At 42.1% G+C, this 144,179-nt stretch overlaps 3 protein-coding genes and 2 long non-coding RNA genes across 6 annotated transcripts; 4 read left to right on the top strand and 1 right to left on the bottom strand.

Annotated features, from left to right (window-relative positions):
* The first annotated feature begins 3,688 nt into the window (after positions 1-3,688).
* ESRP1 (epithelial splicing regulatory protein 1) lies at positions 3,689-25,356 on the top strand. Of its 2 annotated transcripts, none has more exons than XM_005150867.3 (13): positions 3,689-4,114; positions 4,318-4,446; positions 5,309-5,422; positions 7,704-7,818; positions 14,753-14,851; positions 14,952-15,006; positions 16,894-17,004; positions 17,093-17,225; positions 17,307-17,349; positions 18,375-18,676; positions 20,158-20,373; positions 22,262-22,460; positions 24,264-25,356. In XM_005150867.3, exons 1-13 carry the CDS (start codon positions 3,983-3,985, stop codon positions 24,434-24,436), a joined length of 1,821 nt encoding a protein of 606 aa, XP_005150924.1. In that variant the 5' UTR covers positions 3,689-3,982; the 3' UTR covers positions 24,437-25,356. The 2 variants fall into 2 exon arrangements, with proteins under 2 accessions (XP_005150924.1, XP_030906358.1); XM_031050498.2 differs by having other exon boundaries at positions 3,690-4,114; positions 22,262-22,448.
* Positions 9,296-12,101, top strand: LOC115946790 (uncharacterized). Its single transcript, XR_004080817.2, has 3 exons — positions 9,296-10,241; positions 10,352-10,520; positions 12,047-12,101. It is a non-coding gene; the product is annotated as an uncharacterized lncRNA (long non-coding RNA).
* Positions 25,357-54,186: 28,830 nt separating the features above from the next.
* LOC117436309 (GSK-3-binding protein-like) lies at positions 54,187-55,711 on the bottom strand. The gene has a single exon (XM_034064246.1). It carries the CDS (start codon positions 55,652-55,654, stop codon positions 55,052-55,054), a length of 603 nt encoding a protein of 200 aa, XP_033920137.1. The 5' UTR covers positions 55,655-55,711; the 3' UTR covers positions 54,187-55,051.
* An 18,307-nt stretch (positions 55,712-74,018) lies between these two features.
* LOC115946813 (uncharacterized) lies at positions 74,019-83,331 on the top strand. Its single transcript, XR_004080839.1, has 4 exons — positions 74,019-74,073; positions 75,152-75,305; positions 82,514-82,672; positions 82,942-83,331. It is a non-coding gene; the product is annotated as an uncharacterized lncRNA (long non-coding RNA).
* A 25,067-nt stretch (positions 83,332-108,398) lies between these two features.
* DPY19L4 (dpy-19 like 4) lies at positions 108,399-142,364 on the top strand. Its single transcript, XM_005150868.3, has 19 exons — positions 108,399-108,531; positions 112,894-113,001; positions 113,942-114,066; positions 114,631-114,721; positions 116,452-116,573; positions 117,406-117,551; positions 119,338-119,461; positions 120,036-120,170; positions 121,433-121,564; positions 121,655-121,753; positions 122,967-123,040; positions 124,844-125,002; positions 126,629-126,748; positions 127,838-127,958; positions 129,462-129,518; positions 132,689-132,771; positions 134,580-134,712; positions 135,127-135,285; positions 137,374-142,364. Exons 1-19 carry the CDS (start codon positions 108,399-108,401, stop codon positions 137,536-137,538), a joined length of 2,286 nt encoding a protein of 761 aa, XP_005150925.3. The 3' UTR covers positions 137,539-142,364.
* Positions 142,365-144,179: the final 1,815 nt, after the last annotated feature.

The following is a 144,179-nucleotide window of genomic DNA, read 5'->3' as shown; positions in this document are numbered from 1 at the left end:
CAACCAGATCAGCTAGTGCCAGTCATTTCAGTAACTGGCGGGCGATTTCCAGCCCTGCGTTTTATCTGCAGTGACTCCCTTGCTGCCAGTAGCAGGTACAGCTCTGGATATGAGAAAAATCAGCTTTGCAAGATTAAATTTAGGTGGCTCTCAACACAACATCATTGATTTCAGCACATGGCTGGCCCCCCAAGTCAGTGGTATTTCTTTGCTGCAAGTTAAACCAGAAGTCTTTGAATGTCACACCCAGTCGACTGATTTCAGGGAACGATACTGGTATTGGCAGAGGGTTATTTATTGACTGATGGAAACGGAGAGGACAGAATTTGGTCAGCAAAAGCAATTGAAGAGATTAAAAATAGTTGGTGGTAACCATTAACAAATTCCATCAAAATGATACAGCTCCGCTGATTCTCTTATTCCAGTTGTAAAAAGTTGATCATAGAATCATAGAATAGTTTGGGTTTAAAGGGACCTTCAAAGATCATCTAGCCCAACACCCCTGCAATGATCAGGGACATCTTCAGCTAGATCAGGTTGGCCAGAACCACATCCTGCCTGTTCTTGAATGTCTCCAGCTATGGCACATCCACAATCTATCTGAGCAACCTGTGCCAGTATTTTATCGCCATCGTTGGAAAGAACTTCTTCCTCACATCCAGCCTGAATCTCCCCTCTTCTAGTTTAAAACCATCACCCCTCATCCTATCACAACAAACCCTGTTAAAAAGTCTCTCCCCATCTTTCTAACATGCCCCTTCAGTTAAGAACTGAAAGTCCGCAGTAAGGTGTCCCTGGAGTCTTCTCTTCTGCAGGCTGAACAATCTTAAGTCTCCTAGTCTTTCTTCTTAGGGGAAGTGCTCCAATGCCTTGATCATTTTTGTGTCCCTTCTCTGAACCCTCTCCAGCAGGTCCATATTCTGAAAGAAAACATGAGCACAGATGGCAAGAGTGGGATACAGGTGGGAGACCTGGCACAGACCAAAGGTTAAAGAAAGGATAATGGAGTTGTAGGTGGTACTGGGGTGAACTGGAGGCCCTCCTATGGAAGAATAAAGCATTCTGGGAGATGTGGAACTCACGGGAAAAAAATGGAGACAGCAAGACTTGCAAAGTCACAGGTTTCTGAACATAAACTGGGAAGAAGCTTCTGGAATGTGGGGGAAATACATAAGAGGGCCCACAGATCTCTTGTCATGGTCAGGGGTTGGTGTTAAGACACAAAGGAATGTGTGAATAGTTTGCCTGAAACAAAGTGGCACAAAAGGACACATGGTGGGAAACCAGAACTAGTACAAAAAGAGCAGAAAAACAGTTAAATGGAGATTAACAAAGGGCATGGAAGTTAGACAGACAGATAACAGCTGGGAAACAGGAGTATTGAGGAGAGAAATACAGCAACAAGGTGCTGGGAGGAGCCTTAAGAGGTCATCATGCCCCAAAGTGCCCTGGTATATTCCTGTAGGCAACAACACTAAGGTGCTTAACCAGGCCTGGGATAACGAACGAACAGCCAGAGAGAAGCACCCAGCATGGAAGTACAAGAATGCCAGAGGCATGGGCACCACAACCCAGGAACCTGACCAACTGGTGGATGTTGTCAGACCAGATACTGCAGGTACAAAAGAAAGAGGGTGGAATGGGAACTGTGACTGGAAAACAGGCATTTTAGGAAATGTGTTACCCAAGAAAGAGAAAAATAAAAGGTAACAGCACCACAGTAGCAATTAGTGGCACACAGCTTCCACAATAAATAACTAAATAAGTAAAAACATAAACCCATGGATTTAATCAAGAACCCAAAAAGCGTAATGGGAATTAAAAATACTTTTAGGGTACAACTTAACCTGTGAAAGGAATATTATGTGTCATGGCAGCCTGCTGTAGCAAAAAGCTGGGGAGTCTCATGCTCCCAGCCAGAAAGAGTCAGAACAGCATGAGACAATAAAGCATAAGAGGGGAAAAAAGAAATGCACAAGCCAGAGCACAACAAATCACAACTAAAGGAACAGGGACCCATCCAAAAATCACTCTCACAAAGATGAAGGCTGTATCTCCAAAGCCAAGCAGGCTTTGGGAAGGAAGCCGTCTGGAACAGATGATGACATTTCACTGGAAGATGACCAGCCAACAAAGCAGGCCCTGTCTGCCTGGCAGGCTCCATGGTGGAGTCATTGCAGAACAGTACTCCTGGACTTCTTTGTTAAAGTAGAAAATTTTTTTTCAGATGTTGCACTAAACTAAGACCTGAAAGGGAAACTGTGCAAAGAATTCCTCTATACCCTTAAATCCGAGGCTGGACATAGGTCACAAAGCAAAAATTCCCTGTGCAAGAACCAGCCCCACTTCTCAGGTATTGAGAAGTGCAAACCCACTTAGGACACACGGCCCAGTGCTCTGCTTCGCCTGTGTTTTACTCAACACATCAGAAAGTCAGAAGACAAACACACAAAGAAAACCAGGCATTCTAACCCTCCGATAAATGGGGCACCTTTGGTGCTGTCTTTACCCCTCAAATTGCAGTGCCTGATATCAGTGAATGCCAATTTTGAAATCTTATACCAGAAAGGGTGAAAATTACTCCAGCCACCCTGTGTCATGTGAAGACTGTCTGTTGAAGCACATACACAAAGGAGTTCGGTGGCAGTCGCTGGAGAAAGCCCCATGCTGCACTAAGGCAGGATCAGGGTGCCAAATATTAGGGGATCCATACACACCTCCTCTCCTCCCTTCCTGCTGATCCAACAACGCATATGCACTAAGGAAAGCTGTGAGCCTGCACCAGCACAAAGAATGGCGATGAAGGACAGCCCAGTGTGCACCACCATCTGAAGGAAAATTTAGAGAAGTAGCATCAGCATTAAGTTGGAAGGAGAGAAATGGGGTCCTAAAAAAACTAAGTATCCTACAGGATTTCCTTAGGGAAAGCATGACTTGTTTACACTGCATTCACTGAGCTTTCCGGTTACTTGTCATTAAAAAAAAAAAAAAAAAAAAAAAAAAAAAGATCAGGTTTTGAACAATACGCATTTAAAACAGAAATTTCACAGTTAAAAAAATTATCACCAGGAGAAGGCTGTTGTCACAAGGACCAGAATCACCACGGCTCATCGAGTAAGGGCTGTGACACACGACTACATCCGCCGGGGCGGCACAGAAGCTTCCCCGCCGCTGCCCTAAGCGCGACAGAGGAAAATACCCCACCGCCCACAGCCAGCCCCCCAGCACCGGTTCCTCCCGGCGGCCCTCGACGGCCGCGCTCGCCCGGCGCCGAGGGCGGAGACCCGCCGGAGAGGCTGCGGGCGGCATAGCTGCCTCCCCTCCCCTTCCGTCCAGGCTGACGGAGTCGAGGGCGAACCTGCTCTGCCCTCCCGCGACATGTCCCGACAAGAGCGGGCTGCCACGCCTGTGCTCGCTCCCCTCCGCCGCTCCATCGGTGAGGAGCGGCACCTCGGGCAGCGCACCCGACGGCGGGAGGCGCAGCCCGGCATGCTCCGGACAGCTGTCGGTAGTTCCCAGGGTGCTGCGGACGGCGTGTCCACAGTCCCAGCACCGCGCCGGGCGCCCCGCCCGCAATCACTGCGCCCCACTCCGCCGACCGCCCCGCCGCGCTTGCCACGTCCCTTCTCAGCGGGGCCAATGGGCGGGCGGGGCCAGGTGTGTGCTACCTGCACCACGTGGGGCGGGGGCTGGGCAGGTAGGGCCGCGGCCCCGCGCTGAAAATCTCGCAGCCATTGCACGCTTCCCATCAGTGCAGCCGGCGTGGGAGCGGCCGCCGCCCGCCCCGGGACAGCGAGGGGGGACAGCGGCAGTGTGCGCCTCCCGCGCCGGCACCTGAGCAGCGAGGCCTGCGTCTCGCTTGGAGGGGCCTCGGGCAAGGAAAGTTTCTGGCCTCTTCCTCCTCTCTTTCCCCCTTTTCTTTTTCTTTCCCCCCCTTTTCCCGTTTCCCCTTTTTTATTCTTCCCACTGGCTCGGTGACACCATGACGGCATCCCCCGACTACTTGGTGATCCTCTTCGTGACCACGTCAGGAAACAACGGGTCAAGGCTGGGCTCGGATGAGCGAGAGCTGCTCCAGCTCCTGTGGAAGGTGGTCGACCTGAGGAGTAAGGAGGTATTTTCCCACGAGGGTGGGCACACCGACCTGCTGCTCCCCTTGGCCCTGCCGTGCTGGGTACAGGCAGGACAGCCCCAGCACTGGGCTGGCAGTGGGTCCCCCAGGCTCGAGCAGGCCCTGGTGTAGGGCAGGGGCTGGTACTGCAGGTGGGGGCCTCCAGGCTGGGGAGCTGACTCACCCACTCTCTGCTTTTTCTGGAGCTGGGGCACCTGCATGATGTGCTGGTCCGGCCTGACCACCTGGAGCTGACAGCTGAGTGCCAGGAGATCACCCAGGTGGATGTGGAGAGCCTGGCACTGGCTCCACCGCTGGAGCAGGCTTTGAGACAGGTGACACCCCATAACTGGCTGCTGGGTGCTGGTCTTCCTTGGGGGCTTCCTGGTGTGGTAGAGGCAGTGTTACCTGTTTATCCCTTCCGCTATCACAGTTACTGGGGCAGCGTTGTCTGGGATAGGGCATCACAGACTTGCGTGTGACAGGCAACCTGGTCTATGGTGAGCTTTATGGGGATTTCCCCCTCATGTTTTGCTCATTGCCATTGTGAGAGACTGAACATCAAGAGAGGAAGCTCAGGGTCAGGTGTCTCTCTTCCCTGGTCTCTTGCCATGCTGGACCCTGAGTCTCAGCTGAGGGTGAGCCCAATTGGTGTTGACAGAGGTGAAGTTTAGGTGTGCCTGAAAAGGCTGGGTGATGGCAGGCCCTGCTTAGGCTCGTGGCTCATCAGTCCTGGAAAGGAAACAGTACTGAAGTCTCCATATAAAAAGGTGAGCATTATTCTCATTGAGGAAAGGATGGAAAACCCATCTCCTTTTCAACATGCTTGAGTGCCTTGTCTGAAAGGGTTTTCTGCCATGGTGTTCCCATAGCTCTCTGCAGCTGGCTTTATGTCTCCTTGCAGTGCTCTTGCAAATCCTTCTGGAATAGGATTAGAGGTTTTCCTGTAATGTAGACTTGCCTCATTAGAAGTGGGGAATAGAGTCAATTTCCTTGTGAAAATAATGTAGTAAATAGTTTAGATAGTGTTTAGATCGTAATAAACAAAGCTACAGAAGTGAATGGCTAGGCTTGTACAAAAAGGAATTCTAGCTCCATGTTCCTGCTGCCCAGGAATAATATGTCAACAGCAGATGACACTGCCTGGCACAGCCACTTTTGTCTTTTACATGTATCTTTTGTTGTTCCTGCTTTCAGTTTAATCAGTCTGTGAGCAATGAATTGAACATTGGTGTAGGTACTTCGTTTTGTTTCTGTACTGATGGGCAGCTGCACATTAGGCAAGTTCTGCATCCTGAAGCTTCCAAGAAGGTAAGTAGTTGTAGTTTCAGTTTGACTTTTAGTGTGCTTTATATGATTTCTTGCAAAATTGATCAATTTCCCTTTAGTAGGAGAGTGCCTCCACACAACCATTGTACAAACGTTGCCTGTGTGTTAATATGCTTACCAGACTAAAGAGCTTGTCCATGGGAAAGGCACAGACAATGCCTTCTGCTCCTTTGAGAAAGGAGCAATGCATTATCAGAGTACTTTTAGCTACAATGGGTTAATAAATGGGATGTGGAAGCATTGCCAAATAGTTAACCACTTTAATCATAAATTGTCTTTTGAAATGTTACATTCACCTTTAGCTTCAGCAACTTTCAATCTTGATGTAGTCAGTTGAAGCTCTGAGGGTGGTGCTCATATTTGTAAGGAGCTGAACAGTAGTTTGAGGCAGGCTGTGAGTGATGACTAGTCCCATATTCTAGGGTTTTCTATGCCTTCAGAGTTGCCAAATTGCTAACAGTATTATGAGGTTCTGCCTACTTTTCATTAGTGATAGGGTTGCAGCAATATGCTGAGTCTCTAGTCCTGAAATAACTGCTTCAATCATTTTGTGGTTTGCTATAGACATGCATTGCTTTGTTACCGAGCTGTTCTGCTCCTCTCATTGCAGCTGACTTCTGTGCCCATCAGTTTGTTGCTTCACCTTTGAAAGGGCACTGCTGCAAGTCTGTGCTGTTACAGAACTGATACTAGATGAGCTTGGCTTTAATACTTATTTGTGCGCTAAATACTTATATCTTTGGGTTAGAAGAGAAACAGTGAACATGATTCATGATGAATAGAGGGTCCATATGTATGTAACTTGTCTTGGGGTATAATGTGATAAAATGTGGAAACAGGCTTTTAATAGGCTTTCTTCTCATTTGCAATGGTTATGTGGGTTATACAGTTAACCTTTTATGTGCATAACTTAACTGCAGGCTAAGAAGGGACAACTCCTATGATTATTTTTGTTTGTTGTCAGGGGTAAGCATCCTTTTTCTGTATCATCACAGGGTCACTGATAAGAATCAAATCTTCATCAAAATGTTCTGTTGATATTTTTTTAAGAATTATTTATTTGAAAGCTGCTCTGTGCTGCATATAGGTTAAGTAAACCAGGTGCTTATGGGACCTGTAATAGTTCTTTGGTGAATCCTGAAGATGGGGTAGCAAGGTCACTAAAATCCACAAGGCAGAAATAAATCATTAGACTTGTTGGATTATATGTATCTTTTAAGATTGCCACTCTGAAGCAATCTAGCAGTTCATGGTATTTGGAGAATGAATTGGCATCAACTGCTCCAACTGAATGTCAGTGAAGTACAGAACTTGGTTGCTTGTTGGGGAAGAAGAATAGCCATGCTAAAACCACGGCAGGAAATCTTGGCAAGCGCACCTCCATTTTCATAAGTTTGTCTTTAAAGAGTATCGTTTGCCTAATGCATCTGTCCATATGCTAACATGTTCTTAAAGCAGAACTTGTTTCAGACTTATTTCTTTGGGCTCCCTAAATGTGCTTTCACATATCTTGTCATTCTGTTAGAATGCCAAGATGCTAAGTAGTTGTTAAATCACAGAAAGCCCCTGCTTTTGGTCTAGAAAGATATTGCAGGCAACAAACAGCCAAGTGGAATACAAAATGTTGTGCCTGTAGAGAAGCTCTGGCTTCATATGCTGCAATTAAAGCAGTTACCATGCCTAGACTGACAATCTCTGTGCCATATCTGCCTTCATCTGTACACAGTTGGCTTTTATCCTAGTTTTGGTTGGGGTTTTTTGTGTGTTGTTTTTGAGGTTTTGGTTTTAGTTTTTGTTTAAGGAATAAGTATTTGAAGTGTGACTATTCTTTGAAAACTCGGACCTGTCTATAAACCAAAACATCTTCTGCTGGTCTTGCAAAATTTACTTGGCTCTATAAACTGAACTGCATGCCCTCTGGCTTTTTACAGTTAAAATTGGAATCAAGAATTGATGATAAATGTTGCAATAGCAGGCATTTGCTCTCCTATGTATATATTGGATTCGAAGCACTAGTAATAATAGCAAGCGTTACTCTGGCAGTGAAAAAGCACATTTCTCTTTTTAAACCACATAGAGAAAGCTGCTTAAGCAAAAAAAAAGTTCATAAACATAGTTAGGTGGCTAAGAAGAGCTATAAGAGTCTCTGTAGCAAAGACTGTGTTTCATACCCATATAAGCAACTTGTTATAAAGTTTTAGTATCTAAAGACAAAGTAGATGAAATTTACCCAGGTTGACAGCATAACTTTGTCCTTTTACAGAATATCTTGTTGCCTGAATGCTTCTACTCCTTTTTTGACTTGCGTAAGGAGTTCAAGAAGTGTTGTCCTGGCTCACCTGATGTTAGCAAACTGGATGTTGCAGCCATGATAGAATGTATCCTTTTGACTGTGATGGTGTCTACTGCTCTTACAGCTTTGCCTGAATTTTAGGACAGAGATAGGTGAGTAATGCTTGCAACACATGTTCAAGAGTGTAACTTTAATGAGTGATTCTGAGCTGTACTGAGCTTTCTCACAAAGATAAAAACATATGAGGATGCATGCTCCCATGGGGGGAAATCTTGTATTTCTTCTTGATTTCTGTATGTTTTCTTTACTATGTTCATAGTTTTGTCTCTAAACTTCAGTTTAGTGCATCTGGCACATTGTTCATGTGGCCAATATGAATCCTAATATTTAAGTTGTGAGGTCAATTGTCACATCAGTTAGGTTGTTTTTTTTGTTTTTGGTTTTTTTTTTTTAGTAAGAATGACTATCTTAATTTTTAGGAAGGGGACCAGTTATTCTTGTTGTGAACCCCTTTGATTCAAGAGTGAACCTAAAGCAGGGAATGTGATTGGCACATTACGTATGGCACATTATGCAGATGTGGATTTTCTTGGTGCGTAACCATAAGGTTGAATACTGGAGGCTGTCTGCTCCACTTTGCCATCTGGAAATTAAGATTAATCTCCCCTAGTGAAGGGGTAGAAATCACTTCTTCCCCTACTCTGAAGCAGAGCAGTACACTTAGTGTAGGAGTGTGAATTCTTAAAAAAATAAATGCTTGTGTTGCGTAGTCTAGAAGCTGGATAATGCAGGCTTCTAAAAGTTTGGTCAGAAACTTACTACATTGTTCAGGGAGGCTTTGACATGGAGCTGAAGTCTGTTAAAGACAATGAGCTCCTTCAGCTGTTTTGGAGAGATGCCTTTGTTTTCTGTGTGTGTTTATGTCTTGGTACTGTGGAACTAGTAATACAACTGTAGCCACCTGGAGCACTGCTGATCAGCTAAGGCACAGTGATGGGCTGCCTATTCCCTGCCTGCTGAGAGGTGGCAGACTGCCCTATGTTACCTGACTGTCATGAAGCCCCTGAAGAGTTTGGCAGCTACCAACAGTATTTCCTCCATGTTGCTTGAGGCTTGATCAGTCAGTGCAAGCATGCTCAGCTTGAGTGTGAATTCTGTGTCTGATATGCTTCTTAAGGTATATAGACCTAAATTGCTCTATTCTGGTTTTATCTTAGTCTTTGTGGTTTGATTTGTTGTGTAACTGCTGATTTGTAACTGATGCTCTAATCTGTAAACTTGCCACGTTTCTGCAACATGGCTGAAATTAACTGTACCTGTATCACTTGAGAGTGTTGGGGGTGGAGGACACAGAGACCAAAAAGGTAAAATAACTTTTTATTTCCTTTTATTGACAAATATGGTAATTTTATTTCTCCTCACCTTGCTGAAATCTGCCGACTTCATCTCCTTGCTGTCAGAAGTGGTAGAAGTTAATTGCACTTGGAGAGTCTGGACATGCATGTAGTGCTTGGGATTAAAAAAATAATTGCTGAAGCAGGTGCTAAGTGCAAAGACTAGTTCAAACAGTTTTGTGCAGAGGCTTGGTTTATTTCATAAGCTGCTTTCCTCCTGAGACAGTTATGTAGCAAAGAGAATGTCTAAATGAAAAGTAGCTTGGATTTGAAGCGGATATGCTGGGGTGAGGACACAAAACCAAATGGAGTAGCTTGGAATAAATTTGCAGATTCATGTGTAGAATCTAACTAAGCTATTCTATTCCTGTAGAAAGTGCATATTTTCCACCCCATAGCTTAAGGGACTGCATGAGGGAAGTTTTCCATTACTTGTATCACACAAATTATACTGGGCCAGATTTGTTGTTTTTCTTAGTGGGTATAGAAGGTTTTTGTCTATGGGTAGTGTACTGACTAGAGATACAGAAGACCTGCATTTAGAGACTTGTAGAAGTGAAATGGTCCTGGGGCACATCCATTCATGTACTTACAACAGCTCCATTTACCTGAAAGTAAGATGGTTGTAATCAGTGAACAGACGCTTGTGTGATGTGAAAGTTAGGGGAAAGCTGGGTGTTATTGTACAGTCATTTAAATTATTAGTAGTCAAAAAGCTTTTCTTTTGATGGGTATCATTTGGTTAAACAGATTACAAACAAATGGAGAATGTGCTCCCAACAGTAGAGTAGATAACTGCTGATTGTGCAGTCATTCAGGATGTATAATCCAGTGTATAACACATTGCATAGTTGTTCCTTGGTTATGTATTTCTTGTGGACATGGCAAGCACAGTCTTGAAAAATAGCATAGAGATATTAAACCAACTAATCAGCTGGGTTATTCTTCCTTTAGAAGATTCTTTTTGAAACTTACTATTTCAGTGACCTACTTAAAATTCTGTACAGCAAAGAAACTATTCCAAATCCAAGAGCTCAGGTGAAAGCGTTACATCACCCCTCCCCAAGAAACTACATTTCTTGAGCAAACACCCACTGAATTATTTTAATTAAAGGTAAGGAAATGTTTAAAATGCCATGGAATATGAGGGACTGAGGAAGAACTGATGCTAGTTGTAACTTATCTCTGAGTGCTACTGCTACCTAACTTATGGTCTCAAAACAGGTTTTAGGGTAGGAGTCAGTCTTCTGGGAGACTTAGTGTTGTGTAAGCAACACTGTGTAAGCAGAACAATTATGAGAAATTTAAAGTAACAAAAAACTGGAGAGAAGTGACCATGTTCCTGCAGAGAGGAGCTCAGAGCCATTGAAATCTTCTTCCCCCCCCAACATGTGTAAGTATACATACAGAAGGAGCAGGGTTGTTCTTGCACCCTCTGTACCTCCCATACTTGCTGCACTTCTTGATTTGCAAAGCTTGCTGAGCCAGTTTTCACCCTGTGAGTGCCTTCAGGGTGGAGTGAACAAAGCTTGCATGACTTTGTATTAGATCTGCAGAAGACTCATCCTTTGCCTCAAGATTGGGTGTGCAGAAGCTATTTAATGCCAAATAGCTCATGCTTCCTCCAGTGCATGGTTTGCTCCAGTCACTTCTGAACTGTATTTCTGAGGATAACTCTTTACTAGGAACGTCTGCTGGATGTTGTCAGTAGAAATACAGGCATACTTCAGACCAGCCCACTTAATGTGCTGGATTCACTCTGGATACTGCAACACTGAAAATCTGTTTTATTGGCTTTTTTTTTTTGACTTTTTTTGGTTTGGCTTGGTTTGTGTGGTTTCTTGTGAGTTTTTTTGTTTTTGTTTTTAACTTGGCTGTCCTGAAAACAATGATGTGGAGCAGTTATAACCAATAGTATATAAATAGCAATAAAAATCCTGCTACTGAGTATTACATGAGAATCTTGCTTATTGCTATTAGTATTTCCTGTACCCAGGAACTGAGTAATATCAGATTACATTTATGCAAACTTCATTTTAAAAGATGTAATCTTCTAGCTGAAGAGACTTAAAAACGGAACAAAGGGGGAAGAGGATCAGTGTAGAGCACAATTGCAAGACTAGTTCATGTTGTGTCATCTCAAAGCTAAATTAGTTGTTCAGTATTTCTTTTGGCATAGTTAATGGAGTTTCCCAACTGAAAAATGAAAGAGGCAGTGGGAGGGAAGAAGTTATGGGAGGCACTGGCAGTGGGTGAAGCTGTGGTGAGGAATCTAAGGAAATAACATAGAAATTTCTTACATATTATATAGACCACCTTGATGTAGAATGTTTCTCCCTGTCCCCTTTACTAATTTGCTGAATGCTGTAGGAGGTGGTGGTGCTGCTATGCAGTAAGGAGTTGTTCCTTGTTTCCCATCCTACCTTGTTGCTTGGGAGTGTCTTTTGCCTATTGCTTCATTTAGATCATATGTGTGCGTGCTATTGCATATGGTAGCTTTAGACAGCCAAGTCTGTTTTCTAACACTTTTTCATATGGGAACTTAGATTTAGCCACTTTCCAGTTGTTCAGGGGAGGCAACTTTTAAATATCACTGTGTGCCTGTACACACACACACGGTCTCTTAGCCCTTCACAGAGCAAGAGGTGGGTTTTATAAAGACTATTCTAACAGTTTTTCCCCAAGTGTCCATAATTTCTAGTGTCTCTGACCATGGGTGTCTATTAGACTTCAGGTTTTTTGCTTGGTTAATGTTACTGTTAGCATGCTCCTCACATATGCAGAAAGCTATCAGTTTCTTCACCAGTCTTGCCTAGAAGCCTTGCTTCTAGCTAATCAGGCAAAGGTGTGAGCAATTTTAATTCCCACTGATGTTCATGATGTTGTTCCTCCCCTTTGATTGTGTTTATATTAATATAGAGTTCCTTGGCACAACTGACTCTGTCTGAACACCTGGTACTGACTTCTGTTGGCACTAGGTGAGTTTTAGGAACTAGATCTCCTGTTGATTGATATTTTAAGTTAAAATATTTTCTGATGAAAATGGATATGGGGTGAGGAAGTTGGTTTTCTTTGTGTGATAGCCTTGCTTCAAATTCCTAGTGCCTTCACAGTGCTGCATTTTCTCTCTGGCAGCTGATCACTTGTAGGGATCTGGCTCTGCAGAAAGGAAACACTAAAATGCCTCGAGTTTTGACAGCACAGTCCTACATGCACTTGGCTGTTATGTGTACATGCATGCATGTCCTCATCTGTAATAGCTATTGAAACTCCTGCCCAATTTCTCTTGGCTTTGACAAAGATGACAATTCAAAAATCTTCGTAAAAATTGGTCAGGCAAGATTGGGGTTTCAATACCTGTGCCTTCAGCAGCTTCTGATTCCGTAGATGTGCAGCAGAGACTGAGCAAGCACAAAGCTGTTAGGTTCTGCAGGGGAAAGGGTATCAGGAAAAGAAGCACTCCTCAGCTCCAATACACTGTGCCCAGAAACATCTGTGTGGTACTGATTAGGCACCTTCTCTGTGAGGGAGTCTGATTAGTTTTCCTTGCAATCCCTATTCCCCAGGGAACAGGGGAGGCATGAGCTTGAGTGTACTGTTTAGGAAGAGATACTGCAATGAATTTGTTTTGAATGGTTTTGGTTTATTGTTTGTTGTTTTTTTTGTTGCTACAAATACTGATAGTCTCAAACTGTGCTTTGGGGTTATTGCATATGGTTCAGGATTTTTAGCTTGGTTTTCTTTAAGAAAACCATTTAATATTCTCACTACTTTACTCCAAAGAAAGTATGTGGAGAGAGGGTAATGGCTATGGCTAGGAAACTGTCTGGAGTCATGCAGTTGGAGGGGAGGGGTCACAGTTTGTTTTCTGCCTTTTTTTTGTTGCTTTTTTTAAGTTTTCTTTTTAACTATGATGATTCATTTAAACTGCCAATGTTCTTGTAAGACTAAGCACCATCCTCTTACCTTCCAGACTCCAATGCCCACTTAAAACCAACAAATCTTCAAAGTGTATTGTCTTGGCACAGCAGCTTTCCTTTTCTTGCTCTGGAAGAGGAATTAATGAATTCATTTGAAATTATTTTTCATCTCTTGACCAGATAACAGTTAAACTTCAAAAACAACTTAATGTTTTGTAGGAGTGACTTGCAGTTAACCCACAAATAATAGGGAAGATTTTATTTCAAAATGAGACTTGTGCTGCCCTCCCCGTTGAAGAGATGATACAGCAAAGCTGGTATGTGGTGTCTGTTTCTGACACCTTCCGTTCCCTGCCCTTCGTGTAGGCATCTGCCAATTCAAAATGAGCTCAGCTCTAATTGGAAAAAAAGCAGCTTTTCTTTAAGAGAAACCTTATTATCTTGGACTGAGAGCCAGCTTTTGAGCACCACAATGCAGACTTGAGCATTTACACTGTGTCCAGTGTAGTGTTTTTTGAAGATGTGGGCAAATAATTGGTGCATTTGACTATTTTGAATATCTTGCATTAATGTATTGCCATGCCCGGATAGGTCTTGTTCAAGAAACTTTCACTTTTGCTCTGAAGTCATGATGTGAAATAATGAAAGGAGTCAAAAAACCCAAGTAATTTTCCAAGACTGTTTTATATTTCATTACTTGTTCTGTTCTTGGGTTGTTTTTTTTTTTTGGGGGGGGGGGTGGGATTTTTGCTGGTTTCTATTTTGTTGTCTTGGATTCTTTAAACCTACATTCATCAAAGGAGATGTGAGTGAATAAAACCCTCTTAAAAACTTCACTTATAAATGATGGAGCAGAGCTGTGAGTAGTCTTACAGTCCTGTAGTCTGGTGTTGGAAAGGAGCAAGTGTGACAGGAGGCAGGAGACAGAAACTGTTTACACTTGTGTGAAAGAAAGTGGTATGTGCAACTTGCATCAGACTCCCCTTTATGAACACGGGGTTTTATCAAGTCGTTCTACAGCCTCTTTCCAGGACAGAACATTTCCTGCTCTCTATTGGCAGGGAGCTTATCCTTGCTATCATCTTCCAAAATTCTTCAGATCAAAGAACATATGTGTTGTGGGACTCTTGTTTTGTCTCTTGGATATCTACAATGGCATACACTTATAACATTCTCAAAATGCTTCTGTCTAACAGCACTAAACTTGGGTTGTATCTTCTAATGGGCAAGGTTTAGACCAAGTACTGTTTGTGAATTTGGTCAAAGAAGTAAGATATTTATTCTGTTCTGGGACTTGCTTGTTCAGAAAGTATGTAGCATATTCTGTTTGTGGAGCTCCTAGTTAATGGTTTGCTTCTCCTTCAAATTAGAGGTTAAAGATCTTAATTAAAGAGGAGAGTACTCAAATATCTTCTGGATGCAAAACTATCTGTCAAACATACATAATTCATAAGTATATTAAATATATATGTCCTTATTATGGGGTCTCATGTCCCCAGACACTTTCTGGATTGACCTCGCACTCCCACAGGTGGCAGTAGCTAGAGGCCAAGACAGAACAGCTAATGCATCCCAGCAGGAAAATGGATTAAAGATTTCCCCTGAGAAGTGACTTATCATCAAGGGTAACATGAAAGCTTGTTGCTCTAACAGGAAGCCAATTAGAAACATCTCTGGTGATGATTGACTTAACTCCAGCATAAAGATTTAAATCTTGACAAGAACAGTCCAGCATTTCCCTATGGAGCCTCTCAAGTTGAAGATATGGGGAATATTATTTTAACACTAATATCTGAACCATACAGTAAGTGATTGTTGTGAACAAGTTGTTTTTTTTCTTGCTTGTTTGGTTTTACTGCCTGTCCTGTATGCTGAGGAAAAATAACTTGTGCCATATTTCATAGATCACCGATTTTCAGATCCAGAAAGAGTAAATTACAAGTTTGAAAGTGGGCCATGGTAAGTGCTTTCTTCCTCTTCTTGCTGTGTGCACATACCCTACCCGTCTGTTCCTTCCCCCCCACTTCCCCATTGTCCATCACCATCCCTCCCATTTTAAGATACAGCTTGGATAGGCTGCACTTCACTGTATTCCTAACTTGCAAATAACTGTTACCATTGTTTTATTTATCTTGCCACTGTTGTGGAAATCAAAGTGCTTCAAGTGGGAAAAGGAACAGATAATCTATGATGAGGTGCAAGCCAGTTTTCTTGCTACACTCTGATGTTACTTGTTAGCTGCTGGTCGTTCTGGGTCCTGCTAGTAAATGTTTATAATGGGTGCTAAGTGTGCTGTTAACAGAGAAGTAATCATTTTTGCAGAGTAACCCTGTTGGTACCAACTCTAAGGTTCTTCCTGCTATTTGCTTCACAGTTGCTGAATTTGCATCATGTTTTCCTTTTTTTTAATAGGGAAAAAATATTTCCATAAGGATACTGTACTACCAGTAAATTGCTTAAGCTATGATTGTCTTCTTCCCGAATAGATTTTAAACCTGAAGTGTTACATACTTTTGATTACTGTTTTGGTGGGTTGTTGTTTTGGGTTTGGGTGTGTTTTTTTTTTGTGGGGGGGGATTGTTTTGTTTTTCTGTAATTATACTTTTATGTGTGATTACTGATTTTTCTCAATGGTTTACTGGATACTCCCTTGATGGTATTACCTGTGCTCCTGTCTTGCATGAATACTTACTTCCCTTTTCCAGGTTAAGAAACTTATCATAATGGTAGATGATGCTGGTGCATCCGAGCCAAAAAAAAGCAAGAACAGAATACAACAATGTTGACAGAAAGTATCCAGTGATATTAGCTCAGGGTTTGTTTTACCATGGCCAGGAGCTTTTCCCCTTTCAGTAACAAAATCCTGGGGTGAGATGGAAGATTCACTTTTTTTTTTTTTTTTTTTTGCTAGTGAAAAGTACAGAATTGGGAGGTGAGAGGGAACAGCTTGAGACAGACACCTATGGAAAGGCCACTTGAGATATTAAGAGAGAGAGAAACATGACCCTCCTGTAACAAGGTGTACCACAGCCTTTTTGTGCAAAAAAAAAAAGTCCTCTGCTGCTGAGCAAGACTTGATCTGCTTAATCAATCATATAGGCTCTTCTGTGCAAAAACATGTCCTTGCAATAGCCAGAAAGGCAGCCTTGGGTAGCTGTGATCATATTGTTATACATGGCCCTTTTAACAAGTAACAGAACAAAAGAGACTGTGGTAATGACCAATTAAACATGGCTTTCTGTGGCTGAGCTATTCCCATGCTAAGCAGCCAGTGTAGCCTGTAGCTATATTAGCCACTGGTAGCAAGGTGACAGCTAAACAAGCAATGTTAAGGCTAAACTCTGGACAGGACTCCTCTGTGTGCTGAGTATAACCCTGAACAGATTTGGTGTTGGCTTGTAACTGGCTCTTACACATGATTACAGTACAAAAAATAAGCATTGACCTTGGTTACATCTAACTGATCTGTTTCAATTTCCACCTAGCTGAGATTAGAATAGCAAGTGCTTTATTTTATACCAGTAACCCTGTTCAGACAATGGAGAAGTACAAACCATTGGTTTGTCAGGACTGGGGAGTAAATTGTGAACATGATCAAAGAAATGAGAGCTCAAGGAGCAAATGTAGTGAAGCAGGAAAGGGGAGGTGGAAAAGGACCAGACACTTCCTGAGGAGAAACACATGCAGTGGCTTTGGATGGTGGTGGCACTTAGCCGTTGCTGCCCTGGCAGTGCCATCCAGTAGAGGTGGAACAGGGACTGAAAATCAGGTGACGAGCAGGGAGAGTGTTGCATGTCAGATACTAAAGGTAGATGTCTCTGCATTACTCCCTCTTTGTCTCTGCAGCAGCAAGATGGAACTTGTGGATGACAATGCTGTTATCCGAGCAAGAGGATTGCCGTGGCAGTCATCTGACCAGGACATAGCAAAATTCTTCAAAGGTCTAAATATTGCCAAGTTAGTAACCAAGAATTTACTTAAAAGCATTTGTAGTGCTTAATCTGTGTTAGTCATGGAGTTCTCTCTCTTGATTTAAATCTTGCAGGGGAGGTGCTGCTGTCTGTCTTAATGCCCAAGGTAGGAGGAATGGGGAGGCTCTTGTGAGGTTCGTAAGTGAAGAGCATAGAGATCTAGCACTACAAAGACACAAGCATCACATGGGAAATCGATACATTGAGGTGTGTGACACTGGCTTTGAAATCCTCTTTGTAACAGGAGTGCAAATAGCATGCCAACTACCTTTTCTTTTCTTTCTTTAGGTATACAAGGCAACAGGTGAAGACTTCCTTAAAATTGCAGGAGGTAATTTTTAGTGGGTAGGAATGACAGTGGGCTCCATCAGCATCTGCAGTGTTGGGCTCTAAATTTCCCTTATTATATATGGGTTTTAATTTTCTTTCTTTAAACAAGTAGCTATCTTGTATGTTGAGTACTATGTACTTTGCTAGCAGCAGTCTAAGGCATTCTGTGATTTACTGTCCATCTTTCTCTTTCATATTCCTTCCATTTTCAAGCAGCCTATCAAGATTTGATCAGGCAAGATGATGAGCTTGGTAGCTCATCTAAACTGAAGGAACCTAAATGTTATTGATTACTAAAAAACAAAGCCAGAGTATTTTTGAAAAACAATAACTTGTTGCTGTGGAAATTTGCATGTAAAAGCAAATATCATAGTGTAAAGGGTGTGCCTGGCACAACCAAACTTCTTTTTGAGAATGAACTGGGTGTAAGTGAAAGGATCCATATTAAGACATGAAGCTGGTTAGCAGCTAGCTTTGGTTAGGGTATTATTATAAATATATACATTTGAGGTCTTCTAGAGATACTGAAAGTGGAACTAACAGACTTTGACAATTTTATTGGGATAGGATGAAATTCCTGGGCATGTTTTCAACATGTCTTTCCAAGTTTCTTTCCCAGCACAGTGGTTTGGGTACTTAGCTACTATATATTATGGTTTCAGAGCATGATAAAGGTATTCATAAGTTAGAAAGGCAAGGTGCATGATAGCAGAGGTAGTGCTCATGCAAAAGATTCACAGACTGTGCTTTCCTTGAGCTCTGAACTTTAAGTAGTTTTTATTTTCCCCTTGAATAAGGATGTATCTCTTCCAAATGGAGTAACATTATTAGATTTTCATGGGAAATGTCCTATACAATATTTCTAGTTTATTAAAAAGTGGGGGGAGGGGTGATATTTACTTTGGAAGCAGATATTGTTCTACCTGCTGTGTTCTGTCTTTGTGGAGGAGGTAGCTATGCCAGACTTTCTCATGATCTTTTATGACCACATAGACTTAAGTGCTTCTGCATGTTTTTTTGTTAAAGGTACTTCCAATGAGGTTGCACAGTTCTTGTCAAAAGAAAACCAAGTGATTGTCAGGATGCGAGGTCTTCCTTTCAATGTTACAACAGAAGAAGTGCTGTCATTCTTTGGCCAACACTGCCCTGTAACAGGAGGAAAGGAGGGAGTCCTGTTTGTCACATATCCCGATAGCAGGCCAACAGGGGATGCCTTTGTATTGTTTGCTTGTGAGGAATATGCACAAAATGCACTAAAAAAGCATAAGGACTTGCTGGGGAAAAGGTACATTGAACTCTTCAGGAGCACTGCAGCAGAAGTTCAGCAGGTAGGTGTAAATATTGCAAACATTGGTTTCTTGTAATCCAGATTCCTACACTAATGTACAGTAGTGGAAGCAAATATTACATGTTCATGACTTGAAAGCTTTCTTTTCCTTCTCTCTTGACTCTTGCTGGAAGAAGTGCTGTCTGAATTTCCATGGGGTTTTGCTCCTTCTAAATGTAAGATCTCATGGCATGTGGATGCTCTCAATTATATATATGTACATGCATACAAACCTTTGGGGTTTTGGCTTTTGATAGTCTTGCAAACAGCAGTTATAGCAGAAAGTTTATGTAGGTCTAATGCTTTACACTAAGATACTGAATTTAAGTCCAAGGACATTCTCTTCAGGAGGAAAACTAGCAACACATCTTGATCTAAAAGACTTATCTTTACTCAGTGGCACAGAAAAACAAAGCCTTTTGGTGTAGTTGTCTTCAGGGTGATGTATCTGAAGAGTCTTCTTACAAATTGCCTCTAAGGGCAGTTCTTGGCCATCTTCTGCCACCACTGTCTGTCTAGCAGAGGGTGGTAGGACTTTGTGAAACTGGGCCTGAAGAGTGCTCCCTCTTGCATTAACATGGCTTAATGGACCATGAAATTTAGTCATGCTGTCAGGGTAAGGAAGTAGGGCTGAGAGTATTTTCTCTGAAGATTTGTAGAGCTGCAGTTGATGTCACAAACTTCTAAATGTGATTCTGAAAGGTCTCATCTGTAATGCAAATACAGTCAAGCAGTAGCCATGTCCTTGTAACCAAGTGATGGTGCAGCTCTGTTCCCCCAGATATGTAGAGAAGCGTGACACTTGATAAGTCATAGCTGTAGCACTTGTGTTTTTTCTCAACTGCTCTCATTTCTTTGCTTAGCAAAAACTTGGTAACTGTATAAATGTGCATGAATTCTAATCTTGCTCGGAGTCAAAGGCTAGGGACTACTTAGTGAACTCTTGACCAGGCTGGGCTTACACTGTTAAAATAGTAAGAAAAAATGTCAAAGTGTGACTGACTCAGTACTACCACCTACATTACTTGGACTATTGCATCTCAAGGCAGGGCTGTTTAGTAGTGATACAGCTTCTGGTTCCCAGACTGTCCTAAAATTTTGTTGAGGAGTTATTCTGGGTAGAAGTGTCACCATGTCTGTACATAGTAGAATTTTTTTTTTTGCTATTTTCCCAATAAAAATGCTGTTGAAAGACAAATTTCATGTTCTAAGAAATTTTCTGAGAGTTGCACAACATTTTGAGTAAATTTTTCAAAGCAAAATTGTGGGGTTTTTAATTAAAAAAAGCATAAATATTTACTTTGAACACTGAATTCTGAGCACTGCTTTTGTTGTTTAAGCCCAGAACTTAGCTCACTTTTTTTTTTCCTTGAAATACTGCCCACAGCGAAAACAAATGGCACTGGTGTTATGTTCAGCTCCTCTGAGTTGAAGCATAAGTAGGGAATATTTCTGTAACCTCTGTTTTTCTGGTTTGCACAGGTGCTGAACAGGTACTCTTCCACGCCTCTTATTCCTCTCCCAACACCTATTCTTCCAGTATTACCTCAACAATTTGTGCCTCCCACTAATGTCAGAGACTGCATACGTTTGCGTGGTCTTCCTTATGCTGCTACTATAAGAGACATCCTGGAGTTCTTGGGGGAGTTTTCTACAGATATTAGGACCCATGGAGTTCACATGGTACTAAATCACCAGGTAGGCACCAAGTTTCTAGCCACTTTGTGCCAATTACTCTGTGTGTATGAACAGAGTCCTTCTGATAGTTGCAATAGAGAAGCACCTTTGGGACTGACACTAGTGGCATTAATTGGCCTCTAGCTCTCCTCTGAAAGTATTGGCAATAGATGTTTGTTGGCTTATTTAAACCCTGCTGTGCCAGCTGTTGCATTTGCTCTAGAGCAGTTTCTGTTACTGAGACCCGTGTGCTTAAAACTAAGCCACAGTCCTGGAGGGATTTGTGCTCATAGAGCAGCAGCTGTGATCCTGCACTGCAGGAGGCTGGAACTGAAGAGTCCTGCTCAACAACATGCATAATTCTTGGACCAGGCAAGAAGTATCTTCAAAACAAATGTGGACAAGGTTATCTCTCAAAGGAGGGGTTTGCACCTGCCTTGCTGAACAATATGCTTTGGGTACATTTAAGGACAACTGTGACTGTGGCCTTTTTAGACAGGATTTCCTATGGCTAAGTCAACATGAAACCTTGGGTATCCTGAACAGTGTGCTTGCTTTCTTTAAACAGTTGCAGCTATGCATCAAGATTAACAGCTCATTGACACCTGTAAACAGTCACATCATTGCTATTGTTCTCTGGACTTAGCTTCTACCAAAACGTTTTAGATAAAGGATTGTGAATTGTTGTCATCCCATTTATTTGCAGTCTTGTGACTTTAGGAGGAGGAGACTGCAGTTTCTTTAATTCTGAAGATGCCTTTGGTGGTTCCACTGATTATACTGATCATTGTGATGTAAAAGTGGTTCTTCTAAATGGTTTTGGTAGACATAAGCCTAAAGTGAAACTACAAAATACTTCCTTGTCTGGGAATAAGGCTTCTGTGCTTTGAGGGTGTGGGGAGGGAGAAGACACTATAGCTATTCCAGTACCTTGATTTAAAGTGATTCTTGTGTCTGAGGACTTAATGTAGCCAAGGTTGGAAAATCTGAGGAATGTGCAGGGCTGGGAGAGGCTAAGAATAGATGCAGATGTTATAGCGCAAGTAATGGTTTACAGTCGTATCAGCCCATGCCAACAGTAAGGAAATAACCTTGAAGACACTGATGTATGTATGTAGTCCTGAGGGCTGTCTGCTAACCCTTCCCAAAGCTGTGAGATTTATTTTTCCTCCAGATACTGCTTTTGCCGGATCAGTAGTTTATCTTTCTGCATGGTCCTACCATTCCTGGTTTCAACCTTATGATCACAAACAGCTGTACAAAGGACGATGATAAAGTTCTCCCCTCTGAAACTAGAAGAACTGTCCTAGAGCTTCAGTTAGAGCTGTCTAACTCTAGTTTTGGCCACTTCAAGTCAGAAGCTGCATGTTGCTAAAATTATTCTTCCCAGTTGCGTATCCTACTCATCTACAGCTAATGGAAGGGTGTCATTGTTTATTGGTTTTCCTCTGCACTCTCATACAAAACCTTAGGCTAGTACCCTTCTAAGACATCGTAGCCTTAATAAAAATTATTTAATATTGGGCACTTGCGTGTATTCTTGAATTTTGAAAATCCCAGGTAATAAATGTGGATTAAATCTTCCAATTCTGCATACTAATTAAAGTGGTAAGAGCAGATCTCAAAGCACCCAAATACCCCTGAACTGTAGTCTCAGCCATAGATGTTCTTACTTTTTTTTTAAGGTAGAAGTAACAACAGTTTAATTGAAACAGCTAAATGAATACAGTCAAGTTAGCACAAGTGGGAAGAACTTTGGGGGAGGAGAGCTTAAACATGATGATGGGTGTTTGTGTAGGCTAATTGACTTGGATATATTTATGGTTGAAGAGGCTTTTTAACAACACAAATTACTGCTATTCTGCTACTTTATGGGAGTAACATTGCCTGTTTTCTGGCCTGTTTGTAGGGACGTCCATCTGGAGATGCTTTTATTCAGATGAAATCTGCAGACCGAGCTTTTCTGGCTGCACAGAAGTGTCATAAGAAGACTATGAAGGACAGATATGTTGAAGTCTTTCAATGTTCTACTGAGGAGATGAACTTTGTATTAATGGGGGGCACTTTAAATCGAAATGGCTTGTCCCCACCACCATGTAAGTTACCATGTAAGTTTTGCATGGGTCTTGCCAATGTGCTACGCTGAGTGCGGGTAGGTGTTGGAGCTGCTTTGTTGACTCTGATTCTGGTTCTTTGAAAGGAATGTCAGGTGGGGGTATTAAAATATCTTTTCATCTTGAATCATCAGCAGCTTGCAACCATTATTTTTCCCTTTGGTTGTGAATTACTATGACTGAAGAACTACTTTAAACCTACTTTTGCTTTTCCAGTGGCAAACTTCCCTTCCCCTCCCTGAAACTTAACTTGGCCAGGGGTGAGCCATGACTCTGAGAAGTAATTTGTAAGCCCTACCTAGGCTTTAGAACTTAAAGAACTGTTTCCTATTTACACTGATTCATATTTACATTTTTCATCATGGTGAACATGTCAAGTACAAGCCCTTCCCCTTTCACTTCCAAAACTTAGTTTATGAAAACATTGGTAATGTTTCCCATTGGGAATTAACTATAAATGTTCTGCCTATTGAACCACTACTGGCCGAACTCTTCCTTTGGTTTTTGCTGTTTGTACGAAATTGAGATTGCCCATGTGGTACACATAGCTTTGGCCTCAGAGAATTGCAGAAATTGTATTTCATGTAAGACTATACTCCTTGGAGCTACTAGAATGAACATAGACTTCTAGACAAATGTCTGGGGGAAATGCTTTAAGAGCTTAAGGGCTAATTTGCTAAGCATATGTGCCATATAAATCTGAGCCTATGGGAAAAATAATACTTTGCTTCCAAGATCATAAATGGCAAGGTAGTGGGAGCTTTCTCTCTGTCTCCATGCAAATGTGTTACTGTTCTTGGTGGCTTTTTAAGTGTCCTCAATCCTAGTCAGAGGTGCCAATAAGGCAGCAGACTTCTTGGGTGTGGTTCTTTTTGAGTCTGAGTAAACTCTCAGCTAATCCTTGGGAGATGGTTTCCAGGTGTCCAGCTCTTTTCTTTTAATGCAAGTATTCTTCTGAGCAGAGATCTGCAGTATGTAGTCCTGTATGTGACAGTTGTTCCAGACAGGTTGGAAGCTTTTCCTGGGAGCAGATTCCCAAACTTTGGGAACTCTCAGGTGGCAATGTTCCCACTTCCAACTACAAATGCAAGCAATGTGTTCCTCAGAGAAGCCCTTTCAGCTCTGTACCTGGCCCATCCCATAATGCAGAGAGGGTCTGACTACAACTTAAAGGAAATTTTTTTTTTTTTTTTTTGCTATTCAGGGTTATCTGAAGCTTTTATGTGTTCACTTTCATGATAACTGTGGGGGGAGAAAGAAGGAAGAGAAGGAAAAGAGTGGCAAAGGAAGTGGACTAACTCAGCAGTGAGAATTCATTTAAGGTCTCATGTCTTGTTGAAAACTCAGTGTTAACACTTGAGGCTGCAAAGCCACAACTTTTCTCACACTGCTGTTGGTTAATTGAAGACAGCTGTTTGGGGAATAGGGAGTGTTGGGATGAAAAGGTGCTCTCTGCTCTGGCAAACGTTAGGTAGATCTTTAGCATAGAGGTTTCCTTCTTACAGTTCTTGATTGGAGACTTCATAGAATCTGAGCCTAGACAAGAAAAACTGGCCTTCTCTTCAGAAAGAGACCCTCTTCACAGAGCAAGTGGTTTACTACTGATTTTGATGGGGGCTGGGCACAACACTTATAGTTAAGCTCATGTTGGTAGCTCAGATTTATTTTCTGTGATGAGCAAGAGAATGAGAACCTTGTGAAGGCTCCCTACATACTGCAGAGTTGTTCAGCTGATGAAGACCACATATATGCTGGAATTCAAAAGGTCCTAATTTCTTTTCCATTTATTCCCTTTAGGCCTTTCACCCCCTTCCTACTCCTTTCCGGCTCCCACTGCAGTTGTGCCAACAGAAGCTGCTCTGTATCAGCCATCTATGCTCCTGAACCCACGAACACTCCAGCCCTCCACGGCGTACTACCCTGCTGGGGCTCAGCTCTTCATGAACTACGCAGCATACTACCCCAGGTAAAGCAGAGGAGAAACCAAGCAGGAACAAAGAAGTCTTTTTTGCAGCAAATGCACAAAGCTCACAAAAGAACATTGTCTGCCATGCTAAAGGCTTGTGCTACCAAGAGCAGCTTGTTTGGTATCTTGTTCAGGGAAACAATTTCAGGATATTTAGGGATTTCCTAAGTTTTAGAGTATTTCAGGTAGTAATAATTTTTTTTTAAACAAGTCACACAATTACATTGGGATTTTTGTTGTTTTGTTTTGTTTCTGCCTAACATGCTTCTTGTTACTTTGCATTGTTGCGCCCTCAGTGGGAGTTGGTGTGTTCCCATGTCCATAAAGAAGCCCTTGGCCCTCTTTAGAATGGATGGACTGGGGGTCTGTTCTAACGATTTCTGAAATTCTGCCTTCATTTTTGTAATAAAGTAATTTTTGACCTTTATGGTCAAAACTTTATTATTTATGGAAGTACTGCATTGCCATATCTATGTATTGAATGCGTATGTAAAGCATATAGAGGTATACGTTGTTCTTGACCTCAGAAACACTTCTCATGAAGGGCCTTTGGCTCTTCTGGATGTATCAGCTATCTTCTACAGAACAAAAACTCCCAATATCATTTGTTCTCTACAGTCATGAGGCCTTGGGAAGAGCAATGTTCCCTTCAAGCCATAAACCACTCCATCTGTCAGAAAACCCTGCTCAGCTTTTCTAATAGGTTCTGACCAATGCCTTTTGTCTTTGGAGAAGGGTCCAGAAAGCTACCTGTGAAGTTGTTGAGCAATATGGACTCTGGTACCTGTAAGATAATAATGATTTTATTATTACTTTACACTAAACCAGTATGTCTGTGAGCTGCCTATTGGTTTTTTTTTGTTGTTTTGGGTTTTGGTTTTGTTTTGTTTTGTTTTTTTATTAAAATGTGTTCCTCACTCATGAGTTAACTTCTACAATGCCTTCAATGTTTGTCATATGGTTATAATCATGTTACTAAACTCAGCCTCTTTAATGTAAGATCAAGAAAAATAAAGTTCCAAACTTGCACTGGCAATATAAAACAAGCTTCTCGGTAATAGATCTGTATGTCAGGAGAACACGGTAGCAGTAATTCATGTGCTAATTAAAGCAGTAGACTGGCCACTGCAAGCAAAAGTGTCAGGCCCTACAGAGATACCATTCTCTTGCTGAATGGGATCCCACATGAGTCCTATCACTGGCTGCTTGGGCTGTGGGCATATATTTCCATTATAGACTGATCAATCCCAAATCCCAGAATATCCTTTTTACAGTCTTGTCTAACTGATAGCTCATAATATTCCCAAGAGCTTTCCTGGGTAACTTCTGTGGCAATTACAAATACCTCACTTAATGGTAAAAATTTCTGGAGTTGGCTTCTTTCCATGTTGTGAGATCTGGTGTTTGGATATTGCTTTTATGACCAAAGCAAATATTTGATCTACAAATTGTACATACTCCAATAGAAACAGTGATCCTTTGTAGCTGATAATTTGGAGCTTTCTGGTGGGCTTTTTTTCCCCCCCCCAAAAAAAAAAATCATGCTTTATTGCTTTCCAGGCAAGGTCTGTGCTTTGTAAAAGATGCAATAAGTAATTGGGTCCTTTTCATGTAGCAATTGGAACTCTCCTAAATGGAGTTTTCTGGTTCTGAAATGCGAATTAAAAAGTTATGTGCAGCAGGAAAGAATGGGATATCCTCTGTACTAAGTGGTGTATTTAAATGCATGTACATGGAAAAGCAATACAGAGCTAGTGGCTAATGATCAGACAATGGTTCATAAATCTAACTAGTGAATACTTATGGAAATAAGGAAAGTTTCTTTGACCTGCTGCCAAAAGGTTCTACCAGTTGTGATTTGCAAGGTCAAGTTGCTTTATAATAGCCAATTCTGTTTTCCACAGAGTCATCAACTTAGATGGTGAGGGGGAGGGAGGCATTACTCTGGTGTTCCATATCTATCAAATCCCTGAAACTCTCAGACTTGTCTTAATGCTTTTATACCTTTGGTGATGAAACCTGATGGTGTAAAGAAATTGATGCCTTCGAAGCTATTAAAATAGCTTTAGTGAACTGAAAATGAAAAGGAAGGAGAGCAAGTTATTCAGGATCTGTCAGTCTTTGATATCTCTGTTCAGCTTGTAATTATATCTGGCAACATGTTCTGACAGCAAATCAGTGGTCTCAGTCCCTGCCTAATCCCAGGACTTTGAGAAAAAGAACAGTAGGATTCATGGGAGGGAGGAGCTTCTTTCCTTATCTAATCCTGAATAAATATGTATACGTGTTTCTGTGTATTCATGTAGATTGAAAACAATAACTGTGCTGCTTGGCAACTGCTAACATATTCTGCAGAAACTTTTACCATACATACACAGACTCCAAAGTTTCTGCTACAGGATATGTAGTTTTAAAACAAAGTTAAGTTTTACTGTATTCGTTCAGTTCCAATGCCATTTTGATCACTTAGGCAATGACTTTAAACCCCTAGAAGTTTCTGTCAAAATCCGTAATTGTAAGGACTTAAACTTTGGAGTGAGTTTTTTTTATATTTGTTTGCTTTTGTTTGTTGTTTTTTTTAACAATATTTTGAATAGTGAATTGGAAAGAGGAGCTTCTTAGGGAGTAGTATGCTGGTAAAACTTGTAGCCAAAAAATTGATGTGGATGCTGAAAACTGATGAGGGTTCAAATAAACTGGGTAAATTGAAGGGCAGGAAATTCATTGTGAGTTAGTGAATACACAGAAACCACAGGAAGTGGTTGAACTCAAAATAACTGGAAGAGTGTTCTTATATTCTGTGTCCTATTCTTGTGCTATTGAACCAAGGTAAATATGCAAAGTTGTTTGTTTGCACCTTTGAAGTAGTACTTATCTTGAGAGATACAGGTACTACTTGTGAGCATGTGCCTTTTCCAATGTGTTTATACTTGTATTCAGCTGTGCTAGTAATAGTGTCTTAAGTTTGGGTGATCTCTGTTCTGTCAGTGTATGTACAGTTCTCCCTTGGAGTTACTTGAATGAAAAGGTGTGTTTTATGTGGTAGTTAAAGGCATGATTCTCACAGTTGCTGCACAAGGAGATACAGGGTAATTTGTTACCATCTTCATCTGTCTGCTTCTTCCTGCTATGGATCAGGTATGTGTTTTTTCATTATAAATTAATCAACTTGTACAAGTATTTCTATATGGAACATACGTATAGCATTAATATATACACGTGTACTTAAGTGTGTTTAAAAGAATAAAATGACCAAGGTTAGAGAAAAGTGTCACTTGTTCTCTCTGATGGATCAGATCCTCCTTAATGACCATCATGGAGAACAAGTGAGTATTGGGTTTTTTTTCCTAACATCGATCATTGCTTGGATCCATATTGAAGCACAACCAAGTTACAGGTATAAACTGGCAAAACTAGGAACAAGTGGGCTAGATTAAGAGTGATACCATTCAGAGCTGCTGGCAGCAGCTTTATTTATGTATCTGTGTGCTTGGCTAACCAGCATCAGTTGACAGAACCGGGTTAAGAAACCCAGTATGTGTATTTTGCCTGGGAGATCTGTCACAGATGGAGAACAGCAGCAGCCAGAACCAAAACCTCTTCATCAGCTTAGTTGTACTGATAGTAACACTCAGGACCACAGCTTCTAGACTGTAGTACTCTTTATTTTAAGTATGTCCTCTTGGATTGTAGGAGATCACACCTGCAGTGAATGGGCTGACTGAGCATGAAAGCTTACTAGTGGTTTTTAGCTGCTGTCCAGCAAATGGAGTTCACATACAAGTGCCAGAATCTGGGACTCTTAACATTGCTTACAGTGAGTTGGTCTCCAACATGAATTTGTTAAAGCAAATGTCAACTCTTTAGTTAATGTCACAAACCTGTCACCAGAATGATTGTTTTGGAGGAAGGCTTAATGATTCACTTTTCCAAATAAAGTTAGCTTGCCAAGGTTTAGAACAGCAGGGATGCCTTTAACTACTACCATACTTCACTGGGGGAGGTGTGTATTAGCAGGAAAGAGTAATTGTTGCATGCCTCCATAGGCTGTAATTATTTCTTCATTTGTAGGTTTCAATTAGTAAAGCTGCCGTGGTGTCTGAAAAGCAGCAGAAAGGTGATGCTCTGATCAATAGGTGTCTGGATATCAGAATGATACAGTTATTTAAATTGATAAAATCCCACTTTTCTTCGAAGTTGATAAATCTGTAAAAATACTGTTGCTCATAGCAGTGTCCAAGATGTATTCAGTGCACCATACGAAATGCCACCATGAATGCTGGTGGAGGTTCTACTTACAGATCTCAGTTCCTTTTGTTTGCTTATACTGAATGATTTTATGTTCAGTTAGCAGTGCTTACTGTCGCCTTCTGACTTTGTATTTGGATGAGTATGAGGGGTTAACTGAATACAAACATTGTGCATAACTGCAGAGATCATTTTAAGTATAGTTTTTTCTTTTGCTTATTTACAACACAGTTCAGTGGTAGGAGAGATCTCCCTGTTGTGCCTCAAGACCCATGCAGGTGGTTTTTTTAAACATTTGCAGTGTTAGCCAGGTGATCTTGGGTTATTGAGGGTGCAAAGACATGTTGCTGGATGATTGCCTTTACTCAGCTCTCTATAGGGGTGTGTTGAAAATCCCAGTACTTATCAGAGTATACCATTACAGTGATAGCAATTCCATTCTGTGGTAACAAGCACTTCTGGCTCTGTTCCCGTTGCTCATTGTTGTTGAGCTGCCCTTAACTTGTACAGATGGGAAGCTGACTGCAGCAGGCAGGCTGGTTAGATATGCATTGAGAAGGCAGTAGGTTATCTGGTTAAACGTGGATATGGAATATGTACCAAAGGAGCTTTTGGTATTTTCAAGGGTAGAGTTGGCTTCATCTTGGTATAAGGCACCTTAGAGCTGATTAAACTGTAGTAATGGGGATCTAAATGTTTCTATTGATTAAGAGATGAACTGATGACTTAGCTCTCATACTTCTGCTATTTGTCAAATTATATGGCCTTTTCTTCTTGAAATGTGGATAAACATTCCAGTCTTGGAAAAGAGAAAATTATTCTGGTTATGTAAACACTTTTGCTAATAGCATGTCTTACTGGGTTTTTGTGAACAAAGTACCATGTCAAAACTTTCAACTCGGGTAATTATACCACAAAATTTACTTGGTTTGCCTCCTTCAAACTTTGCATGAAACACTTCTAAAAAAAACTTTATACTGAAGCTGCATTTCCTCCTGCTTTTGAGCTGCTTTCCAGCAATGAGCATTATAGGCATTATGCTGCCAGCTTGTGTGTATGTGCACATTATACCTATGACCTGTGCCAGTCCAAGGAGTATTTGAAAATCCCTATTGGCCTCTGAAAAAAAGTCTGCTGTTTGTTGGATGCTGGGGTGATCTGTTGGATTTCTTGAGGTTTTCTGGAAGCTGCTTGGTGATGTGCACCTTCTGCTTTTTGCTGTTCCTCCTCTTGGCTTCAGTCAAAAGATCTGGCTTTGGGGTACTGCATAACTCCTGAGGGTCTGCTGTACTTGCTAGAGTTAGCAAGGGAGGAGGCTAATTTAATCTTAACACTTACTGAGTCCAGCAAGTTGTTTTTCTCTGCCCCTTCTCCTGTTTCTTTTCCATGACTTTTCCTTCTGGTGTTTCTCTGAGTAGTATGACAAGGGATAAGCAATAAGATTAACCTGCAATACAGGACCTGTCTTACAGTCCTGAAATTAATAGAAGCTGTCAATCATAGTTTGATAAGAGAGTATCTTTGGTATCTATTGCTACAGAGGAGGAAATAGTTAATACTTAAATAAAAATCTTCTTCGGGACTACCGAGAATGAAGTCGCAGGAAAAAAATATGGATAGAAAATCTGCAGGGAAGGGACAGAAACCTGTAGATGGTGTCCATGCACACATCTTACTATGTGCAAATGGTACTCAGTATGCCTGTGGTTCTCTTGACTGACCTGCAGGATACTTGGCAGAGATCTGTAAAACCTGCTTGGTTATGTATTCTGACTGCTCCCAACTCACACCCACTTTTAACATAAACCACAGCTTCCTTATGGACGTTGGTATCTGTTAAGCAAATGTATAATGGAAAAAATATATTAGGAAATCAAACAGGAGAGCGTGAGCCTCAATGTTTCTACATAATATTTCAGTGATGATTGTTTGGGATCCCTTGAGGTGCATAAATGCTGTTTGAATGTCAACATCAGCCTTTAGTACATGCAAAAACTTGTTCTTGCATCCAAAACTGATTTCTGGAACTTAATTGTGCTTGATTTTGAGAGTCTTTGGAGAATTCCACAATGTCAGAAATATTGACAGGAAAAATTAAAATCCAGTCTAGCTGTTGATTAGATTCAAGAAAGATCAATTTGTAAGGAAAAAAGGTTTTTATCGGGAAGTGCTTCATATTGTGTTTGATTTCAAGAATTAAGTTAATATAAAGAGTTACGGTCTTGCATTGAACTGTTATGTATGCAACTAGTAAAAATAGCTGTAGAAATCTTCTCTGAGCCCAAAGCAAGCATGCAAGTATTAGTTCGGAGGTATTCTTAACTAGAGGAGATAAGCTGGAACACTTACCATTACTGTTGTCCTCTGTATACTGCTTTTCTACTGGGAAACATGACCAAGTCACTTGCTCCTGTTCCTCTAGGACATGGTCACCCTTAGTCTGGGGAGAATGCAGAAACAGCTGTGGGAGGTCCATGTTATCTTGTATCAGGGAAACAGAGCAGGTAGAGCCTTTAGCCTAACCTGTTGCTGAAGCTGTATGTTACCTTTATCTCCAAGGTGGCATTATGAATTAATAAGTGCATGTAGTATCTCAGTGCAAAGCCAGCAGATCTCTGATTTCCTTAAAACAGAGAAGGACTCTGTAGAATTAATAATAATAGAAATAGAGCGGTGCAGGGGAGTTAGACCAGCTGCATTTTGGTCTGGTTTTGGTTTTTATTCCCCCTAATAAGAGTACTGAAGGGAAAGCATTTTTGTCCCACTGAATGCTGTCCTACCATAGCTGAGGGGAAAACACACAGGTTCAGCAGCAGGGCCAAGTGGCTGTGATGATGGAAAAGCTCTTCTCTAGGACACCCAGCTAAAGCTTGCATGACACCACAGCAAGTGCCTGTGGCCTGTCTCTCAGCAAGGGCCAGGGAGGAGAGGAACTTTTGCTTAACAGCAATATCTTGCAAAGATAATGGCTGTAGCCTTGCTTCAAAAGGAAGGCTAGGCTGCCTGAAGTGTCTGTCATGGTATGTGTCTGGGGGTTTTTTTTCTGGTTTCTTGTTTGATTTTCGTGTTGGAGTTGTGTGTGTGTGTTTTAAGTGATGTAAAAGAACTGTCTTGCCTTGCTAAATTAGTCTGTCTCAGAAAGCTGTATCTTGGTCTGGTTTGGGAGTTGGGCTTTTTATCCCCCCTAATAAGAGTCAACTCTGCAAAGCAAGCTGGAAAAAAGTCTCTTTCCTTGCTCTTCATATGAGTTTTGTAACTAATGGGCTTGTTTACACAAGGATTGCAGAAAAATTTTAACTATTCTGTAGCTTAAATTCTCTCATGGTTTTCTGGTTTCTTGTCTTGGATGCACAAATCATCCATTTTGGTAGCTTCAGCTGGCTGACCAACAGGATTAAAGACACTTCAACAAAGCTACTGAGTTGCAAATAGACTGGGGGTGCATCTTGTTTAATGAAACAAAGATATTTTTTTTTTCTCAGATATTACATATGCATGCATTTAGCAATAGCTGGAAACTCCTGTGGGTTATGCAGCATTTTAGAAAAGAGGATATTTGCTGGAAATGCCAAATCAAACCAAAAAAAGTCAGTTAACTAACCACAGTTTTGTGGTGATTTGAATAATGCTGTGGAAGACCTGACAAGGAATATCAAAGCTTCTAACATCTGTGAACTGAGAATGGTTTGGGTGTTAGAGGAAAGTATTTTTATTACTCCTGAATAAATTAGTTATTGTGGCATTAATATTGCTTAAAAACAGGACAAGCAAATCCCTTAGTGGCATTAACCTTTAACCTGTGTCAGTTGTCACTGACCACAAAAGATGCTGTGTCTAAAAAGTCCATGAAATATAAGTAAATAAAAGCAAACACTGCCTTGCTAGCATTGCTGGCAGCTGTTGAGAGCTCCTTCCTCAGGTGTGTTAGGCAGTTACTTAATGGAGAGCACTGACCTGGAGCCTTTGTCTGAACTGTGGATTGGCATATCTGCTATGGATTCATCTCCTTATTCTTTAGCTACATTGCAAACTTTGGGGTTGTACACAGCATGTGATGGCAGTAAGCCCCAAAGCTGATTGGTGAACTGAGGGGGAAGACTTGTTTTCAACCTTGTAAGCTAAAGTATTCTTGTGGATCTTCTGTTTGAGGAGATAGGTATATTGACTGTGATAGCATTTTATTGGAGATTAGCAAGATTACTAATATCATGGAAAAGACATGCAGGGAACCATTAGTGAGAAGTGTTGTTCTGTGATATGTTTGTATGAAGATGCTACTCTACAGCATAAAATCTGAACTTCCCACAGCTATTTTTCTGACAATAGGCTCAAAATTGGTGTAAATGATTGCAAGTATTAACTCTGGCATTAGACCATCTATATTACCTAGTGAGCCACCAGTGAAGAATTAATCACAAAGGTGATTAGGAACAAAATATTGTGGGGATATACAAGCATTATAAGCAGTTCCTATGGGAAAACAGCTCCCCTAGATATAGATAGCTCTTCACTGAAGTAGTGCTAGAAATCAGTCATTTGCATTTGCTTAGTGAAACCCCTTGAAGATTTTTGTCTGAAGGGAAGACATAAACATCTGTGTTGTGTCCAGGAATGGACACAGCTGGCTTTCATGTGTTTTCAAGCTTTTATGTGGCTTGTCAGCTGGCTTTCCTTATTGCCTGCTGTGACTGAGCTATCGTCTTCCATAGTGTGCTGTATGAAGATGACACCAAGGTTGTGCAAATAGTGGGGACTGGGGGAGGGCAAGACTGAAAATAGTGGTGAGAACACATGCTAGGAGGCAAATGCACCTATAAAACTTAAAAGCTGTGGAGGAACTCAAGATGATGAGCTATAATTAAGAGAGATTGAATGTAGGCTAATGCTGTAGGACTTTTGGGGAGGTAAGATTCTTCCATAGGACATCTTGGGGCAGTTGTCTTTGGGCTAGACTTTGTCATCATGAAAGATCAATAGTGCCCCGAGAAACTTTCCTATGGTATTTTCATAGCTAGGAGTTTGGAGAACAGAAGTGGAGGCAGTCTGGGAACTACCTTTCTAGTGTGGTTTGGGGAGGCTATCTTAGGTCTAAGAAATAGCACAGAGATGGTGATGGAAGTGTTAGATGCTTGAAACCATGCTCAGGAGATAAAGCAAAATGATCAAGCAGGCTTTGAGCAAAAAAGTGTGGCATTTTTGGGAGGAGGGGGTTATTTGCTTTACTTTCATCTTAATGTGGATAATGAGTAGAAGCCAGTGGCACCCCTCAGTATCAGGACAACTTGAGGGGTTAATGGCCCGTGCAGATCTAACTAGTAGTGAGCTTATTAACTTTTCCTTTAGATACTGAGAGTTCCATATGGTTCTGGCTGTACAGGAGATGTGTTTGTCTCTATTTCCAGGGATGCTCTCGTGAGACCAGTCAATTGTGACTGCCAGAGTCTGAAGACAGTCTTCAATGGTACTGTGGGTACCCATGTGTTAGGGGAAACTGATTACCCCAGTGTAGTTTCGGTTGTTGAATTGTTCCCAATGCCATGGTGATGGGAGCATTACCAATGTATAATTATGTTGCCTGAGCTTTGATATCTGCTCAGGACTTTAAGAAAGGCTAAGGTGGCATAGCCAAATGCTGGCTCTCTGTTTGTTTGGCATCTGATTGCTTCAATCTTAGCTTGTGTTTGTAGTAGTATGCAGCAGAGGATGGACTTGTGCACACAAGTGATCCAGCCAGGAAAACGTCCAAAGAATGGATTTGCCTTTAAAAGCCCCAGCAGTTAGACTTCCTTAGAGATGGTAAGGATAGCAAACCCCAAGAGATAGGCTTGGGGATATCATAGTGTTTGCTTCAGACAACCACTGTACTCAACACAATTTTTCATTTAGTGCCCTGGGAGCATGGCTGCTCTGTGCTATGTCCAGAATGTCATACTGCAATATGTAAGACCTTGGCTACTAAAACCATCATTTAAAGAATTTTGACTACTCCAGTCTACTTATGGACTGCTGCTCTGTGTACTTTTTAGAGCTCCAAGGGCATGCTACTGCAAGCTTTAATAATAGCATTGAGAGCCTCCAGAAAGCTCCTCAGAGTCAGTTTTCTGAGGAGCAAAGTGCAGAGATGTTACTCTCCTTAGCAATGCGCTAGGGGATAGCACTGTTCAGGCAGAATGAGCTGCTTTCTTAGGTAACTGCAGAATTTGATTTCCAAATCTTACACTGAAGTAAAATTGCATCAATGAAGTAGACTCTGTGTGTATAACTGGCAGCTACTCTCTTGCTTTTGTGAGCTTTCTGATCAGGCCACTTCAGCCTTTCAAGCTTGGTTTACTTGATCCTCTGTATAGGAACTATCAAAGGATGAAGTCACCCAGAAAGCATTTGTGCAGAAAAAATGCAAGTTGAACTGAAAAGCAGTGTATTAATGATTGCACTGTGTGCGATAACATGTGCAGTAGTCTTAGAGGAAGATGTAGAAATATATTTACAAAAATGTTTGTATAATTGCTAGTCTTTAAAAAATATATAGTCAAAGTAGTAATAGGATTTCTTCTCTGCCTTTTTCTTTCCTCTATACCCTTCACCTTCCCTTCTGAAAAAACAGCTACAACAAAATGCCCTCTCTTTTATTCTTCCTTTTCTCTGACACAATGGCAGCTTAGCCCAAGGTATAATTCACTCCTTTGCAAAATCTTCACCTGTATCATCACCTCGCTGTCATCTGCACTCTAAGACTCTTGCTAAGTGAAGTATAGCATGTGTGAAAACAAAAGTGACCATCTGGGCTAGGTGGTCAATGAGCTGACTTTTGGCTGGGTTGATAAAATTAAACCCAGTCCCTTAAGTAACAGTCTGAAGCCATAGTTAAGTGCTTAATAGCATAGTATGCGGTGAGCATTGGTGTGCAGTGACCTAGGTCAGGGAAGATAATAGAACTGGGGGAACCTGTGGAGTTTCTTTCAGTCTTTTTTTGCCCAATCCAGTTTACAGTTTAGCTGTGAGAGTACCTATGTCAGCCTAGAGGTGGGCAGGTAGAAGTGAGCAAAGCAGGCACTGAGGGATAATGGCATTGCCATGTTGGAGTTGATTGTAAAACTTCATCTTGAAAGCTAAGAGGTCATGTAATACTGAATAAAATCTGTCATATTATTAGTGAAAGACTAACAGAAGATGTGATTGAAATCTGTGTAAGGTGAAAACTAAAGCTTTCAGTCCTTCAGTAAAGACTTGTTATATGTAAGGTTTGCTTTTATTGTGGTGTTCAGTGACTTGCACAACTCTATCATGCAGATTGTTCCACTCTGTCTGATGTTTTGAACAAACACCACGAGCCTAGATGGAGATTTTGATTATTTCCAGTTTTACAACTGTTCAAGCCCAGTGTGTTCAAGAAAAATAAGCAGAACTCTGGAAATCGGCAAAAGACCGTTAGCTGTTTTAAAACTCAATGTACAATGTTCAGACACATGTACATTGACTGCTAGACCCTTCACTGAGGGCACAGGTGCTGAAATCAGAAGTTCTCAAGGGTTTCTTCTTGATAAAGGAAGTATTAAACTTAATACAGAAATAGTTTAGTCTGAACCTACAAAGTCTCATCTATTATGTTCTTTGAAATACCAATATATTTTTTTTACTTAACTTTGCACATAGTTTAAAGTTGTTCTTTTCTTATTGTTTTAAAATTTCTGAATTATTTGATATTTCTATAAAAAAAAAAACTTGTACATATTTACAGTCTTTTACACAGAAGCATTCTGTACAAGTATATTTTACACAGTGCAGAAATAAGAATATAAAATGGATTATCTGCAGAAAAAATGCTGTAACTGTAAAAATGTGTGGGATGTTAAAGGCTTTGTCTCTGGTTCTTGTCTTGTTTTCTCTGTATGTACTCAGGTTCTTAAACTTCAGTGGCTTACAGGAGTAGTCATTTTCAAACTTTGATCACACTGCTTGGCCAGAAACCGAGAGCTGCAGTTAACATCTCTGACAATTTTATTTTTCACTTCCTGCCCTCCCCACCCTGCTTGGTGCTCAGCAATCTCCTCCATAAGGGAAGGAATTGTGATCTGCTGTAAAACCCAGCACCTTTGCCTCTTTAAGCAAGGGTCAGGCAGAGACAGTAGTTTGAGTCTGGTTTCTCTGAGCTAGAGTGAGCATGCGTTGACTGCAACCCAGCATGACAGCTGTCACTCTTGCCAAAGAAATCAGATGATGGACATGCTCTTACTTAAATAACTGATGTCTTTTAGCAGTCTGTATTCTCTCTGTCTGCCCTGGGACTGGACTTCAGTTAGGGGTTAGAGTACAGGATCTTGCAATGGCAATTATATTCATCAATTGTAGTGAAGAAGAGAGGTGGGGGGGGGGGGAAGGAAAAGCCTGAAATAAATTTGTGAGGCTAAAAGTTGGAAATGGGATAGGTTCTCTGGCATGTTCAAAATAAAGAATGCAAAACTGAGGATTACAAGCTGATCTGTTCTTGAAATTGGCCAGTTGTTGTAAGTTAGTAACTATCTTCCAAGGGAGAAAGTTACTGCCAAACGAGATAAGGTATTTGGCAAAAAGGCATGTCTCATTATTTAAAAACACACAAATTCACAAAAATGCACTTGGTTGTCCTTCTAGAGGTTGATGTGGGAAAGCATTTGTCCTGTGGCCTCTTTCTTGCTGGTCCAGCAACTCCTGGAAAGCACAGGTGGACTGCTGCCATCCCAAATGTAGTTCCCAGCCAAGAGACAGGCACTTAGAGCTGTGAATGTGCTTTAGTCCAAGAGTCTAAAAACACAAAGATGGTCTAGGATGGAGGGCCCAGGAGCTGAGGCCTGTATCTGCTGGTGAGGTGGAGCTCAGTGTTGGGTTCTGCCTCTTTTTCTCTCATATATACCTTTTATCTGTGACCAAAGAGGGGGCCGCACCTTTGCAGTCCATCAGCTGTGCATTCTCTCAGGAAGAAAATGGGCTTTTTGCAACACTGCAGCCTGAGAAGGGCCTCAGCCCCTCCTGTAGCAAATTGTTGTGTGGAGGAAATCTGTCACCTCTGTGGGCATTAGAGTGAGGGCTGTGGGGGCACTGCACAGGGAATGTCTAGTTTGTGGCCCCAGCAGCTTTGGAGCCTGTTTTGCTTTTTCTTCCCTGATTTTCCCCCAAACTCAGCAGGAAGACTAGCAGAATTGTAGGATCTAATTCTGTGGTTCCTGGGAGGCCCGTGGGAAACCTCAACAGTTAGGACAAGAGTTCCTGGTAAAGCACTTTGGGTATGGGATGCTTGTGTTCCTCCTATAGAACTATTTAGTTACGGTGGGCCCAGACCTACAGCAGTGCCTTGGTGTCACTGAAAATAAGTACAAGGTAAGAGAAACAATAAAAGGGGGTGCAGGAGGTGGCAAAGTAGAAAAACTTGATGAGGCAAGATATAACAGAAATGAGGCGCTCTGATTAAATGAAGAGAAATAAATCTCCCTTTCCTTGTTTTCCCTTATTCATTTGTTCTTTCATTTATGCCACCCTCCTGCAATCACTACAGCCATAGTAATCTATATTTATGTTTTCTTCTGGCAAACTTCACACTATTGCAGCCTAAAGTATGTGACAGGGCATTCTTTTAAGTCACTGTTCTGTAAACATGAGTATATTGAACGTGACTAATTGATGCCAAATACAAAATTGTATTTCCAGCATTTCAGAGGAGATGGTTCTGCCTTTAACTTTGGAGTGTAATTATAAATTAATAGGAATGCAGAAAGAAAATTAGCCTGTATAAAGTGTTTGGGAGTGATGGCGGAATAGAGACCTTGCATATTCACAGGAATATCCTAACTGTGCAAATACAGATGGGGAATGAGTTTTGTAGCAGGAAACCAACTGGAGAGTGAAGAGAGGGGATGTGCAAACAGCTCCCAGGGGCCTGTGATGGCATTGGGAGTGCTTAGTTTGGTGAAAAGGAGGCTGAGGAGAGGTATGAAAGCACTATATTTAAAAAATGCAGCTATTAAGAGAGGAGGAACAAAATCTTTCCATTGTGGATGACACCAGGAGAGAAGGATGGACTTACAGCCAGGGATTGAAGGAGGCATTGGAACAAGCCTTTCTGTATCAGCAGCAGTTAAATTCTCATCTGGACTGTCTGGGGAGGCTGCTCCATCTCCATCCAGTAATCCTCTGGGTACCACTGGTATAGCTGATCTTGCTATCAGTCACAGGCATGGACAAGATGTTCTCTTCAGTTTCCCACTGGCCTTGTTTTTTATGATGATACTGCTTTCTTCCTGAGACCCTGGCCTCAAATTTTATGAAGGTAGATGTATGTCCTAATATACATGATCTGAGTTGAGTTTTGTGTTATTTTTGTGTTATATAATTTCTCTTGCCTGATATTTTTGGGGTTCTATTTATGAAGTACAGAACTGAATCCTATATGTTCTTTTTCAGTAAGTCTGTCTATTTTGACTACAATGCTAAATTTAATCTAAAGCTGAGTTAGGATACTGTTCCTCCATTACAATGGCCATATGGTTTAGAAATCAGTCTAGAAATGGGGCAATTCTTACACACATTTCTTCCTTTTTGTATTTGGTGGTTTTTGCAAGATGATTTAGGAAATCACAGCTTTGATATCTCGGTTACATCAGTTAGGCAGGTTCTCAGCTGGAGGCGATTTTATTTATTTAAACAGCAAAGCCTGAGCTTCCATCAGTAAAGATATAGCTCTCTGAAGTTGACATTATTGATTGAAGTTGAGGCATGAATCTATCACTCATATTCAGATGTGTAAAAAAATAAGTTAAAAAAATTATGTAGTATGAATGTAATAACTGGAATTAACCTGAAAAAAAATGATAAAATATGTAGGACCTTCTGAACTACCTTCTTAGTAAAATATTTTTTAAAATAGAATGGATTTATGTATAAAATATAAACTGTGGAATCCAATTATACCTTCTACTAGCCTGGATAACCTAAGGAATGACAACCTTGTTTACCTTAATTATAAAAGTGTGTCCAGTATTCAGGTTGCTACATCTTCATCCTGTTTCTCTCTCTCTTCTTTCTTTGTAGTTGCATCTCAGCAGCATATTGTCTCCTGTATTAAAAACCTAAACCTGAATGTTTATGTCCTTCACATAGGTTTTCTAAGACCTTAATGTTAAGTATGTTTTAAAATAAGCGTTTGTCTAACACTGAGGTGCTTTCCACGGTCAGTGCCAGCCCGCATGCCATAATGTTATGCTGCTTAACTGGGAATGGTGCAGACTTTTTTTTTTTTTTTGCTTTAAACCATTTAAAAATAATCAGAATTCTACACAATTTGTTTACTTTGAAAATAATGCCCTGCATTTACAATAGGGGCTTGCTGGCCCCTCAAAGCAACCAGTCATTTTGGTGTGTGTTCAGATGCCACGTTAGGCTCATGGATCCACGTGGACTTTTTTGGTTCTGTTGTCATTATCATTTGGATGGAGATGCATACAGCCACTCTCGCCTGCATCCTCACCTGTATGGGAACCCAAGAGATCCTTTACATACTGCAGGTTAAAGATGGGCAAACCAGCCTGGGCAGTCAGAGTAAGCATAAGAGAGATGAACTTGCTTTCATCCACTGTTGCTGCCTTTGCCCTGCTTGGTTTGAGAAGCCAATGGAAGGTTGTGCTGTGCTAAACTGGAAACAAAACACCTCCTTTTTTTTCATGGTGTAAATGGAGTGTGGTGATAAAGAACATTCCCCTGTGGCTCCTGCATGTTGCATGGCAGTCACTTGCCTTAGTTACCTGCATCTCACCAGGGGATATGTAATCCTGGTCTGCTTGTGGGAGCTCCTGCAATAAGGCACTTCAGTAACGGAGGCAGAGCCAGCCCTGCTGAAAGGACACGGGGCCAAAGCAGCAGCTACAGAAGCAAGCTGGAAAACAGCTGGAGAAGCACCATGGCCACACTGAGAAAAGTAACTGGCTCAGCTGGGCTCATGGGAGAGGACCAATGGAGTGGCTGTGATTGAGCAAGGAGCCTGCATGAACTCCAGTAAACCATGCTCTGACTGCCTGGGAGGTGGCTAAAACAGGGACATTTCACACCCAGAGAAAGGCTGGGACACACAAACTTGAGGTTTTTTTTCAACTTCATGACTCCAGTTGATGAAAGATATCACCTCTGCCTACACTAGGCTGTCACTAGAGCATCACAGGATCCCAAACAATGAAACAGCCTGAAAAGTCTCAGGTGAGATCTAGGGAAGGATAGCTGGAGTCACAGCACTGCTCTCACCCTGATGATAGCAGTAGCACATTGAATCATCCCACATCAAACCTAGGCTTCCCATGGCAGACAAATGGATGGCAGCAGCTTATCCCACACAGCCTCCTTGCCCCACAGAAGAGAAACCAAATGCAGGAGTGGTCTGGACCTCTGAGCCTTGTCTACCCCAGCATCAACCCCTCCTACTGGTTTTTGAGCCTGAGTGGTAATGAAAGAGCAGCACTGGGCTCACCACACTCATAGAGGGGGAGTGCTGAGGCCCTGGTGTGAATTACTGCTGGGGTTTGGGCAGGGGTGAGGCTGTGCCAGGCCCACTGCAGCTGGATCCCAAGGGGGAGGGAGTGGGAGCCTCTCACATGGCTACAATCACATTTGGGTGCGCTTAGCAATGAGAGCGCTCTGTGACAGCACAGGAATGAAGTAAGGACATAGCAGTGAGTGCAGAGAAAATTAAAGATGTCCTAGATTAACTAGCAAGCCTGGTTTGCCTTCTGGAGAGCTGTTACATGTTGGTGCCCCTAGAGCGAATCTATGTATCACTGTACAAGAGGCATCAGCAGCAAGAATGGGATTCTGTGAGTGTTTGCAATCTGTAACATCAGACCCCATTGTCCTTTGTGCATCCATGCACTGGACAGCACATGAGCTACTGGCTCTGTCTGTGCTGTGTGTGTCTCTCCAGCTGCTCCTCTGGCTGCCAGGAGCCAAGGGATCACTCCAGCCCTGGTTCACTTCCTCTGGTCCTATATCAAAGTCAGTGTGAGGTTATAGCGGAGGGTGTCTCCCCAGCACTCCTAGCATTTGGCTGGCAGCAGCAGAGTCTGGCACGTTCACGCTGCCAGAGATGGCACAGAACCGCTTTGCCTGCATTTCCCGGGAGGTTGGTGTGTAATTTAGGGTGCCAGATAAGAGCCAAACAAAGAAGAAAGGAGCCCATTCATTAAAAAGTTTCATCCCGTGCAGAGCTGCCTGCAGGGTGGAGCGAGAAGGAATGTTACATGAAATAAATATCTCTCATAAGTGATCATACATAAGCACAAAGTTATGGAATGACAACATTTCTAGAGCACTCTGCAGCTTGGCGCCATTTCTGCAGAAAAGCCCTTGTCAGTACTCTAATACAAATCATAGATGAGCTATTTTTACTAACCAACATCTCGGATGGAAAACACGGTTACAACCAGATGGAAAAAGCTAGTAAGACAGAGCTCATAGATGGGCTTTAACATCTGGTTCTTTCTCAGACAGCAACTGCAAAAATAATGTCATGGAATCCCATGTTCAGTATTTCTCTCTGACTTCAGATAAAAAAAATCATCCTGTGCTGCACCCAGAGGTTCAAACCCAGCCTGGTCTGTGTTTGAACAGTCTCCCTTCTGTGCACTGTCACCAATTGCAGCTGCCCTGCAGGTTCAGTAATGCCCTTGTCAGTGCCTGGTGAAGGCACTGTGCAGGTACCCTGGGTTATAGCTGTGTGATGTGTGGATACCCTGTATTATAGATGTGCAGGTATCCTGTATTATGGATGCGTGGCTACCCTGGCTTACAGCCACCCTGGGAGCTCATGGTCAGCAGCCTGTTAGGGCATTACACAGCGTCACTCTGTGTGTTACCCCCCTCCAAGCAGGATCAAAAAAAATGAGGTAAAAACACATAAATAATGGCAATGTAGAACTGGGTGTTGTGGTTTCCTGTACACCACAGGGCAGTAACAGCGTATTTGATGTCATTACTCAAATCTTGATTCTTGTGACAGGGGAAAACAGTGTTTGGGAAGAGCTGGGTTGCTCCGGGACAGCCATCCCATCTCCATGGGCAGCAGCCTGCAGGGCAGAACCAAGCTGCCCACCCAGCACTGCACGGCAAAGGAGAAAAAACTACTCGGAAATAAGCTCTTGGCCACAGCAGGTTTGGAAATAGATGGTGCTTCTGGTCTATTGTGCAGGTGATTTTCTCCCCCTCCCAACTTGTTACAAAACCTGTGAGCTGTGACCAGCTTTCTGGATGCTACAGGCGAGTAATTCTCCTATTGAAACATTTTGGCTGCAGCACGGTGAGACTTGGTGTCGCCTCTGCCAGCTGAGGCCATGGCCACAGGGCTGCTTTCCATCCCAGGAAGATGGAGGCTGGCAGGTGGAAATAAAATAAGGCAGCATCTTCCAAATCTGTCCCTGTATGTGCTGGGATAAATGTACAGTGGCTGAACCAACTGGAGGGAAGGAAATTCCTGGTTTAATTAAATGAGCAGACTGAGCAACCAGATGCTTGAATAAAGAATAAAGAGCAGCCGATTGTCCAGGGGAGAACTTAGGAGCTGGTTCACGCAGGGGCCACTTTCTCCCAATCCTGCCCTTGGGGAAAGCACTGTATTGTCCATTGGCATGTAGGTGACTCAGACTGACATCGATGGTGATCATACGCTTGCACAGGAGGGGAAACCAAGCTCCCCTTGACAGCAGACACTGGCTCTCCCTGCAGTGCACACCAGGATCACCTGACAAATGCTGTGCAAGTGGTGCACAACATGCTTTGGGTACTGACAGATTTACAGAGAGCTGCTTAAGGTGGAAGGCAGCGGCAGGGTGCTGTACAAAGCACATCCTTCTTTCACTGTGATCAACTCAACTGGACTAATAAGACAAAAGGCAATTTAAAAGCACCTTGCAGATTACCTTTGTCCAAGAGCTTCTTAAAATGCTCACACAATGAAAGTGCATTTGAGCTAAAAATACGGCATCACTCATGACAATATATAATAGCTATAACATTTAACCTAGGAGGAATCAACTCCGTTAAGCATGTCACTTTACAACTGCTGGCACCTGGGAATAGCGTCTGTGTTTCTGGGTCAGTCTTTCACATCCCAGTTTGTCAGACTAAGAGAGACTGAACCGCCTCTACCTAAAACATAACAGCTCTCTGTATTGCGCACTCCATAAATCTAATGGCCAGCAATGGTGCAACAAAAATCATGCGGGCAGCTGGTGAGGGAGTTGATGCCTGCGATTTAATGCATCCCAAAATCAGTTTCAGGCACCCCATTCCAATGCAATCTGTGTACTGTGGAAGCGTTGCTGCTGCTGAATTATTCTTGTTCCAAGCCCGATAGTGGTCACGGCCTCTCCACCCCATCCTGCAGAGCTTCCCGCAGACCCACTCTCGGGAGGCTCCATTAGAGCAGAGTCTGAGCACCCCCTGGGCTCAGGGGACCTGAATTTCACCCTTATGCTTTGCTCGGTTTTAGCACAAGATGCCTAACGAACGTTATCTCTAAACAAGGGAAAGTACAAACAGCTTTTATCTCCACAAAGCCAGGCAGTGTGTCCCCCCACCGGCTTGGAGTCAACTGCATCTATCTACACAGTTAAAAACTACCAGCCCCTTATCTCTAAAACCTCTTGCAACAGACAGACCTGAGACATCTCCTCTTCTGGCTCTCAGGACAAAGACTGAGGCTTAGGTCTGCACTTCAAAGTTTCCTTTTGCCAATCGGGAGTTTGCAGGGCTTGGTGCGTACCATCCCCAGCCTATCAGCCATACCAGTGGGACTGCTGTTATCACAAAGTGAAACCTATTTAAACTGCCATCCTGATATCCAGTATCCCAGTCCCGATACAGCCAAGGAGAAGCAGGGAGTCAGTTCAAGGGCTAGTGCTGTTTGCTCAATAAATATTGATGGTGTGGAGCAAGGAGCATTGCAAAAGGTCCTTAAAAATGTTCAGGGGATGAAAATTGCTGGCACTGTTGTGATTCTGGAGCTCAAATAATAAATGATTCAACAACTGTACAGTTACCATGGGGATGAATTCTCATTGAGCCTAAAATTACCAAGCTGCTGACAAGGACCTATTTTTAGTATCAGCAGATGTGTATCTTTAACAACATCAGCACAAACCTACTACTGTGTGTTTGTGTGTGCACGCCTGCTTGCCTGTAATTGAGTTTTCTGATGCTAATAACAAAAGCAAAAATAAGTAGATGTCTGATGACTGGAGCGGACAGTGCAGTGATTAGGCTGAGGGTGATAAGTGGAAGTTGCAATTAATACCTGATATATAAAGCATGGAAGTGGCCAGAATGCCAGTATGTAACTGAACTAGTAAGCAGAGCCCTTCATTATGTCAGCTAATGCGCTACAGTAATGGAGTGTCTATTTTTGGTGCCTGTGAGTATCTAGTGGGAAGCGCCCGCCTTCACTGTCACAGCCCCAAGACACAGGGAAGCGAAGGCTCAAAGCTGACACGAGCTGCTGGCACAGATCCTCAGTTTCTGCACATGAACACTGAGTTTGTCAGCACTCTCCCTCTATTTCACACTTGAAGGAGGTGCAAGGATACCCCCCCCCCAGAAAGCACACAGATTAGGCAAGGTGCTAACACATCCCCACAATGACATAACGGCAGCCAGTACTGGTGCCAAGTCGTGGAGTGCTTGCTAACCACCGACCAACTCATCCCATCCCTGCTGACTCACCACACTGTCAGCAATGCAAATTGTGCCACCAACTTAAGAACAGTTAAGGTACCTGCACCACTGACTTTGACTGGGTTTTTCTCATTAACTCTAATAGGATGGGCTGGAGACCTGCCTTTTTTATATAGCTTAATTTTGCTGAGGGAGAAGCTGGAGGGTGGCTATAATGACATCTCATTTGGTGATAAAAGGATTGGTTTGTTTTTTGCCAAACACGTAGCCAGATAGACATATCTCTGCTCGCCTCCTGGCATGCCAGTGCAGTATATATACATGCAAACGGAGTCTGCTAGCAAACCAGCCAAGCAAAAATTAAACTCCATACATTGCAGCCGACCAGGATAATAGGGCATTACAGGAGGCAGTTCAGCAGTTTTGGTCAAAAACCAAACAAGCTCTTCAAGTTTCTGAGAGGCAGCAATGGAGACAACAGAGAGGACCACAGTGGTTCATAGCAGGCAGTAGTGCTCCCGCCTGCTCTGCTACGTGAGGTGCTGGTCACGCCTCCACAGAGGATCAAGGGGGGAAAATAATGGCATTCAGAGAAGAGAGAGAAGAGTTAAGGATGAAGAAAAGCCCTTGTGCCAAGACACATTTGAAGAAAACCCAGCTGCGAATGATCTTCTATCGCAAATTATGTAAAAGGACCTGATTAAACCATCCATCATTTCCCATTTTTGATACTTAATTAGGAAAGAACAGTTAGTTCCTCAGAGTTGGCTCTTTGAGATGTGTTGGCCATATACGCTCTGCTCTTGGAGCGTACGTGCCTCTATTACAAATGTCTGATTCTGCTCATACCACAGTGTCCTGCCGCTGTAGAAAACTCTCCCCTTTCTAAATAAATTGATTTTGTACAATTTGGAGCTTGAGGGAATCCTGTTTGAATTCAACAGAGCTGTCCCTGTGGGAGCCAGCCCAGATACTGCAGCTGATACTCCAGGTGAGGTTCAGAGATGCTCAGAAGGACTGTCTGAACAACTTGGTCATGCTGCTGAACATTAAAGCAAGAGCTTCAGGAGAACTGGAGAGCTGAACTGCCTGGGCTGACCCTGCTCTGTTAAGATCATATGGGTGAGCTCTCATCTGAATTTCCTAATGCCATTGCTAACAAAAGAATAGGATGGTATGCATGGGAGACCAGAGGCATATGGGAGCACACAGGCATGTCTGAGAGGCAGCTTCAGACTTGTGGCTTATCTGAAGCAAAGGATGTGAATTTAAAACATTCAGTTTTCAGTTTGAGCAATCAAACTTAGAGGTTCTCTGTTGTCCTGGCACAGTGAAACCCCCAACATGGGCACTGGACTGGAACATTTTCTAAGAAGTCACCAGTTACAACCAACTGCTTCCTCATATGGAAGGGTGTTGTCAGTTCTTGTCAAGTCCCAAGGCACTAGGTTTACTGAGATAAGAGCTGCTGTTATAAACACAATCCTAGGAGCCCAAGGGACAGTGGTCCTTCAAATCAGGCTTTTTTCTCGCTCTTTAAGGAACAACCTTTACCCTTGGGCACACACTAACATTGCACTCTTGAGCCCAAAGGTAACAAGAGATGATCCAGATGTGAGCCATGGGGGGAAAGTAAGAATGCCTGAACCATGAGGATAACATCTGGTCCTTTCTCTCTGCCAGAAGGGCAAGGCTCGAAGAAAAGGTGCATATCAGCCCAAGCAGTGATGGCCTCCCTGTTGTAGATGGGCAATCAGTGGCTGGGGAAAGGCTGCTCCTGCTTTTCAGCCCTCACAGATCTCAGTGGGAAAGGGTATAACCTAGATCTAGAACAAACTGAGAACAGTTTTGTCAACCACAGAATCCTAAATGACAGTAGTACACAAGGTGAATTGGCAGAAGCCAGCTTTGTATACAAGTGTTTGCAGGCCAACTCGCCACAGGTCTCCTGGCACTGACCTGAAAGCACTGGACCACCCATACCACCATGCACAGCTATCAAGAAAATCAGCTGTAACCATGACTTAATCTCCACATCCCAACAGTATGGAAGGGTTAGTAAGCTATGTAACCAAGAGGCAGCCAAAATGCCAGGCATCATGATGAGGATTGCAGGGGCTTTTCCACCATGGAGCAGCTGGTAAGAAGCAGCTGACCAGCATCCAAGATATTGAGCTACCTAGAGCTCAGGTCTTACCCACCACAACAATCCCTAGAGTTTTAAAGATTTAATTATGTGGGACTGTCACTTATGAGAGATCACTTTTGGTGTCAACCCATGAATCTCCCTCTGCTGAGTCACAGGAGTTCAAGTAAGTTGGACTATTTGCGAAGTTGAAATCACCCACAGAATATCTTCACTCTTTCTATTTGGTTTAATGTTCAAGTTAACTTCCCCTCTCAATTTAAAACTTTCTGAAGTTTATGGACTTAAAAGTAGTGCCTCCTGGATAACACAATTTCAACTTCTAGTGTCTGTACTTGTTGTACTTAAAGGTGAAGATCAGTTTGTAATGTAATTTCTCCAAGCAGATGCAATCTGAAACCATTAAATGTTTTTCACAATTAGATTTTGGGCTGATTTTTCCTTTATAGTTTTCCCTCCTCTCTCTAAAGGAGAGAAAATATGAGACTAACTTTAGAAAAGTCTTTTCTAAAGTCCTTGACTTTAAAAAATATGAGAAAAATCTCTGTTCTCACAAACAAGAAAAAACATTGCAACCACAGTTAAAAATAATGAGGCCAAAAGGACTGAGACTTTTAATATCAGATAAGTTAAAGCCATTGTGATCATAAGGCAGGTCTGTATTGTGCTGGCTGCACACTTCAAGTCACATCCACATGAAGACAACCTTTGAGTTATGCAGCATCAATATATACCTGACAATAAGGATTTCTGATTTGTTTAGGAAGAAGCAGATGAACCAAAACCCATTTTAAATTCCATTTCTTCCAATTACATGCTAGTTCTGAGAGGGTCTCATCTGCTTTTACTGAGATAAGACTGGCTCAGTTGCAGCTATCAAGGCAATGCACACACAGGACATGCAGCATGGCACTAAAATACAATTGCCTAACGTCGACGAGACAAAAAGCACAGTGGTGTTCTCCCATCATTTTTGCTGTATACTAATTTTTTTCCTAAAAAATTAATTTTAAAGCTAGTGAATAGCACACATTCATTGTGTAGGACTATCTTTTATTCTTGGCATCAATAAAACATCTGCACATTTGAACCCATGCTTGTGTGCACACATGTATAGCACCCATGTTATATGTATATATATATATATGTTTGCTTTCTAGCCCCAGAGCACTTCTGTGTTATTGCAGGGTGAACAGGATCAACAAAAACCAAATGTGCCATGAAAGGGACTCCAGCAAAATAATGGGAAAAGTGAAAAATGGGGCCATGGATCCCTTCCAAATCCTTGCTGAGGTTGGCAGTTTGACTTTCACAGGTGCTTGACATCCATAGCCTCTCCTAAAATGAAAACAAAACAAGGGAGAAAAACAAATCTATAGAGATACAGGGGTAGGAGTTTCTGTCTCTTATTTCCATTCTGCTATGTCTGGCACACTGCAACCTGACATACTCCTTTTTTATGGGAATAAGATTTCCATGTCTTGTGACCCATGATCCAGTCACTGTTCAGGACACAGAAAATGGATGAGAAAGTTTACATCCGAAGTCTTGGAAGAAGGCAGCTCCCAAAGCAGCCTGGTGGAAGCTCATAGAAGAGCAGCAAGATGAAAAATACACATATCTGCTTGTTTACCTTCTGAAGTGATGTACAGATGAGATATCACATTGGTGGGGCATTCCCATGCACGGACTGATAGCTAGATATTGCCAGAATAGCAACAGCCAATGCTGCCTGCTAACAACAGGAGAGGATTAGCAATCCCCCTAATTTCCATCTTTCAGGAGAAGCTGAGGATACACAGATGCACATTCAGTCACCTACTTCAGCGCTGCTTGGCTTCCTGTGTAAAACTACTAGTCCTGTAAAACTGAAAAGGCATCACAGATTTAAGAACACTAATAACCCAAATCTGCACCTTAACTTAGAGCCCATGCTTTTGTAGATTTAAGCCTTGAAACTAGGACAATTGCTGTGATACAGGTAGAATAAGTCACAGCCTCTTGTGGTAAAATGCTTAGAGCAGCAAATATTTAGTATTAAGCCAGTCAGGATCCATTTCCCCTAATTAAAATATTTTCATCTTGGTGCTGTTACCAAATGAAAAATGTATTCCTTTAATACAGTGCTGCTTCATTGAGCTGGAAGACTACAACCTCTCTGCTCTGTAAAATCAACTGCAGACCACTTCTGAGGGGCAGCTGATGCCACAAGCCCCATAACGTGTTGGGGAGCAACAAAGTTCCTCGGATGAGAACTAACGGTACTTACATGGGAGGAAAATGAAAGCAGGTAGCAGGTCTATTCATTCTCTAACTTACCACTTGGCTTCCAAATGTAAAAGCTCCAGCAGGATTTTTTTTTCCTCCTAGCTTTACAATTGCTGCTGCTATAAAACCTGTACTTGGGTTTGGAACTGAACATCTTAAACTTCTTCATCTAGCTCAGATGCTTACAGCCTTTCTTCAGCACCTCTTCATAAACGTCCTGCCAAGTCAGTAATTACCAGGGGGACACAGAGACAAGGTGTTTATACTATTTCTTTTGATTGCTGATGTCCTACATTGTGCCTACAGTGATTAAGAGCACCCTTAGCTAACTATTACTCTACCAGACACCACCAGATTAGATAATAGGAAGCAAAAATAATACAATTTAGGTACAGGATATTGCATAAGGAACAGCTAATGCTGCACGCCTCTGGATTTATGGTGCCTGATTTCCTGTAGCTTCCTCTGTTGCAGAGTCTACAGTGTCTACTAGTGCAGCTTGGGCACACTGCAGCCTTCCTCTAAGGGCACCAATTCCCTCTTCTCTAGCATCTGCCTTTTGCCATGAAAAGTGCAGCATGGTAGTTCAGCAGCTTTGACAAAGGTGGCCAAGGTTAGTCACACAGCTAGAGCATCATTTTTAGAAGAGAGAAAGTGAACCAACATCATTGACTCAGGAAATGAGTTTGTTGATGTCATTTTTGTGTTGCTGCAAAGGCATTTATGTAATTATCACAGCACTTCAAGTGGTGTTTTCCAGCTACTTCTAAAAAAAACACAGGAGGAAATTCTCACAGAAAGGAATTTTTCTGTAAACTTCATCTGTTCATTTAATTTCAGCCAGGATTTCACCTCTGATTTCTCCCCTATGTTGTTCACACTGAAGATTAAAGACAGCTATAACCTGCCCTCCAATTCATTCACCACGAAGTTTCTAAGAAGTAAAGCAGATCTTGGCTACCAAGAAGTGACTGAGCTATGGTATTTGAAGTCAAATGAATAAGCAAGTCAAAAGTACCTACCAAAAAGCAACTGAGGAGAACAAAGCTACTCAATAGTTAGGAAGAGCAACACAACGCGAACAAAAGACACGTAAAAGCAAAAGATTACAACCACAAGCTTAAAATAATGGTGTGGGAAAGGGGGGAGTGCAGGGTGAGAAGAGGAAAATCACAGGGCCAGGGACTAGAAGGGAATGCGGGATGCTCTTGGAGATGGAGAAGCCGACAACACTGGGACTGGTCTAGCCGGCCAGAACTTAAGTTGCGCATTACCCAGCCAACATCTTTCTTTTCCTTTATGCCCTCCATGAGACTCACTCACTATTTTGTTTAAAATCTTATTTTAAGGCCTTAGGGCACAGTCCCTACTTCCCCACCATGTTTATTATGCCAAGTACTACACCGACATGATTTTTACAGGAGTCTCTGAGTGCTGGTGCAAAACACAATAACAAGCTAAAAGGGAGACAGGAGATGTAAGGGGAATAGCAGACTAAAATCATTCTACCTGCCAGACTTCTGGCTAAACTGAATTACTTTCAAGAGCTCAGGGAACGTGAGAATAGAAAGAGCAAGAAATAACAAGGGTGTGAAGCTGAGTTTTGGGCAAGGGGTCAGGAAAATACTTGTTCAGTCATACAGAGAAAACTCGGGAGGAATTAAGCTGCAACCAAGACTACAAATGATAAAGCTGTGGCAGCCTTGTGCCATGCTAATGCAACACCACAGAGAGGCGCATTGAAAAATGAGATTATCTTTTGTGCATTTGCCTGCAAAATTATTTAAAATCAAATATACCCCCAAAATATAACCCACTGTAAATACATTGAAAATAAACTTCTCCAATGCATTGCAATATCACTTGTTACAAACATCTAAATGGCTTATTTTTGATCCTACAGCTCATGTGATCCACTGAAAAATCCTGTTTTGACCAATTTTTTTTCCTCATGAGATGGAAACAACAGATAAAACCTAAATGCCTACTGCGAAAATTTTATTCCAAATTTAAAGCCAAAATGAACTGTATTTTCACTTACAAATGAAGACAGCCTAAGCATACTGTGAAGGCCAAATGTAGCATGTACTTTCATTTCTTTTTGCTTAGCTAGAAACCAGTAACAGGTATCTGAGGACCAGCACAGGCCAAACGTATTAAAGAAACCCTACCTCTAAACCAAGGTATCTAAAGCTTACAAAAATGTTTAGTTTACTTTTCAACATTTTTATCCTATTTGGGAAACACAGAGGGTGACTTTGATATCAAAGTTCCTATCTGCTTGTATGCCCACACAGCACAGCACAAGGCAATATCTGAAAAAGAGAATTTGCACTGAATCAGTGGAAACCTTCAGGCAATGTTTCAATTGGTCCAATGTCTTGTAAAACTCAGCTTCCAGAACCCAAATATGCCACATTTGAGCCATTCCCTCATGGAGAAGTGACACGTGCTCTATTTTGGATAGATACTTTTAAAAGACTTATAAGGAAGATGTGATGATAAAGGTTGTTGGCATGAGCTTAGGATGTTCACGTTACGAGTGATGAAGACACATCAGTGCATTGTGCAAGTTATCTGAAACAAGTGCCAAAATTCCTTTTACCAAATCATCACACTCTACACAACACTTAGCTTACTATAACCCTTTTCATATATACATCTCCCAGCCCTGCACAAAGGAGAAAGTAAAAGCTATTTTAGAAGTAATTTAGGAAGCTTAAAAACCAGCCAGTCACTGTGAAATTTATTAGCATCTTTTCTAAGCCTCACTTCAACTGCCAGTTTATTGAAAAGTGTTATTCTAGTAAAATCCTTAAAAGGAATGTCTCGAGGCTTTCAATGCCTACAAAGGACACTTGTAAAGTTAGCTGTTCTCATTAGTATACAGAGGCTAGGATTTGGGGAGGGGAGAGTGGAGGGGGAGAAGGGGAATGCAGAATCAATGCATAATTATCAGTGGTGAAAAAATTCAAGTCAACCATGCCAGCTCACAGAATTTAGGCCAATGGCCATACATATACTTCTAACTGCAGTTGTGTAATAACAACTCGGGCTTCATCAGTTATGCTCGGTTTTCAGCTTGTTTCCCCCAGCTCTTTTAGTGAAGATAATTAAACACCTCATCCTAGGGTTCAAATTCAGTGTCAGCACAACACATACCTATCTGCCTGAGCATTCAAAGCACAAACACAACAACAGCTAGATTTTTAGTTGTTGGTTAGCGGTTGTATTTGAAACCTTCTTTTTTACATTATATTGAACTTTTTTTTCCCCTGGATTAAGAAAGAAACAAGAAAATGTCAAATAAAAATTTATTTGAAGTAAGGACAACCTACACATAGCATTATTGCATTCAAAGATAAGAACTAATGCAGATCCGAATCCTTTCCAAGTTGTACAAAATGCCACAAAAGCAGCGTAAGTTATGAGAAAAAGGACTTCAGATGTTAGTAATTAAGGTTCTAAAATGTACTGCACTTCTTTTGCTTTGATATAGAAAAACTGAATTCTACTTATAAATTAATCAAGATAAACCCAATAATAACATCACATACTGTTCCCAGCACATAAGGAATTCAGTGAGACATTATTAAAACCCTGAGCATCAGTTTCTATCAGTAGCTGGAGAGGAGACAGAAATCTGAAATATTTTGTGGATTTAATGTATTCTTGAAAGAACTAATCACACAAGTAAACGTAGCTGCTCAAATTGCTCTCTTGGACAAAGGCAAACATCTTCCATTTTCTTTCATGTGGGATTGCTACCTTCTTCAAAGAAGCAGCTTTTTACCTCAAATTGAGTGGGGGTTGGGAGATTGTTATGCTCCCCTCTGTCTGCATGTTCAGTTGTGATCTTGAAGCTCATGCTTTAACTCCTAAAAACCTAACATAGGATTTAGCCAAGAAAGCTATTCAGAACAGCTATTTAATCACCCCCAGCATCAAATCCTATGTTTTACATGTATTTTTTTAAATAAATGCTGCCTAGACATCTCCCCCTTCCTTTCGAGTCTTCTCCCCAGAGAAAGAAAAAACCCCAAACAAGTAACCAACACAAGCCCTGTTCTTTCCCCAATACACGACGCCCAATTTTGGTTTCAGTATGATTTGACGTAGAAATTCCAACAGCCACATTCTCGGCTGCTCGAAGGGGCGTCTCACAGCTCACGCATGAACACTGCTGGCAAACAAAGGGGCTCAGTTGCATCTCTGTGCATTAATAACCGGTGTCCCACTGCATCAGACTATGCGGATTGTTGTGGGGATTTCTTCCCCCCTTTCTGTCTGCAAAATGGAGATCTTGCCACTGAAAGATCAAGAGGAACGTGCCTCCCGGAGCATCATCTATATAGTTTTGTTCTTGTGAACCAAAATTCACTTCCCCTTACAATGAGACACAGAGCCGAAAATAAAAACAAGACCACGTTTATTCAATACAGACAGGTTAATTAAGACAGTAAGTCCTGTAAACCAGGAACACATTTCAAACACTCCGGTACGAAGTGCAATATTTAAAATCAACAGCTGCGTCCTGTATTCGAGCCATTGAGTTTGTCGGGGATGGATGGATTCCGGGCTTTCTCTTTTTTCTTTTCCTTTTTGGTAGAAAAAAAAAACTTGTTTCGGCTACGTGAACAATGCATCTCCAGTGCAGGCTCCATTCACTCATCAGGCTTTACAACTGTAAGTCCAGCTGCCTTCCAGCTTTGATATTCACATTTTTGTTTAAAACTGCTTCATACCGTCACAACGGGGAAATCATAAACGTAAAACTAGAAAAGCCCAAACAAAAACCCCAAACCCGCCGGGAGAGGAAGGGACCCCCCCCGCCGGGGTCAGCGACTATTATTGCAAATGGCTCCTGGGAGACGGAGCAGCCCCGCGGCGGCCGCGAACCGGCTGTGGGGGGGAGGGCCGGAGCCCCGGCCGGGCTGCCCGCAGGCTGGGAGGAGGAGGAGCTACCGGAGCGGTGGGGGGGCACACACAACAGCAGCTCGGGCGGGAGGCGTGCGCGGCCTCCACCGGTTGGCGAGCGGCGGCGGGGCTCGGCGCAGCGCCGCGGATGACCTTGGGGGGTGAGGGGAGGCACACCCGGCCCACCCCAACCGACCCCGCCGCGCTCGCCTCCCCCCCGACAGGAGGGGGGCCCTACCGCGGCGGGAGACTTACATCGCGACGGAGCCAGCATCGCGCTCCCGCGGTCCGCCCGGCCCGTGGCCCCGCCGCCGCTAGCGGCCGCGCTCCTCCGCTCCCACAGCCGCTCGTCCCTGCCGGCTACTGCCGGGGCTGTACACCCGCCGCTTCGGCCGCCTCGCCGTCCGCGCCGCTGCTCCCCGCCGAGGCGCTGCCGCTGGAGGTCGTGGAGGCTGCCGCCGCTGCTGCCGCCGCCGCTAGCTGCAGCCGCCGGACGGCTTCTTTGATGAGGTTGCCGGAGAGGATGAGCTGCTGTAGGAGCCGGTGGGGGTCCTCCTCGTCCGCCGGCCCGTCTCCCGGTCCCGGCGGGGGCTGCTTCCTCCGGCGGGCGGCGCTCCGAAGCCAGCCCCGTCCGCACAGCTGCTTGGTGACCCGCTGGTGGCCGCTCCGGTCCGGCCGCGGCGGCTCGGCAGGCTGCTGGTGGGCTTGCGACGGGAGCGGTCCCCTGGGCGCCAGCAGCGCGCCACCGCCGCTGCAGCGCGGCGAGTAGGGGGCAGCGCGGTCACGGGCGCTGCCCGGCCCCAGGTGCTTCGGGTTGCGGGGCGGCGGCGGCGCCCGCTGCGCGCTCAGCTGCAGCACCTCGCCCAGCTTGGCCACCAGCGCGTCCACCTCCTTCGGGCCCGCCTGCCCCACGGCGACCGAGCGCTCCAGCAGCAGGAAGCGCTCGCCCGGGCGGCACGGCATCTCGCCCGGCGCCCTGCCGTGCCGTGCCGCAGCCGCAGCGGGACTGGGGCCGCCGCCCGCCGCCCCGCGCGCACGCGAGCACACGCGGCTCCGGCGGCTGCGGTTGAAGCTGGAGCTCGGCCCGCTGGCGTTGGTTTGTAAACAATGGGTGACGCGAGGTCCCGGGCACCTCCCACTGCGCCGCGCAGGGGGGGAAGCCCTGGAGGCCAACCGCCCGCCGCACTCTCCCTGCTCCGGCACCCCGTGAGGCGGGTGGACAACACTGACCCACCGGTGCAGGGATGGCTTTCACGGCCGGAGACCGCCGGCTGAGCGAGGCTTCCCTTAGACCATCGGATATGCGGATCCCTTCCGTCCCCCCCCAGTCTGCGCGCCGCGTGGACCGGTCCGCTTTCAAACCCCGCACCTCGGGTCTCGGAGGCGGGGCCGGGGTGATTGGCAGAAGGGGTGTGAGGGGGCGGGGCGGCGGCCCGGCTGAGGGAGGCGCTGGCTGGGCCCGGCATTCTTGCGCCGTCTCCTTACCTCAGTGGGGGCAGCGGGAGCACAGCGGGGCCAGAGGGGTTTAAAGCTGCCCCCCCGGAATGTTCCTCTGGGATCTCGGACCGCCTCCCCCGCGATCGGTACCGCGGCTGTACCGGCGGGACGGGCGCTGTGTGTGTTGCGTGCTCCCTTCAGCGCTGCACGTGGAAGCGGTGCTGCGTTCTCCTAAAAGAGCACTGGCGCTACATGCTGCTGCCTTCCAAAGCGGATCATCAAAAAGCGTTACAATTGCCATTGCAGTTGTGTCCGCAAAGTTCAGTTCTGAGATCGCAACACCTTCGTGGGACAGGGCCCAGTTCTGCCATCAACCTGTGCTGCCGCCACTTCACACCTGGCAATGGTGTGATTAGTTCATCAGGCTGGTATGCTGCTGTGCCCTCGTGTCCAGCTGCACATTGATATGGGGTTTAGTACCTTGGTACAGAATTGGCCTTTGGGGTCTTACTTTCCATCACTAGAATTAGTGGCCACGAGGAAAGTCTGTGTGGTGTTCTATTGGGTCTTCTACCTACTTGTGGTTATTTCATTGCAGGGATCAAGGATCTGCCCTGCCTTTTCCTGTCCCAGACCCTTCCCATGAACCCATCTCCGAGGAACCACTAGTAAAATGGAAGTTGCTCACACATGTAACTGCCGTCAGCACCATGCCCTTGATTAATCAGTAAGCGGTTGGCAAAGAAGAGGGCATGTCCTTTCCTATTTTCAGCACCTTCTTGGCTGTTCAAACTCAGATCACATTGTTCTACAGATGATGAAAAAAGATCTTGTTTCTCTACACCAAAGTGTTTTTAAGAAAACACTTCTACCTACTATGCAGTATGTTTTCAAGTGAAATAAATGAATGCTTACATAGATGCAGTGGATGGCTCTACTTTAGCTTCAAGGGAGTTCTATATTCAGAACACTTCTGAATAGGTAATCTGGTATTCCGTACAAGCAAAACTGCAATAAACCAGTACAGCTTATTCCAGCCTTTTCTTCTCCTCCCACAAAAGCAAAATAAGCTATACCAGCAAAAGCTCAGTGCTGCCTGTGATTACATCTACACCTGGGGCTTTCATGAGCCCAGCAATGATAATCACAAATCGCGCTTCATTGCATCCCTAACCAACAGCAGCTCTGGGAAAAGTTTGCAGGATAGAGCAGATCAGTGCTACAGATAGGGAGCTCAGAGCTCAGTGATTAGCAGAATCCTGATGTCCTCAGACCTTTTTTAACAAGACCAAGGATGCCTGCTTGACAACCAACTCAGTATCTGCTGAGTATTTTAGGACTAAACACACTGAAAACATTTATGTTGAATGCTACTAATTAGGGTTAGTAGTTTTACCAGTTCAACAAAATAAGCATCATAGATTTGTATTATCTGAATGAGGTTATCAGGAGAAGGGCATTTGAGACTCTGCTTCTAGAGGAATAGGGGAACCTCAGCCATTGCTTAGGTATTCTGACTGCTCTTTTGCCAGTAAGAGTAAAAGAGCCAAAAAGCTGGAGAAAACAGTATATCCTATGTCAGGTCTGAAGCTCCCACTCAAAGATTTGCATGGGGAAACTACATCAAGGAGGGCTCAGTATGAATTTACATCCTAATCCCATCTGTGGAGTGGAATCTCTGTCCACACCTGGAGACTTTTCTGGCATTAAAACCCAGTCCATGCCAGAAGCAGGACTGAAGTCTCTGAAGCCACCATGGGATGTTCCCATCAGAAGTAACTACTATGGTTTATGAACTGTTAGCTGTTTGTTAGTCCCTTTCTGTAGAAATGAGAACAACTTCATGAGCGTGACAGGACTGGCTGCCAGGTCAACCCTGGCAAAACCTGGTTCTCCATTTGTAGCCACCAGGTCTTTTGGCTGAGCTCTGAGTTAGCTACAGCAAGGTATTCTTATTTAGGTGGGGAGAATCACAGCTGGTTTATCATACTTTCTCTTCTGCTTCTGGTGATGAGTTCTGCTGCACTGCTTCTACTTCAGCAGTTTACTACAATCATTTTGATGAAAAAAAAGCCCAAACCCCAAGCATTAAGGATAGGGGCAGGTTCTTTTAAAAATACAAGGATGACAAGAGTTGCAAAACTGTTGACAAGATTTTTCTGACCGCTGACAACATTTTTCTGGGCAGTAGTTTAACAATGAGCTTTGCCACATTTTTTTTTTTTCCTGGATATGTTTCTCTTTATTGTCTGTTTCTGTTCTGGGACTGCCAAAATTCCCACTGCAAATTGTTGTCTAAGTCATTCTATTAGCAAGATGTTACAGTTGCAAACAATAGTTGGTTCTTTCATGTTATTGTTGTTATCTGCACTCTATCTGTTCACAGTTTTAGAAAACAGTCTTTAGATACACTCGACTTTCAAATGTCCCTAGCAGAGGACAATGTCTGAGTTTCATAAACAGGTACTAATTGTATTAATTATGTGGCCATCTATAAAATTTGGACTTAATTTTATAGTATTTCCTGAGGGTACATTTTATTTTCAGAATATAAAGGTAAATTTATGAACCTTACCTTTTATGCTGATCCTGAGAAGGTGGACAGCTGGATGTGAATTCTGAGCTTTAAACCTATTAAGGATGAAGAAAGAAAACCCTTATATCCTTTAAAGTCTGCAATTGAGCGTAACCTCAGTCCTTCCGCTACATGTATGTGTTCAGGATCATGTGCATGTTCTAACTTGAACAGAAACCCAGTAACCCAATCAATGTGAAATGAGGAATAATATTTAATTCGCACAAGTGTTTACATTTCAAACCCTTATGCCGGAATTGCGTGATCTGTGATCTCAGACTTCAGTGTTGTGTATAGAAATAAACCAGGTTGCTAAGTTCCTGATAGAAACTAGGTAGTGTTGCATCACAATAGTAAAATATTTGTAGTGTTGTATACAAAACACTAAGAGGGCTTTGAACCTGGTGAACCCAGTGACTAGGAGGTCTTTTCTAGTTCATTCTTTCTTCAGGCATTTTTCACCTCTTTTATTTTAGACAGAACTTCTGTCATTTCTGTTAAAAATCCAGAGCTTCTCTTCATAACAATACTGCAAATGAAGGATGCTTGTGCAAAGTAAATTTCCTGTGCACACTTTAATTGCAGAATGTGGAGAGGCCAGAACACCATCCAAATAAAATGAGTTTAGATTCCCCAATAATCATTTTGCAACCTACGTTTATAATAGATTTCCAAGAACAAAAGGCATTCCTTTAGAAACAGCTGAGGTTGCTAAGTGACATAAATGTATTTACTGTGTTGCAACTTGCAAAAGCAAATGCATTAGAACTGAGGAATTAATAAGCAGAAATGTTGTGAGTCTTACCGTGACTCCCAGGGTAAATATAAACCTGTTGGCCAACAGCTCTATGTGGATTTGAATGCCCAGTCTGAGGCCTTAGTGGAAACGGGAAACATCAGTTGGTTTTGAAAACACAGGCTTTCATTCCTGAGCAATTCAAATACTCACGTTTTGTCCCAGCACAAGAACCTGAATTCAGATGTATGGGATTTGTTTTTTTTCATGTATTGTTTCTGTTCATCCCCAGCCAATTACCTAAGAATTTGCATGTAAGAACACTGCTTCCTAGCAAGGCTGGGAACTATATCATCAGCTGTGATGCTGAGTTACTTCTTTTTGCTGAAGTTATCACTGTTTCTTACATCTTTTAGACACAAACACACAAAGAGGGAAAAACTAAAGCTGGTACCTTCTTTTACCTTCTCACCTTCTTCTAAATGTCTGACATACCAAACTTCTGTATCCCAGCTTGTCCATGTGATCAGGACATGTGTCCCCTTTGGAGGGACCACAAGAACCTTCCATTGGCCTGATAAGCTGATCCTCCCTTTCTCTAAGCTGCAAAACTTCTTCTCCCTCCTTTGATACACTCAAGATGATGTCAATTCCCTGTGCCTGCCCCGAATGTACAAAGGTGCCTGGTGTGCAGGGATTGCTTCAGAAGAGTGCATTAAGCTACCTGTTTATTAGGAGTTGCCAGGCTGCCTTGTGCAACAGCCTCTGCTAGTTTAGGAATGAGACAGCAGGCGTGGGAAAGGAGCCTGCAGACATCTCAGGGATGTACTAAACTACGGGGCAACCATGTCTTTGTTTATTCAAATAATTGACTCACTTCCAGCTTTCCTAATAACCGGAATACATTTTAGTGGTAGCATTATATCGTAAGCAATGGGCCAGCATAATCCATCATATGGCTCTTATGGATTTTCCATATTGCAATTCCTGTGAATAATTTCTATTTGTCTGATCTTTTCAAAGATTAAAATACAGGAAGTGGAGATGAAAATGAAATATTGAATCAATCCCAAAATCCCATGAAATAGACTTTGGTGAAATCTCTTGAAAAATACCAGATTTTCAAAATTCACCTTTTGTCAAAATTCCTTGCATATGTCCCAACAAAATCCCCATACTTGCCATTATACCTTCAGTCGGTAATTGTTTGTTAACCAGACATGTCTCCTGACAGTTCTGTTAAAACAAGCCTGTCTACAGTGAATAAACTAGTATATAATGATTACAAGGGATGTGTCTCACACAGCATGTAGGCCAAAAATAAAATAAGGCTCTTATCTAATTGTGTTTGAAGTAGAATTGTCTAAAATTAAGGGAGCACTTGTCCCACAGGGGGCAGAGCCAATGCCACTGAATCAATGGGACCTAGGCACGACTGTCAGCTTTCTTCATCGAAATCCCTCCTTCAAGAATACTTTCAGTATTAAACCATTAGAAAAAGATGACTGTTACTTGAAGAAAACTAGGCACCACTTGAGATCTGATAACCCCTTTTTGTTTCCAATCTGAGCTGTGGTGTTTGCCTAATTTAGGGCATGGATTTGCTCCTCACAGAAGCATGAGTAACCTATGGATGAGACACATCTTGGGGCAGCTGGTGTGGTTATAGATATGGTTACATTTCCTTCTTCCCTGACCTCAGCTCATCTAGTTTTTCCCTTTTTTTGTGGTATTACTCATCTCATTGTGAATTCCTCAGTTTTCTCCTCATTCTAGTCCTGCGCAGCACTATGATGTCCATTTGTGGTACTCAGTATGAAGTTTGATCTTTGCCATTTTTCTCTGTGAAATTCTGTGAATAGCAAAAGATTTCAAAGCCAATGAACTTCATATCCATTTTCCAAAGTCTTATTAGCCCCTCAGAACAAGACAGGTAGGTTTGGCCTCTTGAAATACATTGCTTCCTCTCTCTGAAAAAATATGTATGTGACAGCCTGATTTCACTCTACCACCTCCCTTTTTACCTGAAATAGTCCTTTTGATCTGCTTGTAATCTTTTTTTGTGTATTTTTCCCCATTAACTTTTAAAAATCCACACGCATATGTGAAGAAGTGGCTTATTTCAAGCCTTTTTCTTTTACCTTTTCTGTTTGTTTTATCTTCCAGCCACCTATTAGGGCAGCCTGATTTTTCCTTATTAAATCAAGCCAATATATTTAGACAGTGAATTTCCCAATAGCAAAGTCAACAAACAAGATCCATAAATTATTATGCAGTAATAATTTCCATCACATTAGCAACTGTGTTTTCCTGTGTATTCTGTTTAGAGCTAAGTTCACCCTCAGTGGATAAAGAAAAACCTTTAGGTTGCAAACCTTTCAGCGTACAACATCCAACGTAATATTTTTCATGAGATCCTTGGGTGCTATTATACATGCATAATTTATAGTAAGTATCACAGGTCATGTCACTTGCCTCCTTCTGATGCAGGAATTTCAATTGAATCATAGAATCATAGAATAGTTAGGGTTGGAAAGGACCTTAAGATCATCTAGTTCCAACCCCCCTGCCAAGGGCAGGGACAACTCACACTAAACCATGCCACCCAAGGCTTCGTCCAACCTGGCCTTGAACACTGCCAGGGATGGAGCATTCACAACCTTCCTGGGCAACCCATTCCAGTGCCTCACCATCCTCACAGTAAAGAATTTCAAGATCTCTGCCTTACAGTAAGAGACATAGAGAGGTTCCTGCCTCGTTCGCTTTTCCTCTCTTCAGGGTCCTGCAGAACCCCCACAGATCACAGCCAAGGACACTCACCTAAACCAACCATTATTTTAAATCATAGAGCACCAGGTTGGAAACAACCTCAAGGATCATCTCATCCAACCTTTCTTGGCAAAAGCACAGCCTAGATAAGATGGCCCAGCACCCTGCCAAATGAATCTTGAAAGTGTCCAATATCAGGGAATCCACCATCTCCTTGGGGAGATTATTCTAATGGCTCTCATTGAGAATCTTTTTCCTTGTATCTGTGCCCAGTCAGAATCTCCCCAGCAGCAACTTGTACCTATTACCCCTCATCTTTTCCATGTGACTGACTCCTTGTAAAAAATGAGTCTCCATCTTCTTTGTAGCCACCATTTAAATACTGAAACATGGTGATAAGGTCTCCCTTGAGCCTTCTTTTCTCTCGTCTGAACAAACCCAGTTCTTTCAGCCTTTCCTCATACACAGGCTTCACAGTCCTTTGATCACCTCTATCACCCTTCTCTGGACCTATCCAGCCTGTCCACATATTTTTTTGTGGGGCAGCGATCAAAGCTGGCTGTGCTATTAATTCTGTCCCAGGCATGAGCAGGAGCCCTCTGGCAATCAGGAAAGAGGAATGGGAAGGCATTGGAAGACCAACAGCATTCAAATGGTGGAAAACTGTGCTCACAGTACAGAGTAGCTGACAAAACAGACACTTGAATATCAGCCTATATCTTCCTGTTAAACTCACTGCCTTAAATCAAAAGCAAATGCATGCTCAGACTTCATATTTTTTATATAGACAGGATTCCAGTTATAGCTGGAATAAGTTAAAGCTCAAGTTAGCTTTGCAGTGAAATTAAGCCCGAAGAGCTTATCAACAGAAACCTTGATTGCAAAATTGATTTAAAACTGTATAAAGTAGATCTGCTGGCACAATTCTATTTTAGCAATGAAGACAGGACCCTGAAGGCCAACATTTCTAAGGCAATTTGTCCAGGGAAGAAACACCCCTTTTCAGTTAATGAACCATTTTATAAAGCACTTAATGCTATTAACTTTCATTATAACTTTCCTATAAAATACACATTAGGTCACCATCTTCAGCTAGGAAGTCATCACTCACGTTATATACCATTGGCATTATGAGTTCATATATTTCAGAAGTTCTTTTCGCCTTTCACAAATGTACACGATCCACTTTAAAATGGTCCCTATTTGAAGTTTGTGTTTCTTACTGAGTATCAAGCTGCAAGAGGAAAACTCCCCACCGCATTTGCCAAAATTCGTTGTTGTTGCAGCCTGGTGGGTTTTATTACTTTCATTTAACGCTCTGTTGAATAAGAAAGTAAACTGGGCAAAACAGTGCTAGAAGCAGAAGTTGCAACATGATTTGTGAGGACACAAATTTAGATATGAGCAACAAAGCTAGGAATCAGGGAAGCTGGACATGATGTGTCTATATACTTGAGACTACCTTCCTTCTACTTCAAAATCTTACCTGACCTGAAACATTATGCACAAAGCAGAACAAAAATAGTTTAAAAATGTCAAAAGTAAAAACTTCCATGGCAGTTCCAGCTCTGTGGTAACTTTCTTCCTCATAGCTTTCTTACTCTTCATGTTCATGCAGACTCTTATCAGCACTGGGTATTGCATAGTGCGCAATTGTGGTACATTGGAGCAGGGATTGCTCTGCAGAAGATAAAATGTTAATGATTATTATTAAGGTTTTTCTGGGATCCCCCTATGCACTGTTATTATCACTGCTGCTATCATTCAGCTGTTGAACTCTCCATGCTGTGCTCATTGAGGCCTCTGCAACTGAAGGAGGTAGAATATTAAACCGAAGAAATTTCTTGAAGAGAATGTGAATCTAAATGGCTCTTCCTTCATAAAATCATTCTGAAAGAACTGTGCAGTCCCCAAATCCCAGAAGGAAAGCTCTTATAAGATACCAAAAGAGGAAGACAGTTCCATTACTCAATAAGAAACCCCTTGGCAATGATGAGCAGAAGGGAGTGACCACATGAATATTTCCTGGGCTGATGTACCCCAGCTTTTGCAGGGGTGTTGTAAGGTGACTTGTGTAACCTGTGGGTAGGCTGGCCAGCACCTCATTGTGGAGATGCCTTCTGATAATGGCCTAAGTCAATCTAATGGCAAGTTACCTTTGAAAGCCTTTTCCCACCTACACTTCTCTCTGTGTTTCTAACACATCTCTTGTGCTGGTCCTGGTGCCCTTTGGCACCACAGCTCAGCCAGCAGAAAAATAAGCCTGTAAAAAAGCAAAGAGTTTTATATCAGTTTTATATCACTTTAGGTTTCTGCACAGGATCATTTACAGTTTGATGTACATCTCAGGGAAAGAGCTCGCAAAAAGCATGGCTAGCAGGAAGGAGGGGGAGTGGGACTTATTTCAGCTGTAAGTTTGGTTTAATTAAATCATAAACCTGTGGGTGGATTTTCCCCAAGACACTGACTTTGGCAGTGAAGCTCTTTTAAGAAATGTGTGCCCTGCTCCATGCCCAGCTGATTGCTCCTGCCCTTGTACTGAAATTCACAGCCTCCTCAGCTGAGCCTATGCATCATCCTCCATAGGGCTAAATGGGGCTGTGGCTCAAGGTACATACTTCTTACACAACAGCAGGGGTGATGAGCTGTGGTGTAAGAGCAGGAGTGAGCAGCTGGAGGTCATAGGACAGGAACTTCTTTAACCAGTGTGGTTGCTGGGGCCAGTCTCTCATGAAACTGCAACTGGAGGGATCACAGTGGATCATGTTCCTTAAATTCATCAGTATCCGCACTTCCTCTGTGTTTATTAATTAAAGGAAATGCTCTGTGTGGCAGCTACAGCAGTGTATTCAGTTTTCTCCACAGAAAATGTTCTGCTGGGGGAAAAAATTAATGCATATTTATTATGGCATACTATTGTGGGCTTGTATACGACACCACAGTTGTACATAATTCAGTCTTGAAGCTTAGACTGACATCACAGAGAGGAACCTAATACAACCATAGTACAGTTAGTAGGGCTTACTACTCCATGGATCTCCTTTGCAAAATGGACCTGTGCAGTTCTGCTCAGCACAGACTTCCTAGCTCATGTTACCACTCTTCAACATCCATTGCTTTCATTGTGCTTTAGGAATAAACAAAAATTCAATTTCTTCTATGCTGACAATAAAGCATAGTTGATGTTGGGGAAAAAATCTCCTGAAGAGTGACTGTATTTAGACTTGGGCTGAAGTGCCTGAAGGTGTGGTCTTCACAGGCAATCTCAGCGTTTCACTGGGAGTTTGTGTGCAAGACAAGCCTTCAAAAAAGGTGTGATTCTGATGCAACCATATGACTTGCAGAACTTGTGTCTGAGGCAAGGACCAGTCACCAAAAAGAGGTACCTTTTTTGAGGCTGGTGTAAGGGACGAGTGAGCTTTTTGGACCTCTGCTGCTGAGAAAACTTCATAAAATACTTATAAAAGAGTTTCTGCTTGGAGAGTGTGTCAAAGTTCAAACTAATTATTCACTACTATGAGTCAACTCTTTTCTCATTCTTAGATATTTGAATTGCCCAGCTTACAATGAATGCCTTCTCTTACTGCAGCCGAGACAGACTGTGTAATGGATTTTGGCAGATCCTCTCCCACCCCTTGCCAATATCTAAAGGAGACTAATACTGCTGGTAAAAAAATTATGAAGAGCTTCACACACATAGTTTCTCATTCTGATAATAAGGCAAACATGAATATGATGGAAAACATTTTCTTTCTGAACTTATTTGTTGTGTATATATTGTTGTTTGGAGCAACAAAGAAGCCATTGTAATGTAAAAATGTCAGTCGTCAAGTTGAATTTGTAGTTGAGGTTATCTGATTCTATAAAAGGAGATGCTGAAGAACTGTAAAACTCTGAAATATTTATTCAGCAAAAAGGCTGAATCAGATACACACTTTCCTAGCCATGCACACATGCTATATGTCATTTATGTGTGCTGCAGTTTATAGCAGTTTGTGTAATTTGTAACTTGGATTTACTGTATGATTTCCTGAGTATGTAGCAATCCCAAAATAAGGGCCATTTCGTGGGTAGCAAAGTATTTGTGTGCGGCTCACCACCTCCAATGTGTCAGTGAGATCTATTGCACTACTATTAATGGCATATTTAGAAGAACTCATACTCTAATTTTGAAATTCTTCTAAGACTGTATTTAGATTTGGCAAACGTTTCCCACGTGTCTTTGAGTGGCAGTCCATCTTTTGATGTTTATATTTGCCATCTGGAGATGTCAGCTTTGTTCTACAGAAGAACTATGACATGGTGTAAGTAAATCTGAAGAAGTGGGGAAAAAAAACATTTTAAAAGGTTTACAAACAAAAGTACCTACAAATAGTGTAGAAAACTGAAAGTTTTATTCGTGTGTAATGGTATGTTCATACTTTTTTTGAAAGTTGCTAAACTATCTGTAATATTTTTAGATCCTATTGCTACAGATAACACAAAAGGAACTGTAAGCAAAACCTGTAAGAGAAAGAATATATGCTGCAGTTTTTAGCTTGTTCATTTTATGCATGTGATCATATGCTTGGTATGATCAGGCTCACAGCTCTTCCAGGACTCCCTATAATGAGGCAGTTTTACTGATTTTTGTGGATTTTCCATACAACAACTTTAATGGAAAATACTGGAACAAAGGAAGAACTACATATATAATATAAAAAGCTCCTGGATTCCTTGGACAGGCAGATGCAAGAGTTACGCATTATGCTTGTGGCTGTTGCCATTACTATTCATACGATTTGAATGCAGAATCTGTATTTCCTTGTACTCAGCTAAAATGCAGATAAGCATCAGAAGAGATTAAATATAACCGTGTAAAGGATGTAGCCTCCTGTTACACTGCAGTAGGTTTGTTTTGCCACCAGCTACTGCAGGATAACTGCTAACATGAAATTCAGATCTTGGCAGGTAAAATGCTTCCAGTTGAACATTGTAATTTCCGTAGTGTGGAATATTTGCAGATATAGCCACGTTAAATACAATTAGAAGCAACCAATGGTTGTAAATCACAGAACAATTAAACTCAGTCCCTAGAAATGTTAATGTTATTTCTAGTTATTTATGCTGCTGAAATAGGCAGGACCATATACAGTGCTCAGAAACGATACACATTAATCTATGATTATATCACTGAAAAAGGCACTGCCATCTGCCCTTAGCAATTCTCTCTCTACTCTTTGCTCTTTGTAAGATGAGCCCAGCTTCAACGTCATGTTAAGATTTATTGCTAGCGATCTGCTTCGAGTTGTTTTCTGGTCACTGGTAGTTTGTTTGGATTCCCTCTTCTCTTTGCTGTGGGTTAGTACCACCATGGGACTTGGGCTTGTCAGAGTTATTTTATGCATTATTAGCTCAGCAGTGCAGGGCACAATTACTTTCACATAGAAAAGTAATTTTTTCTCAGAAGACACATGTAAATCCTGGCTGTTGAGACAGTGACTTTTGCAGATATTCTTGAAAGCTCAATACTGAGGATTTTATTCTTCGCTGCCTCACACCTCTTTCTGTCATTTATGCTCCTGCCAAAGAACACTACTGAATCAGCGGCACCACACACTGTCTTCCAACCTTTGAGACCGCCTGCTTTGTAATCTTAATGCCCTTGTACACAAGTCTTATTTACTTCTTCCAATGTAATATAAAGTACATTTCCTTTAATGATCAAAAGTCCGTGGTGTGGTTTAGCCCTGAAAAGGAATGATACTACAGCCCTGTCTGCGTTACGGAAAGTAACTAGGGCAGAGGCCAGCTGGGCGGCAGCCAGCTCCTGACTCCGGCATTTGTAGGCTGGGAAGCTTCAAGGTGAAACATAATTGGACACACTTGAAAACTAGAGGCTGTAAATAGAATAAAACAAACAAACACACACATTCAGAAAAATGAAGGCTGCAAGAACTGGACTCTTTCCAGACACTCTTCCTATTTTTTTTACAAAGTCATAATTTCATTTGTATGGTAATGCTGCATGTTCTAGCTCTTAAGACTGCCCTTTCCACAGCTCGACATGTGCCTGATTTTCTGTCCTGTTTCTTCTTGTGATGTAGTTTGCTGAAAGACTCCGGTACATGGCTGTTACGAGTCCACGAGTTGGCTGTGGGGTCAGAACACAGCAGTTCTCCAACTGTATTTGGGGTGTCTCAGTGGCCAGCTGCATCCATTTGTGTGCTGAGGGGGTCATTATTAGACCCTGATTGCTGCTCTACCTTTGAAACCTGTGATTGCTCAGAGCATTCAGCGGTGCCCCTGCATTTTTCCAACATTAGGATTTGATTTGTAGAATAATTTCTACAAAGTCCTGTTCTATTCCTGCTTTGTGGGCAATTTGATACTACAGCAGTGCCTACTGTTAATGGGGAAACCAGGCTTGCAGGGAGCCTGGTACATTGTAATAGCAGAAAAGTTGTCAACCATATTCATAACTTTATTAACCAAGCTGTCAGACTGACTCAAAGTGTTTTCCATTTGATTTTTATCTTTATGTCCTCTGACTTGTCCACCTTTAATTTTTCTCCAGTGAGCTCTGACCCTTCTTATGAAGAGCAGCACTTTCTGGATTAATCTGTAAGAACCTTAGTGATTCCTTTGCCTTCCATTATTTACATTTCATTTTAAATAAAAGACTATTTTTTTTAATCTCCTTGCACTGTAGCAGTGTCAGTGAAGCAATGTGTATCCCACCCAGATAATGTGGAATGGTTATCTGGGTGAGATAATGTCTGGTTATTATAATCCATGTTATTCGTGAAATTCCAATTGTGTCTGATTTGTTTAACAGCCACACAAATTATCTCCCAGGGGAGGCTGTAGACTTATTAAAGCTTATCTCCCTTGGGCCTAATTGTTTTCTGTCTTAGTTTCTTGTTAGCCATTTATATTTGTGCAAGGTGTACATCAAATATTAGGAGTGTATATTTGCGATTTGGTAGCATTCTGCCTTCATCTGAAAAAAAAATGCAGTGACCCAAAAGTTGTGCCAGCAATTCCATACTTCTGGCCAAAGATGTCTTTTGGTCTGCTCCCATTTGTAGGGGTCGGTGGGATACCTGTGGTGTAGAACCATGCTAGTATCCCTTCCAAGTGTACACACTGAAGAACTAGACAAGTCACAATGGAGAATCCAAATTCATAATGGTGGAAATCAAGCTGGTAAGACCTAGAGCAACAAGCACAACAAGTCTGAGAACTTTATGTAGGTAAGTTTCTGTAAAGTACTTCTTAAGTTGAGATTTTGAAGGTAGCAGAGAGTTCCTTGGTGGTATTATCTCGGGCATGAATGTATCCTATAGACAGTGGGTTCCTACCATAATCTTTTTGTGATGGAGACATGTCTCACACTATGGCTCCACTACCTGAAACATCAAGGCACTATTAATTACAAGTATTCCTTTCTCTGGCATTTGTCTCTGCCCTGACAGTGCTGCTGCAGGCTGCCCCTTTGGTATGTCAGCTGAGTAAGTAACTCTGGGAGAAAAAAATATGCTGACTTTTCAAAGCTAGGCGAGTTTCTCAAGCATTCCCACAAAGAGCTGGGTTGGCTTCCTTGATGGATGGTACATTGTGGTTTTGGGACTGGGGATTTGTGTTCAGGATGGATGGATGCGAATGGGGGGGGCTCTGTGGTTTTGCTGCCCATCTTCACAGTGATTACATTCCAGATATGGAAATACACTCTAACTGGAGCAGATTTACTGGAGTACTCAGGAGAGAATGACTGTTTTGCAGTCAGTGTATAAGGGTGAGTTAACATATAACATGCAAGGGAATTATGGAATGAAATATCCAAACATACGAGCATCTCTGTTTATTCTTACTAACACATTCTAAAATATTACTTCAGGAGAGATTGCAAGGAAGAAGCTAGAGCAAAAGGAAAAACCAGAATCATTCACAGCTGTCAATTAGAAAGTGATTCAATACATCAAAAAAGTAGAGACTTTCCTAAAGCCAACTATGTACTGCAGTCATTTATGCTAAGTACTGGCTTGTAACTATTGATATATGTAAAAGGATAGCAAATAATTAACATAAAACTGGTTAGTTATTACTTGGGCCTGCAGCCAAACCATGTTATAGCTGATTTACCATAAAGGCTTATCTGCACTCGCACTGTTCCCACTCTTGCTCCAGTACTAGAGCGGCTTCAGTTGCAGTAACAACTGCAGAAGCTCTTGTTCAACCAGGCAGGGGCATTTTTACTGCCATGTGGCCTAATCTGGTTGTGCAGTCATGTGTGAACAGCACAGCGTATGGATGTATGTTTTACAGCTTTTCCTTAGAAATGGCTTTAATATGCATGCCAACAGCCAGCATATAAAAATCATTTCCATCGAGTGATTTTGGGATATAGGAAAGACAGATTTCAAGGCTTGTTATTATGCTACTGTGATGGGCTGTAAAAAGGAAATGTTTTTCCTAGCATGTTATAAATATCTCATCATGCCATTATAGTCACAGGCTAGGAAACCATCACAGCTCCACATGAGAAAGGCAACACTGCAGTAGTATAAACCCTCTCACTCTTTTCCTGATGGAGAGCTGCAAGAAGGAAACCCTGCAAATTTGCTTGCCTTTTTAAAAAAATCAGAATTACTTGTTGTTTACATTAGAAACTGAGGCTTTGTTTATGTTGTGTTCTGTGCTGTAAAGCACATGGAAATACAGGCAGTCCCTGCTTGAGAAGGCTCCTTTTTCACTGAGCTACTCCAAGGCTAAATATTGACAGGGGGACCCAGATTCAGGTTTGGGTGACTAACCCGATACACATATCTCAAGGACTTAGGTATTTGAAAACATAAGCCTCAGCTTCTAAAAGTATGCAAGGAGTTAAACAATAAACCATATCAGGTAGCCTGTTTATTACCATATGGCTATTTCCACTGCTGTTCTCCATAAAGTCGTGCCAGCACTTTCATTTTAAACACTGTTTTTCATTAGTTTATATAACACAGCTGTAAATATTTTTTCAGGCTGAAACTCGGCATTCAAAGTCACAAGGGAGAAACTAGGAAGAAAACCCACCCCTGGCTATGCTGCTTTTGAATAATATAAAAGTGAAACTGCTGGGAGTGTTGCATGAGACGGGTGTGTTCAACTCACTAAAGGACTTGGATTGACAAGTGGAGGACGTACAAAGTCATCTCAGCAGAAGTTCTCCACAGTCCTGGAAAAAGCCAGGGAACAGGCCTGTGTGTTGAATAGTGAACTGGAATGGAAGAGCTCAATAAACAAAATACCAATATAGTAATGCTGAAGGAATATAATTAGTCACAACATTCTTGACTTCTGCTCTCTGGTATTTCTATTGTAAACATGGATCATCTCCATCAAGCACATGGAAAGCCACAGATACAACCATGTGTCCTTATATAAGTAACATGGATCAACGATCTGATCACTGTGGTTGAGATCAGCTAAGCCATCAAACAGCCCAGTAGAAAACTAGCTCTTTTTTTTGGCCAGCTTAGTTCTCTGCCAGGTTAGTGAGATCAGTCACTCCAGTGAAGCCTCCAAATGCTAGAGCCAACACAAGCAAAACAACCAAAGCAAAGACCCTCTTCACAGCGCCTGTTGACATAGCTCAACCCCTTTGTGTGACCAACCTGGGAGCATCTTCCAAGAGGAGCATGTTTTCGGTAACAGCATTGAGCAGCTGCTTCCCTCTGCTCATCATGTACCCCATGCCACATCTCTGCTGGGCAGGCACAGCCATTTGTGCAGCCAGGTGGTGAACTACGCCAGAGAACATATATCAATTTGCAGGGTTGTTTCCTAGGTGTTTTACTGCATGGTTACACAAACAGTTGGCTGGTGCAAACCAGAAGGCTGTAGAGAGGCATGAGTTGTCAGCTGCTGGAGATGGGGTAAACAGGAATGGTTTTAGCCAGTCCAAAGTGGTACTGACACCCGAATCCAAAACACAGGCTCATATTATTACAGTTCTTTTCATTGACTACAGTGAACAATAATCAGTCTGCCTGTGGCAAACACAAATCTTGGTGAGAGTGAAATCACTGAGCATTTCTTTCCCATGATTTCAGTGGAATTGTGTTTAGACTAAAAATCTCACCTGAGTTTTGATACTGTTTATGAAGATCCCATCTGAGGGGACTTCAAGTGAGTATTACAAGGCCATTTTGGTAGCAACCCGTAGAGTATTTCCCATTTCCTGGCTTATTCACCAGCTTTATGTGATTATTGATATCTTACAAGAGCAGCTACTGATCTGTGCTGTGACTAGAGATGATGTAAAATAATATGAATGCAAGTCCCTTCAATCTGAACCAAAGTAAAACATATCTGTGGCTGACAGAGTCTCCTGTGCACTGGCTCAGCTGAGAACACAAGCTGCAAAGATCACTGAATGCCTGGGACATGTCTTCTGAAAGAGAACATTTAGACCTCCTCTTCCCTATACTTAGCCACATACTCTGTGCCTGTGTAGCTTTAGCAGTTGTCACAAGCAGAGAAAGTCCCGTGTTGGCTCCCCTACAATCCGTCATGCACTTGCCCATCTGGGTAGGGCAGTACATCCATTAAAACCCCACTTGCATTAAACAAGAATGGAGAGCTACTTTCCAAATCTGTTGAAGGAGGTGCAACACCTGGGGATTAACACAATGAGCCCTTCAGGTGTGTAGCTTATTCTTACAGGAGGATTACTAAAACCTCATTATTTTTGGCTTGTTTTGGATTTAGGTGCCTGATACTCAGGTAAGTATTGAAATTTTGGCCAGGAACTCCCTAGGTGGGGTGATACTGAAGGATAATTCCTGCTTGAACCCCTGAGGGTTTGGCTTGTTGAAAGGAGCTTTCAGCACTCCTAGAAAAATCAGAGGAAAGAATTTGATGTCTCTGGGAGGAATTTTTTTTTTCTCAGTCCCTAAATCTGAAGAACACATATAATTACCCCCAGCCTCACAGAAGAGCTGTGAAGGGTGATTAAGTGCATGCAAAGCACATCAGTGTGTACACAGTGAAGACTTTTGCCCTGGCAAGGGAATGGACGAGGTGGCCCAATAACTCTTTGGTGAGTCAGTGATGTTACCTAATCCATAGTACAGCTCTGCCATTTGGGATACTCACTATAAACATGCTGCTTATCACCTGTTTTCTGGGGAGGGTGACCTAGTACAGCTAAAATAAGAACAGGAATAAACCTGCTTTCAATGGCACCTCAACCTTAGCTCCGCTTATGCTCCAGCACTCCCCATCCTGGGTGAAAGGAACTCCCAGGGTTTTGGGTTTTTTTTGCTTGAATTATTAATTACTTAATTGAACAAAATGGGGAAGGATGAAAATAACCTAGAGAAATGTTGTTTTGTGCAGTGTTTCCACCAAAGTTTCCAAGCTGAAGTACAGTAATAAATGTCAGGGACCAGCTGCTTCCTTTCTTACATGAGTCCATGTGGACATGGTGATTCCTTCCAGATTCCCCCTTTGGGAAGCACTGGCTGAGAGCATTATTCACAAAAGAAATAAAGGATGTCAGCAAACAGAGGTGGACTTTATATTTCTCCCCTCTTATTTCCCCCTTCCCAGTTCACCGAGTGCCATGGCTATGTTCAGGGGACTCATAAAATCATTTGGCTGGTGTAGGCTCTGGTTCTACTCCTCTCTGAAGTCATGTCCCACTTCCCACTGCCATGGGGGAAGGAAAATGAGGCCAGTTGTTCAAAGCACAGCACAAGGGTTCAGCAGACATTGGTTCTCCCGTCACCCTGTTCGCAGGGACATGTTACGTGTCCTTTGGCACGTCATTGTTGCTCATCTGTTCTATGAGCACCTTGTCACCTCTGGAGGATGCTCCGAGTTCCATAGTGCTAGGTAAGTGAGAGATCATTAGAAAGACATGCTTATGAACATCTCTGGACATCCTAAGATTGCAGGCAATGAGGGCTTTATGTATTATTTTGATGATTACACTGCATTTGTATTGCAGGAGGGATGAGACATGCTAGAAATTGTGTATACTGATAGGGAAATGTAGTTTCTGTCACCAGGGGACACTTTCAAAAGATAAAGGAGATGGAGTCCTGGGGGAAAGGTAATACTCTGTCTTATAAATATATAGCAAAGCAATGATGGGAGCTCTTGCACGTGTTTATAGATGACACTCAGGGAAATACTCACATAGCAGAATTTCTAATCTTAGCTTTCCTTCTTGGATGTGTTTTGTTAAGAAATGCATTTTTTGAGTCAGGAAAGGCTCATCAGAGTGGAAATGATAGAGGGGGAAGGACTAATGAGTAAGGCAATAAGAAAACAAAGGGAGATGGGGATAAAGAAGCAACAGGAACAGAAAGAAAGAAGGTGGGTACAATAAGAATGGAAAAACTTATCAGTGAGGAACACTAGCATGGGGCAACTATCATTGGTAGTAGAGTGAAAAATAGCCATAATTTTAAAAATATATAAGTTTGGGGCTCAGGAGCTCTAGAGGCATCAGAAAGGAAATGGTGACCACTGGGACTGAGACATGGACACTACCCAAGAGTAGACAGAAGTGAGTGCTGCCACCACCTGCTATGTTGCTTCCCCACCAGCCCTCTTTGTTAGGTCTGCTCTTAAAGCAGCTGCTGAGATCCAGCATCCTGGTGCTAAGAAATGTACGAAGTACAGTGTCAAATCCCTTTGCAGCTGCCCATCATTCCAGTAAAGCCCCAAATTCTGGGGCTGCATTTGGGTTTTAAGAGGAACTAATGCCAAGGTCAGACATTTCTTAGGTGCAGCCTTCCTCATTTATTAAAATGCTCTTCAAAGTAATGTCTCTGAGCACCGCAAGAAAGCCAAACCTGCCTTTCCAAGAAACACCACTTCTAATTCTAAGTTTCTTTCTTACTTCCAGTAGAGGTGACACATCTCCCCTTCTCTGATTTTTATTCCTTTCTTTCAATTTCCTAAGCATATGTACCCTTGGTCTGTAATCGGTCCCAAGAAAGCTCTTTGATACTCAGAGTGATGCCTCCCACTCACAACACTCTGCAACTCCACTACACCTTCAGCCATGTCATCACTACTGCTGCAGTGCCAGCCACTGAGCAGGAAACTGATTTAAGGTAAGGCTTTAAAACTCGGAGGAGAAGGGAAGAGAGGGAGGGAGAAGCGTGGTTATTTTTAACCTGGATCAATTCCCTTACCCACATCATGCTGAACCTCGCAGACACTTGCACCAGTGAAGGAGGCAATGACAATGAGCTGGTGGCTGGGGAGTGTGAGCTGCTGAGCTTTCCTTGCCAACAGAACAAGGGTGGCATACGGATGTGCTCTGCTCTGCAGCCATTGCTGTGCCTGCCAGTGGCTTCTGTTCCTAACACCTCCAAAATGAACCCTTCATTCCTCCTACTGTGCAGGGAGTTTATGACAGCAAGCAGCTGGAGGTGAAAGCTTTCATTCCCACAGACAACCAGGGGTGTATAAGCTCTACATGACATTGTTCTGAGTGAGCAACATTGGCTCATCACATAGATGAGGATCTGTTTGACTGTGCTGACTGCTCTCATGGCATTGTCTCGAGTTTTGTGATATCAGGTGGTGTTAGTAGGGGCCAGCTGTTGGCATTGGGTGATCATATATGAATGTTAGATTTCTTTTTCCTTCCTTAAAGTAAGCTCATGATAGGAAAATGAGGAAAATCTGACAGCATGACACAAAGGCTGAAGTATTTGAAGGCCCATGAAAGATGCTTCAAATGTATACGTTTTGTAAAACCTCATTATTTTTTGAGACTCGACTCATGATGGCTGAATCCACAGGACTGGTAATATTCATATAACATAAAAGAGCTATAAACATTAAAGAAGTAAAAATGCACAAAGCTTCTACATCACCCACCAGCTGCAGCCAAGCTATGCCTCATCAGGATTTATTGCAGCATCCTCAAGCAGAGCAAGTGGTGAAGTGGTACTATTACTTCTGATTACGAATGGACTGGGTAAGAGCATCGGCGCTGTAAACACCCTATTATAGAATGGGCTGCACAATACAACACCTACTATATTAATAACATTCAATGCTTCAGTTTTAAAAATAGCTCTCTCAGGAAGAAAAGCAATTGCATTCTAGTCTGACACCTGAAAGGAAATGTGGGAAGGAAATAACTGTAACTGGCACAGCTAATAATGGGTTATGATGTTACCCTCCTGGAAGCCAGGGAGAATTGTCATGCACTTTAGACTGGAATTAGTCTGCTTTCTCAAACATAAATCTGTGTTAATCATTATAAAAGTTAAAGAAAAAAAAGACAGGTGAGCTTTTGGTCCCCATTGTGCCATTTTGATGGAAGAAAAGGGTCAGAAAGCTGTCTCCATAGTTCATATGAAGGCACCCTTATGAAAGGGAGTCAGCAACAACCATGCTCTGCACAGTCTCTCACTGCTTGCCAAGGGTAAGAAGAGGCTGGAGCAACCAGACCTTTGGTAACCTTTACCTAATATAATAGTCCTTTGAGGCCTTTGGCAACTCAAAGATTAGAGGGTTCACCTGAACACAGTAGCTGCACCAATTTAACTTATATCATGGCTTTGATTTGCATTCCCAGAGCCTCTTCAAGATGTGGTTTCACAGGTTTCTAGCTCTTTGTTCCCATCCCTCTGTCCGAGGTCTGTCCCTCCCTCCCAGCAGAGCTGGTGACCCTCACCATGAGTGCTCATCTCTGCTCCTTTGTTCAAGTCTAGGCAGTTTCACACACCCTGCCTCCATCAGCCACTTGTGGGAAGATGCTGGACTTTCACTCTGGAGGGGCTAGGGCACAGGGAGGTTTGGTTCTTCCAGCTCATAGCAGCAGGATGATGAAGAGCAAAAGTGCTGAGTAAACACCTGGGGTGGGGACTCCTTGGACTAGCATTGAGGGCTGTCAGCCTTTGTCAAAGCTCTTCCACAGCCCCAGGGAGTTCAAACACTCCTCTCCCACACCCCAGCAGCATGCCTAAGCCACACGGCTTTGGGTTAGCTGGAGGAGAAGGGGACACTCTCCATCTCATCCCACAATTTATTATCTGCTGACAAGACAGAAATCAAGATTCGGGCAGGAGGAGCAAAGAGAAGCCTTGGATATCACATCCTACTTGTGGATCTCAAACTAGTTTTTGTGGTAGATAGTTAGACACCCATCACATAGACACTGCACCAATAGTATTGAGTAGGTGGTTGATTCACTGAAGGTCACTTAGAAAACAAATGATAGAACCCGGGAAAATGTCACCTTACATCTTTTGCGGTAACCCACACACTTTATGACAGTGCCTCCAACTAAGAACCTCTCTGCAGTGACAGACCATAGTTAAATGCTTGCATCTTCCTCTCATCCCCTGATCAGGCATCAGATTTGAACTGAACCTGTCCTATCCCTACCTAGGCCCCCTTCCAACTCAGATAGTGCAGAAGAGGCATTATAAGACCCCACTTGCACTCATACACCCACCCCAGAAGGTGGGACACATCCAAGCTTTGAGATACACCAGTTTGTCCATCCTAGGCTAACTGACGCAACATTACATGTGTGCTACGATGAAAGCCCCCATGACCTCTGAGAAATAAAAGAGCTGAAGAGCAGCTTAAAGGTTTGTTTAAACCTTTGTCCCCTCACTTTTTGAGACTAAGTAGTACATGAGCACAGCTGAAGATCCAACCTTTTTTGTAGCAAGTATGGATTGAGTTAATCTGTCTCAACTCCGGTTGTACAATGAGAGGCTTTTTTAATGGAAGGAAGTTGGCTGTCCCCATATTCTTTCCTGAGACAAAAGTTCTGGGCACTGCTAGATGAGAAAATGGCTTTTGCTAAAGACCCAGTGAAATACAATTACCAGAGGAAGTATTTCAAAGCCCTTCAATACAGCAAACTGTGGGCAAAGCAGTACAAGCAAAGATGACATCATTCCCAGAAACAACCAAACAGCTCTGTGAAGGTAATTACCAAGTATGATGCAAACAACTGGATAGGGGTATGCGTAAACACCACTAACCCAGAATACTGAGCGTGTTATCCTCGAGAACAGAATAAGAGCATTTCAAGGCATATGTTAATTCATCAGCTCTCACCATTATTCCTGATCACAAGTGCCTGTGTTTCAATACTGTCTTGGGAAGCTGTGAACATCAAAGCCCAGAGATGCACACACACACATCCAGGTCCGCCAGCTCTGCCATGGAGGCATGAATCTCCAGCAGACAGATGATAACAAATAGCAGGAAGCCAATGAAACTACGTCTTAAGCCATCTCTGGGAATGTGAATCAAAACCAGGATTTAAGTTACTTTGATTCAGCCCTTGTGTAGAGACTAGAAACTAAAAATCAAAGTGGTGCTTGGTATCTTTTTCAAGGAGGCAGCTCCATGGCCTGAATGAAAAGAGCTGGTAGCTTCCTCAGAAGTGCAGGTCCAAGCCTTAGCTGAGATATAGGGAGAAGGTCTTTTCCCTCTTCAGAACTGGCTACACAAAGGGGTTTACTTTGAAGCGTGATGTGGCAATGTAATCACTTCATATAAACTAGTATGCAGGAGCAGTCTCCAAATGAACACACAGTTTTTATTTCCCAGGTTGTTTTTTCCACTTGGAGAAAGGGAGTGAGATACTTTAGCCCATAGCTGGGAGCCCATGTGGAGCTGCTGGACTGTGGGATGGCTCCTGCTGCACTCAGTGGGGCAGGTGACAGAGCATAGCCAGAAGTCACTGATTTCTGCCCAGATGTTCACTCTCGAGCCCCTGTGATTCACCTTTCAGGTGGTATCATGCTTTGAGTTCCCAACAAATCACTGCAAGCTAACCAGCGCTCCCCGAGGTCACTGGGCTGGTAACTGGGTGTAGGTGGCAATCAGTGTTGGGGCATTTGGTGTGTTGGAGCCAGGCAGCGGCAGGTTTTCCAACCAGGCACAGCTCTGCCATGCAATTTTGGCTGACATTTTTCTGGCTTCCTCTTCCTCACCAGCAGCAGTGCCAGAGCAAGGATGCAGAGGAAGAGCAGAAGGAGCTCAGTATGGCTGAGCTGTGCTCTCCTCGAAGAAATGCCTTTCAAATGTCTTTCCTCATCACACACTTTCCATCCCTGATGGGAGAGGAGTATGCTTAGGGCCACCACTGGCCCACAGGACCTGCTTCAAGGTGAGAGGAGGCACTTTTCCATATGCAGTTTACCTGACAGCCTCCACATCAGACTGCCTACTTAAAAGCAGACAGCCATCACCTTCCAGAAAGATGCTGTCAGGGCAGAATGTGCAAGTCCCCATGTCCCAGGGTGTTGTTAATGTCACCTATGAGGATCCCTATTTTCACTGGCCTCTTTGGCAGCACAGACCTTGCTGTTGTTATCCCTGTACCGAGGCTTGGAGTTAATAAATATGACCCAGAACTGGGTCCTGCCCTGTCCTCAATGGTGCAGACTGCATTAGAGTGTCATTAGGAGTTCCAGGATTTCCTTTTTAGTTTCTAGGAGGTTCTGTCTGCACTGTCTCTACATGGTTGAGTAAGATTGTTGGTGGGACATATGGACCACAGAAAACTCCATTTAATGACTGTATATTTAAGAAGAAGCAACAGGACCGCAGCTCCCCGTTGTTACAAGCTGTATGGAGACATCATCTGGGCTTCATGAGCTAAGCTGATCAGTCCACAGCTACAGGTACCTCTTTGCTGCACCAGAAAGAGGTACTTGCTTCAGCAGAAGAGCAGAGGCTCAGACACTTCTAGGCTGTCTTAGTAGCCTGTGTCATGCATCCAGAAGAGTGGCAATTTCCAGAGCATGTGTCACACAGACCTCCTACACTGATGCTGGGAGCAACACTTTGGATACAGGCCTGACGCAACGCTAGGAATATTTGTCATGATTTGTGGTACATGGCATCACCAATACGGTGACATGACCCGCTGAGCTGTGTGGGACATTTCCTTTGCTATGAGGTGTGAGTTCTGCGTGCTTGGCAAGCCTTTATTCATTTTAAATAGACTGGTGGATGTCAATTAGCCGTGGGAGATATGTCAGTGTTTGTCAACGCACTCTGTACTCCTTTATTAATTTTTCATACCGTCATGGATGTGACTCTGCTCGAGGAAACGTCAACAGTAGTACATCGCGTTTCCCTGCAGGGCCTGTGTCAGAGGCAGGGGATGGAGAACAGGAGCAGGCGCTGCACTTAGGCTCAGTGAGATCTTTTTCCTGAGTGCCTGAGTACACTCATGAATGTATAAAACTGTGGAACTTGTGCATAACCAGTTCAAGTGCCTCAGTGCTGGCCTGTGGGGCTTCCCTCCGTGCCTGCAGCATCGTTCCACAAGCTTTATAGGCCTTTTCTAGGTCATGTTTGATTTTATATATTGGGCTATGTGTTGGATAATGCTGGTGCATTACAGAAAAATAAAATCAGGTTTAAAATGATGATAAATATTAGACAAAACTTTTTTTCTCCTTGTAAAGTGCAATTCTTTAATGCTTGCAAACAGAACAAAGGCAAGGGGGCTAAATTAAAGGACAAGGGAGACTTTGGTATACCGAGCACATTGTGGAGAGTCTTCCAGTGTGTGTGACCAGCTTTCCCTATCTAGGAATCTTGGAACTGGTGTGGCATGGCTTTGTAATCTGCTCACAACATCAAAGGTGGATCCACCTTCATGAACCATTTCTGCACTGGCTCTTTGATCAGGAAGAGAGCTGTCTTGCATTCTGCAGCCTCTGCTTCTCCCAGGGCATCATGCACATTTCCGCATTTCTCAGAGCTCAAATGAGGTCGACAACCATTTTCTTCTTTGTTTTTCCCTTTCTTCACTCTTGGGTCCTCTCAGGATGCATCAGGCACAGATATTGTAGACTTGAAGAAGTCATGGGCAAACTTTGCCCCTTCCCCACCGCAGCCAAGTTAAGGGAAAAGACTCACTCTCCCATTTGCAGGTGCCCCTCTTGGAGCCTTGCCCCACTTTTGGGAGACTCATGAAACAGTGAACGCTTGTCACCCCTCCTCCATGTGATTTTGGACCTGAGCAGGATCCTCAACCATCATGGGGAAGGGGCAGCCACCTCTGCCATAGGGAACATGCTGGCTGCAGTCCATACTGCGCTGTAGGACAAACAAATCATGAGAGGAAAAGAAAAGCGTGTTTCTACAAAGGTTGGAGGAAACCCACTGAGATCCGTATTTCTGTTAGATCATGAGAAGGGCTTGGCTGACGTTCTGATTGGCTGTTAGGAGATTGCCATGAATTTGCAATCCCAAGGGTCGCAGCCAGGAGCCCAACACTTTGGGCACCTGAAATACCATATAACTCCCTTGCAACTCTACTCCGAGAATCGACAGCCTTTAATGCTGCTTTGCGGTGAATTTGAAGACAGTGGAACTAGCTATACTGAAGCCTTACTAGTAGCAGTCTGCAGTGTACGTCCTACTCACATTTCCTACAGCTCTTTTGATAGGGAAATGCTACTTCAAAATTGCTGGCAATAGGAAGTGCTCTTCTGAGTTTTATATAGTGTTGCACTGGCAAAGTTGAGCTGGCTGGCAGGCAAATGGGCTGTATAGAGATCGAGTGTGCCAACAGGGTATTGGGAAAGGGAGGCAGGGAAGAGGATGGGGAGCTGGCTTTGAGGCCAGGCTCCCTCTTGCAGCCCATGTTTGCAGGGAGAGATTGTAATGTGGGTTGTTCCACAGTGGCATAAACCAATCTAAAATGGGGCTGCTGTGGGTTTCATCCTCCTCTCCAGCCATAGATACACTGGCCCTGTGCACCCAGGGCTGGCAGAAAGTTGGCACAGGGAGCTCAGCTGGCTGAAAGCTAACACCACAGGGGAAAATGAAGAGTCTTCAGGCAAACCAGCTCCCTTTCCCAGCCATGGTGTGGTGGCACTGGTACCAGTGCTGGTGCCAGGGGATAGAGACAGGAAGGATAGCTGCAGACACAAATTATGTCAAATTGAGGTCCAGCAGAACTGTGTCCCAGCTTGGAAGCTCCTTGAAAGACATCTGGCTCCTGGATAATTCCTTCCTTCCTCGTCCACCCAATGTGCAGTGTGTTGCAGAAGGGGTGCTTTGTTCCCAAAGGCCACAGGTATGTTAGTGGTGGGGACTTTTTCCTTGGCCATAAGGGCAAGTGGCATGGCTAAACTCTCCCTGTCTATCCTGCCTTTTTGGGAATGGTCCCTCTATTATTCATACTCCCCAGACTGGGCTGGACGGGAATCAAAAATCATGCCAAGGAGTGCTCTAGTAGCACCTGAATGGAGTGACAATGCAATGGGTTGGCTCAGGAGGGTGGATGCTGTAACAGGGAATTGTTTGTATGCAGGAATCCAGCTGCTGGGGACCAGCTACAGCACAAGAGGAAGATATGGGAGAATGCCCATAAGGAGCCACTGACTGCCAAAGGGCAACTTATCCTGAAGGGTTATTCAGGATAAGATGAGATGCCACGTGATGAGATGTGCTCTAAGATGCGATGTGCTCTGTAAGTATAGACGTCCCCCTGCCCCAAAGTAAACATGTGTCTGTAAAAATACCATACATTTCAACAGTGATGTTGCTGTAAGGAACTGTGCCTTGCAGTGTTGTGAAGTGTTTGTGCAGCCAAAAGAGACCCAAGAGATGCTGCACAGTCTGTTCTGTGAGGGGCTTTGGGGCAAGACCTTCAAATGTCCTGGCTGCTGGTATTTAAAGATCAGTTCTATTCCAAACAGTTACCTCAATGGCCATGGTGGAAATCTGTTTTTCTCACAGATTTGCCCAGCTAACAAATGAAAATGTGGATTTCCAGACTTGCCAGTTCAAGGGAAGATCAGCTGCAAAAGCCAGAGCAGTTTTTCCTGGGTCTCCCATCCTCAGCAGTGAAGGCTGCATAAGAAAGACAAGTCTGCAAATTGGGCTTGGGTGAAATGTGCAGATATGCCCAGGAACAAGTCAATTTACTACAAGAGATCTATTTATCCACAATCACTATTTAGAGTAAAACTGAGCTTTGAACTTTTGAAGGCACTTTCACAATAGAGGGGTTTGCTGTGGTGTCCTTGGCCAAAAAAATAGTCCCCTTATTTTCATCCTGCTAACATATGCCAGCTGGCTGCCACCCTCCATTCCTGGCATGGCTGCACTTCAGTTTTCTTGTGTGTTTAAAGTTTGTGCAGTGTGATTTAGGGTTCTTTGGGATGAAATGTACTATGTAAATATAAACTTTCATTTCTGAAGCCTGTCTGTAGACATTAAGAGCCTAATTCATCCCACCAAGCAGACATCCACATGAAGAGCTGCCCAAACAGATGTGTCTCTCAGTATCTTCTGGCATCTCACATGTTCAGGCTCTGGAGGAAACTTCCTTGAGCAACTTCTGGGAATACCACAGTGCTGTTCAGTGCCACAGCTCTTGGCTTTGGTTTGAACCAGGATTTTGAACATCCCGGTGGAAGGGTTGTTTGAATATAAGGGTTTACTTTGCCATTTTACTACATAAACTTGTCATTTGCAAACAGACTGGAATCTGGATTTGGAGTTTTGCATGTTCCTTCACATGAGGTTGTAGGATAGTCCAGATCCATTGGTTAATTTACCAATAGAGCCAAGCAGATGATAGGAATAGGGTGGGCTACAGCCATCTAAGTGCTTCTTTTTCAACCTTGTTATAAATAAGACTGAGATTGCATTTTAGAATCATGACAACTCCTCCTTTTCTGTCAGATATCTCTGTAATTGTGAATAATGTGGGATCTGGTCCAGTGTGATTATAGCTTGCTACTTGTGACAAGTAGGGGCCTATTCCAGATCCTATGCAGCACATATCCACAACGCACACTACGCAATGCAAAACGCAACATTTGCAACACAGCAAAGCAAATCATCTACAAAATATAGCTGCCTATTTAAATAGTGTCCTGAGTATTTATCCATAGGATTCCTGGATCCTTCCAGCTGTAGAGAGAGTGAAAAAATGGAAAAGTGGAAATTATGGATGGAAATGAAAATAAAAAGAAGGGTAAAGGTAAAGGTAATGTTTGCAAATCTAGGACAGTAAAGTCAAGAGTCCAGGATCACACACCTGCAATACCTTTCCAGTGGTTTTTAATCAGGATCTTCAACCTCCATTATTGAACAACAAGAGATTTCCCTTAGTTTTTAGAAGTCCCAAAGAATAAAGCAGAGCTCATGTGCCTTAACAGCAAGTGAAGCTGAAATTTCACCTGTGCCCTGCCAGTACCAGCTTCTGTCAGCCCAGGCAGAGCCTTTGACACAGAAGCCCATGCCCATGTTGTGAGCTGGTAAGCAGGAAAGTCTGCAGCCCTCCAGCTACACCTCCTGCAGCTGATTTAACTCAGATGAACATCTCGGCCTCCAAGAGCAGCAGAAATGAAAGTGGGCATCTTCCTTCATGAGTCTCTCAGCTTTGCAATGAATCCAGTTTCCTAAGGTGCAATAGCAGCAGCACATACTCTCAGGCTGGGCCTTTGTTGTGTGCCTCATATCAGCACCACACCTGCCAGAGCATCAGGAAAGGGGAGCTGCCTCAAACAGATGCTGCTCAGGATGCCCTTGTCCAAATTCAAACATGAAAAGAGACTGGTAGGCATTTGCCCCCAGGCAAAAAATTGAAAAGCAGAAAGAACAGAGCAACATCCATGCTGTGGCTGGTATAAAATGCTGGGGGTTGCTGATTAGAGGAGGGAGGTCTGCTCTGGCAGCCTTCCTTGCTTCTGAAAGCAAGTGCTACTGAACAAACACCCTAGTCACCAGCAAAGCTTCTCATAAGCACTGGGATGCCATGCTGGAGAGCACTGGATGTCTTCCTCAGACAGCTTATTGGGACTTCACAAAGCAGCCAAAAACACTGCACAGTAAATTAAACCTGGAGCTGCTGGATTTATGGGCAGCAGAACTAACCTGGACATTGAACAGACACAGCAGATATAATCTCCAGGCCAGAGCTGTAATCCTCTGATGATGCACCTCTCCAGCCCACTCCAACGGAGCCTGTCGCCTCCTGGAGAACAGAGTCACCCCTCGTACCTGTCTCAAGGCAAAAGAGATCACCAGAGAGAACTCTTGGCTGTTGTACATTACCCCAAGTGAGGGCTGGAGGCAGCACAAGGCTGACGCACTGGATTTAGTTTAGAAGGTAAAGACTGCAAGGCATTATTTGGGATTAGGTTTATTTGGGATTAGGCACTATTAGCAGTTTGCTGACAGCGTTTTGCTGGCATTGTGTGTGTGACACCAGCAGGTGAATGTGGAGCAGGGCCAGTGACCATGGCATACCACAGCCTGTGAATGGCCTGACTCTTCCCCACCGAGATAATGCCCTGGAGCACATCAGTTCTCTCCTGGCTTTCTTACAGCTAAATGACCACAGCATAGATACTCTTGCCAGGAGAGTTGGTGGGTCTATGAGTGGTGCCACTGCATGAGGGGTCCTCAGGCCAAGGTGCAGAAAGAAGCTCAGGGTCCCTCAGCTCAAAAGAAGGTGTTCTGGCAACCTCTTTGCAAGCCAGTGTGTGTGCGCATAGGAGTATATATACCCACCCTGTACACCTCACTCTCATTTACTAGGATTTTGCCTTCCACCCCCATCACAAATATCTCAATCTCCTACCTCACCTTCCCACCACACATCCCAGCTTCCCCTGCAGGATCCCAGCTCCTATTCTCCTGCTACTCACCTGCCTTTGGAGGTTTCTGTCCCTGATCCAGCTCCCTTATGCCCATCAAACCTGGATCGATCCCATCCCTACCTCCATGTGCTATAAAGTCCCACCAAAGTCCATTTGTGGCCTGCCTGGGCCTGCCTGGATTCCTACTGGGCTCCTGCAGCATGTGCTGGGAGGTGAGTTTTCCACCCCATATTACTCTCAATAAGCAGCAAAGTGTCTCTCTTGTTTTCCCCTGCAAATTCAGGGAAAGAGGGAAATTATTTGAGTTTTCAAATGTGCCTGTGACTGTTTGAGGCTACCTGATCCCAGGGAAGAAGAGGGAAGTGTTCTGCACCCTTCCCCAAGTTCCTTTTTATTTCCATATCCACTACAGCTGCACCAACCTCACAGCACATTAATTAAAAATCGATTGCTCAGGAGAGATTAAGAGACTGCTTTGGGGCTAAATGTTGAGCTTAGAGCCAGTGAGGAGAAGGAACTGGCTGCAACGGTGATGCTCATAGATCTCCAGGACTGAGGTGCCTGTGGGCACCATGCCACTCCTTTTGTTTTAATTGGACACTATGAAATGCCAAAGTGGCATTCAAACAAAGCAAAAATAGTGAGCATTGATGCAACCTTGACATAGCCACAGAGAGCTGAAAGATTCTACTCCCTTGCTGCTACAGATATTGCTGCTTCACTCATGGTGAGCACTTCTCCAGCACTGAAGCACGGGACTGGTGCCAATGCATGAACTTGCAATGTCTTTTTAAACCCCATCCCCAACTTCTCTCCCAGGAGCTCTCACAACCCACTTTTTCTCTCCAGGGTCCCCTCTCCTCACCACATTCCTAACGTTTTCAGCTTTTTTTCCTTCCCATTTGGCAAAGAGAAGTTCATTGCTGGGTTGTTATTCCCGATGCAAGAGTTAGGGCAGCAGAAGGTGCACCGCAGGCTGGTGAAGGGGCCGGGGTGTGTAGTTTGCCTATCTCTGGTATCAGCTGGGTTTGGGATGAGTCAAGGAGATAAGTCAGGGAACAAACATGTGGGAGAGAGGGTAGGCCAGTCAGCAGCGTGGCGAGGGTGCGTCTGCACTGACTCAGAGACCTCACTAATGTCTTATCATTTCTCACGCCTTCCAGCTCCAGCACCAAACCTCCAGGAGGTCTCACTGGGGCTGAATTCCTCCTCCTCCTCTTCATCAGGAGCAGGCACTTGGGCCCTCTGCATGGGAAACACCCAGCCAATGATTACACACACCAGATAATGATGGACACATGTATCCCAGCTAGTTGTACCTCAAGACATACTGCAGATACATTCTCCCTGGTTGCAAGTGCTATTATCAGCCTAAGGAATGATTAAATATATTTATAATGGAATTAGGAGATTGTATGGGAAATGTAGCCTCAAAGGAAGAAGTTCAGACATCCTGAAGAAAACAATAAATGGTATGTAGGAGGACACCTATTACACTAAAACATGAGTCCATGAAAGGCAACTGAATTCTGTGTCACAAAGTGACATATCTCTTGCTGTCATTTTGCTAGAGCTATGAAGCTTCATCTGAAGATCTGTTGTGAAAGTTAGAAGTCATGTTGTCAAAGACATCCTCTCATCCTGAGAAGAACAGGGCTATCCCAGTGCCTTGCATGTGAACCTTTCTGTCTAGAAGGGAGACATGCTGCAGTACTCTCTAACACCAGGCTTAAGTTGGCACCTTGGTGGAGCACATGAATGCCTCCTAAAACTCTTTGTCTTGTCCTTATTTTCCTCACCTGCTCTCTAAGGCCTTTCACTCTGGACAGGGATATGGTAGCTGTCAGTAGTTGCCAACCATTTCAAACAGACTTTTTTCCCTCCTCAGGGCTCTTGACCCCTCTTCATCATGGGACTGGCTATAAATTGCGTTCCTTCTTCCTACCTTGCCCCAGCTTTTGTTCTTTCTGTTCTCTCTCCCACTCGCTCATTCTCCAAAGTGCTTGGCATGTATCTTTCATCTGCCTAGAGTGGGTTTCATGGGTAATGAGCACAGAAGCTAATTTAGTGACTGATGCTTCAGGGTTCTAATTTGAACCTTGTGGTGCAGCCACATCTAGAATGCAAATAAGGCACACACTTTTGGGTGATCCTGTGGGGTCCTTTGAGACCTTATCAGTGGTGACCAACCTTCTGCTCCAGCTCAGGCCCAGGTGTGACCTCTGCAAACAACCTCTGAAATACTCAGAGTGTTACCAAGTGCAGCTCACAAAAGGGTTTGAGGATTGCCCTCAGTGCTCGAACAGATGTAATTGGGACATTGGTGAGCTACCTGCAACTGCACCCACGTGTGTGAAAGGTGGAATTCACCAGGAATCTTCAGAGAGGGAACTGTGGTGGTCAAGCTGACTGGAACCCATTTCTGACCTCCCCCTCTGGCTCATATTTATTAAAAGAAACTGAGTTTACACAGAGGGAATAAAATCAAGGAAAAATGCTCATAAAGCTAAGTTAGTAACATCGTAAAGAAAATGAGACAACAAATCAAAATTAAATAAATGCACCAAGATGATCTCAACAACTCAACACAAAACCAGTTAATCCTTATAAATGTTAAGAAAGGCTCTTCAGGAAGCAGCTGTCCCTTTGGTTACAAACATGCTAAAGTCAATTTAGCATAGAAACTGGAGCTGCTTAGATAGTTTAGTTTTGAGAATTACTATCTAATGTTCACATCACAGAGCTAGTTATAAAGCTCCCATCTTAGATTTCCATTCTCACAGAGTAGGTAACCCTTTCCTCCCCTCTGCAGGCAGACTAAATAGCAGATTTCAAGAGAACAACTCTAATAAACAGAATTATCATGTTATTAACCAGAAACTATCTAGGGCAGCGTTGAGGGCTCTAGATCACTCTTAAAGTATAAAATACTTCTTCTTTATGAGCCAACATTTAATTCTAAAGTGTTATTTTCACAGCGCAGACTTTAGGGACAGACAAATGCACCCATCCACACAGCAACACTTCCATGACATAGCACAAAGTCTAAGAAAGTCCAGACATTTCCTAGATATTAAACACAAACAGCAAACATTGATAAAGAAGTCATTTCCAAGAGGCCTAGGCCTGGAGCTGCAGTCATGGAGGCAGCAGACGTCCTCTTGGCTCAATGCTTCCTGTGAACAGACCTTGTTTGGGTGCTGGCAGGGAGGCAGGAGGCAGGGACAATGTGACTGGCAGCATTTTGACTTCTCTGTAGAACAACTGTGCTTGGAGAGACTGGAGAGCCAGTCTACTGTCAGCATGCTCATTGGGCTTAAAGGTGAGATATCCCAGGCTGGCCTTCAAGGTTCATGAACTTTGCTTACTCTGCCTGGTGACATCTCCCTCACCAGCCTGCAAGCAAATCCAGTGCAGGGCCTGACTTGGAGCTACCCCAGATTTGAACTTAGCAAGTGGCAGATTTGGAAAAAGTCCCATTTATATCCACAGAATAGAAAGTACTTGGTGCCTTACAGAGCAGACACTGTACTGCTGCGAACATTCCCCCGAGCCTTCATTCCCCTCCCTCCTCCCATTCTTGTAAATAAAATATTAAACACTCAAGATGTTTCCTGAAGATTTTGGCATGGTCTTATCTGGATAAGAGGTCTCATGATGACTTTGTTGCCAACTTATAGAAATTTCAACACAAAACTATCCTATAAAAATAGCTGCTTGCCAGGGTTTGTTTTCTTCCCAACCACCACTCAACATTCACCCATCTGCAAACTCAAAAATAAATGTGTACAATTTATTACTACTGTCATAATTCTTCTCCTAAAGAAGGCAACTTAAAGTCAGTGTTCTATTTTGGAACTAAGCTAGAAGTCAAGCAGTTTGTCTCTTGCACTCATTTAGAGTAGCAAAACCTGACAGTTATTTCTTTGCTGACTTGGCCTCTGAGCAGTGCAGGGCAACTTCCACAACTGATACCAAAAACCTCCAGTACTCCAAGCACCGCATTCGCAGTATCCCTTTGGAAAAGGAGTGGCTGTGGGGCTTCTGAGGAGCTGGGATCTTACTATCATCCCCCGAGGAGACTGGCTTGGATGCAGGGCAAGGCAACAGGGAACAGTGGCCTCCTCTCCCCATGCACAACCCTGCTGATGGGCTCCAAGCAGCAGCAGGGCAGCGTCATCCCTTTCCCCATTTGGGGGGAAAAAGGGAAAGTGTTGTGGCAGGGAAAGAGAGAAGGGAGACACCATGTTCCTCCCTTCCCAGCTGTCCTTCTTTCCCACTTTTTGGAGGAGCAGTGATAATAGCACCGCTCTGACACCATCATTAGTTTAGAGTAAACAGTAATAAAAACACATATTCTGTGCTCTGGACTTCTGTGTCCTTGGCCCTGCCTGGCAGGGAAAAAGCCTTGTCCCACATCCAAAGTGTTTGGAACCTGACTCAGTGGGACTGTGGGAGGACACAATTTTCCCTTCTCCATTGCAGACTCATTTCACAAAAAGGAAAAGATGTCCAGAGCTACAGAGAAGCACCCAGTTGGCTCATCCTTTGAAAACTGGATCCTAAATAGTCTGTGCCCAAGCTCTCCACCTCTAGTTGGCAATAAAAGCACTTCCCTATGTCCTGTTGAGAAACACATTCAAAACTGGGGAGTACTTAGGGATGGTGCAATCAAGTCCCCATGATAACAGGGAGCGAGATGTTGTGGGGAGCTGCCCTAGCATGTCCAACTGCTCTTGGTGGGACAGGACCACCACACTGATGGAAACTGAGGCCTTGCTACCACATCAGCTTTGTGGAAGCACAGGGAACTGAGGGCTTTGGCTGGGTGAAGCAAGTAGTGGGAGTTGAGCATCACCTGGGGCTCATGGTACCAGCAGCCCCAGGGAAAAGGAAGCAATCCCATCACTTCATTGCTCCAAAGATGAAGGAAAACAGAAGATTTGGACCCAGTTGCCTGGTATAAACATTAAAGGCATTTTGCATGCTTATGTTTTTTTCTCAGAGACAAATTATGCTGCTTTGGGTTGCCATGGTTCCCTGTTTCCCTGGTTACCCCTGGATAAGGGGTGGGGGGTGAGGGAACATGAGGGGATGGAAGGAGGAGCCCAAAACAAACAGGAGCCAATTGCAAAGATCTTGAACAAGGCAGATTATGTCAGCAGGCTTTTTTTTCCACAGGAAAAAGAACAAAAAGGCAGAATGGATGCCTCTTGGCAAAGACGATGGCTGTGTTTTGCACCCTTTGATGTTTCATAACTCAAAATGGGGAGAAGACTGTGCAACAAAACTAATAGTCAGTGAAAGCCTACAGACCAGTGTTTAATACTTCCTTAAACTTAGAAACAAAAAGATCAGTGGGGAGAGAACCACAATGTGAAAGAAGAAATCACAGTGATGGGAGCTACAGGGCCCAGGCAGTAGAAGAGCATTGATACAACTCCAGCTCCAGAAAGAGCAGGTCAGCACAGCTCTCCTCACCAGCCACATCCCACACAGCCTCACACAGACCGCCCCCTTCCAAAAATCAACAGGACAACGTACACAGAGGGTTTCCTTGTGGGGCCAAGCTCCCAGGCCTTAGTGAAACCCCCATGTGATTTTCAAGCAGTCAAACTTTGAGTTAAGGACTGAACCAAGCCTGTGTGAACCCTCTTTATACAACCACATGTTTCAGTGGTTGGATAAGAAATCCAATGTGATCCCAGTGGCAGTGTGCCAGTAATCCTCTCACCTCTGTCTTAATATCCTGTGACTCAGTGATATATGTCAGGCCATTTAAAACCCAGCAGCGGAGTTCAGGTGCTGTACCAATTATACTGAGTGGATGGGGAGACATGCTAGTTGAATGGGAAATAGGTCACTGGAATGATTTAACTAATAAATTATATTAATGAAAAGTTCTTCAGGGAGCTGTAGGGTTTATAGTTCTGCAAAGGAGAAGAGGGTCAGCAGGAGCCAGAAGAAAAATGACAGAGTGGGTAGTGAGAGGACCTGGCAATAGACCTGGGTAGAGCAAACAAGATGAAGTGAGCAGATCTTCTCTCTCTGGCACAGACGCAGCTGCGCTGGCACTGAGTGTCTACACATGACATAGAGATGCCCATGTCAGGAGGAAAACAACTGAGCTGTCTGCCCAGGTCAAAATAGACACTTTCTCATCAAGGCTAATTAGCTGGGATGTGGTGTTTCACCAGCACAGCAATACTGACCCTCAGCCCTGGCAGTAGCTCACTTAGATCTAGCCTGAGTGTCTTCACACAGCATTGCATTCACCACATAGAAATATCTACAGGCCCGTCCAAAATCTGCTGATGTCAAGTCTTCCCAGCACTGGGCTTTGAATCAAGCCCAAGTCTGGCATCTAGAAATAGAGTTAGCAAAACTGAAACCATTGCCAGGAACACACAGTATCCTCAGGTTGCCTTCATTAACAGATCAGTTTGAAATAATTCCTAAGGACTAATTTGCTGTGTTCTGATTGTTGAGATTTGGAAATGCAAGAGAGGGTTTCAGTAAGGGGAGAGCAGAGATCCTGCTCCTTTCTGCAAGCTCCCATGGCTGCCTGCAGATAAATCAAGACAAGACACGCTTTCAAATGGTACCAATGGTAATCACCAGGGAGTGCAGGACATTACTGAGTGTTGGGCAAAAGTTGCAATTAGTAAACAAGGTACCTTTGGAGTCTGGTCCCTGCCTGTAATAACAGAGATAACTTCAAACTTCTGTTGTCATCACCGCAAACAAAGACCTGGAGATCCATGACATCTAATTTTGTCTGGTTTGAAGTTAGATCACTGCTGTCAGCCGGGAGCGTAGCTCCAGCTGTGTTAAAGGGAGGAGGCAGCTGGGACCACACGTCTTAGAGGTGTCCCTCTTGGCACTGGTGTAGGGTGAGATGAAGACTCTGCTGGTGGTGCCTGCCCCCTGCCACCAGTTCAGACAAAGCCCAGAAACCTGATTGCAGTTACCTGGCTTCTGAGTGGACCACATCAGGTGTACAAGCCCCACCTGTGCTGTCTGTGATAACTGTTGGCAATGAAATCTGTGTCCCCCTTCCCAGAGCTCCTGCTGGACCTGAGACCCCTCCTGGCAACAAAGGACAAAACTGATCCTGGCAGGAGATGGGCATGGGTTGGGACACCGCCCCATGGGGCAGGCATTTTGACCTTTTGCTTTCTCTCTGCCACAGAGCATCCAGTCCACAGAGTTTAATGCAGGTTGTGGGTGAATTTCGTTTAGGGCTGATGCTGAGAAAACCCCTGAAACAGGGCCTTTATGAAAGCATTTATTTTTGTAGCAAGATTTGAAGAAGTTTTACAGTACCACCAGTTTGAAAAATAATCTTAAGCATTCACGAGATGTTATAAATTGGGGGTTTTATGCATTAGAGACAGGGCAGTAAATGCCAAGGGGGATTTATTGGTTATTGCTGCTCTGATAAAAGGGTCATTAAGAGTTGTAAAAGTCTAAACGATAATGGGGAGATGTTGTAAATGGTGTAAGTGAATAGAATGAAAGAACATGATATACTCGTCAGCTGAGGTCACTTCCTAATAGTTTATAACCCTCTTTTAAGCACTGAAGAGAAGCCTAGGTTTGCCCAGCCAGGCAACTGAAAATGCCTATCAGTCACTCCAATTGGAGTACTGGGGCTTCCTAATCAGCACCTTAATGATGAACATCCTGAGAAAGCCCAGGCCTACAGAGTAAGCTTATATACCACGAGGGGACTGGTCTCTGGAAGGGCAAGTATGGAGCATGGGCATGAGTCTCACATGCGACAACACATGGGGCTGTTCTGAGTGAGGAGGCAATAAATGTTCATGCAGGAGAACAGATCTATATGCCCCAGATATGCATATAATGAGAGACAAATCTCATCTTCCTCTTAAATGCAAAGGGAGTTTTGTCTGAAATACTCCTGCAGGACTGCTGATGACTTAGCAGCACTATTTGCTTTATCTGCCCTGCACGCAGTGTCTGACCAATGAGTCCCATCAAAATTTAAATGTGAAGATGATTTTATAAAGAACACCATCAATTCCCACAGCTTATTATAAGCAGAGCTGCTGACAGCATCTGTTATTAAGGTCTCCAGCATGTCCCATTAGGAGCCTTGTTTTCTGTTGCTTATGATTTTGTCAAACTTGAACTGAAATTTTCATCCCAAATCCCTGTTTCCTGCTGAATTACTGGGGAAGATTTCAGGCAGATCAGTGCAGCTGTGTCCACCTATGAGCCCAGAGGAAAAGACATCATTTTGTCTGTGATAAATTGAGACACTGGCAACTTTTTCTTTGAGGAAGTGTAATTTCGCTATACTCAGAACTCTGTCACAGCAGTGTTTTTCTTTCAGTGATCTACTTTGTGCAGTTTCAAAGGAAAATTAGGGAAATCTCATAAATTATGTTCTTTGGAAGAAAAATAAATCAGCATGTGCCCAGTTGAGATGCTAGGGTATCACATCTGACTTTCTGGGGTGTGCTCCATCCCACGGTGGCCAAGACTTTACCTGTGGTAAAGGTGAGAAGTGCTATTGGTCCAGTGAGAGCTATGTGCCAGACCTAAGGGGAAACAGTAGTTTTAGGTCCCTAAAGTGACCTCTGAATGCAGCTGGGAAGAAGTCACACAATATGAATGCAGAGCTGTGGGAAATTTAGGCCCTGATTTATAAGATATAGGTGGAATAAACTGCAGGAAGTGGGGAAAAGAGGTTTACACAGGAGATGAATTGTGGATGGAGATGGAGTGCCTGTACAGGAGGCTTTGAATTTCACTGGGCTTCACTGTGATAGCACCCAAGGGAATTGCCCCTGGTTTGGTTTTCCCCACTCTCCTGCATGGATGAAAGCCCACTCTCCCCTCCCTCAGGAGTGCTGTTGCAATTGCCATGTCAAGCATCCACAGATGGGAGCTGCCAGGGACACCCTCCATATCTTCTATTTTTCTGAGCTAATCCAGCAGTACAGTCATATGAAAAAACCCAGGTAAGAATAAATAGCTGTTTTCAAAACAGGGTTTGAAGAGTGTGCAGTAAACATGGGCTGGGCACTCTCAATACAGGGTAAACAAACTGCTCAACGTGGGCACTGGAGGAGGGGAAGACACCAGTGGGTGATCATGTGTCTAGAGATAGCATCAAATCATTTGCCACCAGGAGACAGATGTCGGTTGAGTAAGCATTCTTAATTCCAGCATTTCTTAACTTTCCAGTGTTTGCCTTTGCAACCTAATTGTGTTTACAGTTTATGTGATACACATGATACCATTCTGAGTATCATGACACTGTGGGCTCTCTCTGACCTACTAAGAAAGGCACATCAGATTTATTCCCATAACAAGACTTGAGCAGGCACACTGCAGACCTGCTCTCTGCAGCAGATGAGCTAAGGAACTTGGCATTTCACCTGGCCTTAATTCCCCTGTCGATCGGCACAGACCAGTCGAGTCTCCTCGTGGCACCTGATTGATAGAATGCAGAAGCTCTATGGAAACAAGCTTGCTTAGTAACTTATTTGCTCTGGCAGGTACCACGACACCTTGAAATATCAATTTCACATGAGTAAATCAATCTGAAGAGGATTAAAGGGTTGGCTGGCATTTGGGCAAACAAGGTGGATGTTTTTTTTCCTAGTGGGATCTATGAGTCATCTTTGACTTGTGGGACAACTTTCAGATATTAAAATACTTCTTGGAAGTATTTCTAAATCCTTCACTTATTTTAGTCAAAAGAGCATTGCTGTTGACTATACCTGGTCTTAAAAGCTTTTCATTTTCCAGTCAGGAGCAAGTAAAATGATGCATTTTACAGCTTAACTATAAAACACAGGGAATAAAGAATCTCAAAATATCACATGAAATGAGAAGTTATTGTCTGAATTACTCACAGAACACTCGCAAATAAGGAATTTATGTAGAGAAAATAAGGACCACTATGCCTGCTCAAAAGGGAAGTTTATCAGTTAAATAGTATGAGCAACTGTAACTGTAAAAACAATTCAAAACACAGTAACAGTAACAGAGAAGGCTTCTCAGACAAATACCTTCAAGCAACTGACCAATTATGACATTACTCAGAAAAAATCAGACCAGTCCCAGCCCTGCAAAGACTTCAGCAAATTATCAGCATCTACGGAGAAAATAACCTCATTTCCAGGCCACTGCTGAGAACAGACAAGTTGGGTTTGTTTTCCGTTTAATTTTTGTCTTCTTGTAAATGGTATGCTGTTGTTTTGGCTTCCAGCACTTACGGTTAAGCTACTTATAGACAGCATGACTGTAACTTCACCCATGAAAATGATGGTGGATTTCTTTACAAGATATTCATTTGCACTTGTGTAATTGAGTGGAGAATTTTCCTCCAACCTGCGTGTTCTTGCCTGGCATTCTTCCTGTTTGCTTATTTTTAATTACTTCTAATGTGCATGCTAATGCTCTTAATAACTTTGCTCATGAAATCAACGTCTGCAGTGGGCTTTTAATTTACAGCTTGAATGTTATTGTTTTCATTTTCTTCTTTCCGATAACAAAACAGCTTCAGATATGATCAGAGGATTTAAACATCCCTTAGGTGCTCAATGGGATGCTCACTACTTCACCCATACCTTTCTTAGAACAAGGCAGCAACACGCATGGAACAGCTCCACGCTTGTGCCACTCACTGTGTCACCTCTGACAAGCCCACAGCATCCCTCTTCACAAAGCCTGGGTATGCCCTGTATTGAAGTTTCCAACTACTGAAGCATGCTGCAAAAGGAAAATAAGGAGCCTTGTTCCAACCCATATTCTCTTCATCAGCTCTTGACTTCTGTATCCTTTCCCTTTTCCCCAGTTAAAATAACCTCACAGCCTTCATAGAAAGCAACCTGACACCTCTAATCCAAATCCTGACTGACTCTTTCTTTGCTTACTCATGCATCAGTATAGTTTGCATAAATTACAGAGTAGCATGGAGCCTCCCATGCACTAGCAAGCCTCACATCAGAGGATTAACTTAAAAGTCATCAGAGCAACGTACTGGGAAACACTTGCCTTCACGGTTTTCTGTCTTTCCAAGTTTCTATCAAATAATGAAATTTGGGAATGTGATTTTTTTTTAAAAAGCAACAAAGCACACCAGGAAGATAACTGAGATCCTTCCCCCAGCACACGGCTTCTGGAATGTGAGTTAAAAGCAAAACATGAAACAAAAATTAAAGCTTTAGAAGTCACATGAAGCAGAACCACTGCAAAGACTAATTTGTGGGTGGCTTTTATTGTGTTACACAAGTAGATAAACTCCAAGGTGACACAGCAAATAATGATTGTGACATTTGTAAAAAGCTCTAGATTCGGTCCAGATTTTTAAGCATAAGCTAACTAATTTTCTGAGAAAGCCTGTTTACCATGCATGGGCTTTAAAAGTTCTTTAACTGTGCGGTACTATGTGGAGCAAATAAGATTGAACTCTGTATTCACACACAGTAAATGTGCACAGTGATGCACTTTGAAAAGGACTAGAGTTAATAATGCATGAAGGGTGCTACAGGTGGAGGTGGAAGCTTTGGCCTCTGATTGCTGAAAATGATGTAGAGAGACTCATAGAGATTTAACTGTTAGCTTCCCTGGGAGGTTTTTCTGGGGTTTGTTGGTAAAGTTGTGATTCACTTTATTTTTAGTTGCAAATTAAAAAAGAAAAATGCAAATGTTTTCTGGAAAAAAATGAAAGAAAGGTTTTGACTGAAACAAATATTAGCTTAAAGAAAATAAAAATTGCATTAAAATGTTACAAGTCTAGGTTTATTTACATTCTATATAAAATTTTAAAATATATTGTAATAAAATATCTTAAAATAAACTGAGATTCGTAGTATGTTATTTATTAATAACGTACTAGGCAGCCCACACTGTAAAATATCCTTTTCTCCTCTATTCATCCTATGTATTTGTGACCATCAGTTTGTGTTTCTTGGTGTTAAGCCTTTTCTCCCTTTCTAAACCCTGTAGCCGTGCTCAGGCACAATTCATTTCACACACCTCCAGCTCTCAGCATATCCATGGCAATAGCTCCAACTCCAGCAACAGCATTTGCTGGATGTGCTTCCTCACACCTCTCCCAGCCTCCAGGATAGGGTGAATGGCCCCCAGAAGATGTCTCTTTCTGTCCATTAGCTCATCTGGACCTGGGATGATGGGCTGCAGCAGCATGCCAGGCCTTCAGGTGGATCAAGATAGGGGACAGAAATCCCACCCCTTTTCCCAGTAACTCTGGTTTACTGGTGTTCCCAGGATTTCAGCTGAACTGTTTGTCCCTGGAGGAAAAAAGAGGAAACAGAACAACCAAAGAAGAAACCTGATCCTACGAGGAGCTGCTGATGGAAAACATTTAATCCGAGCTCTGAAAGTGAGGCAGAAATATTAATCTGTTTTATTTTAAGTGAACCATATTTATGAATCCCTGTAAAAGTGAAGGGGTCTGATGGCCTTCAGAAGAGGACAAAACCCCCCGATTTTGTGGAAAACACATTTTGCAATCACTGCCAGGGGGCATCGGATCAGGTATGACAACAGCCATTAAATCAATAAATCCTTACAAAACTGAGGGCTGGTGCTATTGGGAATCAAACAGAGAAGGGCAGGAGACTAGCTGAATTCTGCACTGATCAATTTCATAAAAATATGAGGACTAATGTGGACTCAAAGAAGTTCAAGGTTCTCCCATAGCAGTTGGCATCAGATGGGCATGGTGTTTGTCAGCTGAGAAAGGCTGCCCTGCCCTTCTCCACCCTGAACCTTTTTGTGTGTAAATACATTAATTCGATGTCCCAAATGACTTCAGTATTTCAGGCTACTAGCCTGACCCTCAGCTCCTATTGAAACTTTGGTTATCAGTGCTAACGACCTATTTTACAGGGCAAGTCTTCATCTTGGCTGATATACTGTGCTCCCAAAGGCTGATGTAACGAGGGTCGAAAATGTCTTGTGACAAATCTCTTCCACCCTCTCTAATTCCCATGTGAAATCAACTTGCATGTATCCTAGATTATATATTACCCAGCAAGGGGATGGCATCTTGGCACAAGCACGTTTAAATCCCCCAGGTGCAGGGAAGGAGAAACAAAGATTCCTTACAGTAATATAGTTTCAGCCTTCTAGGGATGAGGTCAAATGAGAGCAGCAGAGTGCTGGCTAACAGGAGAGCAGCATCTTACATACACATGAGCTATAAATAAGCCTTTTGGCACATGTCTGTTCAACAGGGTCTGCTGAGGAAAAACATCCACCTCACCACTGAGCATTTCACAGGGCAAGAGATATTCATTGAGCTGTGTTGAAGGAGCAGGATTTTGATTTTTCTGTCTGAATTTGCTTTCTTGGTTACTTACCTTTGAACCTGGCTAGCAAGTGATGAGTCCTGACGATTTCTGTATGTTTAATCCAATGGGAAAATGCTGTGTGTTACTGGTGCACTTAACAATTTTGTATTTACTGAGAATCCTTTATTTGTAATAATGGAAATTCAGTGTTTAGGGTAGGAACTGCTCACTGCAATCAGGTCTGGAAACTGCAAGAATGCTGCCCACTTCTTTCAAGTCATTGAAAACAGGTGTTCCTATCTGTATGATTATATTACCACATATTAGTATGGTTTTGTCACAGGGTAAAAGCTAGTGATCAAAATGACAAAGCAAACAGAAAAGTACAACTAATATCTAGGTTGCAGCATGTTGCCATAACATTTCTGAGAAACAGGAACCTCCTGGGAGCAGTGTAGGTGGCATTTGCTCACCCCCAAGTCCCAGCATCTCTATCAAATTTCATTTCCCTGCCACTGCACATGCCAGAACCTGCCTTAATTTAGGCTGTGTTCTCATAAGACCCTGAACAACCTTCACTGCTCCCTCTTGCAGCCACAAATGGCAGCCTCCAGGCAGAATCTCCCAGGACTGGTCTCTTAAGCCTCTTGCTTCTCTCTTCAGCTCAGCAGTTAGGTGGCATACACATCAGCTTGGATTTAGTTCAGTAGGTCTCCAAATGGCATCTGCAAAAATAGGGTTGAGGAGGAGGAGGGAAAACTCCACAAGCAAACTTAATACCCACAGGCCGATACTTCCATTAACCTTTCTAAGGAAAGGCAGGCACACTCATCTTCTAGCAGTCTGTCAGTTTTCTCCCCATTTATATACATACTCTTTGCCCTGGCCATAAAGTGTCTTAAACAAAAATTTATTGCAGGGGGCTGGCTATTGATTTGCAACCCTGCACATCTGGAAGACATGAACCAAGAAAAATTACCATTCTTTGAACTAATGAAAATTTAAACTCCAGCATATAAGTAAATGGTTCAGGATAAAATTAACCAACATTTTGAACACTCATCATCTATGCTTGGTTTTAAATTAGTAAAATCCTGTTTACAAAACTCACCAGAGAATGTTCAGTGATATTTGTGGGACTATTTGCATTTAGTGAAGCCTCATTGGGCTCTTACAACAATTAATTATACCCTCCTGAATTATATTCCAGGAAAGGGTTCTTGGCTGCTGCTTCTCAGAGTCCCTGATGTCAATGGCATGGATATTGTAGCTTCTCTTGAGACTATCTGTGATGTTTTCTGTGAATGAAATGAGCTAGTCTGTGACCAAGCAATCTGAGTAAACTTTCTCTCTGGGAGGGAATCCAAGTTTCTACCTCTGTCTCTTTGTGTTTCATTCCTTCCTTGGCATCTCTGCCAAAAATGATGAGTTCAATGACAAAGCTTAAATTTCCTGTCAATTCCTGTCCAAGTCGTTGCTGTTGACATCCTGACTCACTGAAGAGGAAGGTATTATCTGCCTCTGTCAACAAACATCACTCTCTTTGCAATCCCTTGGGCAGGACCAAACTCTTAACCTATAAGGTCAGAGTTACGTAAAGCTGGGAAGGTTATTTAACAAATGATTTTAACATGATGTACACAAGAAAAAGTAGTAGAGCCAACCAAGATCAACCGCAAAACCTGGTTTCCCCAGATTCTCTCATCACAGAAACCATATAAACACTTTGCACTTTCACTAGCAATATGCACCAACATGTTGAATGTCTGTTCATCTGAACTCTCATAAATTAATCTCTTCACAAATTGCTCATTAATGATAGATCTCTCATCCACCTACCATCCAGGCTGTCTGTTTTACCCGAGCAGAAAGCAGTTGCATCGTCAATTCAAAAATACCCAGAAAGATTCACATAGAAGTAAAAAATCTGCTTTTGTTTTGAGATTACTCTGTTCAAACCAAAAGTCAAGTTTAGCCATTTTTTGCTTGAAGTAAACTCATAGTTTTCCTTCCCTCCCTACACTTGTCAATGTATATTTGCTTGCTGTGTAAGCATTGCAATAACGTATTACAGTAACAGCCACTAAAACACTGGCAATAATAAGACTAATAATTATTATCTTGCATTAGCATAGTGCCTTTCCTCTGGGAACCACAGTGTGCTTTAAACAAATAAGTGGGGGAGTCTCCTTCAGAGTTTCCATTTGAACAGAATAAGCTGAGATCCCTGCATAGCCAGCTCCTCTCACTCATGCCATGGCTCCCTTTTGTTCTCCTCTCCATCTAAGCAATAAGGTTTTGTCCAGAGCTAGCTGAATGAGCTACTCACGCTCTCAGGGGTACCAGAAATGATATGACAACTTTCGCTGGAAGCAGAGTGCAAATTCAAGTGCAGCAAGTGTTGCAGCAATGTGGCTGTACTGCTTTCTGTCCTCAAAGTTTGACCAGCTTGATGAATACTGGATGGTGGGACAGTGTGGGAAGAAATATTCAACTGCAAAAATGAGTCTAAGGCAAGTGGCATAAATAGAAGGATGGGGAGACTTCAGATGGAGGAGGAACGGAAAGCCCAAATCATGGTTTGTATGCTTAAATTTGTTATTCCAGCTGGTAGAATGCATCTGTCAGGAAGAGGAAGAGTCAGTCTGCAAACAAGCCAGAGATATTCTAGTAACAACATGAGCTTTGACACGTGGGGCAAATCATTCCTCTTCTTCAGACGACCCAATTTTATCACTGGATGAATCTTTCATCTTCATTAATTACTATTGAAATTGCAGGCAGTAATCCACTTACTGTAGAACAAGCAGGAAACAAAGTATTCAGAGTATGATGAATCAGTGCTTTAACTAGCCCAAACATGCTAAGCAAAGCCTGCTGCCGTCACTGGTGATTCCCCAAGAAAAGCATTTATGTAACTGTACAGTTATGCATAATAATACAGTGATGTGTGTCCTGCTTACACGTTAGGTATATTTGTTCTGTGCTTTTTTCATAATGCCGCATGTGTCATGGTTGGTGGGAAAATGAACATGAGCCAGCTTCAATGTGCGCTTGCAGCCCAGAAAGCCAACTGTATCCGGGGCTGCATCAAAAGGACCATGACCAGCAGGTGAAGGAGGTGATCCTGGCCCTCCATTCTGCTCTCGTGAGACCTCACTTGGAGTATTGTGTGCAGTTCTGGTGTCCTCAGCATAAAAAGGACATGGACCTGTTGGAACAAGTCCAGAGGAGGGCCACGAGGATGATCAGGGGACTGGAGCACCTCCCATATGAAGACAGCCTGAGAAAGTTGGGGCTGTTCAGCCTGGAGAAGAGAAGGCTGCATGGAGACCTCATAGCAGCCTTCCAGTATCTGAAGGGGGCCTATAGGGATGCTGGGGAGGGACTCTTCATTAGGGACTTTAGTGACAGGACAAGGGGTAATGGGTTGAACCTTAAACAGGGGAAGTTTACATTGGCTATAAGGAGGAAGTTCTTTATTGTGAAGGTGTTGAGGCACTGGAATGTGTTGCCCAGGGAGGTTGTGAATACTCCATCCATGGCAGTGTTCAAGGCCAGGTTGGATGAAGCCTTGCATGGCATGGTTTAGTGTGAGGTGTCCCTGCCCATGGCAGGGGGGTTGGAACTTGATGATCTTAAGGTCCTTTCCAACCCTAACTATTCTATGATTCTATGATTCATAAAAGCAGTTATACTGACTGATGTAGGTGCCAGTAAAAGTAATGATCTCAAATGCAGCATTTTAATTCAGAGAACTCCAGGCTTGGGGAACATCGCTTCTGGGAATGAAGTCAAAGTCTGGCAATGCCGGCAGGAAGTCAAGAAAAGCTCAGGAACAAAGCTGCCCTCCTAGAGGAATCACACCTTTCCAAAGTAAAGTGCCTGGCTTACATTTGCTCCTTGGAAAATTACAGCTGTGATTTTTAGAGTTCCCTGGGAGTCAAGAATCCACATCCCATGTGGATGTTGCAGCCTACATTGAGTGGCATTGAGCCTACACTGAGTGTCCCATCCACTTCTTTTCCTGTTGTCTAGGAAATCCTAGCAGACAACAGTTTACTACCTTGGTGACAGCTAGTAGGTCAGCACAGCATTTTGCCTGTGTTGGAGTCTGTTTCTGCTCACACCACTTAAAAGCAGCACCAGCTGCAGAGGGCTGCTTCAGTCCAAAAAGTTTTAATAACACTGGATGCAACTCTGAAGAAGGGATCTAGTGTCTGTTTAGTGTTAGGGTTCTGAGCTGTATTCTGGATTTATAATCTTCAAGCATCAGGCCAAACTCCTTCCTGCATAAAGTTGGAAACCCATCAAAAGCAATGATATTGCCCTTCCTCCTGCCAGCAGTAACACGGCCAGACTAGAACACGGGGCTAAGAGTGGGAGTCACTGTGTTAGAATGGGGAGATGTGCCTGAGTAGTGTATTCAGTAAGACACTAATGCACGTATACACTAAAAATCACATTGCACCACTTCTTTGAAAAATACTTATACAAAAAGAGGTCAACACAATATTCCAAGAGCAATATCCCGGATGTGACCAGTCATTCCTGCTGATGTCAGTGCCAGGGACCAGGCTTGAGTGACATCTAGTCATGTTAGTCCTGCCCTGCAGGGACAACACGGTGCCTGGGAAATGACCTGGATTCTAGTGCTTGTTTTGCACCAGCTGAAGTGTTTGCTAAGCACTCATCCCATCATCGGCACCTGTGCAATGCCACCAACTGCACCGTCATCGCACAAGTGTCACCAGGGACGTCACTGGGAGCTGGGGAGGCTGCGCTGCTGCTGGCCAAGCAGCTGATTAGTGATGAGGATGCTGCACAGGGAGGCAAGGGGCCAGGCTGCCTTTCTGTGCTGGCAGGGCAGGCTGTGTTGGAGAACTGCACCTTTATCCTCAGAAATGTAGCCTCAACAGCTGGGCTTCAGAGACAAAGGAGCTGCCAGGCTCTGAAATCTGCAGGCAATGGTTAAAGAACCAAATGCTATCAAAGCCAAGGGTAGGGAGAAAGGAGGAAACAGCTTTGATCAACGACAGGAAAACAAGAATATCTCCAACCGAGCAGAAGTGACAGTGAAATCAGATGTGAGTACAAAGGATGTTGTCATAAGAAATAAAAACCCCAAACTGTGGTTTAGTAAGAGCTGACCAATGTCTTAGGTGGCAAAGCGTGACTGAAAGGAAGTGTTGAGCTGTGAGTCATTCACCTTAAAGGGCTTTATCCTTGGATAGAAGTCAAAGAGACAGCTCAGGGAGAAAAGAGAAGTGCAGGAAAGAACAGAAGCAATAGCAAAGCACTGGGCCTCCTTGCAGAGCAGAGGCCAAGCAAAGGGCAGGGCTGTTATCTGCTGGCTATACTCCCTTACAGCTATTTCTGGCTGGGCACATAACACTGTGTGTTTTACAAATACAGTGGTCAGGCTCCTGCCTAGAGGAACTTTGTCCGCAGTGCAAACAAGAACTAGTGCAAGAGTAGGAGCAAGAGTAGAAAGAGGGAAGTGGTACAGAAAGCAAGTCATATCACTAAGGGGGGTGGAAGGTGGGGGATGTTTATATAAACATCAAGCTTTTTCTTCTGTAGTCCTTTTACCATTACTTTTACTACCGACACAGCCCTCCACAGGCACTTGGGCTGGAGAAGTAATACAGCAATTAACCAGCTCATGTAGCTTGGTCTTAAGAAAGATGAAAAGCAAGAAACTAATACAGAAAATTACAGGTCAAATAAAGGCAACTGTGATAAGGATCAATGCATTTCCAGAGGCTGAAAGCATAAAGAAGGGTGAGGAATTATTTAAGCTGTTCCAAAAAGGGGATGGAGAAAATAATGGGGTTGTTAGAGGGATGTCGAAGAGAAGGTGACAGGATGAAAGGCTTTAGACCATCATGCAAATCTAAACACAGCCTGACTTATGAGTTAGTTCTAGATTACAGAGAAGCATCAGGAATGATGGGAAGAACAAAATGAATGTGCAGGATCTCATGTTGCTTCAAGGACAGGATTGGAAAATGCATAATTGAAGACATGGTAAACACAAGGGGTAAATAGAAGACTAAAGAGGATATTGTTTGTGGTAACATCAGTAGTGTCCCCCATGGGGGGGGGGGGAGGATAAAAAGGAAATTTACAATGGCCCCAGTAGAAATCAAAACATAGATTTATCACCAGAGGATTAAAACAAAGAGCAAAGCATGTTTCCATGTCCCCAGCTCAGCTTCAGTGTGCAAATCAGCTCTATTGATTTAATGATATTAACCAAGTTTTAAAATGAAGCAGGTGACAACAGAACCTAACTCACATGCTGGGCAAGGCAGGAACTGAAGTGATCAAAAGCACTGAAAGGTGTGTTGAGATAAGGTAAGAAGAGAATTACATGGTAAAATCACAAAGATTCTATATGGTTCTACACAGTCCTATAGTTTGTATAGTTTAATATAGTTTGTATAAGTTTGGGAGGTTTGTTTGTTTGGTTGGTTTTTTTTTGTATAGTTTAATTTTCTGACTTCTTAGGTCCAGTTTTAAGTAATGCTTCCATATTGTCATTATCCCCCAACATGCCCCCACTCATTTCCTTGCATTCCCCATATCATGTGGGAGAGCACAGTACAAAAATATGTCACATGAACACTTAGGTAGGCAGTATTTTTTACACCGAGATGGAACAGATACAGCTTTGGGGATGGAACGGTCTGAAAAAATGAAAATAAGCAAAACCTTGAGATAAGGGTAAGTCAAAACTGTAACTTTAAAGCCAGACAATTAAGCCCATGAAAGGAGAATGGGTGAAATATCTACTGTCATTGCCTGACCATTGATACTAAACTTTACACAAAGTAGCCATGGGAACTTTAAAGTACAAGAAAATATAACTTGTTTTTTTTTACAAAAGAAACGAGTACACGTTCTTTACTTTTGAGTATATCCTGGGTTCAGCTGTTATTTTTCCTAGTAGCTGGCACAGTCCTGTGTTTTGGCTTCAGTCTGAGAACAATGCTGATAACACACCGATGGTTTCAGTTGTTGCTAAGTAGCACTTACCCCGACCAAGGACTTTTCGGTCTCTCATGCTCTGCCAGTGAGGGAAGGGCACAAGAAACCTGGAGGGAGCAGAGACAGGACTCTTGATCCGAACTAGACAGAGGAATATTCTATACATTCTTCTGATTCTCCTCCCCATTCCCCCCAGAATTGGGGGGGGGGGGGGGGGGGGGGAGGGGGGGGAGGAGGGGAAGGTGGGGAGCAAGTGAGTGAGCGGCTGTGTGGTGCTGAGTTACCGGCTGGGTTTAAACTACAACAGAGTAATGACAAATACACCCAGTATTAATGCTTTATACCAAAGTACATCTGTGTCTGTTTGCCTCCTGACATCTTTAAAAGAAAGAAAGATTGTTAAATGAGAAAGCATCAGTACTGTAAACAAAAATGAAAGTTATGTCTGTAGGGCTTAGAAATATGAAAATAGAGGATGAATGCCATCATCAGATACATGATGCATGTTTGTACAGAGAACGCTTGGAGAAAGAACACAACATCCCTGTATTTATTCATAGTAATGTATTACAGCACAATGTTGAGGGCACATAATAAGCTGTCAAATGAAATAATTTTCATATAATATTAGTTGCAGGAAGCATTTTGGAAGATTGAAGCACAGAAGTAATAACATTTTCAACATTAAAGTTATTTCAGCATATTCATTCTGGAAGAAATAAACTTGCACAAAAGATGATTTTTGGTTCTCCCACCTTGAAATGTGCAATTTTTCCACATAAGACATTGGAAAAAAAATAAAAATCAAGTGAGCATGCTGGATTTTTCACTTCTCTGCTATCTGTACAGTTGTGCATGTAAAAAACCTGATGTGTATATATAGTTCTACTGAACTCAAATGTGGGATGATCCACATGCCAGAGCATCAGCAGAAAACTGGAGTAGCACAAGAAATTTAACTAGGTACAGTATGAAACAGCAGGTACAAAGGCACCTTAAGAAAAACAAAATGTGGAGCATGACTGGGAAGTCATTTGTTTTATTCCTGTCCATGTATTGATGGTCTGAGTACAAATATTTAAAATGATTGCTGTTGTTTTCATGCAATGATTATTTGTGCTTGTTCCAGTAACTTACAACAGAATCGAATTATGAGAAAAATAAACCAGATCAAAACCAATTACATTAAAAATGCAATGGTTAATTTATGGATCATTAAAAACATAAGCAACGCTTTTAACTATCCAGTAAATCAACAACTGCAGAATTATTTTAGATTTTATTAAAAAATCCATGAAACTTAATAAATCTCATTTTGTGCTCCAACAGGACACACAAATTGGTTCAGTTTTTCCTTGCAGCTGCTTGACAAGTAACCAAATCAGTTTTCCAGCAGCTGATGGGGCACTGGCTCGGCTGCAGTCAGAAGACATACAGTCCCCAAGGTGCAATTCCCACAAACCTACTTAATAGCTCCTTCGATGGTTTGCTTTGGAGAGGTTTAAACAAGCCCAGCTGCTCTGCTCAGCGATGCACTCCTGCAGTGGGGCAGGGTCGGCTGCTGAGTGCTGCCAGGCTCCCAGCCTCCTAACCCCAAACTGAACCCAGGCAGTGCGGGCCTCAGCAGCCTTGTGCCTGGGGAACTCCACACACACACATACACACACACGATGAGATGCAGACAGTACAGGTCCTGGCCACCTCACAGTTATTTCATTCTAGTTACTTCCAAACTATTAGCAAATAGCTGGTGTCTTCAGCAACCTTTCAATGTTTGGTTGATACCATCCTGCTCGCAAAAAATTACAATTCTAATCTGGCAGATCATGCTCAGGGCACGATTCCCTGAAAGGGGGCAGTTAGTCCAGGGCACTTAATGCAAGCTGTAGTTTCCTTGGGGGTGGGGACACTTTTTATCCCGCATTTGTACAGCCTCTGTGACAGCGGGGTGCTGCCGCTGTGCTCCGGTCCTCTACCGGGATGCGGAAAGGTGCCCGAGGCTCACCCACCCACCTCTTCCGCCATGCCCCTGTGCTGGCACAGCGTCCGGGCACGCCTGAGCTCCCCAGGCAATGCTGAGTAAGGGGGACCCCTCCGCTCCGGGGAGGCGGCTCCCGGAAGCGCGGGCCAGCCAGCCGCTGGCGCCCCGGTGCGCCTCGGTACGCCGCCGGTGCGCTCCGGGCGCCCCCCTCGCTCTGCCGCCGCAGTTCCGCCGGAGAAGGCGCCCGACGGCTGGAGCGGCAGCGGGGCGGCAGGAAGTGAGGGGCCGCTGCGCTCCGCTCGCCGTGTTATGCGAGAGCGCTCCCAGGGCCGGCGAGAGGCGGGCGGCAGCGGCAGGAGAGCGGGCGGGGCGGCGGCTCCCCGGAGAGAGCGGCGGGGGGCTCCGGCGGCGGGCTGCGGGAGCAGGCTGGCGATGGAGGAAGGTGAGCGGAGCGGCGGCAGCGTGTCACCCTCATCCCTGTCCGCCGCGCCAGCGGGGCCTTGGTGAGGGCACCTCAGGCCGCGGAGCTGGGAGCCGGGAGGGGAGCTCGGTGTGGCCCGGCCGGTGCTTTGCTGTGATGGGGAACGGGCTCGGGCCGCTTCCCCCAGCGCGGTGCCTGCAGGGTTTGTGTCAGGTACGTGCCGGGGTAGCCGTGCACGTACGAAGGTAGAACACCCGCTTGCGGGACACGGAGTCGGCCTCCCCCGGCAGTGCTGGTCCCGCCGCCGCAGCGGCTGATGGCAGCGCCGGTCAGGCCGGAGAGATCCCTCTGGCAGCCCGTCGTGTGCAGCACCGAGCGGGAGGAAGCTGGAAGTGGGGAGCCCAGAAACTCGGGGTCTGTTTCTGTTCCCTACCCCGGCACTGCCTCTGTGCAGAGTACCTGGGGCAGCATCCTTCTGCTTGCTCCGTGAGTGCCTCTCTCGTTTGCCTTTAGCCCTCTACACTACACTTTTTCTCCGTGTTTCTGTTGTGCTCACCCCCTTTGTGGCCAGCAGCAGATGGCACTTAGTTTTCGTGGGGAAATTAGCAGAAACAGGACTCTTAAGTAGGCACCCAGAAAAATGCAAGAGCGAAAAAGTGCATACGATGCTGTCCCATGGCTGACTGCAGCCTCCCAGCTGTTCTCAGCGGCAGTACTTTCTGAGCTGGACATGGTTTCTGTGTATTTAGTAGTCTTTGGTTGGTTGTTCCACACAAGTGTGTCCATCTTCTCTTGAGTCTGTGTGAACTTTTCGTTTACATTCTTTGGGTAGGAGGGGTCTACATGAAGGTGGTGTGTGATGAACTGGTTCCTTTTAGCCTGATTCACTGGGTTTGTTTGATAACTTCTTGTTCCAGTATTAGAAAAGAAGGTGAATCACTGTTTGTGCACTGTACTAGCTTGTAGACCTCTGTCATGTTTCTGTTGGTCATTTTCTTTTCCAGACTGAGGCATCCTCAACTTGCTTCCTTGTTCTTTGTATGGGAGCCATTGTACAGCTTTGATCATTCTCATGGCCTTTCTCCAAGTGTTTCCCAGCTCTGTCTTATCCTTCTCTAGATGAGAGGACAAGAATTGCAGACAGTGCTCAATTTGCAGGTGAAAAATGGATTAATATTGTGGCACTGCACAGGAGCAGTAAGTTATGCTCTTCTGCAATAGATACACAAATGTGTGTATCAGCACACTGTCTGAACAAGAGCTGAGAAAGATGTACTGGGAGTTTACAGGGAACTAGAAAGCAATCTTAGATTAAAAAGTGAATGCTGGACAGAGAGGTGCTAGAAGCTGTGTCATCAGTTCAAAATCCCAGATTATTTTTGTCACCTTGTTTGACTTTCATTTCACCCCATTTAAAGGATTTATAAAAGTGGAAACAGCCTTTTTGTTGTTAGAGGCAGCTGGGAATGAAACAGAAGTAGCATACTTGGGTCTTTCTTTGTTACTGCTCTGAGTGGGGGATCTATTGAGCAGTCTGCAGAACTGAGGTGAAGATCATTTGATGACTGAGTGTAGTTGTTTCAGAATTAGAATTTTAAATTGTTCTTTCTTTGGGAGTTTTCTGTTACTGCTGCTAACTCTAGACTTTGTAAATGTGTTAAGCTTATAATACAGCTTACTTACCTGCCAGAAAAACAAAAGAAATGCCTTTTCTTCCAGTGTTCTTACTGCAGTTGCTTTGGTTTTAACTAGAATGACAAGGCTGGAGAGTTGTCTCTCTAAGCATGTTTCTGCCCATTCTGGTGATGTTGTATCTTAACCCCCCTCTTTTTTTGTGTGTGTGGTACAAGTGATTTTTAATGTCAGCACACTTGGTGTTCATGTTGGTGATTAACTTCGTATGCATGACATGAAAAAATACTGGTGTGTATTTGATTTTGGATTGACATCATGATAAATGTGATACTGAACATCACAAATGTTTTGTTTAATATCTTATCATAGAATTATAGAATAGTTAGGATTGGAAAGGACCTCAAGATCATCTAGTTCCAACCCCCCTGCCATGGGCAGGGACACCTCACACTAAACCATATCACCCAAGGCTTCATCCAACCTGGTCTTGAACACTGCCATGGATGGAGCATTCGCTACCTCCCTGGGCAACCCATTCCAGTGCCTCACCACCCTAACAGTAAAGAATTTCTTCCTTATATCCAGTCTAAACCTCTGCTGTTTAAGTTTCAACCCGTTACCCCTTGTCCTGTCACTAAAGTCCCTAATGAAGAGTCCCTCCCCAGCATCCCTGTAGGCCCCCTTCAGATACTGGAAGGCTGCTATGAGGTCTCCACGCAGCCTTCTCTTCTCCAGGCTGAACAGACACAACTTTCTCAGGCTGTCTTCATATGGGAGGTGCTCCAGTCCCCTGATCATCCTCGTGGCCCTCCTCTGGACTTGTTCCAACAGTTCCATGTCCTTTTTATGCTGAGGACACCAGAACTGCACACAGTGCTCCAAGTGAGGTCTCACGAGAGCAGAGTAGAGGGGCAGGATCACCTCCTTCGACCTGCTGGTCACGCTCCTTTTGATGCAGCCCAGGATACGGTTGGCTTTCTGGGCTGTGAGTGCAAACTGCTGGCTCATGTTCATTTTCTCATTGACCAACACCCCCAAGTTCTTCTCCACAGGACTACCATGAATTTCCTTTTTGCCCAACCTGTAGCTGTGCCTGGGATTGCTCCCACCCAGGTGTAGGACCTTGCACTTGTCATGGTTAAACTTCATGAGGTTGGCATCAGCCCACCTCACAAGCGTGTCCAGGTCCCTCTGGATGGCATTCCTTCCCTCCAGCGTATCAACTGAACTACAGTTTGGTGTCATCGGCAAACTTGCTGAGGGTGCACTCAATCTCACTGTCTATGTCACTGACAAAGATATTAAACAAGACCCGTCCCAACACTGATCCCTGAGGGACACGACTCGTTACTGATCTCCAGCCGGACATAGAACCGTTGACCACAACTCTTTGAGTGCGACCATCCAGCCAGTTCTTTATCCACCGAGTGCTCCACTTATCAAATTGATGTCTCTCCAATTTAGAGACAAGGATGTCATGTGGGACAGTGTCGAACGCTTTGCACAAGTCCATCTTTCCAGTTCTTGTCTTATTAAGGAAGGGAGACATCTTCTCTTCATTCCATGAAAAATGTTATCCCTGATATCTTGGTTTACTCAGAATAATTTATAAATTGCTTTGACAATCCTGTTAAAACACAAATACAGGTGTCCTGATACAAGCAGACACTACTTTGAGAGTTCATTTATATTACTCTAGTATCTAACTTTTAAATCTAATAGTTGTGATTAATTATAGACTGATTTAGACTTGAAGTGATATGCAGTCAGAGTAATTGAAAGCTTTGTTGTGGGATGTGGGGATTGACACTTCAAGTTGGAAGTCGAATGGCTTTGTGAAAGAGCTGGTTTAAGTCCAGAGGAGATCAGTGGCCACAAAAGTTCAAGCAGTGTTGGATGGTAGGGCATCTGGGAGAGCTGAAAGTTCTGGAGCATGAGTTACAGTTAAACCTTTTTGTCACACTTCGAAAATAACATTAGTGTTGTGTGATGTCATCTTAAATATCGTAATTATAACAGACTTTTTTGCAGTCTTTTTGTATGGAGCCTTGCACTCTGTGAATTACTTTAGTTGTCTTTCAGACTGTGAAATAAATGGGCCAGAGCTTCAAACTGCTGTTATTTAGAGAAAACTTAACAGAAGCTGAAGAAGCCCTCAGTCTTGTGATGTGATCTATGTGGCCTAGCAGCCTAGGCTTTTTAATTATACATTAGGCTAAAAATTCTTAAATCTGCTTAGTTCCAATAGATCTGAAAGTAGGAAAAAAGTGATACTATATTTGCTTTATAAATGGCAGCTCAATTGAAAAGTAATGGATTAGTCCAATTTTTGTATTACAGTAATGCACTTGGTACACTTCTGTACTATAGCAACGGAAAACCACAATGAGAGTAGAATAGAATTGGCATAAATTTCTCCCAGTGTCTGTATCAACTTGTCTAAGCTAATACTTTCCTTCATTTGTGTAATACATTCACCATAAAATAAACCAGTCAGCTTCCAGTTTGGTTTCAAAGCATGGCCTCGAGAGAATACTATTGGAATTTCTAAGGGTTAATATAGACATTGATTTCTGTATTGTTATATTGTTACTTCAGTTAGGCACATGAAGCACATTGACAAAAAGACTCAAAGTATCTGCTCTGGGATTGAATCGGGAGCCATAACTGGCTGTTACCTGCTGCTGTGTGCATCTTTGAGTGTGATTTTAGGTATTGTGTTGCAATAACTTAAAAACATGTCTTCAGGGGCAGCAGACCTGCGACAGAGAAAGAAGCAAAACTGCACAGAATCTGACAAAATGGCTCCAGAGGAGAGAAACAAAGAAAACTCAAAGCTGGGAAGGCTGCCAAAATGTAAGCTACAGAATTTTTAGCCAACTTCTGATTTCTTCTTTTCATTATTCTTTTACATTTTATGGGAAGATATTTGTAGCACAGTAATTTATAACAGACTTATTTTGAATTAGTTTTTTGAATATTTCAAGAAAAAACAGGAATGCACATTAGAATTCTTTAATAATGACGTTTTATGTATTGCAGAGTAGAATGGTAGTCCTGGATTGTTTTGGGTTGGGTGGGGTAGAGGAAGGGGGAAAGGCAGAGGGGTTGGGAGTCTTATTGTTGTTTCTGTTTGAGTACAAATTGTGCCTGGAATGATACTTTGGTTGGAAAGCTGAAAGACCTGAAGTAATGGTGTTGAAACACAGACAAAAAAGTCTGTACAGCTTTTCAAGAAGCAGAACTAAAACCAGGTGTAACTTTAGGCAAGTGCTCACCAAGCAACCAAAAACTTTTATGTTAGAAGTGCATACAAATTTGACGGAGGTACAGGTGAAATAGACATTCATTGAATGAGTTTGGTAAAATACAGATTAGATTCTTTCTCTTATTTAAAAACAGAATAGAAAATAGAATGTTTCGCTATTGATGTTAATATCTTTAAGAAGTTTGTGGTGTTTTGGGTAAAATCTAAAGTTTGCTCTGTTTATTTGGAAGAATTCCTTCTTGGAATTCACTTGGAAGTAAAGCTAAATGGAATGGAGAGAAATTTGCAGGATAGTATGTGAGCATTTTATCTGAGAGTCCTATGAAGGAATGGTAACAACTGGGAAAGAAAACTCTGCAGGGCAGAAATAACAAACCGATTCTTGATGTTTCTGTGCTGCTGCTGGTGGTGTGATTAATTCTGATGCCAGTAAGTTTATTTGGTGTTCGGAAATGGCTCATATGCAGGGCACACTGTTTGCTTCTAAATCCTCTGGACTATTTTAGCTTTTTCATTGTCCCTTTCCAGATATGTTAATTCAGCGATTTGCGAAACTTTTCTTTGGCTGTCTTGCGGCAGTCACTAGTGGGATGATGTATGCTGTGTACCTCTCAACCTATCACGAACGGAAATTCTGGTTTTCCAGCAGGCAGGTAAAAAAAATGTTAAACTACTGAAACAAAAGCCAGATTGTGTCCTTGAAATCAAAGCTGAGCCATGTCGGCTTGGAGCTTACTTGCTAGCAGAATCAGGCCTCTGCCTTTGATATGGTCTCCTTTTTTATTTTCTTTCTTAGCTATATCATTGAAATACCTGTTTAAAATCTGGAGAAAAACGTGAAGCATGCTGGGATTACATAAACCAAACAGGAATGTATGGTTTTGTTTGGGCTTTTTTTTTTAAAGAACTTTATTATTTAGTGAAGTATGGAAAGTTGAATGAAATTCAGGTTTGTGATATGAAAGGATCCTGTGGGTCTTGTGCTTACAATGTAGTTTTGAGTTGCTCTGATTCCAGGCATGTTTGTGAAGTTAGAGAGAACGTTATGTATCTGACAGAGGTGCTGTGAAGATTAATGTTGTGCGGAATACTTTGAAGATGTACAGTGGAGTTGTAACCATGTGCTGTGTTACAAAACCGGTCTATCTGAAAACATATAGTCTCCTATGGGAAGAGATTGCAGGAGGTGAATATATATATATTTTTTTTTTTCCTAGGAACTTGAACGAGAAATTACATTTCAGGGTGACAGCGCCATTTATTACTCATTCTATAAAGAACTGCTAAAGGCTCCTTCCTTTGAAAGAGGTACAGAACCTGTTTGTTTTATTACCCTTGAAAAGTCCTGTTCCTTTTAGAGGCAGGAAAAACTCCTGCAGACTGGGGAGACTGATTTTATGCTTTTAGTAGGTATACCAGTCAGATTAATTCAGAACTGCATTCTGTCCTAACTTTTCAGTGCCTTTTAAAAAGCAATATATATCTATCCTGTATTCCAGCAGATGGCCTTTAATCAGTATTCTGGAATAGGACTAATATTACCCCATGCAGAAGTTATCATTAGGTTTGCCTATGCTACATAGTGGATTTTCTGCAGTGTAAGCATGATTTATGTTTCATTTGGAGAGGGAATGGAAATTACTGTTTTCCATCCTCTGTCAGAAAATGTAACAGTTTCTGTCAAGAGCTGATCTGCTCCATCCTGTCCTTGCCAGAGTTCTCTGCTCCTGTCAGCTATGATGAGTAGATGTTGATGAGAGCTAAGAAATGGGGACAGAAACCAAAAAGAAAGGGAACAAACTGGGTGGCGGTCTCTCCTTCCTTTGCTCTCCTGCTTTCTGTCCTGCACTGGCTCTGGATCTCACAGACCCTAAACCAGCAGAAAACTAAAGCAATGAAAAGGCAATGGAACACTTTCATGCTGGTTTAGTGAGTTCAGAAGGGCAGCAGGGCTACCATGGGGAAAAGGCAGGAAAGAAGAGGGAGTGAACAGCCCTGTCTCGATTTGGTCAGTTGTTGATTCAGCTCAGTCCCTCATGAAACCTCATCTGAAGTCAGTTGAACTTTGTAGATAGAATTTTATTGTTTGAACAGTTTCCCAGCTGATGTAAAGCATGTCAGCAGCATACAATAAGTCTTTGGTACAGTCAGTTCCTCACATTTGGGGAGATTACACATGCTGTGAATAGATGGACTGCCTCATTCAGGCATGCTGCCTCTGCAAACAGGTAGGCTCATGTACTAGGTATTATGGGAACAGTTTTCAAAGGTGTTTCATAGCTGTGCTGAACACACTTTTAAGTCCTGCAAGACCTGGTTTGGCCTGCAGAGAACCAGCTGCAGATCACACACCAGACACACTCAGAGCTGGAAACAGTTATCTTGTTTGGGTGTTCCACTGATGTGGGGGTTTTGTGTGTCGTGTCCCACCCCCCCAGTTTGGATTAATTTTTCTCTTGCCTCTATTGTCCTAAGTAATGATAAGACTTTTCTTTAATTATAGTGTTTCAGAATGATGTATCCTTCAAATCTGCCAGCTTCAATTTCATCTCAATCCCATACAAAGGTGTATTGTGTTAAGTGATTCTTAGAAGTCTCAGAAATATGAAGCTGAAAAGGGTGACAAGGCCATTATATCTGACCTCTTTGTGGAGACAGGTTTAATGCATCCTGCTCATCCCTGTTAGCTCTTTGTCTCAGTCCCTAAGAACCTCCTGTGAAGGTGATTTTCACAAGTAGGTAGGTGGTTCCTGGGCTGTATCGGTACGTCACTGAAAAGGCTGGTTAACTTCAGCTGGTTAGTTTTGTGTCTATTTAAAGACTAAATCCAAAAATGATAACAGCTTTATTGCTACATCAGTAGGATGGAATGGCATCCGGCACAGGAATTTCTCCTTCCTTTAAAATTATGAGAACTGAATCAGTCAGTAGCTTTAATAATTGAATGTTTCCCCCTACCTGTGAGTACATTTTCCCCCTTTTTAGGAACAGCAATAGTAAGTGATTCTAAGTATAATATATTATTTTTTTGTCTGTAGGTGTTTATGAGTTGACACACAACAATAAGACAATATCACTGAAGACGATAAATGCAGTCCAGCAAATGACTTTGTACCCAGAGCTGATTGCCAGTGTTTTATATCAAGCATCTGGTAGCGAAGTATGTGTATTTCTCCTTCTTTTTGGGCTTTCCTTATGGTTGTGTATGTATGAGACTTTCTGTGCTGTATACAATAAAAACATGCCATTTTTGTTGAATGAATAGGGCTAAGCCTCTCACCAGGTCCAGTGTCTCCTCAATTCTGATCAGTCTCTGGCATAAGATTTTGGGGGTTTATATGCACTAAACTTTTCTGTCTGTTACTCTTTATTTCTACAAACCACTTAGAAATGTGGAGAGTATCTGTGCTATCCATTAAGAACAGGAAAGTTAGCTCCTTTGGAGTACGAAGTCTGTTATAGTGGTACCTGTCTCTGCCTATTCCTATATTGGTAAAAGCAGAAAAAACTTCTGGAGATGTTTTTTTCTCTTTCTGCTCTGCTCAGGCTTTGTTCTGCTTACCCTGCATACCTGTGTCCTCTCTCATTAATGTTTCTTTTTTATTATCTATTTATTTTGGAGCCTGTTTTGCCCACATCTTTGCTTCTCCAAGTTCCTCCCCTACATAACTTCTTCCAATAATCCTGTGAACTTTATATCTCACTGCAGTATAGATTTATTAAATCTGACACATACGTTGTTCATGCTAATGCAAATACAGAAATGATGGCACTAGCAAGATGATTCCTGAAGTGCTTTTAATTCACACTGCTTTGTTCTCCCTCAGCCCAAAATAAAAGCATGCTCAGTACTTTTCTAGAATAGGGACCATCTCTTACCTGTTTGTAAAGCACCTAGCACACTGTTAGCAGTATGCAAATAGTAAATAGTAATAATTTCCAGCTTCAGCTCAGTTGCCGCTATGTCTCTTCGTTTTTATTTGTAATTTCAGGAAGTTATTGAACCAGTGTATTTCTACATTGGTATAGTTTTTGGACTGCAGGGAATTTATGTGACTGCATTGTTTGTAACCAGTTGGGTTATGAGTGGGACTTGGCTGGCAGGAATGCTGACTGTAGCATGGTTCATTATTAACAGGTAAGAAAAACATCTTTATACAATTTAGTTTGTCAATAAGGCATTTTAAAATACTAGAGTGAATTGAAATGCTTTCTATTAAACTGTGTGTTCTCATTGTGAGAGCAAGCATTTGTGCTGAATACCAGACATCTCCCAGAGATGCACTGATTCTCATGGTGCTTTTTTTAATGGAAAGGCCTCCTGTTGTCCAACCATGCTGCCAGTTGAACTGATTTTAAGTATGTTTGTGAACACAGGAGTATTCTCACACAATTCCATTTTGCAGAAACATTCATCAGAAAGTTTTGGTTTTGTGCTGGTGAAGAATGAAAACAGATTTCTGAAGTTGCTGTAAAACAGAACTGCTCTCTTTGGTCAACTCTAAATATTGTGACTGTTGTTGCTTAGAAGGAAATGGCCAAGGGCATTTTGCTTGTAAGGAGTCTTTGATAGGTTTTTTTTATCTGCTGTTTGTAGTGGGTTTCTGTGCAAAGTGGAATGTTAGAATCTCTTGTTCTCAAGAGTTTTGGTTTTATTTTAAAACATTTCACTTGCAAGAGAATGTCCCTTCTCTTATGAAACACTGCAATAATAGAGAGCCTCATTTGGGCGATGAGAACTTGTGTTCAGGCTCCTGGTCTGTCACAAAGGACCTCTGGAGCTTTCTGTGAACTTAGAGCACTTGAAAGAAAAGATCTACGGAGGAGCAACCTTTAAAGTTGAACTGTTGGGAAGCATCTTTTAGTAGTGTGAAGTCATTATGACTGAATCTGTGATCAGTAGCTAAGAATACTGTTCATCAAGCTAATGTGAACAGTGGAAAGAAGGCAGAATGGTGAATAAATCTGTATTTTTTTAACAGAAAAGAAGATTAAACAGTATTAACAAATTGAAAGGTCTAGTAGTTAAAAAAGCTCCAAATACACCTCTGTAAGAGGCTTCAGAGGTAAAAATGAAAGGTGATACTTTCAAATACCTAAATGGTAAAGGAGCTTGAGGCTCCTTTTTAAAAGCATAGTAGACACAAAGAAGACTATGTACCTCTGAAACTGATACCTTTGATCACATTTGAAAGTGTGACTTGTGCATCTAAGTCACTTTAGCACTTTTTAAAACTTTCTCCTACAGCTCTAATTGTGCAGACACAGCCAAGTCATTCCATGAGAAGACCCTGCATGCTCCCCATCCATCTTTAATCTCTTGTTTTGCTTGCCAGAATTTTCCCTGTAAACAGAGTATCTGCTGGTGCTGCTACTATAAGGGAGCACTGCTTTGGATTCTAAGTATGTTGTGCTCGATCACCTAAATAATTTACTTAAAACCTATTGTATGAGATCTGAAGGGAATCCTTCTCTCTCAGCTATGAGCAAGATTTCACTGTCATGCAAAAGCTGGTGTTTCAGTAGTGGCTCCCTGCCTATGGATATAAGACCCTTTAGCACCGCTTGTGGCCACAGGAGGGTCTGTTGTCCCAGTGAAGGCTGGCAGGTACAGCTCATTGATGAGCTCGCACAGTGTTGTGGTGGGTCAGAAAAGGCTGGAGGCAGATGCTTTCTTTCTTCAGTCCTATAAATACCACCTAATAAGGAGACCTGCTGAATAAATGAGTTGAGTTTGGACCTTCCATACTGATACTAAATTTGTGACCTGTGTCAGCAGTAAAATTGTGTCAGTATTATTTGACACCTAATACAGGAATAGTTTGCTTACAAGGCCACACTGATAACTGGAAGTGACGTTTAGGCTTTCCTTGATATTTTTATTCCATAAATATTTTAATAATTTTGTTTGTACTTTTTTCTAGGACAGATACAACAAGAATTGATTACTCCATACCATCAAGGGAAAATTGGGCTTTGCCGTATTTTGCATGTCAAATAGCAGCTCTCACAGGCTATTTAAAAAAAAACCTAAATTGTTCTGCTGAGGTAAAGTAAAATTGATTTCTTAATAAAGAGTTGCTGTAGAACTGTGTTCTAGAGTAGTTACCTTTGTCACTATTGCCCTACTAGGCAGAAAACAGTAGATGTTTTATTTGTTCTTTTCAAAAAAGCCACTTGGATTTCACCTAGGCATGTGCAGTTTTTGCTATTCAACTCTTACCCTGCCCTGTTATGCCCCCATGAGGGATCAGAGAGAACAGTGCAATGATGGGCTGTTTAAAATAAACTGATGCAGAGTTTTTCTCACCATGTAGACTATTTTGTTGCTCTTCCTGTTGCTCAGAGAAGATGGTGGTAATTTCTTTTTCCTGTCTCTCTGTCAGAAATGTTTCTTCTGATTGGCTTGAAATATATTTGAATGTTTCAGTAGGTACTTGCTTCCATCTGAGAGTGTTACATATGTCTGCAGTCAATATTTTAATTATTTCCTAAAATAATTAATTTCCATAGATTTTGTTTTAATGACCTCTTAGTTACTTAGTAACAGGGATGCATTATTTAGTAACAAAGATGCATTATGAAATTAATGCTGGTTCTGTTTTTCTCTTTTTTTCTCTAGAAGTTTTGTTACCTTTTGGTGAGTGCTTCGACATACACCTTCATGATGATGTGGGAATACAGCCATTATCTCCTTTTTGTCCAGGCTGTTTCTCTTTTTCTGCTAGACAGCTTTGCCCTGGCACAGACAGAAAAGGTATTAGAACTCTTAAACTTACTGATAGTTGGGGACTTAAATACAGCCTCAGAGGTGCCTGCCATAAATACTGCTCAGGAGCTCCAAAGGGCACAGACTGAGTGGTGCTTTGGTGTCTTGCAGCCTCGATCCAGCTGATGTGCATGTCATGTCCATCAGAAGAAACTTCAAACTTTCTGTCTTTTGGACTACTATGTTTAGGACAGCTTTCCTAACAAACGGGTTGGAAGCTAAACAAAGCTTCTAAGACCTGGAACATCCTTGGAAAGCTGAAAAAATGCTGAATGATAGTCATGCATCCTTCTTGGCCTAGCTGCCTCTTCTTTTCTTTCCTATTCACACTAGTGTGGGGCTGACCAAAATCTGTTCTGTTGGCTCTGTACAGTTACAGGGCTCATTTTCACCCTAAGTCACCCACCCTGTATTGATTTAGCCACTAAATACTCTAGGCGGATGCTGCAGGCAAATTGCTTTTTCAATGCAAGAAAGTATTTGAATTTGTTCTGTAAAATCATTCTTAGAAATGTTGCAACAATGAGGCAATTTTACTATGCCTGTTGCAATGGTGTATCTGCTACTTTGTACATATGTGCCTTCTAGTTTTATTAGGTGTAACTTCTGTTTCAAAGTGCATGCAATTCTGACTCATCACCTCCTATTTCAGTTGCTTTTTCCTGTTCCTCATCAGTGGGAAATGTTTGATCTATTTTAGTTCAAAGCAAGTTCCTTAAAATATCACAGAGAAGATGGGTATTTTGGTAAAAGTAAAGAACTGAGTATGAAGGTTTGGAAGATCTGCTTATTAATTAGTAAATAAAGAAATATCAGTAACAGACTGTGTATTCCTGAGAAGGTTAAAGTAACAGTGTATTGTAAAGGCAAGGGAAGTACATGTTTATGGTAGTCAGCTCTCACACAAATTACGTGTTCATACTGTTGCTTTGTGGTTACTTCTTCATTTCTCATTGTAGTGAGGTGTTACAGAACGGGGAGACCTTGTAAAATAACTACCACTTTGGGCATTTTTACAGAATTCTTGTGAAGTAATTATGCCCTAATGACTGAGGCTGACCAGGATCATTTTGATGTGAAATACTTTCCAGAGCCAAACAGTACCCTGCTAGATTCATGAGTCGGAGGATAGAGATACATTAATCCCCCAGTTAACAGAGGAATGAAGTGACCTATCTACTGCTTTAAAAAACAAGACATATATCTACTGTGATTTTGGTTTACAATGTTTTATTTTGTTTCTTCAACAGGTGCATGAAGTATACAAAATCTATTTGTTTTCTCTCTGTGTGGGATACCTCTTGCAGTTTGAAAATTCAGCCTTACTAGTGTCACCCTTACTGAGTCTTGTATCAGCTTTAATGCTCTCTAAATGCCTTCAGGTAACTGGACTCTCCTCTAACTCTGAGTGTACTTTTTATTATTTAAACTGAACTCCAAATGATTATGGCATTCTCAAAATATTTTTACAGATGAATATGAAAAAAGGTACATTTATGTCAAGATTGCTGAAAATAACATACATTTATTTGGTACTCATGATAACAGTGACACTAAACTTCTTACTAAAGGTAAGATTCCTCTGAAAAAAAAAGGGATTTTAATTGTCAAGATCTGAATGGAAAGTTGCAGATGTATCTTGGAAAAATCTTTCTGAAGTGTTGCTTATCTTACTGATCTGAGAGGTGATAGCTTAATTCATAGCAAATTGGAGTACTAAAATGAATCATTTTGTATCTGTATAAAAGGCTTTTATCTAAGAACTCAAGCAGCTGGTTTTTGTTGGGGTTTTGGTCTTTGTTGAGATCACAGCGCAGTATAGAAAAAACTCTTTAAATCACACTTTAGCTATTTCATAAATGTGGGTTTTGTCGTAACTTAGATGGTGTCTACAAACTGGTCTGAATATTAAAACAGTATTCTTGTGCACAGACAAGACCTAGTAGCCAGGAGCAGATATGTGTAGGTAGGTGTTAATTTCCAATTAAATTTCAACCAGAATATGAGAACAGAGACTTTTGCTTGGTGTCAGCTAGAGGTTGAGATTACACAATGGGATTTTAGCCTGACCTTGTATTTTGGTTAGCAACTCCCTCTTCCTGGCTTTAGTCTTTTACATAATTTATTGTGCTTTTCTGCTGTGACTCAAAGTTACCTCGATTATGTTAGTTAACAGTGTCAGTGTAAAAGTAGAGAAGGTAGTGAACCCAAAAAAATCTGAGAGAATGCTCAGATATGATTGTTTTCTTGTGCCACCCAGACTGGCTAGCCTTGCTGTGTCTCCAGGAAATAAAATCTAACCTTGAAAAATATGGGTCAAATAACATGGACACTGCACAGAACCTTTGGCTGCTCAGCAATTTATGTGAAGATTACAAATGCTCATAACTCTTAGGAGGCTCCAGTGCTGTTGTTTAGTGGAGCCAAACACAGTGTTCTTTGGCTAGCTTGGGTGTAAGTCAATGTCTGTATTTCATGATCCTTTTTACACTGCTCAGTAGTCTTTTGACAACTTATTGACAGCTTTTCACTTGCCCTTCTGTTGAGGTGCATGGATGAAATGGAGTCATACTCTCAAGGAAACCCTAAAGGTAGATTTATTTAAGTGACGATTCACAAAGCTGTACCAGTACCTTAACAGGCACACTGAATCCAATTTGTTAGTTTTGACTAAATCTTGAATAGTTGTTTGTTCCCTGATGTTTTGTAATCTGAATGAAGTGACTGCATGAAAGCTGCTTCCAGCACTTGATAAGATTTTTTCTCTGTTAAATTCATTTTCAGAGGTTTGTTCCTCATAAAGAAAATGAACATTTGCTGAAGTTCATTGAAGTAAAACTTGGCTTAAACACAACTAAGTAAGTTTTAAAACTCTTTGTACCTTCTAAGATATCCAAATTCTGAAACTGCTCTGAGAAGTGTAAATTTTCAATAGCTTCTGAGAATTTTGTGAGGAGTGAAGGAAATAGTTTCTGTTTGTCACTTGGTTTGAAGATTGAATCAACAAAAAATGAATATACGGAATTAGGATTTTGAGGTTGCTGAAGCACCCCAATATTTTTTGTGCCTTGGGGTGAAAGCATTTCATAAATTTTTGTTTTCTTTTGATGCTGAAGAGGAAAAGGTTTTTGTAACCTGCTTAGTGTTTCTAGTAAGACTTAAAAGAAAAGATAACAGGGTAAGGGTGGTGGTAGTAACTTTTTATAGCCTGGAAAAGAAAGGGCTCTGAAAAGTCATGAACTATCAAGCTATCTTAAGATAGGGCTTGGTTGTGAGGGTTTATTTTTAGTTTTGTAAGAATAACACCTCCAACCCCCTCCCCTCATATATTTTGGAAGAAATTAGGACAAGGGACAACTTAGAGGGAATTGTTGTATTCTAAGGAAAACTGCTTGCAACTCGTCTGTAAGAGTTGAGTGTTGGTCTACAAGAAGATGTCACGGCTGCAGATTTTTTGGGACACTTCAAATGGAGTATTGGTAAGGACTGAGACACCTCCTGGACCCAAGCCAAGACTTGCAGTTCTGTGCAGGAATTGGGACTCTCTTCTGGGAGCTGCATCTCTCTTACAAAACTACTTCACAGCCCTTCAGGGGGAGAAGTGGAAAATGGCATCACACACAATTGGAATTGTTGGGGAATTTTTGGAAGACAACATGTAATGTCGTTGACTAACACACATTGTTTAACACACAAATATGTTTTGCAAGAAAAGAAAGGACTGCTCCTGGTCAGGATTTCAGTTTATTCAGCTACCAGGTATTATGGATTTTATTGTTTTCCCCCCAGGGATTTGCTACGTGTTATCTTCCAGACTGTCAAACTCTGCAGTGAAGCCAGTGATTGAGGCAAACTGTGTGCAACTATGCCTAGAAAATTGTTTAACTGTGGGTTTGAATTATGGTTTTCAGCACAAGAGCTTCAAGATCTGTCTTTTAAGGCCAGTTTGGACATGCCCAGCTGTTAATCTTTAAACTGGTTCTGTCTAATTGAAAGTGGTTCAGTTCTCTAGTCTTCCTTTAAGGGAAAAGAAAAGAAAAGAGAGAGGAAAACAAAACAAAGTCAGACAAGAATGCATTCACATCATCACATGCTGCACCAGTTCCCAATGAGAATAAGCACTTCTTGGCAGAGTATATAATCTTCCTGCTTATTAATTGGAAAAGAAGAATGATCGAGTGGGTTCAGCCGCAGAACTAGAATTTCAGCATTAAGGATTCTCTTCTTGGCAGTGCCTTGGGTTTGTGATCTCAAATGACCACTTTCCCTTCATCTCCCTGTTTGGAATGAGGACAAGCATACCTTCTTGCATCAATATCTCTAAAATCTTAATCCACTGTGACAATGAAGTGCTTTGTGGTCCCCATAATGGAGTTACATGGGAGGCCGGGTTTTTGTGATATAAAAGAGTTGTAGTCTGATCTCTTCAGATCACAGATTCTTTTTTTTGAAGATGAGCTTTTGTCAGTGTCATGGTTTAAGTTACTCTGAAGAGTACTTGCAAAGCAGTTTCAATTTATAAGAAGATAACTTCAGAGATGAATTTCAGATAGTTTCCTATGACATGACTAGGTTAGGCTGTTAATGGTTTTGTGCTGGGTTATTTTTCTAATCTGTGGGTTATTGCTATTGTTCTTAATGGGATGTTTTTGCCTTACCAGGAATTTTACAATGAATTGGCTCCTTTGTCAAGAATCTCTTCAGGCACCCTCCCAAGACTTTTTTTTGCGACTAACACAGTCATCACTGTTGCCTTTCTATATTTTAGTATTAATTATCTGCCTTTTTTCTGTAACTCAGGTCATTTTTAGGAGAATTTGGTAAGTAACTTATTTATACTGAAAAATATGAAGTTAAAAATAAGAGGTTCGTGGATGTCTGAGTGAATGGGCATCATATTTGTGGCTACAAAGTTTGTTGCCCCCACTGAAGTTGTCAGGGTGTAAGCATCAGGAGAAAGACTCACCTGAGGTTTATAAAGAAAGTCCTTTAGTGAGGAGTTTCTTGAGCATCCCTGCAGTCAGGACAGGGAGCTGTCGGTTTGTTTCCCCGCAGGTGCAATATCTGCAGAGCTCTCACTAATGTTCAGTGACATGTTTGTCTCTTCCAGTCCGAAGGTGAAAGATTTTTTGTCTATTTCCACTTCCAACAGCAAAGTTATCTGATTATTGCAAAAGAATTTGTTTATCTGTTTGGGGTTTGGGTTTTATTGTTGTTTTTCTTTTAAAGTTAACACACTATGAAGGATGACATGGGTGGAGTTGTGAGGAATTCAGGTTACTAATGCTTCACCTTTTTTTAAACTCTTGTTTACTGTGATAAGGTCCATCAGCCTTTGTTGCTTAGAACAGAGCTGAAGTAAAACTGAGTCAATTATTTTTAGCTTTACAGTGATTCACAGTTCCCTTGAGAAAAGGTGTAGTGGAGCTGTCTGTTTACACACCAAGAATAGCAGTGCTATATCCTAGTGTAACTTGTGGAAACTCAATAGCTAGGGAATTATGTCTTCCTGGCAGAAGATGAACAGTGTAACTGCTCAAGTATTAGGGCAAATTTCTCACTTGTCTGTATCAAAAATCAACAGATTTTCTCAAGGATCAAGATTTCTAATAGATAAAGATTATACTGCTATAAATGAAAATATTTGTTGGGTTGGATGTGTGATAGCATATTCATAACAATGAAACAAACTTCTTATTTTTTGCTAGTAGTTGAAATAGCTGTTTACTATTTTGTAATGAGCAGTGACTCCAGGATGTCCATCAGGTTTTTGAAGAAAAACCTTAAAATAAACCTTTTCCCCTCCTATTTCCATTTGTTGTGAGGAAGTTTATTATAAAATTGTAACCTGAAATCACATCATGGTAGCATAAAATGTAATTTATTGTGTGCCTTGCTACCTTCTTCTTTGTAGAAGAACATTTGTTGTGAGATTTTGGTTGTTATTTTTATTTATAATATATAACTACAATTTATTACTATGTGAGTAAAAGTTTTTGTTATCTTTGTCATAAAGTGGTATACATGTTCCCTACACATCGTACAAATTCCATAATTCTTCACCAAGCTAATGATACGAAGAAACTTAGAACACATGTACAGCATGCTTCATCTAAATGTTTGTGGAATGTGCATGCTTTTAAATTAGACTGTCTCTTGGTGCTAAATTGTCTTAAAATAGGATTTATGGTCATGGGCAGTGATCCTGTTGTATTAATTCACAGCTGTTGCTCCAGAGAGGTTATAGTCTGAAACAAGGGACAGAGGGTACTGATAGATCACTGGTGAAGTACAAGAACCAAACAAGCAGTGCAACAATATTGTATGATATGACATAGAATGATCTCAATGTACTGCTGACTTAAGGGTCATAAAAGTATTTTTATTGGCACCTCTGCCTGAGATAATGTCTGAATTAAGTGGTGTTTCATTTTCTCCAACTGCAGTGGTGAACCACTGAAAGAGACAGTTAAACTTGAGGATGGTCGAATTGGAGAGAGGCCAGAAATAGTTTATCATGTAATTCACACAATTTTACTTGGTTGTCTAGCGATGTGTTTGGAAGGGTAAGTCTCATTTTGATGTATCTCTTTTGAAAGCAACAGAGTCTAACTAGACATGATTCACATTCACTCCTTTTCAGAAACCTATTTGGCATATAGTGGTACTAGATGTTAGTAGGGGAGAGAGCAAAGATCATTTTGACTATAAATGGGGTACAGGTATATGGTGAATTGTGCTTGGTCTCTTTAACTTGTTTTCCAAGCTTTAATGCCACCAAAATCTGAGGCATTCATTGAAGCAAGTCTTAATAACTTTCTTTATAGTATTCAAATGTAGAACTGTGCTCTGTAATTCTTTTAATATTGTATTCTAGCAAGGTGTTGTGTGGTGTTTTGATGAACAGTCTATGTCCTGGAATACTGGGACATGAAAGATTTCTTATTCATCTTCTTGAGTCTAAGCTAGCATGAAGTATACTTTTGCTTAACATGTTAAAGCTGTAGCAAAAAAGGGTATTGTGTTACTCCTTAAAGCTACAGAAGCTAATGTTTGGAAAACATAATTGTTCTAATCTTGGCTTTCAGCTAAATCAGCTTGAAGGTGGCAGACTTGTATTACGCTCATTATCATTAAATGTGAATATTCATGAATTCTTAAAGTGAGCAGACATTTGTGTCACCATGTAGTTGTTTTAACTTGACTGGTTTATTGCTAAGAGTCAGGCAATACCAGCAAATCATAAATTGTTTATGAAATATTTTTCTTTTCTTTCTTCAGGAAATCCCTTTTAGTACAATTTCTGTACAGCTTTGTTGAATAGCTGGATTTTATCCTTGCTTGGCTGGAAAATTGCAACAGCCAAGTGGCTTTATAAGTGTCTCTGCTTTTCTTTCATTCTCTCCTGAACTCCGTGAATAGTTTTGTCATCTTTTACCTTGGCTCTTGCTCCTACATCTTACAGCAGATAATCAGGTTCCTGCTCTTCTGCTAGAGATTAACTTGGTTTACCCTTCAGTGCCACCAAATTTGATCTTGAATTGCTTGAACATCTGGACTGTGTTTGAAGTGAAAAAACCCTGAATGTTTGTATAAATAGCTTGAATACAGAGGCACACGCAGAGTCCCAGCTAAGTTATTGCAGTGTTTTTCAGAATGAAGTATTTATGGACACCATATGTTTGTATGCTTGCTGCATTTGGTGTGTGCTCTCCTGAACTTTGGATGACACTTTTCAAGTGGCTTCGACTGAAGGCTGTGCACCCAATATTGCTGGTGAGTTGCTGTTGCCAATGTCTTGGGAATTACAGCTAGTGAGCATATAACTTTTCCAACCACAGTTACCTAAGACCCATAGAAGAACTCAGCAAAAGAGCATGTAGTTCTGTGAGCAGATCTCATATAGTCTTCTTTTCTTTGTCTTCTGTTCTAAATATCACACTTCACATGTTCTCTGGTACCTGGTGATAAAGTTCTGCTCACACTACAGCCTGTCTTCATAAGAAGCAAGGCTGTCATCATATCTCTTTCACTTACCTGTTTAATTTCTTTTAACAAACGTTTGAGACCTCAATCTCTCTATCATATTTAGTTAAGACTGGCCAAGAAAGCCAATTACTTCCCAAATTACTTTTTAGGAGTAATGTGGGAGAACAAGTACAGGCATGCAGGCAGGCATTGGTATAAGCCTTTTTTCACTAGGAAATGAGGCAAAAAATGTGGTAGTTACGTGTATTTAATTGCTGAGAGTAAAGTTGCTTCATAAGAACTGGTAAGTGGGATTACTTTGCATACATTTGTTTACATGTGGCCATTATAGAGAAGTGTTGCAACTAAAGATGAGCTTATGCTGCAGTGTAAACAACTCCCCTACTTCCAACCCTAGTTTTATTCTTAATATGTCAACAGTTGCTTTGTGTGATTTCTAGTAGCTTTGTGCATTTGTTTTATTAATAAAATAATGATATACCTTAATTTAAAGAGGCTTATAGGAATAAATACTTAAACAGAGATTCACTGTGTCACTTGTGAAAATGCCATACACTGTTATATCAGAAACATTGACAGTGTTCTTCCAATAAAGAAGCAGCAATATGTCCATGTACATGGTAAACACATTCTTCTATATACCTTATGCTTTCTGCTGTATAGACCTGTTTTTTTACTGTAGTAGATATGTTAATAGCTTATTATCAAGAGAAAGCCTTGTCTGCATTCCTTACTGAATGTTTCCTGTACCATGCAAGTTATTTTCTCCTTTTTGCAAAGCTGAAGAATGGGTTTCTGGGCTTTGCGTATTAATATTGTTAATGTGAATGAAAGCATCAACAAGATCAGAGGTTTGAAATGCTTGTTTCATACTTTTTTCCTTTCTCAGATTCTCTCACTGCATTAGTATGTTAGGTGTTTGCTTTCTTCTGTTTCCTATATCATGTTCATGTTGCATCATTGTTATTTGAGTAGTAATTGACCCTCCCCAGTATTGATGGGTCAAAGTTATTGTGGGTCATAGAATCATAGAATAGTTAGGGTTGGAAAGGACCTTAAGATCATCTAGTTCCAACCCCCCTGCCATGGGTAGGGGTCAAATAAGTTCTTCCATGCTAAATTATGCGAATTCTTGTGTGTGAAGAGTTTTTGCCTGTTAGAAAACCAGTTTCATCCACTGTCACTCGGAGTTTTTGGCATAAATATGGCTTACTATATGAGCAGAATCAACAGATAGTCCAAGGTTGGAGAATGATGCATAATCCATTTCTTCTAACATGTATTTTCTAGGCTCTTATTCTGAGTATGGCAGTTCCCACAATAATTGGATTCAGCTTGTGGAAAGAGGTAAGAAAAGTACCTTTGTTTCTTTTTGTATTGTATTTGGGCACACTATGAGTCAAAATGATGAGCGAATATAATGAAACATGCTTGGTGAGATGAAATGCATATATATAAAGCTTGTCATCCACTGAAAGTATGTTTGGTTTTAGGTTTGGGTTTTTTTCTAAGCAAAACTGTTTGCATTTTGCAGTATGAATTATTTGGCAATTTAGTTTGTTAATGATTGCTTACTGTAATTAAGTGTTTAAATTTAAATGAAGACTTTATTATATGCAGCTATTAGGCTTTGGATATATGAGCTGACTCAACAGAGAAAATACTGCCAGATAAAAACTCATGATATTGAAAACTGTGTTGCCCCAGTCTTGGTTTTAGTGAGAGGAAGTAAGGTTAAATGGAAGTAAAATTGTGGGAGGCCATATACAAATAACCTGTTTGAGAAGCTCCCATCAAATTATAATGGAGTTAAATCCTTCATGCAGAGCACTGTGTAGAGGTGTGTGTATACTGCATTACAGGGAAGAAAAGCTACAGATGTTTCCATGTTCAAAATAAATACTTAGTCCTTTATTGGAAGTCACAGACACCCTGAGGAGGGGAAGGGTATTTGGAAATTGTTTTTTAAACTTCTGTAAGTGCAAAAAGTATGGAAAATATCCCATAAATTATAACGCTCTGCTGCATGGATGTAGCTTCAAAATAGATTGGATAACTTTATAAGAATTCAAATATGAAAGCCAGTCATGACCAACAGTATTGTAACACATTTTGTAACATCAATGTTGTTATAAAAACTTTGATTGCAGTTTAAGCTGACTCTTCAGACATTTCTGTCAGAGCAGAAGATGTTCTCTTGAAAAAGAGCTACAGTTGCTCAAAAGTGTTATGAAATCTATTATAATAGAGGAAACTAGTTGACCAAATAATTCTGAGTTAAGGCTGGGTAGCAAATGGATTGAGAGCAGTCGCAAAGAGAAGGACTTGGGGTGTTGGCCGACGAAAAAGTCAACATGAGCTGGCAGTGTGTGCTTGCAGCCCAGAAAGCCAAATGTGTCCTGGGTTACATGAAGAGGCCAACAGGTCCAGGGAGGTGATTCTCCCCCTCTAGTCTGCTTTTGCGAGACCCCACCTGCAGTCCTTCAGCCCTGGGCACCAACAAAAGAGCTTGAGTGAGTCCAGAGAAAGACTGTGAAGGTGATCAGAGGGCTGGAGCACCTCTCTGCCGTGGTTTGAGCCCCTCTGGTAACTCAGAACTATGAAGACAAGTTGAGAGAGTTGGCTGTGTTCAGCCTGGAGAAGAGGAGACTCCAGGGAGACGTTACTGCAGACTTCCAGTCTTCCAGTCCTATAAGAGGCCTACAAGAAATCTGGAGAAGGACTTTTACAAGGGCATGTAGGGATAAGACAAGGGGAAATGGCCTTAAACTGAAAGAGGGGAGACTTAGTTTAAATATTAGGAAGAAATTCTTTACTATAAGGGTGGTGAGGCACTGGCACAAGTTTCCCGGAGAAGCTGTGGTTGCCCCATCCCTGGCAGTGTTCAAGGCTAGCTTGGATGGGGCTTGAAGCAGCCCGGTCTAGTGAAAGGTGTCCCTGCCCATGGCAGGGGGTTGGGACTGGATGATCTCTAAGGTCCCTTCCAACCCAACCCATTCTGATTCTGATTCATTTTTAATAAAAGCAGTGTGGGAGTTTGGACTCTAGGGTGCTTCATCTATCACAGAGCCAGCTTTTGCTTTTAAGCAGTGGTGACCGCTTTGCTCTCCAGGTTCATAACTCATCCCTGAGTTTAAAAACTTTGATTAATGGTAATGGGACAGCACAAATGCCTTGAGGCTCTTAATCTGTTATCGTGGCTATAAATGGCTCAGTGTACAGCTCAGCATCTTTCTGCTTGGCCATATTCTGACTCAGTCTGACATAGTCCCTCATCTAACTAGATTTTTCCAAGGGCTTTGATTGATGAGTGAAGCTGGCTCTCCTTGAGGTGGCAGTAGCGGTTCCTTTTTCTGTCTGTCTATTGTTCTGGGGACAGATCAGGTCTATATGTTACAGCACTGCTACAGCTTTCAGCCCCAATACAGACATATGGGAGCTGTTTTTGTGCTACCCTGACATGGCTGGTTGTGAACTGCTATCACTTGACAGCTGAATTGTCCAGGTAATGGGGTGGAAACCCCTCAGTTGAAAGCAGGCTCCCACTTCTGACTGTCCTCTCTGGCTGTACCCAGGTAAGTTGTTCCTTTAGTCTGGCATAACCTGTAAACTTTATCCTTTTCAGAAACAGCTAGTGTCCACTAGCTTTCATTTAGCATTTACAACAGCATGAATGTGCTCCAGCTCCTTGAGGCTGACCAGCTTCTAGCCATGCCTTCTTAAAATGTTTATCTGAAATAAGCTAAAGGAGTGGCAAAATCTCACATCCTAATGAAGGACCTGTTGTTCCTTCACCCCTCAAACCTGACAGGATGGGGAAGCCATAGTGCAGACTTCCAATCAGGGCTGGTCTGAAGGAGTTGGCATTCTGCTTGACTTCCCAGAATCCTTTCTTTTCCCAAAATGTTTTCCAGGAATGTAAACTGAGATGTCCTACTTCCTACAGTATACTGTACTTCACTGGTTGAAGTAAAAGCCAGAGGCAAGTCTGCCAAAAGGCAGACTACCCACCTAATGCTCTTCTAGGAAATTTCTTTACTCCTGTCCTTGCATAGTGTCTTTCTGACAAGTCACAACAGTCCAACCCCTCCTGCTCAAGCAGGTTTACCATGAGACATTTATCAGCTTCTTGGTTCAGTGCCCTTACTTGTATGTATATGTGTTTGAAAACCTGAACTATGGTTTTGATGCATTTAAGACCAGTTAAAGTTGATGGATGTTGTTGTCCTAAAGGGTTTTTTTGTTATTGGGGTTTTTTTTGGTTTGTTTGATTATAAGTATTCTAATAAAATAGAGAGAGGTGAGAGCTTGTGTTTAACATACTTATTTTGGAGATGGTCTCTTGCTTTTAGGTAAATATAAACTGTGTTTTGCAAAATATTCAAACAAAAATACCAATCAGAAGGGAAAGCTCAGATGAAACACATTTCTGTTGTGTTACTTAAGGACTTAAATAATCTAGAGAGCATCTCATCATAGTAACTGTAAGTAACGAAAGATATATATGTTTCCATCAGTTTTTCCCTAGGATAATGACAGAGCTTTCAGAACTGCAAGAATTCTATGATCCTGATACAGTAGAACTTATGACATGGATAAAGTAAGTTTGAAGTCCTACATTTCTGTTTTACTGCTTTATATTAGGGTGTTTTTATCTCAGCATTTTGTGGAGCTCCCTTTATTAATCTGAGTTTTCCCTTGCTAAGACATTCCATGATCTATGGGAGGAGAAGTGTGTATTTTAGGTTTGGTATTATTCCTGTGGAAAGAAACAGGAATGTATTTATCGTTGATTACAAGAGAAGATCCTGAAACACCCAAGCAAATCATGTTTCATATCATTGCTAGACCTAATTTCCAATTAAAGGTGGACATCTCAGTACCTGGCTCTTTGCATGCTACCTTTTCAATAATTACAGGATTCATGTTGGCTCTCATGCTTCATGGGGTGCCAACAGGGGGCAGAAACACTGCAGTTCTTGTGTGCATGAGCCAGTGAAATGAAATGCCTGAATGTCACCATTCAGATTTCAGTCAAGGTACATACAGTATAACATGTATATAACAGTTCAGGCTTCCCCTTTGACCAGAAGGCTGGAAGGGTTCTTGCCTGTCTGGCTAGGTAGGGCATGGCAGACACTGAGCTATGTTAAATAGTTCATACTGAATCATATACATAGCTAATACTGAGTCAAGTTATTTTCACAAATGTGTGTTTCTTCTCACCAAGTTTCAGAACTGGATTCTGGTCTCATTCAATCTAACTTTGAACTATGTCATTAGGAACTGCACTTCTCTGGAAATGAGATCCCCTGTGTTCAGATAACTTACCTTTAACTGTATTTTTTTATATATATTATTTTCTGTGTCTATGCAGTCTTTAATGGCAACCTGTTCATCTTCAGGAGAGGAAAGGCTGGTAATTGTGGAGTTCCAGCCAGTTTCTTCTTTCTGTTAATAGTAGTGTATGTTGTTTGCCACTGCTGTAGCTCTTCACAGCAGCAAATGGAATAATGCCAAGGACCTAATGGCTTTTACATAAGTCTGCATGCATTACACTTCAAGCACATAATTAATCATGGTGAATTGCATTGAGATTAACTCAGCTAAGAGCAATTTGACTATCCTTATTTGTAGGAGCTGTTCATATTTTTAATGAAAATCAGGAATTTTTAAGTTACTATTTTTTAAGGGGTATACTTAGATATCCATATTGGAATTTTAATTGAATGTCATCATTACAGTATATTTTCTTAAGTTTTTCTCTCTGATAATATAAGCTTATTTTGAATTTTCTCTGCAGGACATGTTGCCCAAAGTCTGTAATAAAGTGTGACAATGACTGTTTTCTTTCACTAAAGCAGGAATGTGAATAATGAAAAGATTAAACCAAACCCAGAAACAGAATTACTGCAGACATTATTTTGTAGCATCATACTGTTTCCTCATAGATAATGAAATATATGCTCCTAGAGATCAAATGAAAATAATTACAAATCTTTGACTTTCAAGATAACATTATGTTTCTATTTCTACCTGCCCTCCCTCTCAAGCCTGTTTTGTCACAAGTCAGCAACCATTCAGAAGAGCAATAGTTTGATGTGTTCCAGGACCGCATCACCGTTCTGAATGGTGCTCCGTGGATTGCAGGGAGGGGAGGAGAATGTCCAGCCCTTGCCCCAACAGGAGGAATTCCTTGCAAACTCCATATTGCTGCAGGTCTGAGCTTTTCCTGGCAAGGAAACTACTGTCACTGCAGCATTAACATCAATTGTAATTAGACCCCCAACAATTTCTTCATGTACTCCAATTCATACCTTAAGAAGATTCATACAGTGTATAAAATTAAAACCATTTTTTTGAGAAATGCATTCTATACTCAGATGTATGTTGACGTTGCTTTTGCAGGCGACAAGCTCCTGTGGCTGCTGTGTTTGCAGGCAGCCCACAGTTGATGGGTGTGATTAAGCTTTGTACTGGATGGATGGTGTCAAGCTTGCCTTTGTATAATGATGATGATCTTCTGAAAAGAAATGAAAATGTAAGTATCCAGTTCTATTAATGTGACATATCACAGGAACTGTCTTCACCCAAATATAATGAGGAAAAACATCAAATATACTGGAAGGAAGTAAGACATAGGAGTCTAGCAGACAGGGAAGGGAATATCAAGTAGATTATCAGTGCTTCAATCTGGACAGAAACAAAGATCAAAATATTATTTCTGAAGACTTTTCAGGCCACTTGGAGTATATAAAATGAGAGCTTACCTTCAGCAGAGACAAATACTTCCCATTCAGCTGGCCATTACATCACTTGTTTTGGAGATTTCAAAACCAAACATTTTATAGTTTGGTGTATACATATAATTTATTATTGCAGATAAGTTAATCTCCTCCCCCAAGTATTTATCACTGGTTTTTGCATTGCATGAATATGTTTTCTTAATTTGTAGATTTATCAGATCTATTCAAAGAGGTCAGCAGAGGATATTTATAAGATACTCACGTCTTACAAAGCCAATTTTCTGATTATTGAAGATTCAATTTGCAATGAAGTGGGACCTGTAAGAGGATGTAGAGTTAAAGATCTGTTGGACATTGCTAATGGTCATGTAAGTAACAGTAAGAAAAAAAGAATGTTTGAATGCACAAATAATTAATTTTAAAAGAAATGTTCTTATAAGGCTGATCTTATTTTTCTGGTTGTAATTGACATGTAGACAAAGACTCATGAATTTTAAGTGCTGAATTAAGTTTTAATTTGTCTGTTTCTTGCACACCTGTGATCTTATCCCATATTATTTTTAACTGCCCTAATCCCTTCTGATAGGTTAGTACCTGTGCTGCTCTTCTAGTAATCATTAAATACCATTTAATTATATAGAAATATTTAAGACTGTAACACCTGAAGAGGTTATTACAAAAGGAGTAAAGCCCTGCCTCGGAGGGCATTCCTTACTAGCTTTGAAGATGAAATTTTAAAATGGATAAACTGAGTTCTTCTAAAACTGCTTGGGATGAAGACCAGCCTGCCATTCAATCCAATGCAACCTGTTTGGTACTGATGAGGTCACAAGTCTGTTCGGTCTTGCAGATAGGTTAGCACCCCAATAGATAGTTTAAGCCACAGCTGCTGGAAAGATTGTTGGCTGAATAAACTGCAGAGTTATGAGTATATACATGAATGCTGCTTCAGTTGCCACCCTGCTGTGTCCTCAATACTGACAGTGCCAATCTTGCTGCTGAAGCAGTGACTGAGATGGGGTTTATAGAGTGATCTCATTGCCACTTGTTCTTCTGCTTCCTGTGAATCCACCTGAAGTTTTGCCTTTACAAAGGCAGGAGTGGCCCTTAGCTCACTTAGGGTTTGGTTGCTTATTCTCAGGTCAACAGGAGAGAGGGAGTCACCAGTTGCTTCTAACATCAAAAGACAGTATCCAATGCAAGGAGTCTGTCTTTGATAAGTGCCACACACAGCACTGACAGTACACATAAACTGTTAGTATTTTTGTATAATGAGGATTGTCAAAGTGACAAAAGGTTATCCTGTCTGTAGTGGAGAGATTAAGAAAAGGAAAATAAGGTTCATGATGAGAGTTTAATTTCCAACAAGAATAAAGTTGTGGGGGTTTTGGTTGTTTGATTTGTTTTGTTTGTGGGGTTTGGGTATTTTTTTTAATTTGTTGGTTGTTTGGTTGGGGTTTTTTTTTGGGGGGGGGGGGAGAGTGGGGGTCAGAAAGTTGCCATAGCTTGTTCCTGACTGTTGGCAGTGTGTTCTCTCAGAAGCTTTGAAACAAAACTCTCAGGTTTGCTTACTAACAAAAATTGTTTAAGTTGTATTGAAAGATAATCAAGGCTTTCCCAACTGCTAGAGACTAGGGCGGATGTAGTTGGAGACTGCAGCATTTACTTATTCCCAAAGTAAGTGAGACAGTGGGTATGCTGTTATGCTGTTGACAGGTTCTGTTTTCCAAGTTGCTGTGTTTAAAGACGTAAGTATTACTTTCTAGCTTGAACAAAATCCTGTAATCCTAGTCTGATGTCTTGCTTCTGATACTGGCTGAGAGCATATGATTATTGATAGACAGCTGGTTTTTAGCAGTCTGTTGCTAAAGGATTGTAGCTCATAGGACATGTCTTTGCATTTGGTAGCCACTGATAGACTTTTCTCCATTAATTTGTCCTACCAGCTTTTCTTAAACCCATGTAAATTTGTGCCATCAGAAGGAGTAGCAAAGGGATTTCTTTAAGAATATTGGATAGTAGATGCTAAAGTGCACAAGTACTTCCAAGTCAGTTGGTTGGAATTTATAGGATGATACGTGCATGTGTCTTCAGGCTTTATTAGGTATGTCAAACTTCCTTGGCCTGGAAAACATCATTGAGAGTTTCCTACCCTATACAGGTGGTATGCTATGTGCAAGTCAGGTTTGAAGCACTGGGTGAACAGGACATGTGGATAATTTCCGCTGCCATTCTTTATTGTATAAATAAAGTTCATGTCTGCTATCCTGCAAAGGTATTAATTCACAAAGGCTGTTTTAGATGGTTAAATTATTGAGGAATATGTTCTCATCATACAGCATGCGAATGTTTATCGTAAATTAAATTTACAGAATACAGGAGTAAATTAAATGTATAGAGTTATGTTCTGTAACCGCTTATCTTCACTATTTTAATTAGAACTTCTTTTCTGGCAGGTGGTTTGTGAGGAAGACGACAGCTATGCCGACTCAAAATATGGACGATTTTGTCATGAAATCAAAATGAACTATTCTCCATATGTTAATTATTTTACTCGAGTATACTGGAATAGATCCTACTTTGTATATAAAATCAACACTGTGATATCCTTCCAGTCATGAAAAAGCATGCAGGCTTCTTTCTGAGGATTGATTGTGAATGGAACTCAGTTGGAAGAGTACCCTTTGATCAAGGAAGTTATTTTTGCAGATACATGTGCATATATGCAGTGTATTGACAACTTTATTTTACCAAGCTGGAATTCTTTGAACTGCAGATCAGCAGACACAGATATCATCCTTGAAGGAAATGAGAAAACTTGTCAATTTTACAGTCTCTACAAAATGTGACAGTCTTCCAGGTTTTTGCATTTTTCTTTGCATTATAAATCATCTTTCTGTAAATGAGATTTCTAACTTTAGTGTTAGAGAGCTGATATGGATAGACTTCAGTAAATGCAGAAAAGTTATTTAAAGAGCTCATTTAAGATGTACAGCTTTTATTTTCTAGTAAGAAAGCAGTCTGTATCCTGAGTCTTTTCAAGTAAGTGTTTGGGATTTTTGTTTTTTTGATTCTTCCACTGTAAGCATTTCTACATTTATCAAACACACATTCATGCATTGTATGTGTAGCTGTAGCGTTTGTATAAATCAAATAAGGAAGATTTTATTTAAACTGCACTTCCTTGGATTAAGGCACTGATCTCTACGTTGTTAGAGACATGTAGAAGACATGGTGGAAGTGCTTGGACTTACACCTAGCAGGAGTTGACTAGGTCAGATATTCAGTATGGAAAGAATTGTCTTCAGGATTTCCATGCTTAAGTGTGTATGTGTGTATGTATATGTGTGTCTCAGCAGCTATAAGAATGGGCCAGTATAGAACAGTATGCCATACTTGTTTTTAAACAAGTGTAGCAGAACAAGTAGGTTTGCTACTGAGACTTCTGCACTTCTGTTTCACCCCCTCTGCTTGCGTGCTGGTACCTCTGTGTGTGTGTGTTTGTGTGTAGGGATGGGTGATACTCATTTCATTCAACTTATTATGTTATAGCAACATAAGATATTGCCATAACTATAATTTAAAACACTATAATCACCACCATTAATACATAACGGTACAGTTTTTCATAGCAATTTCTATACCAATTATGTAACTACACTGAGATCTTTCAAAATTTGGGAACTTACTCTGCAATCTTGCTTCCCTCTAAAATTCATCTTCCTTATATGACTCCCTTTGCATCTACAACTATTTTTAACATATTATGTGTTCATCATGTTTCTTGATGGCTGATATGCTTTCAAGAGAAAATGATATTTTAATTACAACTCTGGGCCTAATCCTGGTGTTGTAAGTGGAAAATCCAGTAAAAGGTAACAGTAGCTTTGCTTACATAGGTGTAGCTGGACAAAAAGCCAGGATGTAAGTTTTGGAAGAGGTTATTCACTCACTAGGGGTTACCTGCAGTTATGGATTCATGTAACACCTGGCCCAGAGACCAGTCTGTCAGGCATGTGCAAATGTTCCTTTGGAGCCCAGATGTCTGTAATGAAGGGTCTGGCACAATAGGATGAACCTTCAACTGAACAATCTGCAAACCATTCTGCAAAGGAAAGCTGCAAAACTATCCTTGCCACATTTGTTGATGAAATGCAAATTCAGAGATTTTAACTCTGAAATTATTAAGAACTGCAGCATGTTGGTGATGTGGGTAATTCTTTTCTGCTCTATGCAGATGCATTTGCTTACTTCACACGAACAGGTAGTGCTGAGATGTTTTAAAACCTGTTATCGCTACTGGAGTGATTTAAAAGAAAAAGCTTTAGTGTTATCAAAGTCAACATGTCTGTAATCTATTTTCTACATTCAGTTATATTTTTAGGCCTCTGAGTCTTGGCAAGATGTTAAATTATATATCTTATTGGAAACCAATGTTCAGATAAATCCACAGAATACACTGGGTATAGTCATTTGAGAGAGACCATCCATATAACTGAGTTACAAATTTAAAGTAAATATGCTTTCTCAGGATGCAGTCATGTTGAGGGCAGTATGTGTCTCTGGCCAAATGCAGTCTGCATTTGTTTGCTTACGCACAAGTGCACGTTTTACGGAACTGGACTTTTCAATTATTGTATAAGAACAAAAGCTATGGCAGGCCTGCAGGAGCCTTCTCTCTACGTGCTAGTATGGAAGTAGATGTAATATTTGGAAGTAAGATTAGCATTCCTTATACAGTTTAAATTTGTTTGAGTTACTGTTACATGTCTGTGTGTCAGTCATTTACTCGCCTGAAATTAATCATTCATGAATATCATTTCATAGCAGCAATAAGGCATTCTAGGTAGCAAACTTCAGGGTTACAACTGCTCTTGGGTGGATGGAGTCGCACAGCTTACGGCTTCATGCCTTAGACTGCCATGCCAAGATGCAATATTTAACTATCCTTTACTGCCTATTGCATTTTACTGCAGTACTGTATGTATGTGTTACCCCACATAGTTTGACTGCTTGTATGTAGAGCACACATGTTAAGAAAAAAAACATAAAAGAGGCCATCTGTACTTCTAAAGAAAACTACCTTGTAGCGTGTTGGCCTTTCTACATGTTTAAACAAACATGTTGAACTTTATTTGAACTGTGACATAGTTTAGTTGTTAGTTTTGTCATAGTTTTTAAGATGTATTCTTGATACTTCAAATTGATTCTGCTTTAGGAGAATCATTAAGATTTTTACCTTGCTTTTTATATTAGAGAAAATTCTATTGCAGCACAGTTGGCACAGCAACCTTAAATAACAGAATGAACCTTTTATGTGGTGGAAATACTGCTGTTGTTCCAGTAAAAAGGGCATCGTTTGTAAAATGAGTGACTGGAAGAATCGTATCTTACCAAGAAAGATGAGTCTGAATTTCTTATCCAGCTATCGATTAGCAAAAGTTTGTCTATTTTAATCTCCACCTTCTGTGAAAAATAAGCAGTAATTTTTGTTATAACCCTTAGACAAGAACAGAACATAATTACATCAGACTAGCACACAACCTGAGCTTGGTTTTCAGCCAGGTCTCAGGTTTAACTCCCTGAAAGGGCTGGGGAAGCATTTAACAAGGTTTGATCTGTTTTGCTGTAGATGTTGCAATTCAGGTGAAACATGTGCCTTGCAAGCCTCTATTAAACAAACAGAAAACTCTGTTGGTGTTTCTTGTTGTGAAGATTGTTGGTTTTGTTTTGATTGTTTGTTTTTCTTTTAAATCCTTGTCCTACTGATTTCTAAAACTTCCATTGTGTCTTAATACCCCAGTCTCTGAGGATGCTCCTATAGTAGGAGGTGCAGCTGGCATGTACCCCGCCATCTAACAGCTGATGTAAGAATTTGCATAGCAATTTGTGTTGCTGTTTTGCTGTCTTATTTCCTCCTTCACGTTTCCAGTTTCTGATATGCTTGATCTTACTAAAGGCAGAAAGATTACCTTGAAAAAATGAAGTGAGTATAGTATTTTCAGGCACTCACCTGTCACAATTACAGTTGTGGGTTAATCAAGCCACAGCTAAACTGACATGTAGTTCTGTCTTAATGCTCTTTCACTTCCTGAATTACCACATACTTGAATTCAGTTGATAGATTTGCCAGGAGATGTTTGAGACTAAGGCATTTCAGAAGCTTCTTTTCCTATTATTTTAAAAAATACTGCTTTTATTTCTTCTGAAGTAAATGGAATACAGTTTAATACACTACAATCTTAAATGCAATTTCCATTGAGAAGGGGTAAGTAAGAGATGCACAAATAAGGAAGAAGGCCAAAAGGTTTAACAGGCCTTGAAAATTCTTCAAACTATTTGCTCTGTGACATTGCTGGTTACTGAAAGGCAGAAGATTAGGGACCAAATCTTATTCTTACCATCTTATTTTTACTAAGTCATCTGCAAATGTCCAAATCTTATGAGCCTTCATGAGCTTTCCCATGCAATTCACGTGATTAGGAGCTGTGCAGGCAAGTTGTAGGGATTGTAAGCTGTCATTGAAACCCTTCTTAATGACTGCTGTAACTTGTATAACAAATCCTTTAACCAAAAATCTAACAGGAGAAAGTGTAGGCTGTTTGTGTGGGTGCGTGGGCATGTGTGTTCTATTTCCATTTAGAGATGTCTGGTTTGTGCTTGTGTTTGGAGATGTAATGAGTGACTTCTGGTTTGCTAATTGGTGGTGGAACCTATGAATCTCCTAAATATGGACTGACAGGTGGACTCTAGAGTACTGTGGTATTGTATTAGAGATGAAAGAAAAGCTGAGTTGATTCCAACACAAGCAATATTTTATGTGAAATAATACCTCAACACAAATCTGTATAATCATGCCTTTAGTACTCTTTTAAAAACCTTTAAAAAGTGGTAATTCTGAAACATACAATGTGTGTTATTTTAATAATCATTCCTACACCATCAGTACAGCTAAAAGAAAATACCATCTTTCTGTTGCTGCACTCTTACTACGCCAAATGCAGAGCTAGTGATGCCTAAAAGTCTTCTGAACTGTTTGGTACCTCAGCTAGATGTTTCAATGTGTAATTAATCTGGCAATGTTTTTGACTTCAGCACAGCTAAATGTATGTAATTCTGCCTTCCAAGTGATGTTTAAGGTAACCTGTTTATTTGATGGAAAAGAGGTGGGTGCTTAATGCCTTCAAACTTTGTTACTTAGTAATGCAGAAGAATTTCTGGTGGTGCTTTACTTGTTAACAATGATGTTTAGAAGTAGTTATATGGCATATGGACATATCTATGTGCAGTTATTTAATAACAACTCTAAGGAATCTAATTCCTTTTATCTTATTTGTTGTCTTGGACAGGTTTTTATCAAAATAATGTATACACAGTAAATATTTTTCTCTTGTGACAGCTTTTTTTCTGTAAAAAAAGAAGTAATAAAAGCCAAGTTCAGAAAGTATGGATTGTTTGGGACACAAACTGATTTCTTCTTTCATTTGAGAAGTCTGATAGCCTTTCACAAAACCATGTAGTTCTTAATGAATTAACTTCCTTCTTCTGCTGCAGTAATGAAGTGATTTTTGTATTGTATTATTTGTATATGCAATTTTCAGTCAAGTGAAGACTACATCGTGGCTCAAATATGTGTCTTGGTGGGGCAGCATCAGTACTCTTGCAGATGTCAAGGTATAGCATCATGCTCAGACTGGATCCATATGTCATGCTGGCTGTGATGACCTCTTGAGACACACTGGCATGAGGATGAGCAGCAAAACATGAGGTGCTTCATATGGAGCTATTGAACTCTGTCTTTCTCCCTCAAGATCCTCCCCACAGCAAGCATGTCACCTGGAAATAAATTGCTATGCAGCATCAACTGCTTATTCATTTTATTTTATTTTTTTAATCAACAAATGTACCATCTGTCTTGACTTTTTACAGGTTATTATTACATTTATTGGAGCTTTCTATCATTTTACTCCTTTGTTGTAATCTACCATGTACTGATATGAAAACCTTGAGATTATTTTAAATTCTGAAGATGGTAGACATACCCTATGAAGTGCTTCTCCAAAAATCAGTCATATGACACCCAAAAAATGTGTCTTTACATCTTTCATTCATCATGGTTCTGAGTTTGACCATTCATCAGTCTGCTTCCTTTTAGTCCAGCCAGGAAATGCACTGATGTTGAAGTATACAAGTTTATGCATTAATTCTTCCAGCAGCTGGGCTTTCTGATTGTTTGAAAGGGAGATGGAGTTTCCTGGCACCATGAAATATGTATTGATGTTTGTGTGCTCTTCCATGCCTTTATCCAAAACTGAGACCATGGTTACCAGCTGTGAAATACAGACTATCCTATTATATGAAATAGAATTTTTATATTTATATTTGGATATAAATAGAAATAAATATATCCAAATTTATATTTGGATATAAATAGGTGTGTATAAAAAATGTGTATTTTATGTCTGTATGTATCTCTGCATGAAATATATATTCTGATTATGATCAGTGATTGAAGGTGTCAGGTAAAATTACTGTTGTTTTGGGGGATTTCTCCCCTAAATCATAGCTCTGTGATCTGTTTCCAGGACATAGTTTCCCAGATTTTCCAAGTTTTGCTGTGACCCAGACCAGCACACTTCAACTCCTTTATGCTTTCAGATTGCTTACATACATGCTTACTGTGGTAGACTTTTTTTAATAGTAATCAGATGAGATGCATTTCATCATGAATTAAATTGCACATAGAGAATACACAATCTAGAGTATCACAGGTCTATTCAGTAGGCTAGAACACACCAGCAGAATATACATTTAATTTCAAGAGTTCTGAGCAACCTTTACAATGCCTTGGAGTTTCTTCCTGTTTCAAAGATACAACTGTAATGTCTGCTGGTAATCCATGACTTCTGATGGTACTGTACTGACTGGTTATAGCAAGGCCAAAACTACAGTAAAATGGACTTTTTACACTGTTGCAATAAATACTAGCAGATCCTGTAAGATCAGAGAATCATAGAATGGTTGGGACTGAAAGATGAGGATGCCCAAAGCCATTCTTTCTTCTGAAGAAAGCTGAGCAAGGAAGAGCAAGAATGCAGCTGCCTTCTCGACTGCATCGTCTTGTGCTGTCTGTGAGACCCAGAGCAGGAAGCTGTGGTCTCGCCGGAGTGAAGGCTGGGTGCTGGAAAGAGCACAGTTTCCTTGGTTGATCTAACTTTAGCTGAACAATGATAGACATCACTGCTGCAGAAGTGATCCACCT

Source organism: Melopsittacus undulatus, chromosome 1 (assembly GCF_012275295.1).
Source record: "Melopsittacus undulatus isolate bMelUnd1 chromosome 1, bMelUnd1.mat.Z, whole genome shotgun sequence".
Taxonomy (NCBI): Eukaryota; Metazoa; Chordata; class Aves; order Psittaciformes; family Psittaculidae; genus Melopsittacus; species Melopsittacus undulatus.
The sequence above is the reverse complement of the archived record's forward strand: the minus strand, read 5'-3'. Positions and strand labels throughout refer to the sequence as shown.

Excerpts from the sequence above, each read along its gene's own strand:
- ESRP1 (XM_005150867.3), top strand. The coding sequence starts at position 3,983 with ATGACGGCATCCCCCGACTACTTGGTGATCCTCTTCGTGACCACGTCA. Across the intron at positions 5,423-7,703 it reads ATCCTGAAGCTTCCAAGAAG|AATATCTTGTTGCCTGAATG; the intron begins GTAAGTAGTTGT and ends GTCCTTTTACAG. Across the intron at positions 14,852-14,951 it reads ACTAATATCTGAACCATACA|ATCACCGATTTTCAGATCCA; the intron begins GTAAGTGATTGT and ends CATATTTCATAG.
- LOC117436309 (XM_034064246.1), bottom strand. The coding sequence starts at position 55,654 with ATGCCGTGCCGCCCGGGCGAGCGCTTCCTGCTGCTGGAGCGCTCGGTC.
- DPY19L4 (XM_005150868.3), top strand. The coding sequence starts at position 108,399 with ATGCGAGAGCGCTCCCAGGGCCGGCGAGAGGCGGGCGGCAGCGGCAGG. Across the intron at positions 121,754-122,966 it reads CACTAAACTTCTTACTAAAG|AGGTTTGTTCCTCATAAAGA; the intron begins GTAAGATTCCTC and ends ATTCATTTTCAG. Across the intron at positions 134,713-135,126 it reads TTCTGAAAAGAAATGAAAAT|ATTTATCAGATCTATTCAAA; the intron begins GTAAGTATCCAG and ends CTTAATTTGTAG.